Raw genomic sequence first — 144,179 nt, 5'->3', positions numbered from 1 at the left:
TGTACGTCATAGTGGCTCCAAGTAATAATGTCTGTCGCTGAATGAAATTCTCTTGAGTACTAACTATACTATACAAACTATTTTTTAGACATTAAGGTTACGAAGTCTGATCTGAATTAGCATGGCCACATCTGTACTCACCCATGTCTTGGCTGGCCTGTTTGGCATGGGCTCCTGGGTCACCATCTGTGGTCTGTGGGTGGAGCTGCCTCTCATCGTTCCACACGTACCTGAGGGTTGGTATCTTCCCTCTTACATCTCTGTTATTGTCCAACTGGCCAATATCGGACCTCTGTTTGTCACATTAATGCACCGCTTCCGCCCAGGAAAGCTTAACGAGACTGCCGTTATCTATTTTATTGTTGGTTTCGGGATACTGGCGAGCCTTTTCCTGGCTTTCTTCTGGAGTGAGACGGTAGTGGTGCGAGGCGTAGAGCGCAGTGTTCCTCTGCTGCTCCTCATCTTCTTCATCTCATTAGTGGATTGCACCTCTTCGGTGACGTTCCTTCCCTTCATGACGCAGCTCAAGGCGGAGTATCTCATGACATATTATGTAGGAGAAGGCCTGAGTGGTCTTGTCCCAGCTTTAGTGGCGATGGTTCAAGGTGTAGGTGTGATGGAATGTGTCAATGCATCTCAAATCCTCAGATCCAATGAAACACAACTTAATGTGTCGGAAAGAGAAACTAAACTTGTGCCTCACTACCAACCGGCTAACTTTTCCGTTGAAGCCTATTTTTTCATCCTGGCGGCTATGATGGTGGTTTGTTTGGGGGCATTCTTACTTTTGAACTACCATCCAGCTGTGGCCCGAGAACGTCCCAATAACATAAATGTAAATGAAGATCTCATATCAAGTTGGAAAAACAGGAAATCTGAACAGAAACCAATGATGCGTTCTCAAAAGTCTAGTCAGAAACCCAAGAGCATGTTTGGGACGGGGACACACACATGGATGCAAGTCATATACATCTACATTATGCTAGCATGGGTGACCGCTCTGACCAATACCGGTTTGCCATCAGTGCAATCATACTCTTGTTTACCATATGGAGACCAGGCCTATCACTGGTCAGCAACTATGGCGAATGTTGCCAATCCTATAGCTTGTTTCATCAGCATGTTTTACACTCAAAGGTGAGCTACATCACGAACAATTACAATTCATTGCATTGATTTTATAGTGAAATGAACAATAACTGCTTTTTACATTAGTTTTATACTTCAGATCATCTAAGTGTACACAATAAATATGAAGTGGTAGCTAAATACATTTTTAAATACAGAGATAGTATGTTAAATGCACATTTTGATTTATATTCATTGTGTCTCAAAATAGCGTTTATCTTAAGAGGTACTAAAGAGTCAGTAGTATACAGAAACAGAGCCCCTTAAATACATTATGGGATAGATAGATAGATAGATAGATAGATAGATAGATAGATAGATAGATAGATAGATAGATAGATAGATAGATAGATAGATAGATAGAATGGCTATAAACTCACTTGCTACTTCTCCACACTTGCATTCTGAACAGGTCCTTAGTGTTGATGGGAGTTCTCACTTCAATTGGTTCTCTTATTGGATTTTACATTATGGGTATGGCTGTGTTGAGTCCATGTCCACTGCTAGTTAATGACACCTCTGGAGCCGTCCTTATTGTGAGTACTTAGGTCCAGTTTGTTTGTTTTTTCCAATAAAAGAACAAGTTATTAATTAATAATTGCTTGAACAGTATTATTGTTTCTTTTTGTATATTCACACTGAGTAACACGCTGTGCTTTCAGGTGTTGGCATGGTTCTTTTTCATCTTCATCCTGTCTTATGTAAAAGTGATTGTTGCCGTCATCTTGCGGGATGAAGGCCACAGCGCCCTTGTGTGGTGTGGAGCTGTAGTGCAGTTGGGCTCGATGTTGGGGGCGGTGACTATGTTTCCTTTGGTCAATATATATGACTTTTTCACCTCTGGTGAGCCATGTAACACATATTGTCTATGAGAAAATGTTCTGTAAATTCTATAAAAATTGATTATAATAATAATTCTATCAATCACGACTTGTGGAACATATGTTAAAAATCGACTGGACTTTTAGTCAGAAAGGAGATTTGTTTAATATAAAAGTGAAGTGGCCAGGTGATCCAAAGTGCACACACACAGCAGTGCACACACACACCCAGAGCTGTGGGTTAGGGTTTGGTGTCTTGCTCGAGGGTCTCACCTCAGTCATGACATTGAAGGTGAAGAGAGTGCTGATTTTTCACTCCCCCCACCTACAATCCCTGCCAGACCTGGGACTCGAACCCGTCCAGCTCTCTCTACATTAGGCCATTAAAATATTTTTAAATTAATGTGAAAAAAGCTTTTTTAATATTGACTATGGCTACTATGCAAATGTTTTACTATGTGTGTTAACAATGTTTGTTAAGTGTTTTATGCTGATGTAAAAAAACGAAATAAATAAAAATTGCTCACTTATTTGTTTTTAATATCTTAATCATAATTTGATACTTGCAAGCCAGACATGACAGAATTGTCAAATGTCCACTAGGAGGCGGTAACGATCTACAATGAATAAAACTTATATTTCACCCAGGAGCGGTGATGTAAGTAAACTACGAATTTTGTTTTGTTTCTACTTAAAATTATTTAACATTACTTTTTATTATTATTATTATTATTATTATTATTATTATTATTATTAGTAGTAGTAGTAGTAGTAGTAGTAGTAGTAGTAGTATCATCATTATCAGCAGCAAAATCTAATAAAATCTACATGTGACAGTTCCTCGTAAACATTTGCTTAAGTTAGCATTAAAATAACAGCCGAGATGTTAAATAATAGGCTAATAATGCATGCAGAAAAATTATTTTGCAGCAAGGCAAAAGCACTTTCTTCACTTAAAAAAAGTTAATGATTCTACAAAATTGTTTGAACATATATTATAGATATAGCGCTTCAATTTTTTTTTTTTTTTTTTTTTTTTTTTTTTTATAAACAAATGACAAGCTCATAACTCGTAATCATCTCAGCAGAAGAAAAAGAAGAAAGGAAAAAGAAAAAAAGGAAAAAACCTAGCACGGTGGCTTCTAATATTGACTTTGACAATGAGAATCCTTGAAGTTAGAAAGTTTGAGAACCACTTATATTTGTCTCTTTTCATTAGGCTAAAGCAATGAATTGAGTTGATAGGGTCTTAAAAATCTGCAGCGTTATAGATTTATTTCATTGCAGTTTCAATAAGATTCATAGTCTTAAGTCTCCTCTGCTTCTCAACCGCTGTTATTCTAATAAACGACTACAGATGAGAACAGTCTGGACAGAGCAGCCACCCTCTTGCTTTGATCCAGCGATCACGGGATCAGGGGAGAGAGGATAACGGGAGGACGACAGTTATATGTATTAGGATGTGGAGGGAGTTCAGACTCACAGCTCTTCACTCGACACAATGATAACCGAGACCGTAAGCGAAGGCCGCTCGTCTTCTTGGCTCTCTAGCAATCCTCACCCAGGCAGCCTACTAATAGAGCGGCTATTTCTGGGCACTGGCTTTGATGATCCACCCCACCCTGACTGTGCGTTGTCACCATGGCTGTGTGACCGGGGATTCAGACCCATGGAAAATATTCCTGTCTGCCTGGCAGGTGTCACAGGGTGCTTGGCTCAAAGCCTGGATACAACAGCTGCTTCTACTTTGATCCATTAGTTACTGCTCTGGAAGTTCAGCTCTCCTGTGCACATGGAGAAGAGATCTCGCGCATTTTTCACGATTCCGTTTCAGACGATACTGCCGCATTTTTAATGAGCCGTTGTGACTAGGGTTGAAACTAGATCTGTCAAACGGAACATTCGGTCAGGCTTTTATACTCTTTAAAAGTTTGGACAAAAGACTTGTCAAATAAATCATCTCTGGGGTTTTTTCTATGATTTTTTTAGGACCAATAAGAAACATCTTGAAGTATTTTGTCAGTTGATTTTGTTAAAAAAAAAACATCAATAACGGCGCTGTCACAATTAGACCGGGGCACGTTGTCACACGTTTAACTTCCTTTAATTTTTTTTTTTTTTTTTGGTGTGCTTATTTTTGAAAGTCGGTTTTATGTATTTACCCTATTTTGCAGCGAATCTATTTTCTGTTTCTGTAAATGTGCAGCACTTCAGATTAATTATTCACTACTAAGCTAATTCACGACGTATGCATACCACAACAAAGTATAGTAAAATGGTAGGGCTACTATTTGCACTACAAACCTGATTAAAGAATACACACACACACACACACACACACACACACACACACACACACACACACACACACACACACACACACACATATTAGGTCCAAACCTAATTAAACACACCTGAACCAACCAATAAAGCTCTTCAGAATTAGCCTAGCTTCTAGCTTCTCAAGGAGGTATATCTCTGCAAAAAGGGATTGGATACTCATGCCTTTAATACCTAACTACAAAAACAAACAAAAAACTGTGAAAAGTAATTCACTATATAAAAGTTATTTGTTCAACATTTCCCCACTGGTGGCCAATATATGAAGTTGTCACATCAGGACCTATCATTAAACATGCTATTAAAGTTTTTCAGCATCATAATGTAGTTTAGCGTGCGAATTTGGAGCCACCTACTGTTGAGTGAGAGAAATTTACTGTTGTAAATAATTACAGTGGATTGCTGTATATTTGCATTTGCTGTTGCCGTAAAGCAATCCACCCTTTAAGCAGAATTTCGTACCTGCTTACCAAACTTATCCACCGTTACCAGGCCATTTCTATCAATGTGCAAGCCTTCCAGTTCATTAGCCTGTAGGGAAATAATGAGATGAATAGCAAAGTACAGTAAACGCTAAAATGGTTGCACTACAAACCGGTGTGCTGATAATTAGATAATACATTAAATAATATGGCAGACACACCAGTTATATATATATATATATATCAAGATGCATATGGATAGAAATTGATGACTCCGGAAACCAGACACATTTTAAATGGCTACACCCGTTCTTACAGGAAAAATAAATGCATGCAGAACAGTTTGTGGGGAGCATGATGAAACAGAAGCCGCTTGTCTTATAAGTTAATGTGCCATTAGAAAATTCAAAGTAAAAATTTAAAATGTTTTACAATAATCCATATTATGCACACCCAAAGTGCTGACGACATGAGGCGGAGTGTCTGTCATACATGGTGTGCATTATTTTCTATTATACCATAGTCTGTCTGAATACACCATTTAACACCACACCTCTAAAAGAGCCAACAAAGCATGATTTATTGTGCATATTTTGGTACTGAAATGTAAATGCACCGTAGAAATGTGACTAGCATGGGTAAATTGAATACATATACTTGTTGTTGTCATTGATACCTTGCAGAAGAATATATCACGTTAGGTCTGATTGTCTAGAACAAACAACAACAAAAAACAATATGTGGTATTTCAGAGATCCCAGTAAAGAAAAATACAAATTAAAGTGCATACATAACCTAACAACCTACAGACAGGATACAATGTACAGGCAGTAAAAACCCCCTGTATGAAAATCTCATTATATGCTGAGAAACATGCATTACGTTTATAATTAGAGTGGACAAATACATATAAAAGTATTCCTGCTTGATAAACACTTTAAGGCACAGTGCAGTAAACCATCAGGTCATAGAGGCAGTTATAGTGTAACATATATTCAGCTGTTCAGAGGCAGTTTGAGAAAGCGCAGCCTAATCCGAAACCATTATCTTGCCTTGAAAAATTGCTAGAATAATATTGGATGGTTGACAAATGCCAGTCCAGTCAATCTCTGATCACAAAGTTGCTACCAAATGTGACCGTAAAGGGAATGGGATTGCAATACATCCCTTATGGCTTGTGTTTGATTAATTCCAGCTCACTCCAAATAAATAATTCTATTCTATTCTACTCTATTCTATTATATTTGTAAAAATTCCAGTTAACAAGTACATATCATACCTGATATTACAAAAGCTATAAACATTGGAATGGCTATTCAGACATAAGCACAGACATCTGCTGTCAAATGATGAAAAAAAAACAATTTGGCATAAGCTTAAGGCAAATCAATAAGGCCATTTGGGCTTACAAACAGGTCAAGGCTTCAAAATGATATTCAAACAAACGTCTCCACAACAGCAATCAGTCATCAATGTTTTCTTCTTCATGAGGAACAGATACTTCATTTAACCACACGTATTTGTGCCATTGGATGATGAAATGTTACAAAAACACAAATAAGACAAAAGCGTGCGCTCAGACGTGCACACCTGCATTCACATATGCATGCATCCAAAACAAAAAAAAGAAAGAAAAAGGTTTAGGTTATAATTTAGAACTGTGCATGCTTCAACTGCACGTCTGGTTTTGGCCTGCAAAGTTACTGATTTGTGACCAGACTCAAATGTTCTTTTTAGAAATATACATGGTTGTGTACAGAGAAAAGAAGTCAAACTGCACTTACGGTAATAATTTAAAAAGGTACATTGAGTACAAGAGAGTAAATAGGAAAGCAAACGAGAAACAACTTGGTCCACAACAGCACACGCTCCGTCTCGGCAGGATGTGCTGATAAATTCTGAAATGAAGTGCACTTGTTTTTTTTTTCTGTGCTTTTAGGCTGGTTTTCAGTCCCTCCCCATGGAAATAAAACAAGCAAGGTTTGGTGAGTTCTGATGGCCTCATATGAAGTGGAACTCTTGAGTGCATAAGGTTTGTTTGTTGAATTGGTGTTATCAGAGTCAGGTCTTGCTGATTCAGATCTTCTGTCAGAAATTTGGTAGGCTATGCTGAAGAGTTCATGACTGCAGTGGTCTTCTCAGAGGGACCTTAGGCTGCTATGCGTGGCTATGAACGGAGATGCTGGAGAGATCGTTCCTGATGATTTCGTTAACTGTGAAAACAAGTGGAAATCATGTTACTTTTAGGCTATACCCAAAACAAACAAATCATCTGCAATAGACATTGTACTATGACAGGAAAATACTGCTAAATGCTTTTGTGCAATATGTTTAAACTGTTCTCTTTGAGACATTTATTATATGTGGATAATGATATGGATGATGTATCGCTTATCCTGCACTAAAATGTTCTGTTTTCAGATACAGATGTTTTAGAACACACCGAATACAGGTGTGTCATCAACATACACTACCATTCAAATATATACAGTATATACATATATAATTATATAATTTAAGTATCTCTTATGCTCACCGAGGCTGCATTTATTTGATCAAAAATACAGTAAACCATTATATTATAAAACAATTTTACAATTTAAAATACATGTCTATTTTAATATATTTCAAAATAAAATGTATTCTTGTCATGGCAAAGCTGGTCTTCATGGTCACACGATCCTTCAGAAATCATTCTAATATGCTTATTTGGTGCTCAAAAAAAATCTTATATATGTTGAGAACAGCTGTGCAGATTAATATTTTTGTGGAAATCGTAATACGTTTTCTTTTATGAATGAAAGTTGAAAGGAACAGCATTTATTTAAAATAGAAATTCTTTTTAACATTATAAATGTCTTTACTGTCACTTAGGAAGGATGAATTAAATTGATCAAAAAATATAAATTTCTTACTGATCTCAAATTTTTGATCAGTAGTGTATGTATGCTCATCAGGTGGTAAAAAAATATAACAAGTCAGTATGAAACTCTTATTTAATATTTAATTGAAACATACTGACATAAAAAAAGTCAATGCAATCAAATCAAATGTAATACTATAATTCCACATACAACCCCAAACAGTCCAAATAACTTGAGTGGCATCCCTGAGACCGAGAAGATCTCATGCCCTCTTACGGAGATCCCTGCAACTCCAGCTGTCTGCTGTCTTCCTGCCCTCTATCTGTCATTTCTTTTTCCCACACACTAGGACCCTGGCTCCTTCTGTCAGCTGTGTTCTTTGGCCCAAGCATGGGAAGTGACTTAGCATGGCTTCAGGCTATACAAACAGCCTGGCACTCACTTGCTGTGTGATAGCAGGGGAAACCGGATGAGACTGCCTCTTAAAGTTAGCATGTTAGCATATTAGCGGCAGACGTATTATCTTACTCTCAGGCCCATAGGGAGCATTGTATGACCAACACACAGCACATTACCCTTCCCTAAATGTCTGTATTTCAGTTTTCAAGCCTTCAGCGGTTTACTGCAAAACATTTGAGCCTTTTAGCTCTGAGAAGAGTGATTCGCTTTCACGTTTCTTTGCTAACGGCTCTCAAACCTCTGAGGGACGTAGATAGGCAACCGTATCGGTTGCTCTATCTGTTTCAAAACAGCACATTCCTCTTCCCTTACGATCACAGCACAGACCGCTTTAGCTGGCCTTTGAATTCTTTAGCATGGACGTAAGCACCTGCAGGAAGCATTTGATAACTATTAGACAAGCTGTGTGTGTTTTTCTCATTTGTGGTGAGGAATATCATCCTCAAGAAAGAATTCTGCATTTTTCTAATAGCATATTTTAGACTCGTAGTTTCCTTGACTGCAAATTTAATGGCAATCTACATAAACAACTGGTTCTGTGTTTTGCATCACTTATATTTGTGATAAGACAATGAAATGGCTTATTTTTGGTCTTTCTGAGATTGTTAGCACAGTTACATATGAGAGTGTAAGTGTTTTTCATTTAAAAACATTTATTTTTACGAATTTAATTTATACCTTGTTCGCTATACTTAAATTGAATTATTTATAATATACCAGAACCAGTGTTGAAAACTGCTCTTCTGGTAATATTTTGTTGAACTTGTGATACTTTACTTTCGAGATCAAACTGATCAAAAGATATATTAGAAGACCCATTTCGGTTTGTTTCTTATCCTTATCCGACCTTTAAAAAAGTAATCTAAGCTTTAAAATCCCCAAAATCTAAAGGCTTTGACACAAAAAGAGAGAGAGTGAGTCCGAGCAGACACATGTGGGCTGAAGGCGGTGGATTTCCTCCCTTCAAGTGTTGCTCCCGGCCAAGACCAGGAAGCCTGCTGAGGAATTCCCTGCAAATGAACCATGGCCTTCACGCTCCCACTGCAAAACTGCCTAAGGGACGGAGAAGTCGCCCGGAATGCTGACGTTCACTCTAAACAATGAATCCAAATCTGTCTTTCATCTCCTCATGAGGTGCGCCGCACCCAGCCTACCTGACCTCGGCCTGACACGGCCTCTTCCCAGGCTCCTGCTTTCACTTTTTCTCCTGGATCATTCCCCAAAGACTGAAAGAACTATTACTCGGAAACACCTTACACCATCAACAACATGCCTAAGAAAAATTGGGAACCATCAGCTGACTAAACATTGAAAACTGCACTTAAATTTACTCCAAAATGCAAGCACTGATACACTTAAAGCTGGACAACTATTTTTCACAGCCTTATAAATATTAAAATCACTTAAGATTTCATATTCGATTGGGCATAAGCCCATATGATATGCTACTGCCAGTAGCGCTCTGATTGAGTAGCACTAATATGTGAACAGGAAATGAATCAATAAGATTGGCTGAATTATGGGGAGAAACTCACACATGGACGTGCCACACAAACACCACTCCATGCTGAAACAATTAGGGACCTTTGACAGTTGGGAGTAAATTACGCCAATACGTCTTCTTGAAAAATTTGGCGAGCGTTGACAACTGCCATGGGAGTTTGGACATTAAAACGCAGGTCTCTTGAATCACTAGGTTCCCAACTGTCAAAACAGAGGAGGTTGGGAAGAAATACCTGCACGACTGCACACATGCAATAAAATTTTATTTGCATGATTTATGGACGTTAGAGAAAGCATCTTTTTGAGTCTAAAAGACTACTGAATGAGCTGAAGGGACAGACACTTTGTAGTGGAAAAAGATCTAAGAATAAAAATTTCATTTAATCATTTAATCATAATCACTAAATCGCAACAATCACACCAACAAGTTTTTTTTTTGTTTTTTTAAAGAAGTCAAAATACAGTATAAAAAAATATCATGAGCTATTACAAAAATAAATATACAAAAGTTATTATTTTAAAATGTTAATTATTCCTATGATGGCATAGGAATAATTACAAAGTTATAATTAACAAAGCATTAATTCCTTAATATAAGGTCTTGCTGACACAAAAAATTTGAACGGTATATATTCTTGAAATTTGACAGTAACTCATATTCAATAAGCATAAAATCAAGAAATCTACTATTTACTATTTTCTCTGAGCAACATATAGTTTTCATATTTCACTGCTGAATGAATCAGCTGAATTAGTAAATGAACAATCATAAAGTCAGCTGTGCCAGTGTAAATGAATCAGGATTTTTTGGATGATTCAGTTGAATGAATGATTCATTGATTCTTCAGTGACACTTTTTGTTCAATGAATGAATCCCAACCAACAAATGCAGACTGACAGCCTGTCTGGAACAAACACAGACAAGTGGAGTGATACAAACGGTGGGACGATATGCAACCAATCAGAACTTAGGATAGAAGTAAATGGATAATAGGTTGTTCTGTGGAAATATATCTGGTAATACGACTATGCTGGTTAACTATGACCTATTGTGACTTGATCCAAATACCCTTACTGTGATGACGAATCGTCTACTAACACTTTCAGCATTCGCCACGTGTTTGAACTGAACCAGATTCATTGCAAGCAGCATAACTCTGACTATGTTCACAGTTCCCTTGAGGTTTCACCTTACACTGACCTGATCATCCAAATCCATTTGAACTGTGTGCCTCCTTGGCGTGAATAACAGGACACACAGATTTCTTGTGAACTCGTGCTTAAGAGAGCATCCCACAAAGAAAGAGTACAAAAAGAAACGCGAACATATCCAAAGCAATCGAGATATTTGTGTTGAGCAGTGAGACTCTAGGGACTCTGTTATTTTGAGCCAAGATGACAACTTACATTTGAAGAGGTTTCGTCTTGTACAGAGTGCTCATGGTAAATAAAGACGGCCTCGGTAGGTGTTGACACATGCACTAACATTTTGAAAAGACCAAGGAAACTTTGATTGTTTTCAAGTCTCTGTTGGTCAACAATTTTGGTTTGGGGTTTTGGCTAAGGATAGCAGTTAGTGACTCATGTACTGCGATGCTGCTTTTGTAGACTGTTGGCTTGAAAAGAAAACTGTTGGCAGTTGCCATAGGATACATCTCAATTTGCTGCCACATTTCGAATGAGGAGTCTAATGAAAGGGCTTCAACAAGTGATAAGTGACTGGATATACAATAATAGCTGAAATATGAGACACTGCTTAGGGCTTCCTATCAAACTACCAAGCGTTTTTGACTTCAGCCTGGTGCTGTTTGAGTTGGCACCAAAGAATAGTCAAGAATTACTTTTCATAACCCGATAAGCTTAGCATGACTCAAGAGGTATTTCTGCACGTGATAAATGATTCAGAGTGAAGATGATGCATGGACAGAGTTTATAGAGTGTGGCAGAGACGGCGTTCATGTTTCAATTAATTAGCTGGTTAAGTTTTTATTAGCCCTCTGCTTGGAAAAAGATATCTAAATGTTTGATGCCAATTTCAATGCAGTAACGCATTAAAAATGCTACACCATTTAGTATGTTAAAAACAATAGCATCTCCAAAAACTGATCATGATGAAGCGAAGCAAAGACCACGGATTCAGTTCCCAGGGAATGCATGAATCAGGTTTATTACTGCTAACTAAAACTGTCAAAAACATTTTTTTTTAAACGAAATAAAGTTGAAATAGAATAAAATCTAAATATTAGATGTAAACCTTAAAACTAAATGAAAATTAGAAATGTTGGTTTCGCAACCGAAATAAGCTTAAGTACTAAAAAGAAAAAACTAAAACTGAAAAAAAAAAAAATAATGTTAAACAGTAATATAAAAATACAAATAATAATAATAGTACACAACAAAATGGTAATTAATATAACTAAAATGAAAATTCAAAAGTATAAAAAAAGCTTATAAAAGGAATGATTCAAAATGTATGTAAATAATGTTTAAATTACACTAGCATATTTTGATAAAATGCAAACAAAATATTCCACTTGAATGCAAAGTAACAACTTGAAATAAAAAAAGCATGTGCCAAGTCCATAAAGGTAAATGTCTGAACCAAAAATTTCAGTTCAGACTCACTTAGGAAAGCATGGCATGAGTACAGAGTCGATTCCATGTTCCATTCCATTCAATTATTCCGACATTTAAATAAAATGCTCAGAATTCTTTATGATTACAGCCAATGACCATTTTAGTAACCAACTGAACATTTTACATATCTTTCTGACTAAATTAAGGCCTTCGAGTAGTTCTTAAACAAATAAATGTTGTACATATATACCATTTATTTTAACAAATGCACCTATTGAACTTTGATATAAAGGCCTCGTATCTCTGGGATTGCTTTTGTGACTCTGACTGGGAAGTGAATATGTGGATGTGAGGTAATCCAAGAACCTGCTTCCTGCTGGACCAGGATAAGCGGCAGCTGGATCCGTGTGATAGAGCCCAGAGACCTGGCCTGCTCTATACCTTCAGGAAACAACGGGGGAACAAGGAACTACCAAACAATTATCCCACCAGCACTGTTAGCCTCATTAAGGGGTCCGCAAGCGCCAGAACTCCCAGAAGTCCTAATTGTTTTAATCAGTAGAAGACAAGAAAAACAGACCCTGGGTCAGGATCACAATCACACTGGGATTTTTCATCTACGCAATGACCAGCAACATAATTGAGTCACAAGGGTATATCTTCCTCAAAAACTATGTTAGTTTGACCAAGTACCAGACCACAAGATGTTTTTGGCCTTTGCTTCAATATTAGCAAAATTACGATACTGTTAATCACAATTTGACTCGTCTACTTGAATGCTTATGTAAGCATCCAACAAATTATTATTATTATTATTTTATTTTATTTTTTTAAAGGGATAGTTCAACCAAAATACTTCGATCATTTACTTTAGAGGAAGGAGCTTTATTTTGATCCATATATTAAAAGTTATTTGGATCTGATGCTGTTTTGGACCCCATTGACAGTATTAGCTGTATTGGCTCCACAAATAGAAAAAAAAAAGTCATACATGTTTGGAATGACATGAAGATCACCGCAATATTTCGTATACAGAACTGAAGCAAACATGCCCGCTATTTATAGTCATAAATGAACAGTGTATCACCATGTTGCATAAATATATTTCCTGTACTTGCCCAATGATCTGAGTGTTCAAACTGCTCACCACTCCTACATGCATTTCTTAACAGCCCCGCAGGCTAAATTGGAAAGTTTGTTGTGGTTTCTTATGGGGAACCCAGCTCTTTGGTCACGTGGTGTGGAGCGGTTCCCGTAGTGACCCCCTCCTTTACTGCAGGATCTACTGCTTTGGCTCGGACCGAGCTGGATCGCGCTTCCTGGCAGCACTCAAGCCACAAGCTTGCGTCGGCAGCGGCCAAGTAAGTGTGCTTTATTGCAGTGAGGCCCCTCAAAGCTTACGGCTGGTGAAGGCCAGGAGCCAGGCTCACAGCCAGCTTTTGTAAGAGTTTCCATGAGTAAAAGGGTTTGTAACCCCTCCTCAAGAAGCAAAGGAAAACAACAGAAGGAGCATATCAGAGGAAACAGTGAGCAGTAAATGAAGACTGAAGCATTGGTTAAGCGGTTGGTGGTGAAGTTTGAAAGTACCTTCATCACACCCGACAGCTTATTCAAGCATATTACAAGAAGTAAGAACATCTTCAAAAGATAATAAGACAGCTAAAGCATGAGAAAACCTGAATTCTAGATACACTGACAGCCATGCCTGACAGACAACGATTTTGTGCCTGTAGAAAAGTGCCTCTGTTTCAAATCAAATTAATGAGAGTGGTTGACAAGCTCAGTGAATGCCACACCTGACAGAGTCCATTATGGCTGCAATCTAGAAGAAATGCAATCCAAACTTATAATGACATGAGAAGCCATGTTAGCGCTTGGAAAAACGTGTTATATTTTGCCAGGGGAGAAATGACAGGTAATAATTTTGACAAGGGAACCCATAAAAAATCCCGCTCTCACTCCATGCATAACTACTTGTCCATGTTTCCGCTTAGTTCGAGCGGTATGGACTATATTTCAAGCACTCAAATGTATGAAGACTTAAGCCTCGTCTGGAACTTAAGGAAACCACTATGGCATCTGTAATCTGCTATCCGACATCTTCTTTAAAACTCCAAGAAAGGATCTTAAAATCGCTAGCAGAATGATTCAAGACAATTTCCTTCACTAAATTAGCATATAAGAGTTATACAAACTCAAAAGTGTTCTTAGGGCTGAAGAAACACTGATGGCCCATCATATGTTCTACAGTGTTGAAAAGCTGTGGGTTGAATGGTGTCCAGACCATTTGTATATTCCCTTGATACAAACTTAATGACGCTGCTGAAAAGTGACCTCCTGTTGGGCTTGAAGCACCATGTGATGTTTTAGCAGATCTTTTCATTACCAATAATAGGTTTGGGTCTCTGCGAATACACTAGAGAGTCATTAGTCTCAGTGTCAGTACACCCACAAATCAGACAGGGATCGCCTAATGCATATTGCATACAAAACTGGACAGTGCTTTCTCAGTTTGGCAACTTCTAATCTGATTGGCTGACATTACACAACTTCCCAGAGTCAGGGCACACAGGGTTTTTAATCGGTAGGCCTGGAAAAAGAAAGTTGTGTTTACAAGATTAAAATAATATTCGCTAAATTTGCCAAAGTTTGCTATGTTAAATAAGTATGCTGCTTGGGTATTGTGTTCAACTTGATGGTGCACTTTGGATAAGGGATATTCAATTTAATACAAAAATAGTTGTCCAAGATACTTAAAGTAGTAGTTAAATATAAAAAGTCTTCATAAGGTCAAAAAAAAAAAAAAAAAAAGATTTCTAACTCTTTATATATTCAACAAACTACATCTTATATGTTTTTAAAACAGAAATGTAAAAAGGTACTTCTTTCAGAAACATTTAGAAATATTACCACCCCCAAACATTTGAATGGTATTTGTTCTCTATATTTGTTTGACGCTTTGTTTGAATTTTGCCTGATGCGGATAATTCGCTCCAAATGAAAACGGACAAACTGTAATTGGTTGCTTTATGTCATTCAAATAGCTCTGGGCCAGAATAAGCTACGTTGTAGACTTTTTGCCATTAAGTCAAAGATCTGGCTACAACGAGAAAACCATTATCTATTAGCTTTTTATGATTTAATAGACAGATCTGATATTAAAATTCTTCCATCTGTTGAACATTTCTTCCACAGATGCTTAAAATTTAACACAAAAGTTGAAGGCAAACCGATGAAGTCATTCATTAACTTTCCAGTTAATTTAACTTGCGTTCTCGATATATTAAACATCATGGAACAGGGCCGCTGTCGTTGTGGCGGTACGGTTAGTGCTGCGTTGGATGTTAATTTTGTGAGGGAGCACTCAGGCAAAAACATCAAGCAATTAGAAACATCTGTTGGGCATTACATCACCAGACTACGATGCACACGGTCACTAAATTTCGCTGGAATATTGCGCTGTCACTTACCATCATCTAGGTACATTTGATCCAGTTCCTGTGGTTCCTGCTTGATGCTGACAGCCAGCATGGTGGGGGCGTCTCCCTCCTCCTGTAGGAGGGGAGAGGACCCGCTCCTCACCGGTCCTTTGGTTATCTGAGCTGCTAACGCAGAGGCCTCGCTGGTGGCCTGTGATTGGGTCAGACTGTGGCTGGGAGTGAAGGGGAGTTCTGGTGCAGAGTTTGGGGTGGAAGGATGGGACCCTGGAGAGGATGCGGAGCTTCCCGTTGGGTAGAGGATGGACTGCGGGTAGCGTCCGGGTGTGGGCTGGATGGTGGAGACGTGTGGGACCGTTGGAGACTGGGGGCCTAGGTTTGATCCCGCTGATAGGCACTTAGAGGAGAGGTGAGGCGGGGAAAGATCCTGTAGTTTGGGGCTGGTGCTGGGGGAGGACGAGCAGGACAGGGAAGTGGGTTTAGCCACCAGTCTCTGAGGGCTGGGTGTGAAGGAGCCTGTGACACAAGGCCTTAGTTCGGAGGGCATCATGGGGGTCATCGCCGGGGGGCTGTAGTAGGGCTTCGGATGCAGCGCCAACCCGGCGGGATGGAGAGGCGCACATACCTGGGGGAGGTCGTAGTCGTCGTGCGGCTCTGTTTTTATGGTCGGAACTGGGGAGGCGAAGGGGCAAAAGAGAGCAAAGAGAAAAATCAGATGAAGAAAACCGGGGGAAAGGAGAAAAACGAATAAACACACGTTCCGGGTTCATGTGACTTTATGCGAGCTAGCGCGAGTGAGTGGGTTTGTGGCTAGGATACCCACAGCGAAACAAACATTCTCATCAATGAGACTATGTGTCTGAGGCTACGCGCTCCCGCCCAACTGAAAATATTTAAAGAAAGAGGGAAAAAAGGGATGAATCATCACCACAAGAGCCTTCCAGCTGCTTTCGAAAATAAAAGGGCTATTTTTTTTGGATCTGCCCCCAGTGCTAATACCGTATAAACGTGCATTATGAAATATTTTACTGCTACAGTAGCTTCACATCCATAGCTCTACCAAAAAAAAAATATCTGCATTTTTCTCTAAGTAGAAGATTCAGTGTGTCATTTTAAGATGGGATCTCACGTTTAAATGAGCCAAATTGCAACTGAGCTAAGTGCTGGACTGAGGCTGGATTAGAAACAGATCAGCAGATCGTACATGTTGAGTGCATGGAGTTCAAACTAACAGTAAAGCTGCCCATTTTTGACATACACAGTAGCAAAAGAGACTTTGAAAAAAACGGTACTGTGGCTTTTAGTTCATGCCTTTTAGCTTGGAGGTTATATATAGGATATACTCTAGGAAATACAAAAGTTACTTTTAATAGGTGAAACCCTAAAATACTGGCAATAAATTTGTCCAACCAGATGCTCTAGAAATGAAAATACAATCTGTAACCGACTAGCAAATTGCAAATCAAAGATATGATGTAAATATAAGCCTATTAGCTATTTTTGAAAAATGTTTGTGTATATATATTTTTACAGGAAAATGCACCATTGCAGAAAAGAACCAATTTCAAAAGGCCATTAATGTATGTCCTATTTTTGAAGGCACTGAAAAGACATGACTACTTGTCTAAAACCAAAATCTACCTCACTGTTGTTTCTTGGTGTATGTGATTGTGCTGAACAGATGTTGAGCTACTGGGAAGAATTCATCTGTTGTTGACAAACTCTTCATTCTCATGATGTTACATTTTTCACCTTTTAACTTCTGGCTGCATTTCTCCACAGACTGTCAGCAGTAGTTTATTTTTCTTCGGCGATGAGACATCGCTCACACCAACATGCCTCCACAGAAGCTCTAAAGTTTTATTTTGCATTCTGTCAGCAATACAGAGAAAAAGGGGAACTCTCCGTGCCGCCCAGACCAACCACAAGATTAAAATAGAGCCTAGACACCTATTTTAAGCCCAGAAAGGGGAAATGAGGCTCCTAGCACATGACTATAGAGGCAGGCAGATATCTGTCACTCCGCCTCATGTTTAACCTCAAAAGCCAGATGATTCAGATTTTTAACACCTGCCACGGAAGCCATAGATGCATTTTACACATCAGGACCCAGTTGTTATTTTGTGTAAATATGAACAGACCTCATCATGATCCATCATGTGTTATCTCAAAACACATTATTATAATTAATATATAATTATTAATTTTAATGTATTTATATTTTTGAATATATAATTAATATGATTTATCTTAATTAAGAATAAAAATATTCATTAATAATTTTCACAAATAATATTTTTTTTTCAAATATTATAATAAGGGTATTTGGCAATAACCTTATGACTACCTGATAAAGGAACTAATGTTTAGCTAAATGTTCACAATAACAACAATAATATTTAAAAATTTTAATTAACTTTAACGGATGCATTAAAAATACATGGTGATTATTTTAGAGGCCCTTTTCTTTGGCTAAAAAAACATTTGACATAAAATACAATCATTCATAAAATACGCTGGACAAACGCAATGCATCTTTAGAAATGTCCAAAAAAGACAGTAGTGCAGTTTGAGTGGGATGGCCTGCAGTTGCAGTGCCCACACTTCAGGAGACAGGGTTGGGAAAAGCTGGGTCTGACTCAAGCCTTTGAACCACCCACTGGTTACGCACACTGGGCCTGAGGGAATTAGCAGTGGTTAGGACTTTTCAGATGTCAAGTCACTTTTTTTTTAATTTCACCTGGCAACCAGTCTGGATTTGAATAATAGCATTCACATACTGGACCCCACCCTGCCACTGCCCTTCCACTGCTCCCGGAGCAGGTATGGAAAAGAACAAATTTTATGGAAATGATTTTAACAAAGGAAAAAAAAAGCTAGCCACAATTCCATCCACCATAAGAGCTTCAGAATGTCTTCTGAATTATTTCAGTCACAGATTAGAAATAAAGGAGTGTGTATGAATTAAAGCAGGAGGTGATTTATTTTTTTACCGTTTGTGGACAGGTATGTGAAACGCTGGTACTGGCTTCTCTTCCGTTTGCCATTGCACACATAGAAATTCACTTGAACTGGGTTGGATATTCTTTGGTTCCGGTATGGTGGGACATCCACAAGCAAAGCCACCTGAAATTCAAAATATGAGCTGAAATTGAATCAAATGAGCCAATGTCAAGTCAAGCCACCTTTATTTACATAGCTCTAACAAATAATAATAATAAAAGTATCATTATTTAGCTCTAATGAATTCAGTTCAATAACTGTGTAAAAGTTAATCAGTTATGAAATTATGAAAGTTCAATTCAGCTCAGCTGAAGACAGTCATTATTCAGCTTCAATGTTGATTCAATTCAGTCCAATTACAGTGTGGACACTGTAAAGTTTGTCAATTATTAACAAATTTGACAATAAAGTAGATATACTATAGACAACTGTGTCATTTTCAGTTCAGTTCAATAACTGTGTAAAGTCAATAAATCACAAAACACTTGTGTCATTATTCAACTCAAGTCAGTTCAGTGTTGAATCAACTCCAATACCAGTTTCAACATTGCAAAATTTGAACAAATTCAGTGCTATCAAGCACCTACACAGTATACGCTGTGCCAATATTTATCTCAATTCAGTCTCATCCAGTAGTACTACTGCTGTCAAACTGATTAGATTATATTATTAAATGTCTTTTGAAACCCAACTAAGCAAGGAACCAGCTGTGCTGGGCTGGTCAGGATGCTCAAACAAACAGAACAATGTTTTTATAACGCCTCAGAGCCATTGTTTGGGTTACTTCTAGTAATCCAAGATATTAAATGTGGAAAATAGAATGAATTTTAACACAATCAGCTGGAAAAGTTTCATCAGACATTTTAATGAAAACTAGATACCAAAATCCTTAACAGCACCGTTATTCAACCTCACACCATACGCTCCATCCAACAGCCGCACACGCATCCAGCGACTGTGGCTTTGTGAGCTCGGGGCAGATGAGGTTCAGACAAACCAAACTGCATGCAGCAGACGGTGTTATTTTTTGCGTTTCTCACCCTGAATGAGAGAGTGTCCGGGGACTCCGTCCAGACTGTTTATTTCCCCTGTGCTTCTCCCCTCTCTGTCTCCAGACACCACTGAACTTTTGACCGCTGAGCCGTCTGCGATTATAACTACAGTATGAGAAAGGTGCTGGGAGTGTCAAACTGTCTATCTCCCCCCCAAACCTCTTTTCCTCCACCCTGAGATGAACCCTGTGTGGCTGAGAGGAGATTGATGGAGGCGCTGTACAGTAGCCAGAGAGGAAGTCATCAGTCTTCTTGCAGGTTTTAGAACCATGTGCAGGTGAGCTCCCCGACTATTTATATTAGCACATCGCCTTAGCCGCAGAGCAAAGCCAGACCAAGCACAATGTGTTAGTAGAGAGAATTTCATCCATTAGTCTGATCTGCAGCTGTGCTCAGGACACAAAATTCAGATTTACCTCAAAAGATGTGTTAAAATGGCAACGGCACACGCATGTACCTATAAATCCAATATGAACTATCTTCCACAACTCTTTACTTTTGTAATATGATGTGTTTCTGATTGAAACAGCATATTCAATGGAAAAAAATTAAGGCAATTTAGGTCATTTAGCCTCATCTTGGTTACACCCAAAATAAGCTATTTTGGTAACAGGCGTACAATTCTTATCTACTTCACTTGAAGACGACTGAAATCACCAAAACTGTGACAAAAACATTTCATATTACAAAACAGTAATACAATAAAAAAATGGTAACATAAATGTTCTCTTTTATCTTAAATCATCGTTTGGTTCAGTTAATGTATTCTACAATTTAAAAGTCTGAGCTCAGACTTTTTTTTTTTTGAAAGAAATTAACACTTTAGTTCACAAGGATACATAAAAAAGTCAGAGATTTTAACACTGTTAATGACAATAAAATGATATTCTTTTGAGCTTTCTATTCATTAAAGAATCCTGAAAAATATAATTTTCCACTAAAATATTGAGTAGCAACTGTTTTCAACATTGGTAACAAAAAGATTTTTTAGCATATTAGAATGATTATAAAACTGGAATATAATTAAATCTTACAATATTGATATTTTACTTTAAGCACACTATATGTGCTTTTTAGGATGCCAGAAACAAAATAACCTTTTTTTTTTTTTTTTTTTTTTAAATGTCGTGTCAACATGGCCGGTTTCCTTTATGTTTTTTCGGAGCCTGCAGCCTTGCACCTAATCACCACCAAGCTCTGCATCTGCATACAGACACCACATTCAAGCAACAAAATGCTGGTGTTCATATGAAAAACTAGTCTGACTTTAAAGAAGATCAAGCTTTATCTTCTGGATTTGCACATGAATGTGCCGATTGTGAAAGACAAACATATCCCTTCCAAAAGGCCGCTGACACAAGCCAGCTTACCAAACTAAAAGAGCCATGTGGTTTAGACTGTGTGAGAAAACGGTTCACATTAAATAAATATACATATACACACACAGCAGGGCAGGGAGGGGCAGAAATCAAAGGCGTCCTTGTAAAAAATTGTCTAACACATTAATGCTCCATTCAAACAGATGGTCTCCATTCACTCGCTGAGCATTGAAACCAGGCGTGGAGGCTCTCATAAAGTTATGAACCAAGAGACACCAGACAAAGGCTAGCTTTCAGGGAGCTTTTGGCTCACGCACGGAAGAAACAAACATTAATTCATCCTAAAAAAAATATGTGACAGCCATAGAGCTCTCTTCATTTTATCATGAACACTTGAGCTCAGACAGAAGCTAATAAAATTCTGCAGTAAATTTAAAGGAATTTTAGCTAGCTCATTTTCTGATAGCGGCACCCAAACGCGCATTTGAAACTTCTGCCGAGAAGCTATTAAAGAGTCACTACGCAATTATACATTCGCTTTACGAGAATCTACAAATGAAATGGTAAATAGCTGGTGCTTTTGCCTTTGATTAAAACATTCTATCACATTCCTGAACTTTATTTAACTTAAGTCTTTGTTTCTTAGCTGGACTATACCGACGGTTAAGACCTTTAGAATGGGTCTCTTCCAATGGTCTGAGCTCTACAGACAGACATGTGCTACCTAACAAGTGTGTGTGGTGTGGGGAGCAGGTGCAGTGCTTCACACACAAACACTGTCTAATCCCAGAGTCTAAACTGTGGTCCCTGAGCTCTCACAGAAAGAATCTTCCATAGAGAAAACAAGGAGCAGGTTTGCATGTGCGTATGTGTGTGTTTGTGTGTGTGAGTGTGTGTGTGTTTCCTCCCGAGAGCAGAGAGTAGGGCTCAACACATAGATTATATCCGCTTTAAACACAAAAAAAAACAACCTGTTTGCCACAAACACAACAAAAAACTTATTTCTAAGCTTTTTTTAAAGATTTTTGTTACACATCTATGCATTTATTTGTACTATTTAATTAATACAGCTCTCAGGATTTCATCTAGCTTCCTTTTCAATCGTAAAAAAAGGTGAAAAATGGCAGACTTACAGATTTGGATGATTCTCTGTTGACTTTGGCCTCCATTTCCCATATGTGATGGCCATCTGCAAATAATAAATAAAAAAGAACGCAAATTTATAGCATATCATTAAGATTCACCTCACATATGCAAAAGGAATACAACAGAGAGCTTCAATTTTAAATTCAACACAATATTTTATATTTGGAAAAACAAACCAAAAAAAAAAAAAAAAGAGTATACATAAAAAACACATTTTGCTGTTTTCATGCTTATTTGGTCCATGTAATATAACTTTATATGTCAATATGCAATATGGTTAATACTAATAGAATATTTCCCCATAGTTTTCGTATGCTGCCTGTCAGCGAATGGTTTTGTGCCCCAGGGTCACATATAACTTTCGAATTTCTTGGAAATGTGTTGAGTCGCCACTCAATATCCAATGCAAAACTCTGAAAACCAGTAGAGAACGACTTCCGCAGACACCCTCAGTATAGCATTAAAAAGGCAGAGATCCCAAAAGTCTTTCTAGAGCTATCGCTATACAGCAGTCAGCCTCACGATTACATCATGTCCTGTCTGCCTCTGACCCGCTTGGGCAGATGGGGGGCTGATGCAATCCTAATGATCTTACCAGAGCCAAGAAGTGTGTGTGCGTGTGACGTGCTTTTGCTATAGGGGGACCAGTCGCTTACATCAGCCCCTTGTGGAATCTCGCAACTCATGACAAATAGTGTCTGAAGGGTCCAATAAAAGGCCTGGTAAACTCTGCTTCAGATAATGAGCAGCGGCTGTTTGGCTAAAGAGCGTGCGGCTCGCTTACGCGTCACAGACTCTCATCTGTCCTTTCTCTCGATCGCCAATCTCTGGCTTATTTTCTCCTTATTATAAAAAGTTTTATTTAACTATTTTCAGCCTCCAATTTCTCAGCGCAAACAGGCTTTCCCACACAAACGTTCGGGAACAAAAGACATATTAAGGTTTTGTTTGCTATTTTTAGTTAAGACATCACTGAAAAGACGTTTTTACTCAGGCCGTAAAAGCACGGAGAAAACCGCAGGGTAGTTTGGTCACAGCAGAGACCCGCTAGGGCAAACCACAGACACACACATGAAAATATAAAGCATCATTGTGTCTAAGACAGAATAGAAGAAAAGCAAGCAAGCAGAAGAAAGGAAATTCTTCTAATTGTATTTAAAACAATAGACAACGCATCTTTTTAAACTTTCCATTGGCTCGTCTGCTGTCATAATTTTACATAATTGCATATTGCTATCATACATTTCACATTGATGATGCTCCTGGGTTTAAAACAGAATGCGGTGGAAAAGACTGTATTGGTTTTCCGTGATCATTTTCTATGACAAATATGCTCCAGTGGACCCTGAAGACCGTATTCCTAGACATTGAGTGCTTTATTTATACCGCGGAGAAAGATCAAATGTATTGTTCTCACCTCTTTGAAATATTTATATGAGGTCCCAAGCTTCAAGTCAGACAAACTGCTGGTCAAATTTCAAGACAAATGACTTGTCAAGTTTTTATGAAGTTACTCAACAGCATATGCGGTGAATAGATCAGAACAGCATCAGATTTAGAGGCGTGCTAACAATAGTGGAGTAACGTCTGATTGCGATGAATCTGGCATCGGGGGTCATTTTCCATTAGAGCTTCTCAAACTGTTCCAGACATATTATTCAGTTTTTAAAGATGGAATGCTGAGACTATTTTGATTGCATTTTAAAGGAAAGCTTAGACAGTGGGGTCTAGATTTCGTGGGCAGACAGTGAGGGCATCCCTGGCTAGTCGCGCTGCGGTCTGTGATGTGGTGGAACGGTCTGTCATTACTGCTGGAAGGTAATGTGATGCTAGAGGGAACCTCCATTCCCACTGTCTCCTTCTCTCTCTTTTGTTCCTGCTCTTTTTCAGATCAGTTCCACGAAGTACGCAGAGTCAGCAGCCAAATACATTATACCTAAATATGATTTTACTCTTTATTTAACTACATATGTATATAACTACATATACATTACACTTCAAAAGCTTCAAAAGCTTGGAGTGAGTGGAGTCAGTCTTTATTTAGCACCAAATTGAAAAAAAAAAAAAAAGTGTATACATAATGATATAAGATTTTATCGAATAAATGCTGTTTGGTTGAAAGTTCTATTCATTAAATAATCTTAAAAAAATCTTGCCATAATAGAAAAATAATAAAAATCTTTCTTGAGCACCAAATATTAAAATAAGTATCATGTGGCACTGAAGATTGAAATAATGGCTCTTAAAAAAAACTGAATTACTTTAAAATATAAAATATTAATTTGTAATAATATTTCAAAATATTACAGATTTAACTGTATTTGGATCAAACAAATTTAGTCTTAATGAGCAAAACAGATTTCTTTTTCTAAAAAACAAAAAACTTACCAAGCCCAGACTTTCAGCAGCATAAATACCATTGTTGACATGCAAAATTTAGACTAAACTACATGAACATCAATTTGCACATTGTTGGGAATGTTGGGAAGGACCGATTAACAGATGAAATACTGTATTGAACTGATGAATCATCTTAAATTCCAATCTAAGTGATAAGGCAGCATGACATGGCCTTCACAAAGAAGACAATCCCAGAATGCACTACAAACAAGCTCAGTAAAAAAATGCAATTTTTACTTAATAACGAACCCATTATTATTGATTAGTCATTGCTGCTCTAATTGTAAATAACTCTTTCGCAATCTTCAGTCATTTTGTTCCCCAGCCTTTCTCTCTCCTCATGTCTGCAAAGGTTAAATCTTTTCTCTGAGCCTTCCCTCCAGTGGGACGTCCTTAAGTGCTAGTGCAGGACTGTGGAGCCTGTGGTCATAAGAGCCTTCTTCTCTGCTCAGATTGAGCCATGTGAGTGGAATACCTGCCCGCTCTCCGCACTGGAGAACTCATGAGGACACAATGTACTTCTTCTTGACAAGGTGCTCAAAAAACCCTCTTGTCTAAGACTTAGCCTCTAACCACGTCATATCATGATCAGAGAGAAGCATTGAAGTCCATTACCAGTAAATATTCTGAGCTATTTTTCTAAGGTCAACCTGACATATGACACATACCAAATTTTAACTAGATTTTACATGTGGTTACATGGGTGCTTGCCAGAGTCTTACAATGCAATTGCTGGACAGAGAGGTGGTTTATATGAGATTTGCTATAGGGTGGTTGATTACTAGTTCAAATTAAAAAAATGCCCAAAAAATGGTCCCTTCATATGGCTTTTGTTCACAAACTTTGGTGAAAAAATTTGGATTGTTTAGAAAGCCACCACTTCCGCAACAAATTGCACATCAAAGTCTAAAGGGACAATACATCCAAAAATGAAATTCTGTTATAGTTTACATCATGAATAAGTCAAAGTTATGATAAAGATCACGTAAAACAACACTGGACCCCAATGACTTTGGATAAAAAAAAATTTCAAAATAGCATATTTTATGTTAAGAAAAGTCATGTAGGGTTGGAACGAAATATTAACAAGCAAAGAATGGGTTTTGGGTGAACTATTCCTTTAAGAAGTAGGTACTCACTATTAGTGATAGCTAGTGATGCTTGTCTCAGCAAATACTGCTCAAAAACAAACTTCAAAAGCAGAAAACCGTTTCTGGATCAGCTTGTACTTGCCAAACTCCTCCTAAGCCCAGTTCAGAATCAAAAGCCCTGTTGTGTTGTTGATTAGGGTGGGCCACAAAGAAAGAAATCTTAGTGCCCCGGGCGGTCGGGGTAGTAGGCACTCAGGGAGCTGGGTGGTGGTGGTGGTGGTGCGCGTCCAAAAGCCTCCCTCAGACTGTTGTACTGTAAACACACACAGATGCGGCAATGCAGACCTGCTCGCCACAGCGTAGTGAATAGACTCCCTTGTCCTCCCTGAGCTACAGCAGAGAGCGTCTCCCCCTCCTCCTCTGGGCAAAAGGGATCAGCGTATGGCACGAGAGAGAAAGGGGAGCTCAGGCTGGGATGACCCTAATTGCAGATGCTCAAGCGAGCCAGTTTTCCAGAACGTGCTAATGAACAGCAGCTGTGGAGTCTTCGGGCGAGGAGCGCTGCTCTTCTATGCCACGTTAAAATGCTACAATGTGCTCGAAAAAATATCCTTTTCATTGCGTTTAAATGAAAAACAATAAAAGACGCCAAATTCTGCCAGGCCATTGTTGTGGATGGTCTGTTTATGAATGTCTAATATTATTTTTTGTTGCTCCTTAATGAGGAGACAATGCAGGGATTCCCTGAGGCTTGTGGCCATGATTGGTTTGTTTGTGAGAGTGCGCCATTGTTGCCGAGGGTTGTTGAGGACAAGCCAAACCTCAGGGCTCCTTCACACGGAGGTTATTGTTCTGAAGTGTGAAAAGGCGGACTCCCGAATGAGATTTTCATTCAAGAAGCTTCTCTAGAACAAACTCATCTCACGCAGAAGACCCATAGAAACGACTCGCAACTTACAACATTATTAGTGGTGCTCGTTAAGGCGAGGATCACTATTACTATTGCTAATAGGGAAGGTTAGGGATTTGAACAACCCTTTAGATTATTGCCAGGTGGGTGATAAAATGAAAAATCTAAACACACACAAAAAAGACAAAATCAAAAAAGAAAAAAAAAACCCTTAGACTCAAACTGAAGAAGAGCCAATCAAACTATTTCACAAAAATGACAGAATTCTTTTAAAACTGCTGTGTTTGTTATGCTTTTTGGCTGTGATGATTTAAATTACATAAATTCGAAATGAAGCGGCTAAAAAGATTGTGTCACTGAATCATTGCTTCAACTGTTTTATTCAAAATCACTGTTTTTTTTAACAAAAAAAGATCATTGGTTCAGTGAGGGAGTTTTACTCGGTGGCAGCTCCAAACAATTTAATGAATTAACAAATTGCTAACTCACAAATTTTTGTGATTGTCTCAGAATCAATTAATAAGAGTAATTTGTTCGCAAACTGGACAAGACTCTAACTGCTGTTGCTGTGGTTTTGAAGCACTGGAGCTCCCACCTCAAAATATATTTGACAAAGCTGCATATAAACAAACACACAAATATTTACAAGTGGATTTTCAATGACTGTCGCAATTTTAATTTTTTGTTGCAATTTTGATCATCAGCGATACCAGGTACAAACTCTGATAATTAACCAATACTGGGGGTTGAGGCATTTAAAGTGTGTAATCAAACTACTGTCTGCCTGTTCACCATACGTTTAGGCGCAAATTTGGTTGAAAAGGTATTTATGGACAAAAGTGGAGACCAATGTTCACCTGTGCTGTCGGGAACCACCCATGACCGCAGACAGATCTAAGTCAACTAACAGTTCTAATGAAGACTGACTCATACACACACAGGTCTGTACCTGGATACCTTAAATCTAAAGGGTAAGAATAAGATGCTCCAGGTCAAAGCATGGTGCTACAGCATTATCATATGCACTCACAGACCAATGCACAAAGTGGGGAAAAAGAATTTTAAGTGGTTTTGCAGCTGGGCAGGCAGTGAAGTCCAGTGAGTCCAGATGTAAAAACGTTCCTCTCTCATGAGGGAGTTTCTTTGTGTCTGCCTCTTTCTTTCGCTCTTTTTTTTTTGCCCTCTATTTTTCCTTCTGTTAGGAATCCCCACTGTTCCGTAGCACACCCACACACACATATTAACTGTAACACATCTGGCCCAAGCACTCACACACAAACACATATACCTTTTCCAGTCAATGGAAAAAATTTCAATTCGAACAGGAACCACTATAGATCACAGGCCTGGCCAGCGTCAAGTAAAGATAACAAAAACAAGTTCTGTTGTTACGGATTTGCATACAAAGTCAACAAGCTGCTCTACCACTGACACTGTGAGTTTTCCAACAATATTAACCTGATATGCATCTCAGGATGCCAACTTAAAGAAACTTAAAGTTGAGAAGTTCTTCTTTCTCCCTCTTCCTCTTTGTCCACGTCTACAAAGAAAGAAAAGGAGATGTCTTATCTTTAGTCATCAGCATGTGCCAAAATCTTTCTTTGAGGTGTCTGACTATGCTGTGATATCTAGACCAGACAGTGAACTCAGATTAGTAACATACACACATTAATCACAGATGACTCTGATGTGGATTGCTCAGATAATTTTAGCAGATACATTTATACAAAGCATCTATCTATCCATCTATCCATGTATCCATTCATCTGCTTATCTATCCATATGCCTGTTTGACCATACATCCATAGTATAGCCATCCATTCGTCCATCCACCCTTCAAAGTCCATCCATTCATCTGTATTATCTATCCATCTAACCGTCTATAGTATTCATACAGCCATCCAACCATTTAGCATCCATCCATCTATAGTTTTCTTCCACATATCCAGCCATCTATAGTATCGATCCATCCATTTATAGGATCCACCCATCCATCTATTATCCAGGCATCTACAGTAATCATCCACCCATCCATCCCTCTATAGCATACATCCATCCACCCACAATCATCTATTATCCAGTCATCTATAATATCCATCAACCCATCAATCTATTTAAAGCATCCAGCTATCCATCCATGCACAAATTTACAGTATGCTTCCATTCATCTATATATATAGTATCATTCATCAATCCATCTACAGTATCCATCCATTAAATAATCTAGTATCTATCCATCCAACCATCTATATAATAATATTATATCCATTAATTTGCCCTAGAATAGAATAGAATAGAATATAATTGACAATAATTCAATTTAAACATTTAGCTTTCAATCACCAATCAGTTTAAATGATTTCCCTACACTTTTTTCTTTCCCTCAGTCTCAGTATTTTTCCTCACCATTTGAATATTAGTTACTGTCTATGATTTTCCATTTAAGACACGCTCCAAGTACAGATGGGAAAAGAGTGCATGAAGTCACGTTGCAGCTGAGAGGAAGCAATGGTCAGAAAGAAGGAGAGAGAGAAACAGAGGGATTCCCTGTGTGTGAGTCACGTTGTGGGAGCCCCCTCTTTACTCATAACAAAAACAACCCATTCCTTCGAGATTAAACCCGCAGAGAAGGACTACACAGAACTGCAGACCTCAGATTTATTTCAACACCTTTTCATTAACAGCTATGGTGTTGATTAATCTAGCAAAAACATTCATCTAACATTTATCTAAAGTAACAGTTCACCCAAAAACTACATTTCTGTCATGTTTACTCACCCTCATGTTGTTCCAAATCTTTCTTTCTTCCATAGAACACGAAGCCACATCTAAATGTTGGTCTGGTGCAGTTGTACAGATTCTGTGTAAGTGTTTGGATCATTTCATTTTAAATACTCACACACTTGCCTTTTATGCAGTGCGCATTTTCTCAAAAGACCTTTTGTGTCTCATGCAAGAAAAAGCTTAGAACATGCTTGAACAACATGAGATGAACAAATACTGATATCCCTAAAACTATTTTATTTAATAAAACTACTTTCAGTAATTGATGACACCAAAAATCCGCATAGAGGTTGAACTGCTTTGTTCCCTTCCTAAAAACAGAGTGTTTCCCAGTTTTAAAGGAGCCAAAGTTTTATAGATGATGGTAAATGCAAATGCAGGGGAATAAGTTATAAGGCAATGAAGCAGGAGCATGTGACCGAGCTCATGAAAAATGATAGTGGAAAAGATTTGTCTTTAGAAAACTGGACAGAGAGAGAACGAGAGCGAGAGGGCTGTTGATGCCAATGGTGGGCTGGCTCTGGGGTGTTTCCACGTGAGGAGTGCCCAAGAATCCACAGCGGATGCCAGACACGGGGAAACCCTTCTCAAAAACAAGAGCACACACCCTTCTGTCGGCAAGCACACACATGCCCTCTCTCTATCTCTCTTTCTCTATCTCTCCTTTTCACAAGCACCCACGCACATATGTGCACAAACCAAAAATGTAATGTGGGTTAGACAGCATGTTAGTGATGCTGCAATTAAAACAAATGCTCATTCATCAGTCAGTCCACAACAACATCTTTTAAAATCCTTTTAAAACTAAATGTAAATAAGATCACATAAAATGTAAAAAAAAAAGTCATAAATAAAAACTATAATTTAGATAGACGGAGAGAGAGATAAAGAAAGCTGCCTACTATATTAAAGAGAGGATCGATATCATTCTACATCTTCAGTGCATTTCAGCAGCTTCATTTCCCAGAGTTCCCTTCTTCACAGGTAAAACAATGAGGCCATTTCCTTCAGGATTTGTGCTACGGATCGCTAAATATCCAGCGTGTTTACATTACTCGGCCTTGGCCTTGTCTGCACCTCCTGCCTTTTTTTCATTTTTTTATTTTTGACAAACTCATCAAGGAAATGACTGTTTGTAAATCTCGGGTATCAACAGTCAAGGGCTACTGCTTCTATTTTCCATATGGAAAAAGAGAGAGAGAGACCTGAATAAAGACAGACAAAAAAATCAAAACAAACGCCCAGACACAAGGGACAGCCCAGACTGCACTCTCTCTCTATTTGGGCTCCATTCCTGGGCAGCACAGGCAATGGAAAGTTCTGGAAATGTAAATCTGTTGGGTTAAAAATACAGCGCATTAATGTGCTCCACATGTGGCACTCTGGCATTGGGAGGGATATTTTGACGGCAGAGAGGGGAAGGAGGGATGGAGGGAGTGGTAGGAGGGTTTTCTAGAGGATAGTGTACACACATATTCGCACTACTGAAGAGCGGAGTTTAAGAACAAAGCAGGACTTTTCCACACATACTGTGAAGCTTCTAGGGGACCGTCACAGTATAAATGCTCTAATGAGTAAACGCTGATGCTCATGACAATAACAGACAGATAAGCCACGGCACCGAGCCCAGGGAGGATAATATTCATACTGGATCCCTTTACTTCCATCGGCCTATGGACAGAAAGCTGCAGCGTGATTTCTGCAGCACCAGTGGCATCAAAAATATATGTTTACCTGCATGTCAATATGACCATAAACCACCCAAAATGATTAACTTGAAATCTCAAGAGGATTTATAACTATAATCTGATTATAAATAATTCAAAATGTAATATAATCTGATTACATAATAGTTCATAATTGTTCGTCCAAAAAAAGGAAATGATTTGGGAAATTGGGAAGTTCTGAAGCAGTGTTTGCCTCAATCCCAGTATTCTCACTATCTGTCCTATACGGTATGCTAGGTTAGGAGCCATCCCAAATCATAGTGCATTAAAAACAGCGTGCCAAATGTGTCCAGATGGCACCCACACATGCTTTTTGGCCTAATATTGTCCAGATCCTTTGCAAGAGGATTGGTTTGCGATTGTTCTCTGATGCACTATTGAAACATAATATTCTAAATCTGGTTTTGTTCGTGGGATGACAATCAGGGAAATTAATCACGGTCAAAAGTGATTTGTTAAACGGAACTAAATGTACTATTGGCAAATGAAAGCATAATCAATAAGCCAAATTATTTAATTAACATGCTAGGGTTGGGAGACGTTCTTTGCGATTGACGCAGAGATTCCTTGTGGGCTTAATTATAAGCCAATACTCCTGTACAGGTTTACATCACGCTTAAAACTATGTTATTAACCATCGTCAGCATTACGTATATCCTTGTACTTAGGGGAAGTATGCAAATTGGGATTCAGTCTTTTTCCCTAAAGGATTATCTTCAGAAACCTCCCAAAAGAGAGGCAATTTCAAAACAATTCCTCTTGCACACACACACACACATGCGCGCGCGGCTCCGTGTTCCCACCTTGTGCTCGCTCCACAAACACCACCTTGGAGTCGTGCTGGAAGTTGTGCCCGCTGAGAAGCATCTGTTCCCCCCCTGAGGCGGCACAGCTTTCCATGCTCTGTTTATCCACGAGGGGCAGCTCCTGTGCTGAACGCTGGGCTGCAAGGAGGACAAAGAGACAGAGAGAAAGTGAGGAAAGAGATAAAAAATGTGCAGAACCATCTGTATACATCCATATCTATACATTCTGCTGTACAACTGTAGGGCAAGGCGTTGAATCTCAGTTCAACTACATTGTCCTTTAAAAAAAAAAAAAGATAAAATGTAACATTTGAAAGAAAATATACACTCAAATATATACATATATACTGTACATATTGCATATATACATAATGTATATTGTATATTTAGTATGTATATATAAATACAAACACACGCATGCATATTTTTAATAAACATATGTTATGTTTACATATTAAATATGTTCTAATATTTTATATTATATAAAAATATAAGTATATAAATACATATACATGTAAATATTTTCGAAATAGATACTGCATATGTGTGTATTTACATATACTATATATATAATAATAATATACACATACAACGTATATTATGTAAACAATTAAATTTTGGGTGCGATTAATCATTTGATATTTTCAGTGTCATAGAAATCATTTTAATATCACAATTAAAATTGGCAGTGCTGATTAATGTCTTTGTAAAACATTTTTGACTTTTTACAGGCTTGTTCGATAAATGTAAATACAAGAAAAACGCTAACAATGTAAAGTGTTTACTGTCACTGTTTTTTATTATTAATTTATGGTGTATTAATCTTACCGACCCAAACATTAGAATTTTTTGTATACGTATGGTGGGTAGAGTTACATTTACTTGAGGAAATTTTTCCGGGTAACTAGTACTTTCAGAGTATATTTAAAAACAGGTACTTTTACTATAACCCAAGTACATTTTTTGGTGAAAAAATGGTACTTTTACTTTGTTACTGTGGGTGATGCTACTCTTGTTACTTCATCTTAATGCAATACAAAAATGTTTGCATTTGTTCCAAACGTGCCGTCTACTTTTCTCTGGGCAAGGAATGATGCCCATTTGAATGATTCATTCTGTTCAAAGGCTTGATCCAGTGAACTGGTTCGCAAATCAGTTTGCATGATTCGTTCAGTTCCGTGCTGCACACTCCGAATCTGATGCAGTTCTCACTAGTTGTAACAAAAGTTTAAGAACAACGAGGCTTGATCTATAGTCAAATCTGCAATTATCAGAGCAAAAAACTGTGTGTATATAAAGTGAAGTCTGTCTTTGATTTATTGTTTCAGTCCATCTAATTACTTTCCTGTCAGTAGAGCATAATGCTACCAAGGTCAGGAAATGATGTGAACTGCTAAAAAGTATACACTGAATGCAATGTTAGTCACGCTGAATTTAAAAAAGGCCAATAAAAAAAGGACTTAGTGAGATTTAGTGACATGACTCACAGCACTCAATGGGGTTAGATGCCACCTGTAAGGACACCATCCTGCCATTGGGTTGGTTGATGTGGACACGGAAGACCATCCTCACACGGGTGTTCTTCCGTCCGATGTCCGTCTCGCCTTTCCGGAGCTCGATGTCTGAGTTACGCAGCTTCAGTATTCCAGCGCAGTCGATTCTGTAGCACAGAAAGAACGTTAATGTTTTAGGAACAGACTCAACAAATCCTTTCAAAAAAATACAAAAATGCGCTGTAAATATCGTTAGACAGCTGTTTAATAAACATCTTCTCGGAACAGAGTAAACGTTTAATTTATTGCCTGAATATTTTGGTACCATTTCTGCCAAAATTACGCCTGGCCCTCATTCTGCGCTGCACAAATAAATGCCCTTTCTCTCTCTCCTTTTTCCAATTTCTGCTTCTGACATGGCAGAGGTGTTGCGACAAAAATTTAAATGAAAAGTTTACTTTCTTCATTAAATGTTAAAATCCTTCAAGCCAATGCGAATAAACAGTTGTTTAAAGTCAAAGTTTTGCATTAAAGAAACATTTAGGGCCCTTTATTTAAGTTCCGCATGATTGAACTGATCCTTAAAGCTTACTTTTAGGCAAAAACAGGAAATCTGAACAAAAAAATGGAGAAACAACCTGAATATGACGTTTCCATGTGTTTGAAGTGACTACAGGCACTTTGTGTTCTGGTCGTCATCCAGATTTCAAATGAAAATGAAATTTATTTAAAAGATGTAAATTAGATGTAATATAAAAATAAAAAGCTCTCATAAAAAATAAATAAATAAATAAATGTAATAAATTGAATTATATAAGCCTACCAAATTATTAATTATACAGCTACTATAATAGAGCAAGGTTATAGTCATCATTCCTTTTCCAAAACAACTGCCAGCGTTTCAGCCTTCCAAACCAAACTCCACATACAAAGTAAAAAAAAAAAAAAAAACAGCATTTTCTCTCCAATCAAAATGTGAAATGAAATACTAAAGAGTTTAAATTGGATAAAACACACACTGACATAGGGACAAAACGTTTTTTTGGCTTTACTACAGAAACGTGACAACGCGGGAACGTTCCCCAGAAAGCTCTGAAACAAGATCCAGAGGGGTGTGTGGTTTTTTTTGTATAAGTTAAGTGTTACATCCATTACAGAGCGGGAAGAAAATGCTGAGCTAGTAAGACCGCTACCGCCAGGCTTGCAGAACAGACCCCAGCGCGCCATTATAGGCTCCACGCGACCAGAGGCCTCCTGTAACACGAGCCCTGGAGCTCATACGAGGGAAACCCACGGCGTTGGGACTCCTCGCACACACAAAAAAAAACAAGCTCCTGCTTAGCAACTGGCTTCACAACAGGAGGATCGGCGGTAAAACGGAGGGGTGTCTAAAGAATCAATGTTGTTTATTGCAGGAAACATGCACAGGATGCATGTGGATATACATAATTATGAGGTACAAACATTTCCCCCCACTGGGCTTGGATGTTTTTCTGCGGTTTTTCCTGTTACTTAGTGTCTTTCTGAGATGTGCACGCATACTCACATGGCCCTCATGTTGCTCTCGGGCAGCAGAGGAATCTCGAGAACTTTGGTGTTGGACTGCAAGACCTCGTGGCTTGGTGTGGACACGGTCTTCCCGGTAATACGGTGGACCTGGTAGAAGGCATGAGGCCGGAGAAGACGGTCGTCTGCTGTCCCGATGAACAGCTGTAGGGTCAGAGGCTCACTCTCCATGTAGCCATGAAGCTGAAAGATACAGATATGAGTTAATTGGAATAGCCTTTTTCGACAAGAACAAGACAATCAGGAGACAATAGTATTTTCGGAACACTGAGAATTCAAAGTAGGTGCTGAATGAATAGAAGCCAAACGATCAACAAAATATACTGTTGCTAATCAAAAACTAAATTTTTTTTTAAATGAAGCTACATTTTGCCAGTTGATTGGTTAATAAATCTGAAATCTGATTGGACCAAAAGCCTGTTTGTCATATATGTACACTAACTAATACACTTATTCATCCTCAATCCTCAAAAAAAAAAAAAATTTGACATTGGTAACAATAATAAATGTTTCTTGAGAAGCAAATCAGCATATTAAAATGATTTCTGAATGATATTTCAACACAAAATTTTAAAGTGATGGTGAAATTACTCTAAAATTCAGCTTTGCCATCATTGAAACATTTCTAATTATATTTAATAGTGCTGCCAAATGATTAATCACATCCTAAATAAAAGTTTGTATACATTTTATATGTACATGTACAGTGTATATTTCTTATGTATATATAAATATATATGTGTGTGTGTGTATATATATAATATTTTTCTTATATACATGCACAAGTTTATATTTGTATATACATAAGAAATATACATAGTATACACATATTATTGTGTGCATATATAAAATATATACATATTTTTCTTAAACATCTACATGTGTTTGTTTTTATATAAACAATAAATATACAGAGTACACACACATATATTATTTATGATTTTAGATATGATTAATCGTGGTTAATTGTTTGACAACTCTAATATTCAAATTAAAAAGTCACAATATTTACTGTATTTTGAATAAATAAATTCACGAAGTATAAGACGTTAAAAATCGCACCAGCCCCAAACGTCTGATTGGTAGTGTATATTAATTATCAAATATATACTGTAAACACGAAGATACTGTTTGTGGAAGCTTTAAAACTAGTTACCCGAGGAATGGTGATGAAGTCCTAAAAAATACAAAGAAAGGAGATTTTAAATCTGAAATTGTTGACGTAAGTAAGAAGTAAGTTTGAATTTAAAGACTTATTTTCGAAATTCAAGCACAGTTTGTCAAAGCGACGTAACACACAGCTGATGTATGGAGATCCTCAAGGAGGGTGGTCAGCATCTGTGGTGAAAGTCCTGGACCAGTCTGTATATTTATTTTAGTAGATATGTTTGAGCCTGGCATTTGTGTTTATTCAGGCAGTAGGGAGTGCACAGGCCAGAAAGACAGAGGCCAGAGAGATCGCACTCGCAGATCCCTCCCCTCACTTTATTACATTATCACCCACTAGAGGAATGCCAAGACTCTTTCCGTCCATGGCACGGAGTTCAGAGCGGTGTGTCCGCACCTCCGAGTGCTGTGGGTCAGTTCTCACCCTCTCAAGCTCTCAACCTCCGTGGCACATCTGTGGCAGATGAGGAAAACAGCTTGAGAGAAAAAAAAGTAGATCTACAACACGGCCTCCTTTGAAGAGTTACTGGACAGATTCAGTGAGCAAATTCTTACTGGAAGAGGTTACGTCTCAAGTGATATTGAGCAAGACCAACTGTTCTTCTCATTGGGCTCATTCACTAACATATGCATATGCATGTATTAAAACAAACAAGAAATATAATTTGACACATTTTATTTCTGAAATGGAGATCAAATTAGAATTAAATTCTTAGTGCAATACTGGAAAAAAAATTCTATTTAATTAAAAAATGTTTGAATATGCAGTTGTTAGTAAATGAGACCCATTACGATGATAAAGTCCTAAGAGTACTCAACCAAGCGAAAACTCTACTAGCAGTACTCAATTTAAAAGTAATAAAGATCATCCCAGTCACGGCCGATGAGATAAAACCAGTCTGAATATTATAAATGTGGAAGCACTGCTCGTACAAACCAAACCTATATTTAGGGATTTCGTCACTTCTTCCAGTTACGGCGGTGATTTTTGTTGACAGAGCTGTTCTTTGAGAAGTTAGCTTCCCGAGAGACTTAAGCGCAGACGTGGAAGCACATAGCTGTGGTGCGGCAGGCTTACTTCAGAGGCTACACACTCACGTCTACCATCAGTCCGATGGCGCATGCGGTCAAACTGCATCCAGGATACAAAAAAACGAAAAGAAACCACCAGGAACCCGAGCAGGGGGAGAGAGAAAAAGAGAGACGGGGCTCTAGCAGCCTGGGTACAGAAATCCTGACCACCAAAAACCACCAAACCCCAAGTGGAGAGACATATGGGGGGAGGGGGGGGGTGGTCCCAGACCAACTCAGAGGCTGTAGTGACTCATGTAGTTATGGGAATACATAAAGTAGGTGGTTAAAATACTGAAAATACAGCTAATTTATTAAGATCAGAGTGCAAATTACAGTAGACATTTGGTTTGTGAAACTAGAAGTATAATTGAAATGCTTCGATACCACCCAAAAATGACTGCCAATGTGCTTTTAACAACTCCGCTGAAGGTCACAAAATAACTTGCATATTGACTGCGATCCTCAGAGGAGGACATCAGTGGTGACAGAGCATGAAGGGAGGTGCCGTGCACTAAAAGAAGAACATGTGCAGCTGAGAGCGCTCTCTAATCTGATGGTTTACAGAATGGGACAAGCTTGTTTGAGGCTCCTTCGAGCACTCCCCTTTTACTTGCCTGCCAAAACTGTGTGCAGCGGAGACTGGACGCCTCCACACGATGCTGTTGCACATGATGTCAGTGCAGCACAAGAACCTTCAGCTAAACAAAAGGCAGTCTGTGCAGTAGGCCGGAAACGGCAATGAATTCGAAAAAAATAAAACAGGAGGGTGAGAGGAGCTTGTTTTTTCAGACGGGAGTCGCACTGAGCCACGTGTTCACAATCATTAGCACCTCATTATTCTGAATCCAAGTACCAAGCAGCCACAGATGTACTCCAAAACGTTGAGTTCACCTTTAACGGCGATTTTAGTAAATAAAGCGGCCGTGGAGACTGCGGTTAGCATACCCTAAGAGTCACGGCCAACCACAGCCATTTTTTTAGATAAAACCACGACTTCTGTCTTTTGGAATTCTGTTATCCATTAAGGAGCATCTGCAACCAACTGGTGCAGTGAATACCCATGATTCAGTTAAGACAGCAGATGAGGTGTGTGATTCACCGGTGTCTGTTGAGAGGAACTGACTGACACCACGACACTGTGGTCTTGAGAAATATCAGAAGTACTTCTCTCATGTATTCTTAACTCGGACATGGCAATAAACCAAACAATGTGAGCATTTAAATCAGTGTGTGACTATGACTTGAGAGAAAACAAATGTAAGGAAGTTCCTGTACGTCAACAACAACAAAAAACAATGAGAGTGAATATATAACACTATGGTATATCATGGAGAGGAAGTTGACTAAAAACGGTTAAAAACAAGACATTTTTTGAACATTTATATATACACTACTAATAATAAGTTTAGGGTGAGTAAGATTTGAGCTTTGATGATAATAAATCAGCATATTAGAATTATTTCTGAAGGATCATGTGACACTGAATGGTGGTTGAAAATTCAGCTTTACCATCACAGGAATAAATTACATTTTATAATATATATATATATAATATATACATGTATTATAAATATTATAAATATATTATAATAGAGTTATTTTAAATTGTAATAATATTTCTAAATATTTATGTTATTACTGTGTTTTTGACCAAATAAATTCAGCCTTGGTAAGCATCAGAGATTTTCGAAAAACAATCTAACCAAGAAAACCCTAATGACGCAAACATTTTCAGCAAACTTTTGAGCTGTATATTAAGCAATGAAATGATGATCCTAGACAACTTTTATGGCAGTCTAACTAACTATTTTCTGCATTATCCTAGTAAAAACTGACCCTACAGCTTTGTACGGTTACATTGTTGGTAGTACATTTTTACAAATCTTAACTGGAAAAAACACCATTATTAAAAGCCCACACTGACAGTGGTGAATTACTATTTTAAGACTTAATGGGACAGTGCAACAAAAAATTTACAATTATTTAATGCCCTCATATCTTACAAAATGTGTTTATTCTGTGGAACGCAAAAACGATATTTAAAAAAATGTCTGAATATTTATTTGCCCATGCAATAAAAGTCATTGCCGTCTATTGTTGTTTTGGATTTTATTGACTTTCATATTATGAACAGTCATTCAGGTTTGGAAGAACTTCATGGTTTAAAAAAAATATGAATTAATTTTTAAGTTAACAATTTTTCTGAAAGAATGTTAACTTATACCTGGACCACTGGATGCCCTCCCGCTAGTGCTTTTACAGCCCCTCTGCTGCCTTCAGTCTCGTAGTGAGCACGGTGATGAGACTTGGGTTGGACATCAATCTGCAGGCTGTACGGCCCTGAACTGGAAGGCAGCTGCCAATCGAGAGCAGGCAGCGATGGACTTCGAGAATAAGAGAGAACTTTGGTTAGCACAGATAAATGACTGCTTGGAATACGAAATAAATTCTTGTATGCTACCAACCTGATGTAAGGCTTAGGCTTGGACCAATATGGGTGTTGGGGCACATCCAAGAAGCCACTGCAGTAGGTCTCTTTTTTGAAGGGCAGACGTGCTGAGGAGAAGTCCTCCTGGCAAAGCTCCAGGGATCCTGTCTCCTCTCCACCTGGTTCTACTTTCAGGTTCATCGAGGCGCTGTGCTCCAGACTGGTCTTGCGGGACTTCAAAGGGATCCCCTTCCCAAGATCTGTTAATCCATCTGTGGTGAGGGCATTAATGGCGGCGACAATGGCGGAGTTGGTGTATTGGTTGGTGTTGGGCAACCAGGTGTCCTCCGTCACGCTGAGACGGGGTGAAGTTTGTGGTGATGGCCCCGGGGACTGATTCGGAGAGTACGGATGGTACTTGTGCGACTGGCCACCGTTGAAGCTGTACTTCCGTTTACCGCCACAAGGAGAATTCGGCCGCGAGCCTCGGGTGCCCACCCAGCTGTCATCAGTGATACTGGTTCGGGGAGAACCAGACGGAGAATGGCGTGGAGAAGCACCGAGGGTGCAGGACTGCAGAGATGAGGAACCTTTCGGGGAGACGCAGGGAGACTGCCAGGGCGAGTTCTGCGGCGAGTTGTCGTAGTTGTACGAAAAGCCTGATTCGTACGATGACGCGTCCGAATGGCAGCTACGGGAAGACACGCTGCTTGCCGGGCTGAGGCATGTGGGGTCACGATAACCGTCGACGCTTGGTAAAGTTAATGTCACTATGGAATTGACTCGCTTGGCCACGGGAACGCTGTTCTCCTCCACCTCATCCTCTGGGAACTGCCCGTAAGCTGTTATCTCAATGCGTGGACTCTCCAGCGTGGGAGCGCCGTTGGACCGGGTCCCGGATGTTTGGAAGTAACCCACTGAGCTCATGTCATTTTGAGGGGAGAACGAGGACGGCTGACTGATGGATATCGACAAAGCGGCGCTGGTCTGGAGATTGTGGTACTGGGAGGGTGGGCAGGGGTTGCTCAGAGGTAATGAGATGCTGGAGTTTTGGCCGTAACCGTATGCATCTGTAAGGTGCAATGACATTTTCATGAGGTTCTGCAACTAAAAATAAGCTATTGAGATCAAAGAAAATAGATGCAAAAGATATTTCTTGTGCACACAGAGAAGCTTTTACAATCATCCACGTTTAATAAACTTTCTTTTTTAAGATCTGCCATTTGGTATATAAGGGTATTAACAAATGACACTCTATTCTTTATAAGTAATAACTGTGAGCCAAAAACGTTAGTGGTAAAAAGCCACAACCTCTGCAGAGGAAGCAAGGTGAGTGATACACAAATACCAGGCCAAAAATAACAAAGCGTTAAAAATATCTTACTGAAGACAAAACCAGACGGAAAACCAATACTCATAAGCCATCTCTGTTGAAAAACAGGGGCGATCATTTGCGTCTATGCAATGTATAGGCCTACACAAAATGCCTTGGACATTTTTTTTTTTTTTTTTTTATATATATATATTTCCAAAACATAATGGTTAGAGCTTCCTGGAGATGATTCATTTAGCACTAAAGCATTTTAAAACTTGTAGCTAATCTAAAGTCGTTTGGAACATAAAAGAAACTGTAGTAAAACATGATCAAAGAGTTTGTTTATGCAGCTACATATTTAACAGAAATATATTCTTTTAATGAGTATTTGGGGGAGAAAAAGGGGGTTGAGCTGAGTGAGTCACTGTAGTCAGTCAGTCCAACCTGGTGGAAATATATGTAACGTAAGTTAGCCCAAACTGGCGCAGTCACTACTGGCTCTGCTTGCAATAAAATTTGCAACGATTTTTCGCTACTTTAGAGGACGATTAAAAACACGGATACTTGAAAATGTGACCACAGTGCAACAAAGCACCCTGGATACTGATAGCATGCTAATGTATCCCTAATGTATGTATCGTTTTGAATCAAGTTAACAACTACATATTAGATTTTTGTAAGCAAGCCGTAAGTATACACTGTGTGATTCTGATAGCTTAAAAAAATAAATAAAAGTACTAAATTACTGATTACTAAAAGTATATTAACAACCCCCGCTGAAATAAAACACCTTAAATTAGCTTAAACAGGTTTGCTGGTCTCTCAGCATGATTACACTGGTCTGCTGGTTGGATTTAAAAGGCTTTTGGGCGCTTTTCAGCAGGTCAAGTTAGGAGACCAGCTAAGGAGACCATCTTAAACCAGGAAAGACCAGGAAAACATCTTAAGGCCGGTTTAAGTTACTTTTCTCAGTAGAAAACACAAGAACTTGTTTTGTTTTAGCAGAGCTCTTATTATGAACTATAATCTAAGTTATCTTGTGAAACGCACAGTTGCTGCAAAGAAAGGGATGCAAAAAGCCACAATCTAAATAACGTCCCTGCTTATTCATCTTCGTCACGCCCACCGCTCCCTACTGCAGTCTCTTAAACTGAGAAAAACCCATTCAGCCCGCTGATTAAATAAGAAATAACTTTAATTCCACTAGGCAAGAAATAAAAAAAAAGGTATGAATAAACATTAACATTAAGCAGCAGAGCAGGGCAAGCTGTAACACCACCGGTAACCAATCAAAATTTAGCTACTCAATATCACATGGGGAGGGTTCTAACACAGCTTACCAAAATCCTATTTCTAATGCATGAACAAAGATAACATTAACTTATTTATTTGGCTATAAACATACTTATTTGGATTAGCGTGCTGATCAGATATCCTTATATCCTTTACTTTAAAAAAAGGTGGCTTAGTAAATTCTAGAAGATAAATTAAAATGTCCATTTCTATAAAAGGCACCCACCCATCCAGTTGTTAGCGGGGTAACTTACAAAAGCAGTCTTTGTACCTGACTTCAGTTTGCACGGTTTATGAACAAGCTGCTGATTTATAAAAAAATATGTGCGGCAGACAAATATGGCAACTTTATGTCAAAGTTTGAGACACATGGTACGCACTGAGTTAAAGAAGTTTAAACCAAACGTGTCGCAACACTCCCCGGTCTCCCTTGGTAACAGATATAAGTGCGTGCAGGATAGCAGTTATTTATTTATCATCACAACAGGTAAATTCATAAGCAAACATGCGCGAATCTGCATTTATAGGCTCGATCATGCTTAAATGAAAATAATAATACAGAAGCGCATCAGCGGGAAACGTGACGGCGCGATTGGATGCATTTAATCGTTTTAATACGTTACCTTCCTCTGCGGATTTCATGCTTGCGAAGTGTAGAGTGAACTCACAGCAAGTTCAACGCACTTTCCCAAAACGCACGACAGCGTCCGACGAGCGTTTTATTTCCCAATGTAAAGACGAGTCCTGATATCTTTGATAAAGTGTTCACTTCTACCGCATTAGTGGTGTATTCCAGTCACGAGAGAACTGTACAAACGGTTTGAAAGCTCAGAAGATTCAATAAACACAACACTTAAAAGCGCATGCAATAGCAACGCAAAAAAAAATGGATGGATATTATTTTAATACAGTTTGTCTAACTCGTTATATTTTCTATTCTGGACTTGCATGTTAGTTTCCAGGGGTTCTGGTGACGCACTGCTTTGCGATGGAAAGGTCTCTGTATCTATATAAAGCCGGGAAACACCTCCGTGAAGCCCCGCCTCTCAAAGGAGTGACGCAGGCACCACGTCTCAAGCTCGAAAGCAGATGAAGAGAGGGATTCTCTCCTCTCAACATTTCCAGATGTGGAGCCGTTGAAACCCGAGGCAAATGAGCCGGCGTGTGCGCATGCGCGTCTGCTAGAAAAGGGAAGTCAACTCGTTTGTGCGAATCGGTTCTTTTGAACAGTTTGTATTAAGGAACCGATTCAAATAGCTATTCGGCAGTAGTCTTACTCCCCTGACATCCCGGCATAGTATGGGCCTATTCATTCTCTAAAAAGTTCCAACAGGGTCATATATAAGCAAATATATTGCCGTTTACAATGTGTATTTTATACAGTTATTTAAGATGACGTATTGCAATTTCATATATCCCAGTTGCAGCCATGATTCAGTGAATAAAACAAAGCCTAATTTGATATAAAAATGCATTTAATAAATAAGGCTAAAATCGTTTTAATTTTTTTACTTTTTTTCAAAATGTTTTGAAATTAAACTTACTTTTCGTTTTTGGCAAGTTTGGTTCTTGGCTCTCATTTCAATGAGTACTTTGGAATCGAATACTGACCTGAATCACTGCGAGTCAGACAAGCTCCTTTCCAAGTGATTCAGTTAAATTAACCGCTTTCACCCATTCAGTTTGATATACAATAATTTATTCAGTCCGATTCTTGATCAGAACTTTAGGACCAAGCCTATTAAAAATAACGATTCACTTGCAATCAATAAACAGCCAAGTGTTCGTATTTGCTGCTACTGGAAACAAAATGTGGCTGTTTTGAAAAACAAAGGGAGTTTAAAAAGCCATTATCATGTTAATAATTTCTATTGTCCCAACAATAGACACAAATAAAGTGTCTGTGAGACTCGTCACGTAGCAACTGCAGTGCGTTGATAGTGATTTAATAAACAGACTAATAGCTTTGGTTGTTTTTTTAGGACATCACAGTGCATGGAAATGGGATCTGAAAATCACAAGATGATGTTGGCAGCCTGGGCAACTATGATTTCGGTTTTGACAACTTTCCAGTGGGGCGCGATTCGCTGCGTCATCGGGAATCATCTAGGACTTTCTTGAAGCCAAGAAATGTTGGCAAATGTTTGCATTAGTGCTGGATTCTCATACTGCACCGCACAACATTATTTGTACTTACTATTGCATCTTAATTATCACCCCATTGTTAATAGTGACATGTTCTATAATAACAGTGATGCATATTTGCTTTTTTTATATATATATATATATATATATATATATATATATATATATATATATATATATATATTACTATGTGAAAGGCTCAAAATGCAATTCACCCGTCTCGTGCCGATAACCCTAAACGTAATACAAGTCCGCATTTTCGATCTCTGCACAAAACATTGTATATGCATACGGTTCTCCTCCTATTAGACAAATAAATGTCTTTTTTAATGTGCCTTTTGCAAGCTCTAAAGACACGGTCATGTTTTACAGTAGCTGCGCAGTGTTTGCCCTCACTAAGAATTCATCCAGGTCGAGTAACAAAAGTGAGCCAAATAGCCTTCACCCCACACGCACAGGATGATATATAATTGCATCAGGAATTAGTGCATTTATGAAACACTAGCTGTTTCTTTCATCATGGGAACATGGTAATTGTGCCATTACCCTCTCTTACAGTCCTCTCTCTCCTGCTGTTCTGTGGGTCAAATGTATTTGTTTGACCTCATGGAAAGCTCTCACCTACTGGTTAGGGGCCCTAAGTGGGCTTGAGGGGATGTGGGCAGGGCCTCCCTATCCTCCCCAGCAATGTGAAAGCGAGCTGCGTGCCGCAGTAAACACAGCTTCCAGGGCTGAAGGTAATAAATAGCGCTAACCGTGCTGATTGACGTGTGCCTCGTTCTACGTCAGCTGGCCTGTAGTTTTTCCACTCTGTCTGCCCGTTGTTGAGGGGCAGGGGTTTTTAAGCACCAGCCGGACAGTTCCGGATATTTTGTTCGTCTCAGCTTGGCAGTACAGCATATGCCAAAAACCTGGTGTATTTTGTAGTCCCTACAAAGACCTTTTGTTGCCTGTTACTAGATTTAGATCTAAAGGGACATCAGGGATGACTGTACTGCACATAATTCCTCTTATTACATGGTTACTTACCAAATAAACAAATACATCAACGTGAAATAACAATTTATATTTTGAACTCATTTTAAAATGTTACACTGGAAAAAAAAATGGTTTGGGATTTACGTTAAAACAACTTTCCTTTTAACTGCAAGGAGCTTTCACAAATAATTATAAAGAAACGGCAAGCAGCGCTTTGAATTAAATATAATTTTTTGAAGCAGTATTGTTTTTGGAAAAATGTCCAATAATCTTTATGTTACTGTAAATTATCTTAAAGCATCTACTAAGGAAGAAATGTATGTTATGGAAAAAAACAGCAAACTCAATAAGACAAACATTGCAACAATATCACTGTAATAAATTGCATAATAAAGTCCTCTGAGGTCATATGGATGGTCAGTCTCTGCCAAGACACAAGACTGTAGTGACTTTGACAAGACTTGTTATTATAGGATTGAATGAGTGTGCGCAATAACGTCCAACTATGGTTTTGGACACAGCTACAAATGGCTATTCCATCAAATAGTGCATTATATAGGGACTGATTTTGGACTCAAGACGCCTTCAGCCACATATGAAATGAAAACCCATAGGAGCATAGTTTAGACTTCATGGGTTAAGTCAAGATGGATCAGATCACACCAAACTGACTGAGGTTAAGAAAAAAAAAAGTTTTAATGAAAAATTGCAATATGTAAAGAAGAAATTAAAAAATAAAAAGCACAATTTACAATGACAAAAGCTTGCAATACCTATATTTTTATTTAGTGAGAGAAACTAACCCGTTTCCTTTCTACATCTCACAATTCTGACTTTTCTAATGAAATTCTTCTCAGGACTGTGAATTTATATCGCACAGTTTTAACTTTTTACCTCAGAACTACAAGAAAATGACTTTCATATGTAAAGAACAAATAATTGTCAGATCATTACTTCTTTTTTATGTTTTAAGAGTTTCTCTTACCTGGATGAGAGCCATGGCAAATACAAAGTTGCCGTGGCAACGGTAGACAGTGGATCACTGGATGGCATGATTGGCCAATCAGTATGGAGCATTCAAGAGCCTGGTCTAATAATTCATTAGACGCCCCCAAGGCAGGTCAGCCAGTTTACTACCACTGCAAAACTGGGACATGAATTTACTCATAATTTTCTCATTTGTATTCCAAGGACACCTTATTAGCTGCTATGAACAGGAGTGGCAGTGGCTTTACGACTTCAAGAACTACTAGCACTAATGATAATGATAATACAATGAGTGCTAATGCAGTTAGCATGGCTCGTGTGTCAGCATGATGCACTGCTGTGTTTACTCTATAAGGTTTTCAAGAATACACAAATGACAAATTATGTTTCCAAACAGGATGCATTGACGGCAATGTGCTATTATATGTATCAACGCATGGCACGCCACAGACAGCAAAGACATGTGGGACTATGTAACGTGAGTCCATAACTAATGCCACAGATGTTGAATCGTCTGTCTCGGAGATGTTTAAAAAAAGGCTGCACACTCATAACAACAGCATGAATCATAATATGCATGTGCATCACTAATGATGTGTCAGCGTTTAAAAGTTGTTAAAATAAACCAAAACCACATTCAACCCCCATGTGCACCCGACGGTTCCTCTGTCTGTGCCGTGATTGGTCCAGAAAAGGGGAGTCACTGATGTCATAGGTCCACTCACCTCTTCTTACAAGTCACTGTTCCGTCTGGCTGGCAGGTCTCATCATCATATTTTTGCGGGTGAGTATACTGGGAATGACGCTGATTTGATGGTGGTCTTCTGGAAAAGACCTCAAGGCTCCAGAGGTTTTTTTTTCTTTCCTTAATAGATAAAACAGATAAAACCAAGTTTGAACGCAGAAGCTGAACTTCAGATAGGGCCCCGTGAGCAACTGAAAATATGTATCGGTGTAGCACAAGAGAAGCATGTTGTTGTTGTTTTTTTGCCTCACAACGGCATTGCAATCAAATGTGTTATTTTAGGCCTTTTATGACGTGCCTTATGAGTCCATGTCATAAAACCTAGACCACATTTAAAAGTAAGCTGATGAACATATAAAGTGCTTAAAGTAGAAACAGCAACAGCAGTTTGAGGTGGTATTTACATGACATGGCCTTGGTTATGGACCTGCCCCCTGCTGTACCTTGGGGCTTCCTGTCTCCACTGAATGCTCTCTTTGACTCGGCACAGTGACGGAATCCCCAAGTCTGTTTCCTGTTGTGTAAGGTTGTTGCCGGGCAACCGTGGCTGTGCTCCAGAGGGGAGGGATTTCATGGGCTCCCACAGGCCAAGTGAGCAAACACAGACCCTCTGCCCAGAGCTCCACTCTGGGGCCCAGACACAACAGCAACTAACCTATCCACGGCACTGCGAGTTGAGCAACCAACGGCAGGAAAGTCGTTCCAATTGATTTTTAAGAAAGTGGAATTGGGCAAATGCTGACCCTGAGAACAAATTACCCAAGTTTTATGTGACTCGGTGAAACTGGGCAAGAGTAATTAACCAATCAAAACCGATACTTTTAAAGGGATAGCACCTTTCGGTCTTACCTGAGAAGAATTCTGAATCATCTGAACAGCGCAAACACAAGGTTTAATAAAAACATTAAAGAAAAATATATATATTTTCCTATTATTTTGTTCATGTATAACAAATGATTGCATTATAATTCATTCTCAGATGGAATGATAGAGGGATTAACAGACGGAATAACTGACAGAGATAGATAGATAGATAGATAGATAGATAGATAGATAGATAGATAGATAGATAGATAGATAGATAGATAGATAGATAGATAGATAGATAGAATTACTGACCAACTGACAGGGATAGATAGATAGATAGATAGATAGATAGATAGATAGATAGATAGATAGATAGATAGATAGATAGATAGATAGATAGATAGATAGATAGATAGACAGACAGATAGATAGATAGATAGACAGATAGATAGATAGACAGATAGATAGACAGATAGATAGATAACTGATAGAATGGTTAACAGACAGACAGATAGATATATATCACACAAGCTACTCATAAGAATTTTTAAGAATGAGAAAATAAACGAATAAAATCTAAAAAGTAAAGGATATATTACTAGACAGTCTGCAGATTATACACTAGAAATAATCGCTGACAAACACAGGTTTTCATCGATGTAAGAAAGTGCTTAGCTAAAGGCGTATCCCGAATCTGTGTCCACCTACAGGAAACACAATGCTTTGGAAAAACAGATACACTTGAGACAGTAGCAAAACAGTGTGACGCGTGTTGTGCCCCACATGTGGCTGATAAAACAACACAACTGCCCCAGCACCGCCGCGGAAATGTCCAGCGCACAAACACATCAAAGGGTGGAGACTCCATATGGCACGTGCAGCGGATTTGAGTCGTTTTAAGCTAAAGCTGGCACAGCAAAATTGAGTTTTGATGTACAAGTGAGGAAAGGTAGATAGAGAGATAGAGAGAAGGGGAAGGGAGGGAGAGAGAGAGAGAGAGAGAGAGAGAGAGATAAGATGAAAGGGAAAGCTTCCTGGCATGTTAGTGCCAGCGGACCATCACATCTAGAGCGGGGTCGCTGTAAACCATGCGTTTCCTGCCCTGCAGAGCGTGTGTGGGTGAGTTTGGGTGGAGGGATGATAACACATTGTCTGTGCCTCGAGGCTGATTATCTCAGTTAGCACAATAGCAGTCAAAGGTTTGGACATAACTGCTCAATCTGTATTATTACCATTTTACACAATTGATATTAAAATGAATGAAATAATTACAAATAATAAAAAAAAACAGTTAAAAAGTTTGGGGTAGATACTGTCTTTGTGAAAAAAAAAAAAGAATAAAATTGATCAAAAGTTATTTATACCGTCACTTATCGTGTTGTCGCAGCATAAATAACTGTTTTTAACATTTATAACAAGAAGAAATGTTTCTTGAGCAGCAGATCAGCGTATTGAATGATTATTAAAGGATCATGTGACATTAAAAGACTGGAATAATAACTGCTGAGAAGTCATTTTTTTCCGTTACAAGAACAAATGATATTAAAAATATGTGCGTGTCTTACACATTACAATTTCTACCATTATAGAACTTATTTTCTTTGTTCATCACTTACTATGAACAAAGCAAGAGCAAGAACGCACATGAATTAATAGAGATCTATTTGCTAAACTTGGTCTTTCCTTATGGTAGTATATCAAGGCCTGAGGTAAAAAACAAAACACGTGACATTTAATGGGCTGATGGCATAATACAGCAGTGTACATGGTCTTATTTGCCAAAGTGAAGGGAATAAGACAATAAAAATAATAATATTGTTAAAAAAAGAAAGAGAAAGGGTTGAAATTAAGTCTTTCATTAGGTCATTTTGTCATATTTTAACCCCTTAGACATACTCTGCGGTGGCCAAGAAGCCACACCACCAAATAGGTGGCTCAGTGTGCATTGTCATACTAAGTTGAACGGTTTCTTGAACACACATGAAAGTCTGTATGTTTTTGAAAATCCTTGATGCTGTTGTACACGGTGCAGATAAGATCGAGAAACCCAAAGCGTACCGCATACAGACACAAACGCGTCGTGTTTATCGATAAAAAATATGCATTGCTTTATCTAGCGGCACAACTCCGAAAGCCTCATGTTGAACCGCAATCTCACCAGCACATGTAGTATCCATGTGGGCCTAACGAGTCTCCCGTGACACTGAACACTGTGTAAATACCGCCCTCTAGTGGCGAGAAGGCATACATATTTCAGAGGCACGAGCTCGCTCACTCAAACTGCGCCCTCTAATGGTTGTTTATCCTTTCCACATAAAACGGCACTTTTGGATTAGGGTAAAGGCTTGAAACTTTGAAATAAGCAGCTATTTCAAAAAAAGGTTCCGTGTTTAAGGACTTACTTTACTACCCTGTTAGTCATTCTTATGTATATTCTTTTTTTTTTTTTTTTTTTTTTAAAAAAACGACATCTATCGAGCACTCGTGTTTTAATTAATACTAAAATTATAACAAACGCATAAATAAACGCATGAAAGAATAAATACACAATACATAATTTACACATTAATTAACCATTAATACGTAACTTTACACGGGCATGCAAGCTTGTAACGAAACGTCGGTTTAATTAATTATAAGAGTTCCTATGTATAAAGAGAAAAAAATATTCTTATAGTATTTTTTAGAAAAAGAGCTGAATTGTTGAGATTAATAAAATGAAATGAATTTTTGACAAGCAACTAGATATTAGCAAAACTAGCTACGTTTTTCAATTTCTTACATTTATTGGTTTACAACCAATATGATATTCAATTATTAAATATTAGCAAACCGCTAAAACATTCAGACCTCAGGAAACACCCACCAGACCATTTGGAAACATATTGCTCTTTAATCAGACATCGATATCATTAAAATTGTTAAATTATACCGCTGAAACCACTGTGCTAATGACATTGAGAAAATACGCTAACGGAAGCAGCGGCTGCAGTAGCAGTAACAACAACAACAAAAAAAACATCACATTTCTCAGTCGACAGAAAAATGCCAGAAAAACAAAAGCAAAACACTCAAACAAATTAAAATAAGCTATCGTTGTTAGGCCTGTCACAGGGTTAACTGACGGTTTATATACAGTAGAACAAAGAAGATAGTGGTTTTCCTGAGTACAGTACAACTCAACGTCTTCAAAGCAGAAAGGAAATCCACCAGAAAGGGAAGGCGTGCGGCACACGTGTGCTTGGCATCGTCTCATTCAGTATTGTAAACACACACTTTCGATATAGAAAATAAAGTGAATGATAAAACTCATTCCAGCTGACTTGGTCTATAAAGATAAGGCAAGATGATCTTACACGTTATTGAGCAAACTTCACACCGTCAGCACAGTCATGAAGGGACAAAACTAGTGCAGCATTTCCTCTGAATGTCCTTTAAAAAAACCCCTCCAAAATAAACTGCTGATTGTGAAGCGCCATTGTCTATAAAAACATAACTGCTGATGAGCGAGTGCCATAGCATTTGATTTCAGAAAAGCATATATGCCAGTGTATTTCTAAGCAGCTAGAACACCCAAGTATTTTGTTTTCGGTTTTTACGACCTTAAATTCATTCATTGATAACACCAATCCAACAGAAAATACTACATTCATGTCTTGTTTCGATGGCGTCGCGTAATAAGTGATTTAATAAAAAAATCATGCATCAATCAAGTTTGATTTGTCAAATGTCAAAAGTCGTATACAATGTCATTTAGAATGTCAGGTTGAGAGGACCGTTGTTCCCAGAACAAATAGTGCCCGCTGTAATAACACAAGCTGTGCTCTGGTTTACATTTACACAGTTTTGCAGCAGGATCGTATGGCAGCGGCAGCCACAGCACAACAAGAAACCAGAGCTGTCCGAATTCAGCTTCAGTATACACTCATGCAATCAGAACACTCCAATCACAACCGCAGGTATTTATCAAGCCCCGCCCACTCATTAATAAAACAGAATGTGCCAGAAGGGAAAGTGCTGATGGGTGTGATAATACTAATGATGAAAGGTTCACATAGTTCAAACGTTGTCATCAGATTATTTACATCATTGCATATCACAAATAAAAAAACAATAAAAAGCTATCATATTTGATAAAAAAAACACGTAATGCTGATTTTTTTCTTCTTCTTCATATACATTTACGGTAAGTAAAAAGTGACAGGATTGGGTCCATCATTCAAGTGTGAGTGACCCTTTGGTTTCCAGTTATTTCTCTTTCTATCTTTTTTGTGCACTTCAAGTAGGCCTACTCAATACTACTCACCATTTTGTGCTTCTGTCCCACTATTATCTTTAAGTGCAGAAACATGATGAGCACAGAAACATTCATATTGTGTGCGTGTGTGTATATATATATATATATATATATATATATATATATATATATACACACATGCAGACACACACACACAAATCCCATTTTGTCACTGAAAAAGCATTCAGGAAGCACACATAAACAGCATCATAAAGCACTTTGTAGATTGGGATGGTTTTACCCAAAAATGATTGTTTGGTCATTAATTACTCACCCTTGAGTCATTCCAAACATACAGGATTTTCCTTCAAGATCAACATAAAAGCAGATGTTAAGATGAGCAGCATGAACATCCTGCCTAACTTCTCCTTTCGTGTATCCCAAAAAAGACTAAGCCATAAAGGTTGAGAACAACATGATGGTGAGTAAATGATAGCTTTTTCATTTTTGGGCGAACCAACCTCCAGAATTAAAATAAAAGGATTAGAAGAGTTTCAAAGTGTTTGATGCAGCAGTCACGTGTGCTTATAAACGCATCGGCATGCCTTTTGATAACATGTGACCATATGGAAAGTTTAGGAGGAGAGTTTGGAGTAACTCGTCGGGGAGAATTTCCTCTTCAGATATTTGATGATGTAGAGCGGCAAACAGCTGACCAGCGTGATGACGCACACCTTCCACAAGAACACTCGTGTGGTGATAAACGAAAGATCTGAAGAAAAAAAAAAATAAAACGTTGGGGTTAAAGTGTTTATATCTTCGAGGCGCCTTTTCACACGTTATGAAAAAGAATTCTGTCAGGCTGCGGATGAAGTGGATGGGATGCACTTCACCGATGGAATGTTCTGAAAAATGAGTGATCACAGGGTTAGGGCACATTTGAATGGCTCCTTCTCATCCAGGGGCCCACACCACACCAGACTGAAACCCGAGGGAGGAGAACGGACATGTTTGTGGAGACAGGAAATGATAGTTGGTGAAACAACAGAGAGAACACAGGGAAAGACAAACCTACCCAGGAAAGCTCCTAAGGTCACGCGACCTATGCCTGAGGCACAGTCACAAAACAGAGATGGAGAGAAAGAAGAAGAAGAAGAAGAAGAAGAAGAAAGAGCTTAACAGTTATAGTTATTGTACATCAGTCTAAGCTAACTATGTGTGTTTGGTTTGAAACCAGAGCCTATAGAACATCTGTTACAGAGGACATTTTCATTCTGGACTATTATTTACGCTTAAGGAGACAACAGTCGAGAGAGAGAAATAAAACAATAAAATAGGTATATAGATAGGCAATTCAAAATCAAATAATGATATAATTAATTTATTATATAGTAAACAGATAAAACAACAGTGATAGATATCTAGAGATAGATACCACCAATAAAAACACAATAAAAAGCTATCATATTTTCAATTTTCCTTTGTATACAGTGACAGGATTGGGTCCATCATTCAAGTGTGGGTGACCCTTTGGTTTCCAGTTATTTCTCTTTCTATCAATTTATTATATAGTAAACAGATAAAAACAACAGTGATAGATATCACCATAGAATGACAGACAGACAGATAAAATACAAATTATAAAAAAAAAAAGTAGAGCCAGGCAATTAATAAACTAATTTTAAAAAGTTCATACTACAACTACAAAATGTTTTAGTGCTGTCAAACAAAAAAATGTATTTAAATTATTTATGTTTGTGTACTGTGTATATCTATAATTTTTATATAAATATAAAAATGTATGAAAAATATGCTCATATATTACATATTTATATATAACTTTTATGAATAAAAATATAGACACGTTAATACATGAAAATATTTTCAAAGTATATGCTGTATGTGAATTTATATATACGTAAGTTTTCACAGTACACACACACACACACACACACACACACACACACACACACACACACACACACACACACACACACACACACACACACACACACACACACACGTATTATGTAAACAAAACTTTTATTTTGGATGTTTGTCAGCACTGGTATAAATATATATAAATAAGTAAATGTAAAAAAAATATATTAAATTACAAATAAAATAAAAAAACTGGCCTGTGTCTGTTCTTACCGAAGTATTCGTTTAGGAAGGCGAGGGAAGCGAGGTAGCAGCCAAGACTAATAAGTTCAGCTACGACCATGAGCCAGTGCCAGGTGCGGACCGTCAGTGCAACCATCAGCAGCTCCGTCAGGATCAGAGCTGTGAAGGAGATTGCCACCACATGCACAAACTCCTGATCAAACAGCACCAGGGCCCCGTACATCAGGATGCCCCCTAGTGGACAAACAGGGGAAACATTTGAAACGAACCGTCGAGAACCGAGATAAAGCTGTCAGTTTAGTGTTATAATCAGTATACATGAGACACATTAGAAGCTAACAAATTAAACAGGGGAACAACTGGCAACAAAAAAACAGATACGCTAGAGAGGTCATTTAGACCGCAAGACCTGACAAATCCATAAGGTTTACTGATGTCCATCTAGAAGGAGTTTCTTGGGTGATTTCTTGACCCTCGCTCACAGCCTGATCCCCATTCACACATGAGCGAGTTGAGCTCTGACCTCTGTTCGCTCGGCTCCACGCTCGCTCGGCTCCTCAGCCTACTGTAACCATCTCTGCTTTCATTTTAATCATAAACGCCAGCGCAATCCAGCCTAATGGCCTCTAACTGATCACATAATTGCCTCTCTTCATACAGCGAACATTCCTCGGGGTTACTCTCTGGACTAAATGAAATCTTTGCTCATATTTCCCTGTTGTTCTTGTCTCTCTGTATTAAGGTTTAATTAAAAAGCAGGAGCTGTCAGACGGGGACACTGATCTCTCTTGCTCACTGCCCGGATCGATTTACAGTGCGGATAAGGCAGCCGTGTGCGCGTGAGAGCTGGCGATGGTCCGAAAATCACATTCATGAAAAGAGCTCCACCGAATTCACGGGAGACAAGTTACATTTCGCTTCAATGTTTACTTCTTTGATGAAACGTTCACAGTTTATTTGTAGAGAACGTCTGTTTATGGTTAGTTTATAGATGTCATGTTATCTCAGATTGGATTGGATTTTCTTTCTTTTTTTTTTTACGTTTACATTTCCCTTATGTTTGTTCAGTAAATTTTTACTTTAGACAATCCCTCTGGATCAACCAAGGCACAATGGTAACTCGTGCATCACTCCTCCTGAGATTCCAACCTAATTCTAAAAGATGTGTGTAAGCCTTTTTAAAAGATATTTGCTGCAGTTTAATATACAGAGAAAACTACTAAAATGTAATGTACAGTAATGTAAATATTATTACAATTAATGAAGCAGCCATTACTAATTTGGTGGTCTCGTTATTATAAATGCTGATGTGCTGCGTAATATTTTTGTGGGAAAATATTTATTAAAAAGACGCTTTTTTATTAAAAGAATTGTATAAAAGTGTGTTTAAATATGTATAAATAATTAAAAATCTTCACACGGGAAACCTGTATTGATGCAAAACTGAGAAAGATAATTGATTTATAATTGTATCAGCACAGCTCTATAATATTGTAATTAGTATTCAATTCCCTAATAAATATGTTTTGTTTTTAAACCTCCCTTTAAAGTTAAAAATTGTGGAATGTGGTTCAATGTCATAAAGTTACCAAGAGTTACCATGCCCAAAGACACACCAAGAGATATTACGGGTAAGTTACAGTTTACAGTCATACAAAAATATAAATATCATCGTTCGTCCATTTACCTTGATATACACTTATCAAAACCCAAATCAGGAAGGTCTTAAAGGACAGGGAACGACCCTAGTGGAGGGAAAACCAAAGTCAGCATCACTGGCATGCAGCAAACATAAACTCATGCCTTCATTCCAGTAACTTATATCAAGTGTATCATGCAGATACTCAAGCTGTTGGTTAGTTCTGATCCTTACTATTAAAAGGTCTGCTATATTGCTACCTTTGTGAGGTCTTTATAGAGTTCAGGATAAAGCAGAGCCATCTCAGGCTTTACATCCTGGTCCAACACCAGAGAAAAGACAGGGAACATGGTGTAGATTGTGGCATAACTAGAAACAAATAGACATGTTAGGAAATCATGACATCATGTTCAAAGGCACCTATGATGTCCAAAATTACGAGGTAGGTAGACAGCTCACATGTTTTTGGGTGAACCAGGCTTTACTTACCCCACCATAAGGAAACCTTGGTACAGAGGAACAGACGCAAAGTAGAAAATAGAAGAAAAAACAGCCTGAGAAGAAAGACACAAATTTAAATCAAGATGTTAACACTTTAAGTCAAGAGGCTCCACAGCAAGTGTGTTGAGAGAAAACAGATTTACTGTAATGACTCTGGTCACTATATCACTACAGAAGTGGAAATGTACACGAGGCTCCTCACACTCTGTGTATGCTACCTGCATGGTGGAGATGATCATGCCACGATGCATGACAAACTGGCCCAGAGCTGCTGAGCGTTTGTAGCTGTTGCGGCCGTGAACCATCAGCAGTCTGCCAATGTGTTTGAACTGGGTTATAGAGAAATCTGCTGCCAGAGACGCCTGCTTTCCCTCCTGAAACAATAGGTAAGACAGAATAATGCACTTCTATCAACAGAGTCTAAATATTATACTGTTATTTTTCATTATTTCTTTAAGCTAGATTAAAAGAGTTAATGAATGTGCTAATCAATGTTTTATTTGTGAAAAACTATGAATGTACAAAAATGTCACAAAACTACCAATAACACCAACAGATCACATTTTAGCTCAAAATAATAATAAAACAAAGCAATTCTATGACCACAAAGTGTCGACATCATTGTGACATTTAAGTATATTTGCAACAAATTCATATGAGCAGAATGTCTAACATTAGCTTAAAAAACTGAGAAAGGTTATTTTATATATATGTATATATATGTCTGTGTGTGTGTGTGTGTGTGTGTGTGTGTATTATATATATATTTATTTACATATACACACAAATATATACTTATTTATATACAGATATTTCAGACAAACACATGAATATAAAAACATTCTATTACAGTAGTGAGAATCTACCAAGAGTTTCAACAATTAGAGTAAAGGGAATTACACACAAAAAAATAAAACAGAGTTTTTATAATTCATTTTATAATTAATTAAAATGAATTAAAGGTGACAGGAAAAGACAATTTACGTTAATGAGAAACACCTCACCTTCCCTTCAATACCGATACCGCAGTCTGCCGCTTGGATCATGCTGACATCATTTCCTCCATCGCCTGAGCACAGAGATAAGAAAGATGATAGCGGGAAAACATGAGAAGACACTGTGAAGACAGTCATCTTTACCGCTCTCAAAGATTTATGTGCTGGGAGAGAGTTCAGTTTAAGTGGGTTTTGTCTCAGCTACTGGATGATGGGACTTAAAGCTCAACAGACTGAGGAGAGAAGTGGAGAGGACTGACCGATGGCACATGTTCTGTTGTCTGTATGCTGCTGTAACAATCGAACGATCTGAGCTTTCTGCGTGGGAGAGCAGCGACAGCAAACCACAGCGGGGCACTGACAGGCCAGCTCCACAAATTCATGCTCGTAGTAGCGCAGACAGACCTAATGGGCCACACATAATCAGTGTGAGAAAATAAAACCTGTTCATACATGACTTTGTTAAATATATATGGAACGTCAGAGGGTTTTTTTTTTACCTCTAGAGAGTCTCCTGAGATGACCAGTGCACAGTCGTGTTTTCTCCTGAAGGCGTTCAGCTCCAGATGAGCCTCACCTCTGTTGGACACCTGCCACAAAGCATTCAAACTAAATTCACTTCCCTTAAAAATCCAAATAAGCTGTGGTTCTGATCCTACCGGCTTGAAAACATGGATGTCTTGATTTCTAGAAACCAAGTGGGAACTTTTGGCGATGCACGTCGCAGTTTCCAGCTTGTCTCCCGGTCAACATCCAGATCTGAAACATAAAGAAGAACCCACGAGTTCATATTGCAATGGTGTTTGGGGGTTCACATATTTTTGGCCACATGTGAGATCCTGGACCACAAAACTAGTCAAAGGTGTCTCAAAAAGTTTATGCAAACAAACTAAATAAATAAATAAGCTTTCTGCTTATGGTTTGTTAAGATAGGACAATAATTGGCCGAGAAACAACTATTGAAATGCAACTATGAAAATACTGAGAAAATTGCCTTTAAATTTGTCCAAAAATGAAGTTCTTAGCAATGCATATTACTAATCAAAAATAAAGTTTATATATCAACGGTAGAAAATGTACAAAATATCTTCATGGAGCATGATCTTTACCTAATTTCCTAATGATTTTAGCATTAAAAATAAATATCAATAATTTAGACCCATATAATGTGATTTTGGCTATTGCTTTAAATATACACCAGCAACTTAAAACAGGTTTTGTGGTCCAGGGTTTCATATTGCGCGTGTACCTTGATCCCTGCATTGCGGAGGAGCTCTAGAGTGGGCCGGACATCGGCCTGTAGCTGATCTTCTACTCCAGTGAGACACAGAAGCTCCATCTCTCTCTCCAGACTCTCCACCACCGCCGCCACCTTCAGAGCGCGATCATGGATACTCAACTTCGCCTGATTATACCGACTCTGAACAGACAGAAAAGGATAAAATGGGTGCTAAACTATGAAGATTTTAAACCGGCCTTGCTGCAGTAGCAAAAATGAGGGTAATTTGTTTGGTTTCTAGAAATCAATTCAAACTGACCGTTTAAATGAACCAATTCCAAACTCTATAATTTGTAACATCAACGTAATCGTTAAAGTTTACCAAAAGACATTTTTCTTACTGTGTATTAAATGAAAATGTAAAAAAAATGTTGTTTATTACAAATTACACTATTGTACAAAGAATTAGGGAAGGCATGGTTTAGATTTCAGAGACATCATCCGAACTTCCACGATTGTATTTTTCCTTCAAAATAACAAGTTTAGAGAGTAAGGGTCCAATGATTTACACAATTCATGAGTTGGATAGTATTACAGATTTTGAGTCACAGATTGAGTCATTTTCTGTACTAGCAAAAAAAAAAAAAAAAAGAAGAAGAAGTAAAGTACACTTATTAATAAAACACTAAGGGCTCACTCAACACACAGCAAAAACTAGTAGTAATAAAGCTAATAAAGGTCAACATTTTTAAAGACAAGGGAATCACGACAAAAAAGTAGTATGCTTTAACAGATGGACTCCAAATACGTTTGAAAATGTAATTCAGTCCCAGGTGGGAAGACCTCATACCAAATACTATCAACAAATACTGTACAACAGCTTAAATACAATAAGTGCATTGCAATGCTGACATTACCTTACATCATTTTCCTCTATTATAACGGGTTCTTCTTATGTACAATACAGCAACCCCCTCCTCTCTGTTACTGGCAAACCAAATTTGGGATTTGATTACTTCAGCTTGTTACTCAAGTCATGGGTTTGTTATGGTTATTATTATATGCAGACAGACGTCTAGCCGCCTTGTCCAAATGCATCCGTTATTGCAACATGTAAACTTTGGCCCAGGTTTTGGGGACAATAAATTGAACATGTTCACATTTAATTGGATTATTCAGTAAATTACAAGTCTTCGAATGAGTGAAATAGTCACTGCTACGATAAACCTAATAAATTAATTCAAAACCACAAAAGAAATTTGTGATCTAATAATCTAATCTAACGTTGATAAATTGTGCTTTAATACTCGCTGTTATCTCTCACAATTTTCATGCAAACAAATAACCATATTTCTTCCATCGACTGTGCCTTCTAAAAATAGATGATATGTGTGTTTACGGAGTAAAATTTTAGCATTAAGTTTTGGGTTCAAGGGTCATAATGGTCTTATTGTTAACAATGGCTTTTTGCTTAAAAATAATGGTTCCTAGTTTTGAGTACAAACGTCACACCAAGTTGAGAATCGTCAAGGTACGCTTTTATGATTTTAAACTATATCACTATATATTACCCCACATATGAACTGGTATATCATACCTCAAAGTCCTGGTATTGCTCTTCAGTCAGTGATTTCTTAGCCACCACCAGTGTCCGCAGTCCCTCTCTGGCCATGTTCCCACACTGAGACAACATAATGCAACACACAACTACAGTTACATCAGCTGCATCCACGACGTGTGGGTGGTTGTGTATTAGTATTCTGTGAACTCAATTGGTATACAGAGAGCATGAGAACAAAGATATAAACAATGCTTTTAACACAATTGTATTTACAGGAAACATCAAAACAGTGTCACGCAAATACAGATATCCGAACACGCACACGCACAGGAAGAATCAATCGTGAAAAATACAACAGTGCCTGTGGGAATTGTTGAGCAGACAGTAAAAGATGTGGGACAGCGGTTTAATTTTGATATGAAAATCCAACGGGCGAAAGTGATGCAGTGATTGCTTATTGACCTGTCCTTATAGCTGCGTCTCACATACACACACAAAGCGCACCGATAAGGATTATGACATGATGTTCCCAGTCATACGCCTTTATTGAGGTCATTCATTAATTAATAAGCCTCATCTCCGCCCCTCATCGACTGCATATTGCCAATACAATTGTAATCATCAAAGCGAGAAATGCATGTGTGATGATGTGCTGAGCAGATTGTCCTTGATCACAGGGGCTAGGACAGGCCGACCTGCTTGTTATGCTTTGCGCTACCTTATCAAATGCGTTGATTCTTAATTCAACAGGGATCTGTTCATAAAGACACTCCTACAAGGGATTCAATAACAAAATCACTGGCGGTACCTACTGAGGAAGTCTGTTGCCATAAATCGTCACATACTACGCAAATACTCGTTTATACTTAACATTTAGTATTGTAGTATGTATATATTATGCACTGCTGTTCAGATGTTTGATCATACTCATCAATACATATTTAAAAAAAAAAAATAAAAAAATATGATAATATTTATAATGATAATGATATAATAAATATATTACAATTTTAATTTTAAAATGTGATTCATTGCCGTGATGGCAAATCTGATCTTCCAGGAGCCATTACTCTAGTCTTCAGTGTCACATGATCTATGTTGGTTTGGTGCTCAAAAAACATTATCAATATTAAACTGTGATGCTTAATATTTTTTTTCCTTTTAAATGGTTCTTTGATCAATACTATCAAAAGTATTTATTTCAAATACAAATGTTTTGTAGCATTATAAAATGTTTTGGCTTTCTCATAAAACACAAACGTTATAGACTGCAAAATTTCATCTACTAAACTTTGTGCCTTTGTATGACTTTTATTCTTATCATCAAGATTCTTTAGTTAATAAAAAGTTTAAAAGAACAGTAATTGATTGAAATAGAAATATTATATATCAACTTTTTATTGTCATCTTTGATCCACTGAATGCATACTTGCTAAATGATGCAACCTGTGTTGTTAAAAGCGCTATATAAATAAAAATGATTGATTGATTGATTGATAAATAAAAAGCATTAATTCCTTAAAAACCTATTGGACCCCAAACATTACTGTAAGTATATAACATTTGACATGTATCACAATATGTATGTCATAACTGTTATATTGTTTAAATCTTATTAAAAATGTAAAAACTATCACGAGTCAACACTACATCAAAATTTGTGATACTCTTAATCTGGTGACATTTGTCCTATTCTTTTAGTTTTTGTATTTGAATGGATAAAATACATTTGAGAACAAATATAAAATGTAGTGAGTTTATTTGTATTGTCTTCATTGTGTTCACACACACACACACACACACACGCACACAGATTATTAAAAGGACAGATTATAATTCAGATACGAAAACAATTAAAAATGCAAATAAACAAATCAAAACAAAAGAAGGGTCACAGAAACAGACAATTAGATTTATTCATAAGCTCACCAACCCACACAAAAAAGCAGAATGCCGATTTTCCCATCAACAATGGTTCATGCATTCTTACCTCCTCCTCCAGCCAATCATTGTACTGTACAATGCTCGCCATAGCAACATCAGCCCCTTTCATGTAAAATGTGATGTCGCCCGTAGCCTCCTCCTGAAACGCAATCAATTCAACAGAGAACACTTAAAAACATATCCAAATCATGTCTAACTCATTAGTATGTCCAACCGTAGAGCACAAAACCACACAGATGGCAAATAGAGCCCTAAAGTTATCAGTAAATAAGACGACAAACAGAGATGATCTTCCCTAAGCTCTCACGCAAACGCATGTCAAAAGCTTTGGCCAACAATACTTTTATGCATGTACTGTAACAGACAAACAAACAACACAACACCAAACTCTCAAGTACACAGAGTCCTGAAGTAACTAATAGCTTACTTAACAATAGCTGAAGGACACAAAGACACTCTACAAAGGAGACAAGCTCAAACACGTACACATTGCCAAACTCATATCCTCACCAGATGTATTTACAGTGTTTGAAACGAGAGAAATACCGTATGTAATTCTGAACGCAGACAAACACACTCGCACATTTGTAACGCGACACGCACCCTGACAATAATGCCCATGCGCTTGCTCTCCGAGGTGAAGGGGAAGATCTGGAGGATGTAATAGGTCAAGATGTGTCCGGCAGGGGTCTTCAGCTGGAGGGACGTCAGGTCTCTGTTGACCAGAGTCAAACCCACGCTCTCAGTCCAGCGCACCAGAGCCACCTACACAACATGTGAAAGAATATCTTGTTGTAAGAGATGTCTGTTTTTATGACCATTTACATGCCACTTATCGCTTTCAATGATCAAACATTCTTTATAGAGTGGAGTATATTTATAGTTTGGTTGATGGTTAGATAAAAAAACTAAAAAATAAACACACCCAGAAATGTATTACAAAGTATGTACAGATATTACATAAACGCATAGACATGACAGAAGTACACTGATATAAAATAAAACAAAATAAAAGATTAAAAAAAAGGTGACTTTTACATTTCTACTTAAAAATTGTCTATCTAAAAAAAACAAAAAAACACTAGGTCTTAGTCACTAATGAAGTTTATGAAAATCCGATTTGAGTCACTGATCATGTGAATCCCTGTAAAGAGAAGTCGTGTGTCTACTGGAAAACAAGATTCTGTTTGGATCATTCTGAAAAAACCAAAACAGATACTGAAATATTCAACTCTAGTTGAAATATGCTGACAATATAGAGTTATGCTGATAAATAAATGTATAAAAATACTGCATGGAAGTAGACAAGATTGTAATAAATTCTATAAAATCTTGTTCAGTTCTGTCTCAGACTTCTTGACCCCATTGCATGCACTGTTTATCTCAAGACTGAAAGATCATAAACGTCTCTGCAAATTATGTCTTTAAATTACTCCACAGCTCTTTGATTACAACTGCTTTCTTTGCTCTTACACACATCAGAACACAGCTAGAACTCTTGTTTATGGCATTTCAATGTGATATGACTAATTAGCCAGTCTTCTATCAACCTGACAGTGCTAAATGATGCCCTTAAGAGCGTGCGCGCACACACACGCGCACACAAGTAACTCAGGTGGTGGGGAAATGCCTTCAGGAGAGGAGCAGGGAACTGTTTTACGACACAGGGGAGAGCCTTTAATACACTCTATCAATCATTTCAGCAGTACAGGAAGAAAAGCTGTAATCATAAACCAAGATCACTGCGCCTTCAAGAAGTGGAGAGGATTGAAACCGCACCATGTGACCTACGACCACATGAAGACGTGGCTGTTATTTAATAAAGAGACCAGATGTGACAGGAAATATGATACGACGTCATAAAGTAGGCAAAGTGGAGATGGGTTTATCTGACAGAGCAGTTTCTTCCAGGAATATGCTGAGAGAAGTTTATCTGAATTCTATCTTTTAGTTGCTGTTATTATAACAGTATATTATTTTAGTTTTTTTGAGCAATGACTTTTCATGACTTTCCCAGTAGTTCTGATTACAGGCTTTAAAAAAAAGAAGCTTTCTAGACATTGCACTTGCAAAGATTTTTTTTTATTTTATGTATTTTTTTATTATTATTATTTTTTTTACAAATTCAATATTTTAGAACAAAAAATTTATAAATTGACTGATTAAAGAAATTATTAAACACTTTTATTAATTAATAAATTTAATTATAGTTTTTTTGTTTTATTACAAATTTTATTTCCCAATCACAGATTTTAAATGAAAAAAATAATTACTTTGACATATTTGACTGGATCACTCTAATCAAAACCAGACTAAGATTGCATCCGTTTTAACGTCGTTCTAACAAAAAAACTCATTCTAAAAGAATTGAACATGCCATAACTCTCTTGTACGAGTAGCCCATCTTTTGTGACAACTTCTATTTAATAGGCTAAAGGTTAGAGGTCAATACTATATTTTTCCTAGAAGAAGCAAAGGTCAACAGTCACTGAACACTGTCGTCTCATCTGAATAAGCCAAAACCACTAATAAAACCATCAGTGAACTTCTATTACCCTCCATAAGTAAAACTTCATTATCGGACATAACAAACGGTCTAGCTCATGAGAATGTCTGATCATTAAAGGTCATGATAAACCTCTGACCCCTGACACTGTGGGGTCAAAGGTCACAAATGACTTAAAGTAAGTGTCCGGAAAGGCATCTGGGATATTCAATCCCTGAACTTGGCTCTCTTTAGGAATATTATCGCTATGCGCCTGTCATATTAAAGGCTGAAAAGGCTGGAGGTCTTTGAGCGAGCACACATAGACACAGGCGCTGATGAGAGTGACACGTAGAGAAAGACTAGTGTTAACCGCTAGTCTCTCAGAGAAAATTAAATATTGATCAATCCCGGAGTGAAGACGTTGGAGAGATAAGACCTGGGCATTAAAGAAAATAAATAAGTAGACACATCAAGGGAGAAGAGAGGACAGGCAATTCCACTAAAGAGGGAGATGGACAGATTTCTTTTTCCTTTTATCACTCTCAAAAGATATCTACGTCTACAGAAGGTCTTGAAGAAAAAGATGCGGGGTCTGTATAAGGGAAAAATGAAAGGGCACCAGAATATTTTCAATTTATATAATGACTTGCGCGTTTTCTTGAAAACAATCAATGCTTTGAAAACGACTGCCCTTCATTAGTTCATCTTCATTAGATCCTGCAAGGGAACAGCAAACATTGTACAGAATTATCGAACGCTTAAAGGGTTAGTTCACCTAAGCATACAGATTTTGTCATCTTTTACTTATTTAACCGTGTTTTTTCAAACGGAAATAGTTTTCTTTCTTCCATAGACAACGCCGTAGACAAAAAAAATGCTCCACAAACCGTGAGGCTCCAAACATGACAAAAAAAAAGCAATGTAAAAATGTCATATGCTAATGAAAATTAGGCTGTGAGGGATAGACATACATTCACTCGATAGGTTGTACTTTTTTCAACCTTGGTTTACAAATAGATTACTGTTAGGACTTCTGTTATCAAGGAAGTATTTCATTGTGTGAAAACGAAATGCAAACACTGTGCTAAACTTCTGCATCACAGAAGAAAGAAAGTTTCTACAGGCTTGGAAGATCGTGAGTAATCTATGATAGAAATGTAATTTCTGGGTGAATTACACCTCCAAGTCGAGCCTCAAACAACTCTTCATTTTCCCTGTTAAAAAATATATTTAAACTATAATGAGCTTGACGTTTCCCTCCATCTATTTGAAGACTGCTGCCTTTGTGACATATGTTTGGCCTCAATGCCTTTTCTGCCATTTATTTAGTGCTTTTCTTACCAACAACTCATTCAAAATATTGTTGCTCTACAACGGATCTATAAATATCTACGATCTCTCAACACAAATGATGACCGAGTCCTTCCTGGTGTGTGACCTACCCCTGCCCCCTCTGCTTCTGATATTTATTGAGCCCTCTCAGATTTCTCTACTAACACAGAGTCTATATTACCATCCAATAAGGCAGTAAATTCAAGGCTAAAGTGGGGGAGTCATAAATACTAAAGCAGCGATATATAGGATTACACTGTTAGAGGAATGAGGAGACCAGTGTCAATGCAATCTATCTGATTTCTAAATAAAATAAATAGGAAAAAAAAAACTATCCTGTTTTTTTTTTTCTAGCTGGAACCGCTCAAGCAGAAAATGACGAAAATGAAACAGGATTATTATAAGGATTACAAAATATTAATATGAATAATCTCTTAATTTTGATTTAGCAAATAAATAAATGACTTAAATAAGGTGACATGTTATTTCGATATTCTACTAACTGTAACTTTGCAAATACAAGTCAACTAGCAGTCATTAGAGTATCAGTAGACTGTTTGCTTAATATTTACTAACACTTTTTATTTTGATGGGTCCACAGCACACAATATGCAGACTATGAGGAACAATACATGTCAATTTATTCTACTTACCCTAAACCTACCCTAATAGTCTACTCTGAGAGTTGGTAGACTATTAGGTTATTAGTTGGTAGACTATTGCAAATGAATGAGATTAAGTTGACATGTAATTACAAAGTTTTTATAGTTAGTAGAATGTCTAAAGTGTGAGCATAAATAAGATTTCTTACAGAACGCCCCATCATTACCTCATCAGGACTGGAGGCCTGGTACGTGCGGTTGTCGTCGCTGAAGTCCTGGTCGGCCTCTGTGCTCTCTGGCTCGGCGCTGGCACCATTAATGCGGGATTCGTACACCGGTGTAACGTTGTGGCAGAGGGCGATGGCTTTTACGGCTTCGTGGATCCGGCTACTCACGCTCTTCCGGACCTTCGGTGCGGGCGGTTGTGGTTTACGAGAGGGTGTTGAACTCGCACTATTGCCATTCGTCTGCGCCGAGCTCACCTGGAGAGACACAACGTTGAAATAATAAGAGTGCTCTTTAGCTTCATAAATAACATTATTCGCTTGCCAAGACTGAATTACTTTCATCAAAATACACTAATATTAAACATTATTATAACTGAAATTAACAGCTTTTGCTTTTCATTGCATTTTAGATGGTATTTATTTCCGTGATGGCAACATAGAAATTTTAGCAGTCAGTCCTACAGTCTCCAGGGCCACATGATTCTTTAAAAATCATTTGGTGCTCAAGAAACATTTCTTATTGGTAGCAGTGTTGAAAAGAGTTGTGCTGCTTAACATTTGCATAAGACTTCTTTAATTCAGAACAAGAACATAATTTTTTGTGACAATTTAAGTCACCCTAACAGCAAGAAATATTTGTTTCAAGAAAGTGTTCAGTGCAACACATTTCAAGAATCTGATAACCTCACGTGTAGTATAAGAACGGGGGCCTGGCCAGGAAGTCTATGTTGATAACTCATCTTCCTGTGCTCTCTCAGTGTCAGGACACACTGGGCAAAATAAAGCGTGAAGATTTTATTAGTGTCTCCCCACACAACGACATCGGAATCCCACCCTGACTCTGAAACTTATCAATTTACATAAGCACCACTGTGAGCCTTCTTGTGTGTGTGTGTGTGTGTGTGTGTGTGTGTGTGTGTGTGTGCGCGCGCATTTGACAGGGGTTGCTGTGCTCCACTGGAGCAGGAGATTTCTCTTGATGAACTCCTCTTTCCTCAGAGCTTTGCTGAGGGGAAGAGATGACAACCTGCACACAGCCTTCAGATGAAGGTACATAAAAACACCCCACTGCTGGCTCACTCTATTAAATTAAAGTATATTAGCTTCCTGATTTGGCAATTTGAATATGAATATATAAAAATACAGTAGAAGCGTGATGAGATAAATGCACTGTCAGATGCACCTTATTAATTAATGCCTCTTAATTATTACAATTATATTATATTTGCTGTCATCTAACACTGACTTAATCTTTAAAAAACATTTAACATTTAATTAACTATAATCTTTAGAAAATCTCAAAATGAATATATTTTTATAATGTACATTACAAATGCTGTGATGTCTAAATTCACTTATAGAATTTAATTATAAGGTCTTTGGCATTATCAAGAATTTTAATACTAATACTATACTAAATATAAACATATATATATATATAAAAAACGCAAGAAAGAGAAGAACTCAAAAATAAATTAAATAGCACTGTGTAGGAAATAAGTCAATTTTCAGTTTAAATCAAAAGTGACTAAATAATCAGAATTTGCCAAAAAAATAAATAAAAATATACAAATATACGACTACGTTAACGATACAGTTCAATACTGTTCAAAGGTTCTGCTCCTCTCTGAATTTTTTCACCTAACTAAAGCTCATTACTACAAAAACTGCATACAGGGTATTTTAGGTTCAATTAATAGAAAAGCTATGATTTTAAACCACAACACTTTTAAGGAGTCACAAAATGCAAACTAAATTAAATTTTCTCACCTTTTTCATTTTCATTTAGTGCCACAAAAATGTCTGACTTCACCTTTGCTGTACAATTTTATGGAAAGCTAAGAATGCTATTTAGAAGCAGAAAACAACTTGTGAACTGAAGGCTTTAAACTGAATCACACCGTCTACATATGAATATCAAATTTTGACCTTTTTAAAACACAATTAGAGTTCAAAATCCCAGTTGGACAGGCAAGAAATGTCTGTAGACTCACCCCGACTCAAAAAAAACGATGGGGTTTGCCCTCGACAAAACAACAGCTGTTTTTAATAATAATTTCTTTTTACTCATAACACTCCAGAGAGAATCGGAGCTATAACTGCCTCGTGCACACCAAAGCATGTTAAGCTGTAAATTACATTATGTTTATTGATTCCTGTCAAACTCAATTTCACACAAGTTGTTGGACACGGACTCTGACACGTCCTGAGGGGGGATATAATAAGGCTATGATCGCTCATATCATGGGTACATTTCAAACCTGCCTAGCGCTCCATCATCACAGTAATGAAGGACCATGAAGCATGAAAATCAATTGCCGCTGTGGCTTTAACACTGTCACCCAACTGTTGGCACAAAATGTGCACACTCACACACACAGCCCAAAGGAAGGATGTGAAACTCTTTAAGTTGTCTCTATAGGGAAAGCGATTGTCTTAATGGTGATGTATAAGGTGACAGATGTCAATCACACCTGAGCGTAGGACTGGATGATGTGACTCTGGATCTCATCCATAGTGTCAGTCCCATATGACACAGTGCCGAGATGGAGGCGCTTGAAGACCATTTCGTTCTGGGTCAGAGTGCCTGGAAAAACAGCAAACAAAGATTAAGATCAGGAGAGAAATCAATAGTTATTATAAAGCTTTTGGATGAGCAGAATGGTTTCGACACAAAGAAAAAAAACATATAAAGCGTATAGCAGAGTATAGCAAAAATTCTAATAAAATAAAAATTTGAAATAAATAAAATAAAATAATTAAAAGTACCTGTCTTGTCTGTGAGCAGGTAGACCAGCCGGCCAAGTTCTTCTGGGATGGTGCTTGTCCGAACCACAGTACCTGGAATATTCTCATCCTTCATAATCATCCAGCCATACGCCGACTTCCCCATGTCCAGGTTCACTCTTAGACTACACACACACATATATAAATGTCCTGATAAAACACGTTTGTTCTTCTCATTTCCCACAGCTGAAGATTTTGCTGTAATATTTTTACATTATTGTGATGATAATATAAATATACCTGATGGGGATGATGTATGAAAATAAAACCACGAAGCGGAACAGGTTTCGGAACCAGGGACCAAGAAATCCCTGCAAAGCCACCATAACAACAGACAGAATCACCTGAGCCAGGAACAGAGCTTTTGTTAGGCGGTTTAACTCCAGGTCCAACAGTCCCACCTGCAGAGAAAGAGATGAGAATTTTGAAATTAAAAAATTTGGTATCCTTTAATAAGCGTTTAAACTTGCATTTTAGTAAACAATTAACAGAATGTACACTCAGCTGGTCATTATCACTGTAAATCAACCTGTATTTTTTAATAAATATTGGCTGATTTTACATTATTATGAGTATAAAATGGTTTTTTTTTCCTCATTTAATGTATAATTGCACATGAAAATGTAATCTAAGTTTTTATTTATAGATCTAAGCATTTTATTATAAACAACACACAGCGTTATAAGTGAGTGGAACTAGCATTGTCAGTTATATATTAAGTATTTTAAGGATAGTAAATACATACAGAAATATATAATAATGAATAGACCCAGGGAAACTTGTTTTTTTTTTTTCCTCTCTCTCTAAATGAATGAGTATTTGGTTAAAGCGCTCTTATCCAAAGCATGTGATATCCCCTCTGAGAACAAGAACCTTGAGGGTTCCTCTCATCTGAAGTGATCCGAAATGTTACTCTTATGAAAAATAAAACAACCTGCCCATAAGCCAGCACTGATCAATGCCCCCCAGGCCTGTTCCAGACCGCAGACCTTTCTCATGCTAATAGTGTATGTGGAGGAGAGGAGAGATGAGAGGCATTTAACCAAGAAGCCCACTGCTGTTGTGGTCTCTCTGTGAAAAGCACAGGAGGCAAAACCGGAAAAATAAAAGCAGAACGCCTCTTCATAGAAACGGCTCCTGACAAAAGAGCTGGAGTTTTCCCCTTTTTCTCTCAAGTATGTCCCCTCAGCCAATGGAATATGTGGGAAAATTATGTCAAAAAAGAGGTTTTTCTTGTTTCCCTCTGGCGAGGGCCGACAGCACGGCCTGCGCGAAAACACTGAGGTCTTTCATCTAGGCAGCGCGCTAATAAAAACAGCAACACATAACACCGTCCCCTGAGAAAAGGAATCTGCGTGAAAGGGACGGGGGGAGGGGGAGAGAGGGGATGGACAAATTGAACAGAAAAGACAAAAAAACAACAAAAAAAAAAAAAATGCAAGCAAAATTAATCCCCCAACTGGCTACGGCCCCCAGTCCCCGGAGGACTGAGTAAACTGGGAGACACTGGGAGAGAAGAGCTGCTGTCTGATTTATCAGCTGTAGTTTAAAACCCCTACGATGGCCTGCTGCCCCACTACGAGCTTCATGCTTCAGCTAGTGAGGAAAAAGGGGGGAATGGAAGGATTAAAATGAAGAAAAATTAAGACAGAAGACACAGTTCCCCAGCTGAAAGGGAGGAATCCCCCTTTATGGGGGCAAAACAATGCGGAGGCTGAATTTTGCAAAGCTGGCCAGGGATCGGGTGAAGCCGTTATTCATTCAGCCCGAGAGGAAAAAGCGACTCAATTACCTCAAGCTGAAGATGCTATCAATGAATCGAGAGTGCATATTTTACTCTATTCATCCGGGCCTCGTTTAAAGTGAAAGGAATGATTCAACCTGCCCTCACTGCCTGTATGTTTTGTGTGTGAAATTTGATGACGACTTTGTGCCTGCATAATGAATATTCATTGGTTGAAATCCATCAAGTATACAGAGGCTGTTACAACAATATGGCATTATACTAGTGCTCCAGAAACTGGATATGCAATACAGCTAAATGGAACATGCCATCCACGGTGCAGGACCACAGAAGAGGTCTTGAGAAGTTTCTTCACTTTATCAAACAAACTTATCAGCTAAAATTAGCTCATTTAAACAGCGTTTATATTCAAAAACTGTATCATTTTCACAGCTTATTACATGTTTCAAATATTTGATTCAGCTTGGCTAATCACTGCGCTCTTGGGTAAATACGTTTATAAACACGAAAAACACTGTATACTGTATAATTGGTCATTGTCCCTGGCTAGCAATAACTTTTTTCATTTATTACTGTAATTGATTTGGTAAGCAGTTTGTAATGTCACACTGATACAGCTTTTCATAACTTGTTAAAAAGTTAATACATTTTGTCAGAGTCTTTGCTATTGCTCATACGTAAGAGTTTGAATGTGACTTGGGTAACAGTTTATTTTGATGGTGCCCTCTTGATTGACAGTAAAGGACACTGCAGCTACACGTCAATTAACTTTCACTAGAGTTTAAAACTGTCTGATTATTAAATGCTAGCTCTTTATTGCGATGATCTACTAACAGACATTCTAACTTAACGTAACTTTTCAAGAACATGTCAACTTATTCTAAACCTTACCCTACCAGTCTACTATTACTCTATTAACACTTTAATGAAAGTTAGTTGACATGTTGGTGTAAATTTACTTATTGTCAACAGAATGTTCATAAGGGACCATCAAAATAAAGTGAAACCCTGACTTGCAATATTTTCCTCTTGCCACTCTCCTCCATGAACATTAAAAATATGCAAGCATCTTATTTTGTCAGCTATAATAGCTATAATTGCAGCTAAAATAAATTAAAAATAAAATTTAAAATAAAATTATATTCAGTTAAATAAAAAAAAATGATTACAAATTTAATTTAATTTAAATTTCAGTGATATATATAACACCTGAAGTACAGAGCAGCGTCTGGTCAGTGAAGATGGTCGTTCAACCCTTTGTCACATCCTTCAGACCACCAAGGTTTCGATCCTCAAAGAGAATATCGCTCCATATTACGACAATGACAGGCACACACACACACACTGTGTAAAGTGATAGCTTATGTGCTGTCAGCAGCTTCTAGCGAGAGCTTAGAGCTTTGTGCAAGGAATGTCACAACAGATTATAAGAGGCGAAAACGTTCTCAGTGACTTTCGCCGAGTCGTATCGACTTTCCCACCCCGTCTCGTTCCCTGTATTGGCACCTCTGACATCATCTCCTTGAGATATTGAATTCCACTCTCACACACAGAACATGGTAGAGCTATGAGCTCCGCCAGAGCTGCTGCTATCACACACATCTTGCAGCATCCATGACAGGGTCTGAAACACTTCATGACATGAAGAATAGTGGTTAACCAATATGGGTTTCTCAGATGGTTTTTGTGATTCTGATATCAAGCACACGGGCCGATAGCTAGCTAATTAAATGATGTACACACTTTAGATAAAATTAAATGCACTTAATTAAATGATTAAATCAAATTAATAACATTTACTCCGATACTTCAAAATCAACAGCTGCTTAAAATATTTCAAACAGAAAATCCTAAAGGGAGCCTAATGATATTGCCAAAATAATGATTGTTTTCATACAGGTTTCCTCTACCATCTACCTTTGGTGTTTAAAAAAAAAAACAGATTCCAGACGTCAGGGTAATTGGAATTATTAATTAATGTTAACCTTTCATAAAAAAGAAAAAAATAATAAATAATTAAAAAAAAACAACCTACTATTAGATTACAACTGACCTTGCATTTTATCATCTACAAAAATACATCTAATTTAAGACATTAAGGTTTAACAGTATGCACCTCGTAAGCAAGAATCACCACAACATACAGTTTTACGACCAGTTATGTCATGAAACAGCTGAGTAAATGAATTTGCTTAAGTTTGAAAGACTTGGTTCAGCAACATTTGTTTTTAGGAAGAGTAAATTAAATACATTTTTAAAATTCTATAATTTTATTCATCAATGAATCCAATAGGAAAAAATAAAATTACAATCTATCTTGCGCAAACAATATCCATCATCAGAAATGTTGTGGACATTCATAATATTCTGTTTCTTGATCACCAAATCAGCATGTTTAAATGATTACTGGAGAATAATGTGATATTTGACACTGGAGTAATGGCTTCTGAAAAATGTGCTTTGTCCTCACAGGAATAAATCACATTTCAAAATATATTAGGACAGCAAACTATTTAAATTGAAATAATGTTTCACAAAAATCACAGTTTTACTGTATTTTTTATCCGATAAATGCAGCCTTGTTGAACATAAAAAAACATTACAAAATCTTACAGACCCCACATTTTTGAACAGTAGTGCACATAAGTGAAGAACAGTGTCAGAGCTCTGAACCATGTGGATAAGTTAAAAAGAAAAAAAAAGAAAAAAAAATCCAAAGACAGCAGGGGTCAGTTAAGGGAGGGGTAATGAGTGTAATGGGATTTGACGTTTTTAAGTTTACTTTTACAGCATTGACGTCCACTGTATCTAATCATTAAGGGGAATTCTGCAGGATTAAGGCTCTGCCACAAATGTCACGCAAGCCCTTGGTTGGTTAATTTCCCTCTAGATTAATCTCTCTGGGGTTGTCCTTTCACATCGACAGGTCCAAATTCGTCACTAAGATCAGGGCTGAAATCCACCTCAACGGTTCGCTATTTTTATTCGGTTCGTTTCAAGTCTATATTGAAAGGTTAAAGGGAAAAACAGTCTCTGGGCAATGTCTAGTGTATTTACAATACAGCTGTAGATATCACAGCTCATAAATTGAGTGTTTTTTGTTGTTTTTTTTCAAACAATTGTCCTTTGGGAGGAAAACTAATTAAACAAACCAAGTATTTAATTTATAAGCACACACATCAATAAAGAAACCCACCTTGTTTTTGGACTGCGATGTGTTCATCACGCTTCTCATTTCTTTCCCGTATATATGACCACACCTATGACAGTACCTGGAGGAAAAAAAAAAAAAAAAAAGACAAATGAGATGACTGATTGCAAATGGACGACGATAAATAAACCGGCCGTGTGTCTCTGGCCGGCCTAATGAACAATTAGCTCAAAAAGTGTGTTTCCAGTTAACGGATGCAGCTGAGACTCAGACAAATGATTCAATATGTGGGACACCCAGAAATAAACCATTACAATGAGGCCTATTATAGTCAGATCAATGGTGCTGCTTTGGTAATGGACTGATTCATTAAAGTAAACTAATTACTGATGGAGTATGCAGCCTCACCGCTAAACGAGGAAGGGGCGAAGTCCAACTTTTGTTTAAACACAGTAACACAACATAAAACGTGCTTCAATATTTCTTGATTTCTTTAAGCTCGACATATCGTTTCGTGTTTGGAAATCAACGAAACCTAGGCTGCTCTCAAGGGGGTCTTTAATGGGCCAGGACTACAGGGCATATCGGTTACTCGCCCCATGGTGTTTTGTGTTGGGTCTGCTCGGTTGGATGGGATGACGTCACCAGACTGTGTTTTGTGGGGAGATATGGAAGGACTTTCTCCGGCTGAAGGTCACACCATGGTGGGGAATAAGAAGAACCTCTAAAAACCCCTGGAGAACCAAGACAGGGGCAACCACAGATCAATGAAGGGCCGATCGCTGGCACAAACGCAGGCCGCTTGAAGGAATAGTCCGGCTATTATTGTTGGACTGGGATCAGATTCTAAACAACAGACCCCTAGGAGATGTCGGAGAAAGCGTAGCGGCAAAAACCGATCTCGGACCTGTTCTTTGGGGACACGTTTCATTGACACCGCTGGGACAGGACTGCAAAAAGCCAGACACTTTGGCTTCCCATTAACGGCTCCTCATATTTCTCTGCTCATGAGATTGTTTGAATAGTAGCAGATGAGTCTGGCGATCTCAAGTGACAAACAAACGGGAGAGCGAAGGGGGTCTTGAGTGATGCTGGCGGACCGCCTCGGTATCAACGGCACACTCCTCTACAACACAATAAACTCAAAAGATATTTGACCTGTGATGAATATTTCAGACCTCTGAGGCTTGTGTTTTTCCTTAAATTTCTATGAAAGAGATTTGGTGCTGGAAAAGACTTTTGCTTACCAGATGCCACCACAGTGCTGGCCCACAGGGTGTTCTCGATGCACAAGCTCTCGTGGATGGGAGGGTCACAGTCCTCCTGGGGACAGAGGTTGTACATTAGTACGGGTTTATACGGTCTGTTTTGATTTCATGGTTATCTGGCACAGGAAAAAGCGGTTATCAATTATGGCCTTTAAAAAGCAGGTCAATAAAAATGACAAAGACTCAAAGCACAAGTAATGAATCGATGAACTTTCATCACGACGAACGGTAAGTAGGGAATTAGACGGCGGATTGAATTACACTAATGCCCAGTTAAGAGACACAGTCCATTTAGAGGCAACGGTGAAATCGGTTTGACTTGATTTGCCTTGTTTACAAAAACAGCGCCATGCTGAACATCATAATAAGGCCTCGTTTAGTGTTAGCACGCTCTGTGCTGAGCAGAACAGAACAGAATTTCTGACGCCAGGCCATAAATCAGGGGAGAAGCACAGAAATTAAATCTTTAAATGCTTTTTTCCACATAACATGTTGCGGCTGGGTGAATACGGATGATATCTAATTATCCTCTGTCAGTAGGGCATAATATACAGTGAGAAAGAGGGCCACACACATCGTGGCTGCCGAGACATGCGCACTGATGCAGATAGCGAGAGAGATGTGTCCTCTATTCAAGACGGCCCACTTGTTCTTGTCATTTGTCTCTTTCTGGCCAACAGATGTAGCAATGCCAACCTGTCAGATTGGCCAAAACTGGAAAGAGGTTCACGAAGAGAAAACTTTATCAGTGATAAGGCTTAAAGAAATGGGAGTGTTTTAACCCATAAATCATAATTTCACACTTGCGACAAAACTTCTATGAAACTTCTAGATTTTAGTTAACATGGTAAGAAACAGATCCAAGATGTGCATTCATAATTCTTTTCTGCAGCAGTGAATCAGACACTTTAATGAGAAACACTTGGCTGCATCATACTTAGGTCACAATTTGAAAAGATAGCTCATCCAAAAATAAAATGCTGTCATTATTTGAAGAGTCTATTTGCAAAAACATAAAATAACATTTTTAAAAATAAAATCAAATATCTTCTTATGTGTTCAACAGATGAAACAACATAGAATATAATATATCCATATAACATTTTGAGCTTTGGATGAACTACAGCAAACACATATAAATATGTAAATATTTATTTTTTGCATTTTAGTTGGTGTATATTTTAGGTCTCCTTCCTTTTATGCAGGAAAACTGTTGTAACTAAAACTTGTATTAATACTGTATATTTAATATAATAAATGCAGACATGGTGAGCATTAAAAAAATTACAGACTTTATATATGTATAACTGTAAGTTAATAATAAATAGTAACTCTAAACCATAACCTACTAATAAAAGTAGTTCTTATTTATTAAACATTATGCAATAGCTTTTTCTCTAAACGAGAATGTTGCCAAATTTCCCCAATGTATAGCTAAATAAACCCACACTCACACCTGTTTAAATACAGAGGCATACAGACAAGAGTAAATAAATCAGCAGTGAACGCACAGGCCTGCGGACTGAGATGGACTGACCTCTCAGCTACTAACAAAGATGTGACTGCCATTAAGAATAATCATATTCGCATTTACATTTATAGATTGCTGTATCCAGAGTGACATACAAATGAGAATAATACAAGCAGAAGCGATCGATCAAGTGATTAATCAATGGATTAAAATGCCGTTGTAAGGGGCTATTGACATCGGAACCATAAAACTTTATTAAAGGGACAGTTCACTCAGACATGAATATTCTGTTACACACCCTAATGTCATCCTTAGCTTGAATGGCTTTTACAGTGCTTTTTATTATTTTTACACTTGATAGTCCCAGAGCTCATTAACATATCTTTTAAAAATAAGAAAGTTATATTAATATAAATGTAACAGTAAGTAATAGCATAATTTTTGGACGAACTACTCCTTTAAATAAATAAAGCATTGAAGTGGCAATAAGGTGCAGCAAGTGTGCGGGTAGTAAAGAACTGTGGGAAACAGCGTTTGGAAGCGTGTCCCTGTAGCTGCAGATTTGTGAAAGCAGGCTCAGGAGGGTGACTCAGCGCAGGAAGTGATCTTCTGCCCCTGCATGCTGTGTGGCCAAGAGCGAAGACTTCAAACAAAGACAGGCTTCATGTGGGGGGTCCCTCTTTTCCTTTTTTTCCTCCCTCTCTCTTTCTCCGTTACCACGCTAATCTGCTGTTAATAAGGAACCGCGCTCGGCCAATGGGCTGGGAGCGAGCCTAACAACCCGTGATGTCATCAGCGTAGCGAGGAATGCGTCTCGTTGGCCGGTTTTACATTCCAGAGACACTTCAGCTCATAGTCATGTGAACAGGCACACTCTGAGAATCCATGTTATTTTAATGTGCAATTAAAAACAGCGGTTAGGTTTAGTTTACTGGGCAACAACACAACATTAAATACCTCTACAAAAAGCTAACAGCGGGTTTAAATCGGGGCCGTGACGTCACAGCTCATGCTAAACGAAGCCTCGTAAAAATTCCTTCATTAACAGCAGTTTTTCTTACCCTTGTGAAGTTCCCTTCAAAACTGTGAATGTCCAGCTGGGGCTTCTGGGCGTAAACGTACGCGCTGACGGAGAAGAGATCCTGTGGACAGCAAGGGATAAAAGTTAAGAAAAAGAAAAAAAAAAAAAAAAAACACGAATGCAAGAAATCAGCACCAGAAATGTAATCTAACGAACAAAGTTCTGGGCCCGGCCCAAACTCGACCTCTCGTTCGTGCGAGTATTATGGCAGGACTCAAAGCGACTAGCAATCAGAGCGCTTCTCATGAAAATAAGCCCCTTCCTGACATCCTGCCACAAGTCTGAATTTCAAACAGAACAGATAATGCAGACAAAACAACGTAATTAAAATGAAACAAAACTTTGACGGCTTGCTTATAAATGTATTCGATGACGTGTACGCAAGTATGAAAACCAGGGATGTTTAGCGATCTGACCGTCAAGCCCACCAGAAACCCGATCCGACCGCTCCTGCTGCTTTACTGCAGCAATCATTCGGCAACTTGCTGAAATTTTAATTCTGTGATCACATTAAGTGGTTTCGGAAAGACAAATACAAACGTGAACCCTTGCTCGAGGTGAGTGTCATCTCCACGCCGATGGCACCGGGAGACAGGCCGTTTGGCGGATTCCAGTTGTCTCTCGGGGTAAAGTTACCAGCCCATGTGAAACAAACCCTCCGGCCAGTAAATCAGATACACAGTGATATCAAACATGAGCCTTCGTATCATCAGCCTGAGAGAGTCTGAGTGTGGGACACATCACTCACTGCCTACGAGGGTAAAGTTACAGACCCATCCGAGAACAGAACAGAAGGAGCTGAAATGTGATTTGGGATGCAGCAGCTTCTGCTCCAAGAGTAGATGGGCGATGATGTGTTTGACAGTTCCAATCGTCTTACTATTATTTACTTATTTTTTTTTAGCAATTGAAAAAAGCATAAGTCAAATTTATTCCACAACTCACAGAGTACTTTGGTATAAAAACATATGCATGCTAAGCATTAATGTGCCATTAATAGACCTCTAAAAGTAAAATACTCATAACACTGTACTTCATGCGAGAAGTCAAGCTTGCTGCCATTGCTAAATATCTTTTATAATTTATTATTAACAGGTATTAAGATCACGCAAATATTGAATATGTGCTGTTTTTGTGCAAGACGAGGCTCATACCCCTAAGGCAGGAAGTCTTTGAGTGCAGGCAACAGCGATTCGCAGCTTCCAGTCCGTCTCTCCATCCAGCTGATCTGTTCTAATAAAACACGAACCTGGAAAACAAGAGCATTATCTTAAATCTGACAAAAAAAGATAATACTTTATACAAAAATCTAATTTTACCTGACAATTTCCAATAATCTATTGCGGTGTATTATCTTTATTTACAGACAGAAAAGTGAGATGGCTGAAGACGTATGTGTGAAGGACACATTTGTTATGGGCCAAAGCCTTGGCCCCTATACTCTAAAGAACTCTGAATGCTTAACATATTGTTCATATTGATCTTGGACAAGACTGATATAACAGTAGGCAGTAGACAGGAAAGGTCATTGTCTTTAAGCTCTCAGAGCAAAAGCTTCAGTGTTCATCATGCTCCGTGTACTGAGATCACCAACGGTATCAAACCCTGCTGAGGCACAACCTGTCAAAACACGCTTGGGTCATGCTTGTTTTTTTTTTTCTAATTATACATATACATATAGAAAATGAAAAAAAATGGGGAAATTGCAATAGATAAGATTTTAATCAAATAATAATCTAAAATAGATTTCACTGACTTTCTGTAAAGAAATGTATAATAAATGATGAATAAGACATATTCTTCATGTTTCAGTAAAACTCATTAGAAAATGAGCTCACTAAGACATGGTTAACACTTAAATAAAACAATAGTGATTACTATTATTTTAATTGTCTACTAAAAAAATAATTAAATATTATTATATACTGTAGATATATATATAAAATATATGGCAAATAAACATGAGAAATGGAATTAAGCTAATCAATTTTCAACATAACTGAAAAGTTTAAAAAAAAAAAAGATTCTTTCTGAATGTTTTTACAATTTTAAACTTTCAAGAGCTATAGAAAGTTAAACAGCAAAAAAAAAAAAAGAGATTTTTAAAGAATTTTAGGCTCATCTGATTTTAGCATCTGCAGAAAGCTGCGCTCTCCAGAATACTGTAATACTGTAATAATGTAACATAATGTGACTGTAAGTCATTTATATGGCTCAGTGCCGCGTAAACACGGGTAATCATACACACACTCTCTCACTCTCACACAGAGAACAGTGTTCAGTATGCAAGAATTAAAAGTGCCACTTTAAACTAGCGAGTAAAGCACCGGCAGCATTCACTTCAACAAAATATCAAAAACAAGAGGCTCTTAAAGCGTACTTTTCAAGAAAAACATCTAGCTTATCAACAGATATAACAACAGATAAACCATTCAAAATTAAGACAAAGCATTTGGACACATCGTGGTTATAAAACGTTAGTGGAACGTGCATAGTTAGTCTGATGAACTAACTCTTGTAATGTCTTTACTAAAAAAAAATGTATAAAAAATTAAGAAATCAAATCTCTATTTATAGAAGTGGCTCACAGGTTCCATATGGGCTACAAGGTGCCCGAGGGCACACTGTAGGAAACCACTGACTAATGACAAGTAGTTATCGTCCGAAACGTCTGAAAGCTTTGCTTGTATGTGAAGAGTGAAACTCACCAGTCTTTTCTGATGTTCTCAGAAAAATCATATCAGCAGGAATTCTCTGATTCTGTAAAACAAAATATTACACATAAGTCAGAGACACATTGGGTTTCCACGCTACCCACCTAGACTTGCCCACCGAGGTTAAAATTAAGAGATATTAATATATTAGTTATGCTGAACTTAGCAATAATGTGGGCATATACGCATGTTATTGACTCCAGTTCTGTAACTTTAGTCCTATTTTAGAGTTGTGTTGAATAATTGAACAAGGTCATTTCCCTAGCAAGCAATTAAAGTGAACCACAGACAGCGAGGGAAGAGACAGACACAATGTCCCACTGAAAGAATGACAGGATTTCATGTGACGGATCACGTAGCAGCAAGTTTATGCTGATACCTTGAACAACAAAAGAGAGGAAGGGATATAAAAAAAAAAAAAAAATACAACAAACCTTCTCCACAATGATTAAATCTCCAACCTGTATGTCTGAGCTCTTTACTTGGACCTTCCCTGAAAAATAAGATGGACAAATAATTGTAATTAGAAATTAATTATTTAGCCGTAGGTAACAAATTAGACCGGTGTCTAAATTTATGTAATAAATGCACTTTTTAAAATTACACATATTAGGGTTGACAAAGTTAACATGAAAAACAATTAAAAGTTTGTGCGATTTTTCTAGAAATTTATCAAAATATTTAGAGCTGACCGGGACTGATCAGAGACACTAAGATTTCACACACATGCAGACAAAAGCCCAAAGCAGAGTACCCATTTTCCACTAGATGGAGAAAGACATTATTTATAGAAAATTTATTCATAAATTAAACCCAGGCTAGGCTTTTAACAAAAGTCATTTGCATTCTTTGTATGGTGAAATTGAATTATCGTTAAAAGATCAACAAGTGACATGTTGCTCAGAAGTAAAACGCTGTCATTTACAGAAAAGCAGAGGCTTGGTCCTTTACACAATGTATTATTCCTAAAGTTAACAAACTGCATATTCGTATAAAGTTGCTGAATTGTGTGTTTTCTGTGCTATTTGATGTTGCTTGCCCAGTGAGAGGAGTGACATCGATGCAAATAAACCAAATCTATTCATTTCGAATGTGTGTCTCCCTTACATTAGAAAGGAAATAAATGTAAATAACAAGATAAAAAGAGATTATACTAAACCAGTGATATTCGATCGATTGCAAAACCTGAAATACACTATTTGTAACAGCACAAATTCAAAAAAAGCAGACAAACCAATCGTCGTGTATTTTCACAACTATATTATCTCTACTAGAGTAACTTTCGGAGTCAATAGAGCTCAAACATGTTGCTCTGCATACATATCATGAGGATGTGTCGTACTGTGGTCACCTCTCATTGTGAGTTTACTGTACAGCTGGGAATTCATCTCTTTATCTCTCCTGCAGCGCCGAACTCCGTCAACTGCTTCTCTCACCATGGTGACAGCTAGCACAAAGCCCTGGGCAACAAGGGAAAAAAAAAAAAAAAAAAAAAAAAAAAAAGAAACAACAGAGATGATTGAAATTACATTTTGACGTTCAATTCCCATCTTTGTGCGGTTAGATGTGCTCACCAGCGGGGCCCAGTAGGTGTACAAATATCCTATCTTCAGCGATGGAACAAACTGAGAACAAGCCACTACCAGAAAATACAAGTTGAGGAAGAACTTAAACTGCTGGTAAAGAACCTAAAACAAAAGAAAAGGAAAGCACCAAAAATAAATAATCATCACGCCTATTATATTTGATGATTTGACAAGCTGAATCAAAAAATGGAAGGTAATTGACAGTAATACACACATAACATTCTAGCACAGCTTTTGGAGGCACACCTGACTGGTTTATACATAATTCATTATACAAGCTGCAAATTCTTTGCCAAGGGCACATACAGAAGGTGCGTTCCACTGAATAAGACATCGCCAGCAGTCATAATACAGTAGATCGCTTACACACTCAGTGGAAAAAGATACGTTAGATTGCTGTTACACCCCCTTACTTCACAGCTAGTTACACATTAACCTGATTACTGAGCAAATCTGCTGTGCGTACAATGGGTAGAGATTTCACTTTAAACAGCCTAGCGAGAGCTGCAAAAAAAAAAAAAAAAAAAGCCTGCACCTTTGGGGAAAAAAAACTAAAAAAATTAAAAAAATTCTATTAACTATAAATAATACTGATAACAACAGATATAGAAAAACAGTTATACGACATTTCAGAAATAATAAACTAAATCATCTTTTTAGCTCAGTATCAGAAACCAAAAAATCCTCCCCTCCAAAAAAAAAAAAAAAAAAAACATGCAGAAATTGTTTATGCTGTCTTACCCCTGGCACAAAAGTGACAATGTTGTATTTCTGATTCTTGATGGCATTTTTGGGGTACTTCTCTTCACATTTCTCGGGATGTCCCAGCCACACTGTCCGAGCTTTCAGCTCCTTCTTCCTGCGACATGTGTGAACCAGACATTCGCAACAGCTGCTTGACAGAGACCACGGGAGGAAAAAGATCATCCAGTGATTAGACAAATTCACTTAAAGGAGGACGCAGTGCTACAGGCACAGTTCAGGCCTCGATTCCAGTAAATGGTCTTTATTTAAAAATATCCCTGACCGAATAATTAACAAATATCAAGGCTGGTCATTACTCCTAATTTAAGGGTTGCACTGAAAACCGGTGATTTTCCTGAATTATCACCCTGTTAATCACTTAAAATGCTCTTGAAAACGAACACTGGGACCTTTTGCGGAATTCATCACCAGTCGTGCGTATCCTGTTGATTCCACTTGAAATACAACTGACGTTAATGCAACATTAATGTAAGTGATGTTACAGACAGCCTAACTCAGTCTAGTTTCACTTGAACTTTAAGCAGATACACGGAACACTTCCACTGAGAAGTTCGGCTCAAACGGCAGAGCAAGAAAAAAGTAAAAGTAGAGTACGGATGTTAAGGGATATTTTAGAGATCGCGGATTTCTAATCACAAGCATATTTTGCTTCCGAGATAATTGACGATTGTGCATAGTAAAGCCAAGAAGCCTTATGAAAAGTGGGTTGGTCAATTAAAAAAAAACACTACATTATTATACACTTATTGACTAGAATAAACTCTAGACAGTAAATGAGCAAGGGAGTTGAGGATGCGCAGAATTTTGTCAACGACAAACATTACAAAAATCATTAAGACTGCAGATTTCAAGAGAACAACAAACCTGTAGATGACGTCCTCTGTCACCCCCTGCCAAACAAACCCCTCCCTATACTAAAACGAAAGCTCTGATTCGCTGTGAAGGTCAGAGAGAGCGCCAAACACTTTGTTGACCTTCATATTCATTTTATATTCTAGCGGTTGCCATCCCTGGTGAACGGCGTGACGGTACTCTGCCGGTACTCTGCGCAGTGTACACAGTCATGCCGATTGGTTTGGCTGGCACTGAACTAAATTACATAAACCTTGAAAAAATATATAATAATATTTGTGTTGGCCCCTTCTGTCTCCTGTCTGTAAGTGCCAGCGCCCTGATTCATAAGAGAGATTATTTGCTCAAATGAATGTAGTTCAAATAATAGGGCCGTTTGAATAAGCAGAGTTATTCTGCTTGAATTATTTGTTCATTTCATAATCCTTTGCCTAAGCACACAGAAAATTACTGGAAAGCAGCAAACTGGTCAGCTGTGCGAAATCCCATTTGTTCATTAGGAGAAGAAAAAAAAAATCAATACCCAGCTTACAATTGAGATGCGCGGCTGATAATGTAGCGCATAAGTGGAGAAGAATCAGGCGCACACACTTTCATAACAATAAATGGCTAATATATCTTTTAATCACACTTGTGTCACATGTCATTGATGCCACACAAAAGGCATTGACGAGATATTGTGGGAACGCAAGTCCAAAATAGGCATTCAGCTTGTTGACATCGTTGGCTGGATAAGCAAATTTTCGGTTGGCGTGTTTGACCTTCTGACTGATGATGCGCAGAGAGCACCTCAACCAAAAAACAGGACCTGTGCTTGTGTGTGTATTTCATGCACAGTTACCGGTGCGTTAGAAAGGAGCTGAGCCAACCTGGCACAAGCACTACATACACACACAATAGGCTCCATGACAATGGTGACACTTTATTAACAAAAGGTGAAGGCCAAGATGTTTTGAATGTTTTCAGCAAAACATCTGTCTATCTAGACTGTCAATCAATGAAAAAATTTTATCCAATTAATAACATGATATATTCATCAAATTAAATCACAAGCAATTTATATATATATATATATATATATATATATATATATATATATATATATATATATATATATATATATATATATATATATATATATATATATATATACACACACACACACAAAAAAAAAAAAAAAAGACAATTTTATTTTCCTAATATTGGATAAAATGTAAATCCACAGTAACCTTATGTTTATTAAAAGCAAGACCGGTTCTGTTCTTTGAAGTCTGATTCTGGCTGTTTATGTTTTTAAGCACTCTTCAACTAGAACAAAAAAAAAAAATTTATTTCAATGCTAACTTTCCCCTGTGTTATTAGGCCACTTTAAAAAAAAAAAAAAAAAAAAAAAAAAAAAAAAAAAACACTAGGAATATTGCTTAGCAATTGTTTTTTTTACAAATATTTGAAGAATGAAAGAAAATGTAAAATTTTAATCAGACGTCCAATCAAAGTGGAGGATGGGCAGGAAAAAATTCCACACTGACCAACTGCCACATCCTCATTATACAACAGCAACCGACGACAAGAAGCACAGCAACGAAACATTGCGCATTTAAAACAAGGGCCAGGGCAAGTACTTTATATTGCGCCAACATTTTTATATCCACGAATAAACTAACTGCAAAATCAGATACTAGTTAACATTTCTGAGGATATTCCGTAACGCTGCACCCAAAGTGCCTGAAATAAAAAATAAAAAAATGCCACGCTGCAGAAGCGCTCTCAAGCAATCAAACCTAGGCATTTTCAGCTGGTTAAATATGCTTTGGTGGACACATCGCCTTATGGTTATAAATGAGGTATGGATTTCCCTGTTCTCATAGAATTAGAATGCTTAATAAAACTTTATAGTTTTAATTATTGCCCTGGACATGAACAGGCCTTTACAGTCAAGACCAAACTATATGAAGTTGAGTTTTAAATGAGAGGCCATTCACAAAGAACAGGTTCTCATGATATTTTTTAATTGCTGGTCTTTGTAAGTATCCATCAGATAACCAATGCATTATGTCTTTTAACAGAACCAAGTTAAAATGTGGTTCACATGCTAGATAGACAAATACTAAGTCTTAATGACTAATTTAAAGGGTTAGTTCACCCAAAAATGATCATTAGCCCATATTTTACTCACCCTCAAGGCATTCTAGGTGTATGTGACTTTCCTCTTTCAGACAAATTCAGTTGGAGTTATATTAAAAATTATCCTTTTACTTCCAAGCATTAGAATGGCAAGTGTTTTTTTTTTCAACAGCTGAAAAGCCGTCAAATAAAGAACATTTATCTATAATAAAGCATGCCTCACAATGCTTCTGGGGTCAACAAAGGAGCAAAGAAAGCAGGGCCACTATTGACTCCACAAAAACTAATTAAGTAATTTTTTTTTAATGAACTTGCAACTTTGCCATTCAGTAGTGTACCATAAAAAAGTATAAATGTAAACTAAAATGCATAATGTATTATAAACAACACGGTTAGTGTGCATTACGCATTACAACAAAGGCATGCAGGGGTGCCAAAGGCCTGACGATTGTTTTACACTTTACCGCGCATACTAATACTTTTTTAATATTGACCAAGCGTTATTTAATTCATATTCCACATAATCTATAATATTTGGTTATTTCTATACGACAGAAACGCTATAGCCACTGTAATTTCATGAATATGTAAACTTCACATTTAAACTCATGATGCACTTTATTTCACTACTTTTGAGCTATTGAAAAAAAAACACCCGCCTACTACTATTCTAACGCTTGGAAGAGCAAGGATCATTTTTACTTAGGGCTGGACGCTATTGCTACAATTTATATCACAATATATTTAATAATTTTGGTTGATACAATATAATTACGATACTGATATAAACACTATCTATCTGAAAAAGAAATCTTTTTTGACATTACACAAAATTATACTGACATTTGAATGGAAGAGTGAATGTTACAACAGCTTTTTATTTCAGATAAATTATATTCATCAAAGAATCCTGAAGAAAAAATGTACTCAACTGTTTTAAATATTGATAATCAGCAAATCAGCATATTAGAGTGATTTCTGAAAGATCACATGACACTGAAGAGTTTTGATCACAGAAATAAATTACGGTTTAAAATCTATTCAAATAGAAAGCAATTTCTAACCAAATCAGCTCCACTCATGAACTCATGAAAAATGAAAATGTCTTCAAAACTTTTCTGAAGACAGTTGCTTCCTATCAGATACATGCATATGAACACGGGCCGCATTTTGATTTTGAAACACATAGCGCTCATGATTATTCAACGTAGTCAAATGCCACAACACTGGTAATGTATATTGAAATATCTGAAACGTGTTCACCATTACTGAAAATTACTATATTGCGATACATATAGGTGTTGAGTTATTGCCCCTAGGTGAACCAATTCTTTAAGCGCACTTAGATATCGAAGGTAATATTTCATTGCTTAAATATTAATCTGAGCTCTCATGTGGCATGTTACCTGGTGCACAGGACCTTCCATCCACCACAGAGGAACCAGCCCAGTCCTCTGCGTCTCTGGCTCACTCTGGCTCTGGGCAGAGTCTGATAGTCACTTTCGTCATTTTCAAAAGCTTCCTCTGACATCATTAAAGGCATCTCATCAAGACTCGAGGATTCGTCTTCAATCTGATACCTGAAACATTACGACAAAAAAAAAAAAAAAAAAATGATGCTCCTCTAATGTATATAAGAATAATTATTATGAATTATAAAAGCTGTTTAGCCCTTTTTATTTATATAAATGAACAAAAATGTAAATAATCTGCTAAACTACAAAAAGAGCATATTGTTTCAAATTAAGAATAACAAACAGACGCGGTTTGTTTCCCAAAACAGAATTCCTACTTTCATTATTACCTCTCATATGTAAAGAAGACGTTATGCAATAAAATAAGGGCATTTTTAAAAGGCCCTTACATGAATGAGTGGAACAAAAAATGCAGAAGTCGAGGGATTTGTTCCTCTCTCACACTGTGTTCCTCATTTATCGAGACGAGTCTCAAACCCAGATCAGCAGAATGCTATTGTGACACTCTGAAACAGCCGACGTCCCGAGAGGATATCAACTTCCACCCACACAAAAGCCTGGCCGTTTCTGCACCAGATCCACTTTAGCCTTAGCGTCAAAACCTGCACACTCTCTTTTCACTCTAGAGCTGTCTGTGGATAGATTTAATTCATGCAATTAGGCCTCTGTGACCACTGTAAACACTGAGAGCCTTTTGCAGCTTAACACTGAAAAAAGCATAAAAATACCTACCAGCCTCAAACTGTGCTGACTGAACAGGCCTCCTCAGGTAGTGATATCGTGTCTGCTCAATTATTAAAGAAGCATAATACACTTACAATGGAGGACATTAACAACCTACAAACTCTAGTCCTAGGGATTTTAAAAGCAACACTCCCTTTTCCTCTTTTCGGGAAGAAATACGTCTGAGAGTTCAGTGAGTGTGAATCATATCCGATCCTCCTAAACACACCGAACTGTGTAGAGATAATTACTGAACTGTGCAATAAAAGAAATCGGACTGCCACTAAATCAGCTTAAAAAAACAAGCATGTTTGGCCATATTTCATGTGCTCTTTGCATGCGTGTCGATCAATGTTTATATTAAACTGCTAAAAAGAATTAAACTGCTTAATTTACATGGAGAGTTCACCATTCATTTTTGAATTCTGAATGCTTTGGCATATTGGAGAAACATAAATGTTTCAGGATATTAAAAATTCAAGATGTAGTAAACGTACAGATGACAAATTAGTTTCTTCATAGGAACAGATTTTTTGAGAAATTCAGCATTCCCCAATGGATCCTCTGCAGTGAATGGGTTGATAAAGATAAAGAGTTGATAAAAACTTCATAATAATTCGGTCGATCATTATATATATATATATATATATATATATATATATATATATATATATATATATATATATATATATATATATATATATATAAAATAATAATAATAATAAAATAATAATAAAAAGTCGAATGGATTGCTTGTGCATTATCATCATGTCTTTATCAGCCGATTGAACTCTTATTCTGATGGCAACTTGGATGACCTGAGGCGAGTACAATTTCAGCCCGTTTTCATAAAATGAGTATGTCGTGCTATTACGCATGCTCATAAACCAACCAATGCATGGCTTACATAAAACTGGCTCTACATAATAATTTCTCGCTGATTTCTTTGGAGTTCGGCGTCAAATACGGTCCAGATATGTTCTTGACAAGTTTCGTGAGATTCACCATTATACGAGACTTTGAACTAATGGCAAATGACAAATATCAGCTCTACAAAGGCTAATCGGTTCCTGCCACAATAGGCGAGTTATTATTGAGGTATGTCAACAAAAACACATCACTCTGACATGTGTCTATGTGGATTTTAGCCTTTGATGTCCATTTAAAACGCTTTCAGGTTAACCCGTCTTGACAGCGGTCAAGCAGAATGGGCGTAGTGATAATAATACAAATAAGTAATCATAAAATGATACAGTCTAGCAAGGCCAATCGAAGCCCACAGGCCCACCACTGATATTTGTATTCAATTGTACGATAAAAGAAATCAGATCACCATCAAATCTGCTTAACCACCCATATAAATCAAGAAGGACAACAGAATAAGCAAAGTATGAGCCAAACATAGCTGGTGGTCCAATTAATCTCTCCTAACCGTGGTCAGTTCTTCTGCTCTCCTCTTTCCTCCTCAATAAAGCACAAAACGATTCACAAAGTGATTATGTGCAATAGCATTACCCCAAACAATGAAATCAAATTAAGCAATCACTTTGGTTTTGGTCCATACTCTCGAGCAGCAATGCCACAAGTGGTCCTTAGACTGTCAGCGTTTGACAAACAGCTGGATGCCATAAATACAGATCCTGTCTGCTGTTAGGCTGTTTATGCGGTTCAGGAAAACCAGATGGACATTCGTTTCTAAATGAATATCTTTGACATCTTCGCCTCGCATAAACCGTGGGAAAACAGTTTGCAGAGATATCTTGTCAAGCTCAGCATCAGAAGACCATGGTATGTCTTCGCCATGTACCTAAGGCTAATAAAATGCTGTATGACATATGCTATAGATAGAACAAAGCCCCGTAAGATGGTCTAATTATAAACCAAAAGCTTGGGAGATTTTCTACTAAGGTACCTGAAGCAAGTGAATTGAGTTTTGGGTGCTTTGTGACGTTTAATGAATATTCTATAGAGACAGTCTATGCTATTTTACACGAGACGCTCCATAAATGTACTTAAAAGTTACACCTACAGAATATCTCATGAGCTTGTTATAATACGCCCCAATGGATGTAGCTAATAAGACGTCTACTGAGTAGGAACCGAAGTGACAAACATCTCACATGATTATATCTCATCTCTCGGGGAGTCTTGTATCCTCTCATGTCCTATCAACTGTAATCTGACACTGACAGCTCGCGCTGCTGAATTTACACTGCCGCTAGCGTTAGCCCGTTAGCACCCAACCCCGGAACCGTGGTATAAACAAACCCAATATCAACGCATACGTTATTGTAATAACTCAAATCAGCATCTTCCGTTTAAAACGGGTGTTTGAGATGAATATGCAGCCGTCTACATACCTGGCAGGTCTGCCAGCATTATAATACGCAGTTTTTCTCGAATTCTTCCGTACAGGATTCAAAGGGATGCTGTCTGCCATCTTTGCTCGGTTACGTATGAACGTCGTCACGTCCGGACCGGAGTCGGGGGAGCTATGCGCTGTAATCTGGAAATGTGATTCTGAAGGAATTTTAATTTATGGTGCTTAAATATGTTACCCGGTTGAATTTATGGGCTTCCGTTGATGGTTTATTTCACATTGGGCATCTTACCGGTGTTGTCTTGACGTTCTTTGAAGGCTCGTGTTTCCAAACGAGGCTAACACGTTGCATTTAAAACAGTAATATAATTAATTAATTAGGCCATTATTGGTTTTGAAATAACGGTAACAGTGTCTGACTCAGGCTTATGTCACAACACATGACAGAAAAAAGATAAAGGGTGAAGCACATATAGTTACAAAATACAAGTAAGGAGACACACAAATACAAATATTATGTTTGAGATTTATTTATTGAGGGTGGCAGCAATATTGCATCTTAGAAATAAATCCAGTTCAGTCAGCGTGTTTGAGACACCACCTCAGTTGTTCCATGTAAAAATACTGATGTGCAGACAGAAAAGCAAACCTGGTGTACTTTTTATTCGTTATAATGTATCTGAGTACAAAAATAGTGTCTCCTTTTCATGCAGAGGACACATCGAATCCCTTGTTTCACCATTACCTATTTTATGAAAAAACTGCTTGTTCATATTTTTATGTTTTTTCCCAACACTAAACAATATATTATATAAGGAAAATAGCACTACAAAATAAAATAAAATAAAAACACTAAAATGACCTGACATGACACGCTTAGTAAATAAGTCATAAGCTACTATTACAGACAAGTATATTGTTTTCACTTTTTTCTTCTCCCTTGTACGTGAACGTTTCTGGGAACATTTATTTATTTTGTTCTTGACAGGAAAACACGCCTCTAAATTGTGAAATAGAATTGTCCTGCAACACGTTCAGATGCATCACGAGGGCTTTGATAACTATACCTTGAAGTGTAAAGGTGTTTTTAATCCAAGGTCTTTATTAGCAGTCATATTATACTTCATGGTCTCATGTTGGCCCACTAATTAATTTTGCATGTAAAAGTAAATAAGGCAGAGAACAGCATAAAACATATATAATTAGCATTAATAATAACATAGCATAGGCTGGTATAAGATGGAACGTTTCATTGCTGATAGCAGCTAAAATGACACTAGCTTTCATGGTGGTGTACTTGATTTGCATGAAAATAAAGGGTTTGCATCCAATGCATAGCAGCAAAGCAGTGGGATGTCAAAGAATAATACATCTCTTTTGAAAGCCTCTGAATTGTCTCTTTATATTTTGCTCGGGGATTTAAGTTACATACTTTTAGCTGTAGCGATATTAAGACCACAGTTTGGGAATGAAAAGTTTCTATCATATATGCAAACATGTTCCCTTTCCCATGAATGGAGCGATGCTGAACAGTAAAACCAGAGGGTAAAAACAAATAAAATAAAATAAAATACATATTTACAACATAAAATAATAATTTCATCTCAAAGCAATGCCCTTGGATCAAGTGTAAGGTTTCAGTCAGTATACATAATTGAAAAACTAACCGTGGCCCCAGTTTAAACAATAAAATAAAAAAACAAGTGCCATTATAGCATAAGATAAACTGAATCTTTTCCCACATGAATCAAGCACATTCTAAAGAGTTTATTCTGATTTAAAAAAATCAAGACACGTTTAAATTTTCAATGTTCCTTACGCAAGGAGAAAGAATATGTCACCTTTACTTTAATTGATTCCAATGTCTTTTTTGTCATCAATCATCATGGAGAAATGTTGTCCAGCTCCCCTTTCTAAGCCTGTTTTTTCCATGGCTGTGATTGGTGGGCTGTTTCCAGTGCTAGCCTTGTCCGTGGCCACAGTAATGGCAGGAAGCTGGGGGACTCCTCCGCTCTGAATGACGGATATTTCATTGTTCCTCATTGCTAAGCCATTAGTTATAGCTGCTGCATATCGGCTCCAGAAGTTTTGGTCCACATTCATGGCTCGTGCTGCTAAATCCTTCTGAAATGCTTCGCTGAATTTAAGGGCGTCACCGCCCAGTAGGGCAATTGGGTTTTCCACAGACAGACGTCTACCTCTACGGGCAGGAGTGTTATTCCACATATGGGTACCCATGTGCACCTGTAGACAATCAGAAATGAAAAATAAATCAATAACAATTATATTTACAATATTTATGGTATTTGTCTGTCTGTAGCATTGAGCTGTAAATTACAAACATTAAATGTGTTACCACAGCCTTCAAATATCTTTTATATATTTAGTTGTTTATTTTATTTATTTTTTTAATTGACAGGATGGTTAATAATTGACTGTAAAGGGAGTGAGAGAGGGAATGTGACTGGCCCGGGTGCACACATGCACAATAGCTTTTTACATCTTGTGACCATGACACAATTCAATAATGGTAAGCATTTTACAAACATGATAAGAATAAAAATAAATTAAATAATATGTAAATACATAATTTAAAAGCTCATATGTACTTTCAGTTACCCGCTTGTTAAATAAAATGCAACAATGATCGCACACGTACCTTGAGATTACCCTTGGTTGTGAATGCTCGACCGCAGACAGAGCAGCCGAAGGGTTTTTCGCCAGTGTGTGTGCGCTCGTGGATCTGCAAGGCACTAGCAGAAGAGAAGTTCTTCCCACATGCACTGCAGTTGTGTTGTTTAGGGGTCCGTCTGGGAGGGGGTGGTCCAGTGAGTGAGGTGACGGCCGGAATCATCACCTCGGAGCGCGAGGTGGGAGACTGCAGGCCAAATGCAGGGAAAGGCCCCTCTTTTAGCATGTATGGTCTATTGCAAGCATTTATCTCCAGTTTCACTGCAGTCGGCGAATTTTTAGTATCCTGTTCAGTAGACCTTTGAGCATTTTCTGAAAATAAATAACATTTAAAAAAAGCATAAAATCAGCAGTGTACTTAAACACACAAATACCACAAAGCTATGTATTATATGTTAAAGATTAATTGTGTCAATCTCAAACAGAACTGCAGTGCTCAAATTGTAATAGTTAATCATTTATATAGATTAATGTTTGTAACATTTGTTCTAGAAACCTCTATTACTTTAAAAAAAAAAACGGACTTGTCCAGCTCTAAACTCGCACCATTAGTTGAGATATGTTGCGATGTCAGGCACTGTGTAGCACCACAATGTTTACACATTTCAGGTGAACTGAATACGGCTTGCTTACAGTTGTCTCTGCATATTTAGCTAGGATAGGAGGTTCAATCAAACACCTTCACCTTCAAAGTAATTCAAATTATAAAACAAAATTTTGCTGCTTATTTAGTTTACTAAGAAAAAAACTTTTGAACATTTTACCACAACATTTTTTTGACTTATTTTCAAATCACTGTAAATTGGATTTTGCGTGGAGATTAAATGAATCATTTTTGTTGACATAACTGGACAGTGGAATTTTAATTTCCTGCATGCTTAGCATATTACTGCATTAGCAGAGTACTTTTTGAAAATAAATGTTATTTTATGTGTTTCTGAGTAAAAGGAAATACTGCTGATGTTTAATGTTCAGTTGTGTTATAGATTTAGAAGAGTTTCTTTTTTTTGTAGTCTTTGTGTGGGGCTACATGATGACTACGATGTGTGTTGCTTTGAACAAGAATAACTCCTAACACCACTACTGAGACTAGGTTTTTCTTACTCCTGAATCCTATACATTTCATGTAGTAATAGTAAAAAATGTTGTAAGCTACTCTCTAACACAAGGACATGAATGTAGGTTTGCTCTGCAAAACATTACTTGTTTTAATGGACATGTTCTTGCCTTGTAAAAACCTAAAATAACTGCATGAAAAAGCTTTTCTTCATTTAATTAGGTTCGCTAAGCAATTTTTAGTGTACAGTGTTTTAATAGTATCATATAGCTGTTTTAACTTACCATGTTCCTTACTGAAACACTGCATGTTGAAAGGGTTCTCTTTCTTGACTGTAGAGTTGATAGGTTGGATTCCGGTTTGATTAACAGTCAGCTCGTTGACAGTATTTGCTGCAGGACAATCTGTTGTTTCAGATTTTACTATAGATGTTGCCTCTGGGACTTTAAAGGAGAGGTTCAGAGAGACTAAGTGCTCATGTTGGCCCTCAGGTTGACTGTTAGGATAGGGTGAAATGTGAATAGAACTAGAAGAATGTGGCATTAAACTAGTTTTCATGCTGTGGTTCTCCATCTCACCAGTGGTGGTAGAACCCAGAGCATGAAGATCGTTATCCATAGGTCCACACCTGACCATCATTTTTCCATTTGATTGGCTGAGACTTACGGATGAGTCGTCCCTTACGCTTTGGGTTTCTGATACACTGGTTGGAAGAGATGAAATAGGTGGTGGACTGTCTGAAAATGAGCTCAGGGTGTTTTCATTGTTCTCCACAACATCCCCTTCTTCTTCAAATGAAATATCATCAAGACAGTCATCATCATAAGTGCTCATGCTGTCAAAACTCTCCATATCTGTATCTTTCTCATAGATGGCTTCTGCCAGAGGAGTGTTTGGAATCTGCCCACCCATGTGCATGCGTATGTGCTGCTGTAACACAACTGCATTTGTGAACTTTTTCTGACAGATCGGGCATGAATGCTGAATCCGAAGAGGAGGCTTTGCACGGTGAACACCAAAGTGTGTCTTTAAGTTACCCTTTGTGGTGAATGCCCGTCCGCAAACCTTGCATTTAAATGGCCTCTCCCCTGTATGGATGCGGTAGTGCATCTTCAGCGCGCTCTGACAGCTTAGTACGCGGTGACAGATAACACACTGATTGGGCTCCATCATCTTTTTGTCAATGTTTTCCACAAGCTGTTGGAGCTTTGATGTCTCAGATGTTTGCATAGACTCTTGGAGACCACCAAATGGGAACTTGGCCTTGAACTGATCCAAAATGAGTGGAGGAGAAGATGATTTATTATCAGCTGAAAGATCCTCAGTGTACTCAGTTACATTTACCTTAACAGATTTTTCTGTAGACGTGGGATGCGGAAGCAGGATGTTGGGGTTGCTAGTGTTTCTAGTCATACTGTTTGATGGCAGATGCACTTCTTCTGTGTTGAAGCTATGTGTGATTTCTCCTTCTCTGTTTGATTTAGGGGAGGCCTCGATGGTGGACATATCTGTCTCAGTTCCAGTGGGATTGGGCGATGATGGTGCAAGTTCACCTCTGGCTGGCGACGGCCTGTGTGGAGATCTTTCAGAGGGTGTGCTTGTAAATGAATCACTTAAGCTTTCAATAACTGGTACTGTGGGCGGCAACTGCAGACCCACTGAGGACGGCACTGTAGGAAGAACAGGCTTGCTGTCTAACCAAGTAGGTCCCGCCTTCTCCGGAGGAAAAGACATCCCATAGGGGATCCCGGAACTGGTAGGGATATTGTCAAGATATTCTGGGACCGGGTACGGGTTCATCTGAACATGAGGGTACTTCTCCTTGTGCCTTTGGAAGTGGACTTTGAGGTTTCCCTTTGTAGAGAAACGGTTGCCACAAATGTTGCATTTGAAAGGTCTTTCGCCTGTGTGCGAGCGCAAGTGGATCTGCAAGGCGCTGTCACTGCCGAACACTTTAGCGCAGAACCTACACTTGTGCTTAAAGAACGGGTCCTCGGAACTGGGCTTGCTGTCAAACATTGAGACGCTAGGCAGTTTGCCCTTGCGGTACTTCATCATAGCAGCAAGTGGGTCTAATGCACTGGCAGTGGCTGCGATACTGGCCAGTGGATTGGGAAATATGACTCCATTGGGAGGGCTTTGAGGTAGTAATGGTAGGTTGGCAGAAGGGCTAAGGAGGCTACTCTGGCCAGCTGATAGTGGGCTGGGAGTGCTTATGGACTGGGTGTTACTAACACTAGAATGCGATCCGCTACAGGTGGGCAAGAGAGGGGAAGCCCCGCTGTAGCTGAAGAGATGAGGGCTGGAACTTACGGAAGCAGGGGCACTCTCCAGTGCCCTAGAGCTGATTTGTCCACTGCTTGGCTGGGAAGACAGCAATGGTGGCCTCGCAAGCATAGATGCCTGGGATACAGAAGCCTGCCCATTCACTGCAGAGGGCATGACCCCAGATAATGGAAGTACAGGGGGTGGAGCGATGCCCTGGAAATTGTAAGTGTTAGAGTCAGAGGGCAGGCTTTTTGAGGCAGGATTAAGGGCGGCTTGCGTAGGCTGCCTATTCATTACAGCGACCTGGCTGCGGATCTGCTCAATGAGCTGTAATTGCTGAACCTGCTGTTGCTGCAGCGCCATCAACTGCTCCAGAATCATGGGTATCGCAGCTGAGTTCAGCTTGCCTGCAGACCCTGCACAGTGAATGCTCTGAGAAAACTGAGCAACGGCCACTCGGGTGCTGTGAAGAATCTCCAGGGTCACATTGGTGCTGGGCATGTCATAGTGATTGGTTATAGGTGGTGCAGGCGAAGAGGTGGTGTCTTCATTGTCAAGTGGTAGAGGGCTGAGGTTTGATGTTTTATGCTCGGGCAAACTTATATCCATTTGTTCATTCAGGTCGATGATGTGCGTTTCCTCAGGCATCTCGTCAACTTTCTCAGCCAGCTCAGAGTTGAGCTCACTGACCTCCATTTCTGCTGAGTCACTGTGGGCACTCAAGAGGGACTCTGTCGGCGATCCTCGAGAAATGGCCTTCTCTTCATTGTCCTTTACTATCAACACAGGGGGGTCTTCCGTGCACTTCTGCTGGTGCTCCAGCATTTCGGACCACTTGAAGAATTCAGCACAGCACCTCTCACACACGTGCGTCTCTTCGCCTCCACTGCGGCTCTCCGTGCCGCTGTCCTCCTCATCGCCTTCCCTCAACAGAAGCGCTGGAAGATAAAGACACAGAGAGAAAGCGTGTGAATAGAAATTTCTGAGATGATAGATTTTTCACAGCTATTCTTGGAGGAGTGAACAATATAGATAAACTAAATCAATTGTACCACTTTACCAATTACTGAAAGTCAGCCTCTTTGTGCTCATGCTCCAAAGACTCAGACGATAATTTTCTTTGCACAATCCATCAAATTATGCGACCTATCTATTGAATATACGGGAGCTTAATGAAATTCTATAGGGGATATTGATTTCCAATGTTTTTATACAATTCACAGCTGCACTGTCAGTTGAGGGCAAATTGAGTCTTTGATTGACTAATCTGAACTCTCCATTGCTATCAAACACTCTTATTTCCTGATGAATTTGAAGAACTAATTCCTCTCCACTTGACATTGTTGAGTGAAACAGTTATCTCTCATTGCTAAAGGTGTACAACCTTGACAAAATTGTTTCATCTTTTAAATGTGTAAAAAGCACAATTTAATTCAAATTGTTTTCAATCATGTCATATTTGATCATGAGAAAAGAAGAAACAATCTGTGTGTTTCACTAGAAGTCAAAGTCTTTACAGTGTATTCATCTTTAAATAAATCTGCTTTTTTCTCATCGAATAAGTAAGTTTTATAATAACAAGGACATTATAAAAATGTAAAGGTTATTGTTATTAAACAAGAATACGCAGCTTAAAAAATTTTTTATTTCAAACTAAATTGTAATTATCACAGAAGCCAAAAATGATTATTTGTCATAAAATAAATGAGCAGCATTTAATAAGATGTTTTATTCTGATATTTGCATTTAGATTACATATAAAAGACCCAGGTTACATCAACAAACTGTTATAGGTCATTGGCTCACCGATGAGCGCTTAAGGGGTTGGGTTTGGGTAATTTATGCACTTGTCAGAATTTTTCTGAGGAAAGTAAACGCAAATAGATTTACACATAATAAGCTTAGTCAGATGGCAAAGTTTATGATTCCAAACTGAAAAAAAGTAAGCCATTACTTCCTTATATTTTCTGTCTGTTTGTATTTATGTGTGTGTGTGTGTGTGTGTGTGTGTGTGTGTGTGTGTGTGTGTGTGTGTGCGCGAGCGTGTGCGTTTTCTCTTTTCTTTTTTTAATTTCTACTCTTTCCTTTTTGTATTTATGTTTTTAGCATATTCAATAGTAATATAAAATGCAGTGGAAAATGTATTCACTGTATGTTTCTTTATCACGCCTTTTATCCCCCTGATGTAGCCACACTGAATATGTTTATGAAAAGGAATATTGCTGGATAAAAAATTCTGAAAAAGTGACAGTGAGAAAGCGAAATGAGTGGAGAGAGGGTAACAGAATATCTGGAAAAATTTTGTGGTCAGGTGTTGTTGTGTTTCTTCTCAGTTTTTGTGAGCCTTCCTCAGAGTAGTTACAATGTGGGTCATTTGCTCGTCTAATTCCAGTAACTGTGTGGGTGGTCTGAAAACCCTTAACACCGAAAGGTGAGAGCTAACTGAAACCGATCTAGTGAGGCGACCAATTAACTTAAGGCTGTGCTGCAAATCTCAAAATGCTCACAGATTAGTTCACATAAATATAGGCATTTACTAAACAGCCTAAATAGAATTACAAAAAAAAAAATGCTTCGGCGTCCCTAGTGAAAAGACGGACAAAACTGCGTTCATGAGACAGATATAACAAATTCTTAAATTAGAAAAAAAAGACATTATGTGAGGCCCTGCAGCATGAGCCACTGCAAAGATTAAAAAACTTGTGAGATTCCTAGGGTGCTCAGCTGGTAACCGTGGTTTTGGTAGCTAGCTGGATCATTTCGACATGAGACAGACAAAGGTTACCACGTAAGAATAAATTTCTCAGGCCCGAAACTAGAAAGCTAAAATGCTATTAGACAGTCGTTACTGTAGAGGCCTGATGAATGGCATATGAAGGCGAACTGAAAGATGTACAAGGGCAAACACGAAAGTCAAAATGATTGTGCTGACGTCGACAAAAAGAGAGAAAACAATCAGCTAAGTACATATTGCATACATGGATAAAAATTTGATGTCGAATGATTATTATTTATTTTTAATTTTTTTTATTAATTTAAAATAGAAGCATAATTTATCATCAATTCAATTAGAAAACAATAAGCCAATTAGTCTTTAACAGATACAAATTAAAGATGGTGTTAGCTCCCAAGTTACTTTGTTTGTTAGTAGTATTGAAATACACGTTGTGTTCAAACTTTCTCTTAAATTTCTGCACTCATTGGACATATTTTACGTAGAATGCTTGAGCAGATGTTTTATTTTCTAAAAAAAAAACTAATTTGTTGAGAGGTTTCAAAAAAGCTGTTGACTAAAGCAGTCATTTTATTTGATTGAATGTAAAAAAAAAAAAAAAAAAAAAGGAAACCCTTACTTTATGTAAGGGTTCAAGATTGAACAAAGATTAATTATTTTTACTTAAATATTGTTGCAGCAGGTTTTCATTTGAATCCTTTAATTATTCTTCTAAGAGTTCAGGCCTGATTATAATGAATTCATCTGATTAAAAATGATCTGAAGGACAATAAACGTCTTTCAGTGTCTGTTTTCAAACCATACTCTGATTCTCTTCTTTTAAGTCGATCTTTGTGTCGCAGTAAATACTTTAACGCGATTTAAATGAAGACACAACTTCGACACCAAACCAAGTGTGAGGATTTTTCATGTGGGCACGTAAGTAACTTCATTACCATGACAAAAGGAATTATTCTCACGCAAACAGACGAATGTTGGAGGTTTTGTTTGGGTCTTGCAATGGGACACTTTTGTAGTTCTTTATTTTAGTGCTTTATCAAAAGCACGAATAGATGCACAGCCTCTAATCTGCCGTTACCGATTATAGCCTAATTAATTCATTTTAAATCATGTTAGCTAAATCAATTTTCTTAAAAAAAAACAAAAAACAAAAAAAAACAGGCTAGCCTATATGAAACAAAAATAAATAAATATGGCCTATAGGCCTACGTGTACAGTCTCTAATTAAGCTAATGAAATCGCTGAGAACATTGTAATGCCCTTAAATGCTGAATTACTTTTAATGCATTTAACAGAAATTCTTAGCAAGAAGCTAGAATAGCCTACTGAAAAGACACTAGAAATTACGGCTTCGTTATTTAGAAAAAAAAGGTGGTTGGCTTTTTTGTCAAATGACACACAATGAACGTTTAACGCGAAAATCCCGAAAGCACATATTTGTATGTGTAACGTGCTAGGAGTATAAACGCACTTTACGCGTGTTTTACGATGCACTCTTAAAAATAAAGGTTCGAATAGAATTTTACAAGGAAATCTTCACATGTAACTTTGTATTTGATTCTTTAGAGAACATCTATACGCCGGTGCTTTTAAAACACACGCAAACCTGACATTAAGAACTTTTTCATCTCCAAATGCTCTCCATATACAGTTCTGTTGAACGCAAGAGCCATCGGAGAACCTTTATTATTTTTTTTAAGGGTGTAAAACTTTGTCTCGAGTTGCATCCAGTCCGCTTGAATTGAACGCAGCGAGGTATAAACTTACATCTGCTTACTAAATCGAGTTCTTTTTACTCTAACATTTAATGTGTTCAAAGTGTCCGTTCTATGCCATGCATCCCACAGCGCGTTTTCATCACCGCTAGAAAAGACCCATAAAACATCGCGAAATCCTGACAAAAGAAACTTGTACCTAAAGAGCCGAATGAAAGAGTCGTATTTGAATTCACATACCGTTATCCGGACTTTTGTCCGACTGTGCTCCTTCTTCGTCCGATCTGAGATGCTGAGGTTTTGCTTGCTTTCTTCGGGACATGTCTCTGCGCTTCGCGTCGGCGCTCCGTTCTGCAGAAACATCGGACGCAGGCAGTCCCGTACAGTCCCGGGGTCAGTGAATAAGAGATATTAGATGTTGTTACCGTTGTGCAGATTGCGCATGTCGGCGTTATAATGATAGAGGGTCATGTATTACGTTGCGCTGCATGAGGGATTGGCCGCGAGCCAGTAGACACTCTCCCTGGATATGGAAATGAGGGATGGACTGAGTAATTAGCCCGTTTCACTTCCTCACTTTTCCCCCTTTTGCTCTCTGTTCACGTAGCACCACAAACTGGACGCAAACAAGTGCGTCTACAGCTCTGGTGGCACTTCACATGGCTTAAAGTCCATCCGTAGTTTGTTAAACATCACCGTAAGTACGGAAAACCAGTCTTGTCACGCTCACACGCCTTCTTTTCAAATAAACGACAGCATGAGTTACATTCAAGCACCTTTAAAACAGTGCTCTTTCGACGTGTATTGATTCCGGTTTAAGCATAGCTTTCCATCAAATAAGTTTTGTTTGATTTTTGTATCTACGCAAGAAAAGTTTGTTCTGACAGGCGTGAATCTAGCTAACCTATTATAAGAGCAGTTGCCTCGGTAAATAGTTGGCTGTTATTCGAAGGGTTTGGTTAGTCCGATTAAAGCTTAAAGGAAGGAAGGAAGTTAAAATAAAATTGACGGGTTTTTTTAACGGCAGATATTCTTTCAAACTATGATTCAATAACCACAAAAGTTAGATTACAAGTTAGTGTACTAAATAGACGCCAGCAAACGGTCGCGTTCGCCTGAGGAGGTCACCATAGCAACAGTAGGCTGCTTGAACTCTTTCCGTTAGGATTTGTATGGGACGGTACGTCGACCAAACATAAGCACCGCCACAATTTGTGGCTTTCAATACATGTACGCACAGCAAGTATATCACAAAAAAAGTGTTTTAAAAGTTTTCACGTTTTAAATGTTGTATTACGGAAAAAAAACTATTCGGTTTCGTGAGAGGAGCCGGCGTAGAACGCGTTTGAAATCGCCAGAGTTGCACGAGGAACGTCAAGAACGCAGTAGAATTATTCGCACACTGTTTAGAGTATGTTGGCAGCAAACACCGTTCGTTCTGTTCTGTTCTCGGACGGTCCGTCCGCTCTTCGCTCACGCCGAGGACGCATCCTCCATAGTTCATCCGTTTCAAAACTATGCGCGTTCCTGCGGAATCCAGAGTCCCGTAAGGTGCGTGTCTTCGTGTGGGAGCTGAACTGAAACGGGCGTTCGCTGATTTTCTGCTGCAAATGCGCGTGTAAACCCCAGCAGAAGTCCTGGAGAGATGCAGGAGGGCTGCTCTGTGTAAGCTTATTGCATTAGGCGACCACTAGGATATCACAGAACGACGGAGCCCCGTTCAACCTGCTCTTTTTTCTGGTTACTTTTAGCCTAACTTCACATCTGATACGAAACCGACTTCATAAGGATCAAAAAATGAGATATGGTACTTATTTCGTGATCTGCGGTGTGGTGCCATATAAACCTAACACAGTAAACTTCAGTTATGTGTCTATCATGATATTGAGCTGCTCTCAAGGGATCAGACAACATTCACATCTGACCAGTATCGCTGGTGTATAGCGGCCAAAGGGCTCTAAATCAGCGATACATCATTTCCATTACAACACAAGTAGAACAATATATAAGCCTATTGATCGGCGTCTCTGTTACTCTTCTGGTGTAGAGAGATAAGCGCAATATAATTTCGTTTGACCTATCTGTATGGCCAAGTGATGGATTGCCAGGGTAACCGAGGGCTTTTATCACAAAACTCTCCCAATGATGTACTATTGATTGTCCTTAACTAGCTTTTCTGGCAAAAATCAAAAGTCCCTTCCTCGCCATCCTCTTCATTATCAATAAAATTACAAAGTGGTGGGAATTGTCAAAATCCACCCCCAAGGGAAGTCTTTAAAACGGCTGCTGTTATCCCAGCTTTTCTGTTATCCATGCCATGTAGGATTAGGAACAGGCTTTTCAAAATGAAACAAAATGATCAGACGAAGAAGAGCGCCCAGAAGGACAAAATATTTAAAATTCTGCATATGAAACCCTTAATGTTTGTACCTACAGGGAATTTTTGCCTGTGCGGTTGTTAATTGTGTTTTTGTTTTATTTTTCATGCTGTTTTTCTTCACATTCCCCATCTGTTTTCATAAATATGCGACAAGGCAGATTTAAATGAACTAATCATCAAAGACGATCGCTTTTTCTACTCTATATCACCATCTCACCTGGCAATCACAGATTATAGCTCCACAAAAATGCGTATGATGAACATTTTCTCTTTTCATTTAAAATAAATAATCGCCGAAGCCGGTGCAGAAAAACAGTGTTTCAGTTCAAGCGTGCAATTCAAGAGTTGTTTTCCGCTGGAAAAATTCTCCCCAAGCCTGTGTTTGTTGAGATTTATCATTTTCTGTCCATTGAAACAAAATCATGTTTAGAATCTTTTCATGGTCCGTGCAATTTCTCCGTTTCTTTTAGCCCCGAATGCAGCTTTTTAACCAAGAACATATCCCACGGCTAAAAAACATCTTTCCCTACTCTAAACACGATGAAGAGGGTTTGACTCAGAGTATAAAGCACATCATCACAGATAGATCAACAAATGAAGTGTCAGGCCGAAACTACATGAAGAACAAACAAAGCAGAGACGGGCCAGTGAGATGGACAGATGTGAGATAGCACTGTTCTATGTGCCGAGGGCCTCTGGAAATTTCTGATTGGTTTAATTTACCACATCTAACGCGGCTGCTTCTCAAGTCCGCGACTTTTATCTAATGCTGTGAACCTCTATTGATTTCTCTTCTCTATCTTTAATGCAGGACTGGAGCAAAGAGAGCAAAAAAAGCACTTGCTAAATGGAGGACTACTTTGAGATGGCTGCTATTCTCCGGCTTATTGCCTCCTGTCGGCCATGGTTTCACATGAGGTCCGGGGTGTCAGGTCCGCTTCCACCAATAAAGGCTGTGATTGACACTAGCGGGAGAGACTTGAGCTGGGAAAAGAAACTGAATCTCAATGTATGAGGGGTGAGTGAGGGTCTATTGTGAGGCCAGTTGGACCTGATACATCTAAGGCGAAATAAACGTTTTTAGCCGTGAGATACGGGTCCCTCGGTGGAGCCGTGATACGGTCTTGTGTAATAACACTTGTATTTTTTTTACTGTATATACACGAGCAAAGCAGTATGGAGAGCAGCATTTGCACTGCTTTTTTGCCGCGTGCCTCGATACGCAACCGCATGTAGCGATTTCACCCCCGTACTTACGGTCATTTACAAACACTTCTGCAAAAGCGCTTCGCCGAGTACGTACACAAAGTTTTTGCTTTGTAAACAACCTTGCAACGAAGATGTTTCAGTTCTGTTAACCCAAGTCGTCATGACAACAGACTATTTTTATGAAAGACAGCAAATTTTAGGCACAAACAGGATATTATGTATTCTATGTTCTCGAGGGAATAACGAGCAAAAACAAGAGTAAAGCCAGTAAAAACAGTAGTTAATTACTGACTGTGAGTGTGTGCAGTCTGAGATGGCAGAGGGAAGACTTCAGGCGCAAAGTAATTCACTTACATTTATGACCTGAAAAAGAACAGACCCTGCTATTAGCATTTATTGGCATGCTATAGAGGAAAAGCATGTAACAAATGAGTTTAATCTCCATCAGCTCGGATTCTCTGAACGCTTCACAGGAAGTATCTTGTGACATAGGATGCGTAATCTAATCCGAAGGTAAAACTAATGTTAGACGTGGAGAGTCTGTGGATTTAGAAATATGCTATTGAAATTACAAGACGTATTTTATACAAATAATATCTGCGTTTTGGTCGGTAGATCGGCGTTTAATAATGCAGTATTGGTCCTTAGGGGAACATATTAGTAAAGTGAAATACTGCATATGAAGTTATAAGTGTCTTTGCAATTTATATTAAATGTATATGGGTCAGTGACAGATGAGAATGTCTGAGATGATGAAGCTGAGAAATCTAAAAAATACATGTGGCAAGTTAATAGAATTTTTTTAAATTAATTTTTTTAGTTGATTTATTATGATTGTTATGATGATTATTATGACTATTATGTTATTCTGATGTAACCACTATCTAAAAAGCTATCTAAAATAACTTGAATACACACAAACAGTTTGTAAAAAAAAAAAAAAAAACAAGTAAATTTTTTTAAATGTATGATGTTTAAATATTATTAAGGTCAAAAGAAGTCCTTTCTGGGATATCATTTACTAGTTTGTTGTTTTCTTGTCACTACTTTGATATATTACTTTAAAAACAAAATTATTTTCTTCTTTCATGTATATAATAATACAAATAATATTAATAGAGTTAACACAAGTACTTATATCACAGTTATTTTTTTAATTTTAGCCTTTTTTTTTATTTATATGGCACTACAAGTGTCACTTTTTAAATATTTTCTACAGATGAAAAATTGTATGAGTGACTCATGTATGATTGGCTATAATACCAATAAATTTAACAATGTGGAAATTATAAAGTGTAACAGAAATATAGTTATGTAAATTGCGTAATTATGTAAATTGTTTGTTTTTTTGGAAGTTTGGATGTATGCTATAATGAAATAGACACTGTGTATCTGTAAGTCAGACCTCACTGACAGCTCAATAAAGGAGCATATGGGGGGACATCTAACCTTCCATGTCCAAAATTACTCTCTCAGTTGGAGGCTGGGGACAAGATAACGATTAGGAAGCTGTTTCCCTGAACATGCTGAGAGAGATGCAAAACCAGGTTAGCATGATCATCCGTCATCTAGTGGCTTTGACTTAAGCCTGTTGCCATTGAATAGTCCTCCGAATACATAAACTAAAGGTTAGCGCAAAGGTGCCCAGGGCCATGATTGTCGCTGTCTTGACAAAGTAAAAGAAATTAATGGCACAATCTCTTGCGTGCCACTGGCCTTAGATCACAGATGCTTGTGACATTTACAGTTAACGATTGTAAAGAGCTGTCAGAAGTAAACAGACAGTGACTAGCGGACGTGTGTGCCTGGTTTATGAGTCACCTCTTATGCGAGTCTCCCAGAATTCTGCTGTAAAAACCACAGACGAAAGTTCAGTAAACAAAGAGCAACAGAAGCAGAAAGCCAAAGTCTAACTTTAATTTAATAGCAGAATGCATAACAAAAGTCACACTGACCCGGACAGTTCACAATGTCTAAAAAAAGATCTGCCTGATTGTTTTAATGAAATCTAAACTGGTTAGTAAACAATTATCCCGTTCCAAATCAAGATGAAGATCTGTTGTTATGATTTTTATTTTGTTTGTATACGTATAAAAATAATAATCAACCGTGATGTTTCGCTATGAGCTGAACTTCTTGTGAATTTGCTTGTTCGTAACTAACTTTGGCACCTCTGTGTCGCCATAAGCATCTGTGTGTACACTGAAATGAAAAGAAAAAACAAGTCTTTGCTCGATTTTTATGTGAGTGTTGACTGAAGAGTGGGCTCCATCTGTGTAAACTCTCTGAAACAGTGACTTCCTCTCCATGTCTTAAACAGACGCTTGAGGCAAACCGCAGAGAAGTCACCATACATGTCCCTGATGGAAGAGGACCTGAGATTACCTCATTATGGCCTATAAGATGTTCTCCCTTTGGAAGTATTGGAATACTTTCAATGTAAGGAATGCGTCTCACATATATGTTTCACTTTGAGATCTGAGGGTTTATGATCTCACGGCTTTGTTTAAAAGTAGATAAAAATAGCTTTAAATCAGCTGTTGTTATAGGTCACTCAGGGCACTTCCTGTTTTGCTCTGTTAAAACTATCTCTGCTCACCAATATGTGTGTAAGTGCAGGCACAGCTTTCTCTGAATGTGCTGAATGAGACTGTAGGTTATATAGTGGCTATATATATATATATATATATATATATATATATATATATATATATATATATATATATATATATATATACATATACACACATATATATAAATGTTCATTTTTTTCCAAATAACCTTAATTATTCTGACAACTAATTTGCTCAAAAAATGTCTATTATGTCCAGCTGAGGTGATCTAGAAACAAAAGAACAAAATAATTTTAGGTCCTCTTTAGGTTTTTGATTTACGATGGGATAATAAAATGTTATTATTTAAATGCCATTATATTAGATTATAGGTAATGTATTACTATTTTTAGATTTTTCCTATGTGTGATACAATGAATGTAACGACTATTATTATCATTAGTGTAATATATATCACTAATCTGTTTTACATATGCAATGGCCCAATAAGTGTTAAAAAAGAACTTACTACAATGACAAATGGGTTAATGCCTTTAAAATATAACACAATATATGAAGTGCCATTTTCAACTGTAAAAACAAAACTATCAATTTCTAGTCTAAACTGGCTATACTGTTATATTTTTTATGCTGAGCTACACCTAAGGTAACTCTTTGTGAACTTGAGGGGAACTGACTTCATACAGTACATCCACTAAAAATGATCTTGAGACCAGTTATTTAAAAGTCATTGCAGAACTTGCATAGAAAAGTGAAGTTAGTTCTGAGAAAATGTCTGGCATCGTTTCTTGCTACTTGCTTTGATATTTTGTATCTAATTCCATCAAGTGTCTGAATGCATTTTTTGTAGCTTGCCCCAAATTAAGATTTTTTTTTTGTCAACAGTAGCTTTGACAATTAAAATAAAACTGTTACTTAAGCAGAATAACCAGACAGTGTAAAATACGTAGACACAGTCAGTCAACAGTGTAGTGTTTGCCGTCTGTCTGGTCCGACATTGAATTGGTGAAGCTCAGTCATATCAACTTATTCTCATGGCACAGAGAAGACACATATCTCACTGCACCGTTAACGCAGAACAAGGTCAGCGTCATTCACTGTTATTTTCCCGAAGGGTGAAAAACATAAAGTCCCATATGTGAGACATGGTCAGGGAACTTAAACAAACAAATGAAAGCAGGCGGTGGTGTATAGATGACAGGCCGTAATCCGCACATCATGGAAGAACATTCTTAAAATAGAAAAAATTGAAGTGAAGGCTACTACTGTGGTAACCTGAAATTTCTGGTTAGGGATCGACTTCCTCCCCTCACATCCTTATGTGACTCATTAAGAAAGCTGAGAGAATGACTGATTCGAGATTAGATCTGAAAACAGCAGCACTTACAAGCTTCAGGAGCAAATGTCAGGACGGTGAATAAGAACAATGAAGCTCAGTGCGATAAGATTTACAGATGTTTTTATGAGGCAGTCCCTCTTCGTATATTCCCGTGTTTTTTCTTGCTCGCGCTCTCTCCCTCAAAAGAAAATCTGTGCTACGTGTTCGAGCCTTTTTTCCTGGGAGCAGCTCTTTAATCGTTGCCTTGGCTTTGACTTCCTAACGGTTGTAAACAAATGCAATTTTGCATTTCCTGTAGTCTAGACACAACAAAAGAAGCGTTGGCAAGCCAAGTCCCAACACATGCTGTTTGCATAGCAGCTAACGGACTCCGACAAAACTTTTGAGGAAGAAACGATTTGAATGCAGGGTGTCGATAGAATTAAACAATATTTGCCAGGTCTTTCGAAAATAAAATTGGTGCACTTGGATGCGGTTTTCAAAGTTTTCAACTAGGTTTCAGTGTAAGGGACAACTTAAAATAAAATTCCCTGATACCGTACGTCATTTTGTAGTAAACGCTTCTGTTCGCATAATTTAGAAATAACATTCAAAATAATATAAAAATAACATTAATTAATCTAATTCTTTTATCCAAACCACTTCACAAATGGGGAACGATTGTTATTTTAATTGTTTCCCTGCAAACAAACAAAAAGCGTTTGCCCGTTCTTTTGCTCAAAAATTACAAACGAGCCTCTTGGGTGAAAAATATAACCCTGGGAAAGCTTAGTCTAATATCTGTGTTCACTAGTACTTTTTGTCTGCGTTCTACAGAAATCCACCAAAAAAAAAAAAAAAAACACATCTCAGCATTGGAGGACAAAGGCATGCTCCGGCCATACATCTGTGAGTTTTGAAACAAAGCTTTGTTTGTAGGCTTCAGTCACTTGTGCTCATGAAAGCAGACACTTACTTGAAAAACTTTCCTTTTTTTCCAGGGGAACACTCTAAACCAACATCCTGGTATAAATTTGCAAAACGCAATACAGGCCGGATTGTGCGCGGGACGGACGCGGGGCGCATACAAATGGCCCCCCGTCTAAAGTACCCCCTGTTTCTCTACAGCCTCAGAAGGTAATGTACAATAAATCAACAAAAGAGCATTAATGCCTCCGCTGAGTATAGGAGAGGCTTCTGTTATTGTACCTTTTTTTTAAGTATTTAATTGGAAGGGTCCCTTGAAACGTTACACGGCTCCTTCAGATGACTTTTCCCCAAATCTAAGAAAAGATTGATAAGAATTTCTTTCCTCCCTCTCTTAAATCTCTTCAGCTTTTTTTTTTCCATCCCTCTCTCCCTTTCAGGAGAGCCTGCGTTTTTTACCGAAGGGAGAATAAAGTTTCAAGTGCATGGCATTTGAAGGTAAGGGAGTGAAATCGGAGGCTGGTCGTTGGGGATAAGGCAAGGCTGGGAAAGAGGGAAGTTGGCAGTAGTGCCCAGCCAGACTCGGTGCCTTGAGCTCCCCCCTCCCTGCACCAGGTGTCTGCTACATTTAAATGATACTATTATTCATAGACAAGAGAGCAGGGTATTAAAAGTCCCCCCAAAAAATCATTTGCAATTGAATACAGATATAATCCTGGAAATATAAGTCTCCATTTAGGCCTTGCCATTAAGCTAACAAGGAGCCCTTTGTACAACATGTGTGTATTAATCACGGTCAGGGGAAAGGGGCAGGAAGAGAGAGAGTGGGAGAGAAAATAGAGAGCGAGTGAGCGAGGGAGGGAAAAAGAGGGAGAGAGAGAACACCATTCGTGTGTGTTCACATGCAAATTGAAATGTTGCTCATCAAAAACGAGCTTATCACTTTCCCTCTTGTTCTCGGCAGACTCGGCGGGCCGGTGCGAACCCAAAGCGCTTCAAATGGGGATGAACGGAAAATGTATTTGCATTTGTGAAATTTCAACACACACTTGATTTCTTTCAGCTGCGCAATCTGAAGTGCGCGAGACGTAAAGGAAGCACACACTGCGTGCAGATGTCACAACGACACGCAGGAATTCGTACAATGAGCCCGGGTTTCTCAAACCTACTGTGTGGGTTTCATTTTCCCGCAGATCGCTTTGATTTGTGCACTTTTTCAATGTGGCAAATAGAGATTTTGGAGGGCCCTCAAGGCAGCCCCCCAATGCCCCTTACAAAACTCCTCTCCAGCAATCATTACATCACCATTTCTCTAAGCCGATTTTCAGCAAGTCTGGCTCTGTTATTAAAATAGTAATTAATTTTTGTCTGAGGGAACAAAAGCAAGTTTTTTGTCCCCCACCAAGTGTCCCTGAAGAGGCCAGGGGTGTCAGTGAGGTCTTTTCTATCTAGTCTATGGTCTCTAGACGTAATCCCCTCTAGTCTGGTACAGTAAGAGCGCTTTGATAATGGGACAGAAGCAGACACCCGCACCGGATCGATCTGGATCTTGGGATGCGTTTGATAGACCGTTGTCACAAACAAGTGAGGTTTAACAATAGCGTTTGGAGCTGAGTTAGGACGTGATTTATCCGCACAATAGATACTTCATAAAACAAGATACACACATTTCACAAATGTTTTTGTAGTATGGACAAACTCACCCTCAAGTTGTTCTAAACCTGTATGAGTTTCTTTTGAAGATAAACAAAAGGAGATATTTTGAAGAATGTTGGCGGTACCCGTTGACTTTAATTAGATTTTTTTCAGTCAGTGGCTCAACCTTCTCCAAAATATCTTCCTTGATGTTTACCAGAGGAAAGGGTTGGAACAAGTGGAGGGCGAGTAAATGATGACATGCAGAATTATCCTCCACATGGTACCTGGGAAAGTATTGTAGGAACTATACGGACAATATGGACACGGCTTAGTATGTTTAATATGACTGGTGTCCTGCCTGACGTTTCCATAGCAGATTAAGCGTTCATAGAGAGGAGGTGCAGGGGCTTACGGGTAGAATCACTTGCAAGTGAGGCTGCAAGATCGAATTTTCCTTGGAAACACCAATCATGTTTAAAATCCATGTTGGGGAAGATTGGGGGGGGGACCCTAAGGAATAAAAGTTGACTTTGAGAGCCTTTGAGTTTCCCGGACAGCCCATCTGCCATAAAACACCATTGTAAAGCTGGACGCGGGTCTCTGAGATTGATGACTCCAAGTCTTTCAAAAAGCTGTTTGTATAAGTGGAGTTATGCTAAAAATGCGGCAGAGATAATATCGTGGCCGTTCATCTGAAACAGAGCTTTACTGCAATGATAAACATTGTGTTTGACTTCATGGATTTAGTCAGCTGGTGTGCTTGAAAGACAGAGGAAAAAAGTGGGTGGGAAAACATTTGCCTTTCTCCAAAATTAAGTCGTTATTTCAGACAGCCATAAATGCGTGTCCTGAGTTACTCCGGCAGTCTCGGCTTCCCGTCAGATGGAGATGCAGATGTCAGGAGATCATCTCTGAACACAAGCACATCCGCCCCTTTCCCACCAAAAAACACATTTACATCTTTACATATGAACTCTGCAGGGATATCACGAGAATCAATGTTAGTTTGTTTTTTACGCAAACACCCTCATTAAGAATTGATGCATTGCGTTGTATAAAAAAAATACAATTTTATCTCACCTGTTAAAAAGCAACAGGTCATAAAACACTTTGTTTTTACGTGCTCTCTGTCTTCCCCATGAAAATGACTTTGATTTTTTTCACCCTGCATCGTGGACAGCTGGGGCAGGGGGAGCTTTTCAGGATTTCACTGCATCTCGGTGTGTCCAAGCAATAAGTGTGGGGCCAGTGCAGTAGTCACTGCAGGATTTAAAAAGACTTCCTCATGCAGAAATATTTAATCTCCTTTCAGAAAATAAAAGAGGGAGAGGGGAAAGAAAACCCACCATGAGATTTTCCGTTCTTTATTACTTGTGCAGTATCAAAGAGTCGTACATCATAGTTAGTCGCTGCTCGCCTTGAACAAAATTTCTTAAAGTGTAAAAGTCACACTTGATTGAAAAAAACCATAACTACAGGAAATAAAAAAAAGGAAAACTATTGTGAATGTTGCAATAAAATTTCACTTTTTATTTTAGTATAATTTCAAAGATCTTAATTCAAGTTATGGACATTTCTGTTTATGTGCAAAAATAATATACAAAGATATTTATTATATTATGTTATATTACACCTAAAATATATTATATATCATAATAAGCCCATTATATATTATTAGTGCTGTCAAATTATTAAATTGTAAAATGATTAATTGCATCCAAAATAAAGGTTTTTGATTACATGAGTGTGTGCTGTGTATATTTTTTCCATGTATAAATGCAAACACATGCATGTACATATTTAAGAAAATATGTTATGGTTTCATTAAAAATATATACTATAAAAATAATAATATAAATGTAAATATATATTTTCAATATATACTGTATGTGTGTATTTATGTATACATATCTTATGCAAACAAAAAACCTTTTATTTTCAATGAATAATCACAATTAATTGTTAAATGTTTGACAGCACTAACTATTCAATCATTAATTAATTTATTCTTCTCTATAAATAAATATTTATACACTTAGTAGAATGGGTCTGTTTAATGTGAACACTTGAAAATGAAACACAGTTTTTTTCTGTTTAACTATGAAGCAGTGGAATAACACATTAAAGTAGTAAATAGTTTTCTAACATTTGTAAAGTAAGACTCCTTTACGCTAAACAACCTTCTTTTCAGTCCCTTTTCAGAGCTGTACAGTCTAGTACAACCCATTACCGGTAAACCTCAGTGTCAGAAATATGTGACATATGCCATTAACTGTAGGGATTTTAAACACCACGACAGATTAGCTCACCCCCCGGACACCTGGTTTACCCTAAACCTAGAGCCTAAACATTTAGCAGGTCATAGGAGGAAATCCTCTGGCAAGATCCTCACAACACTAATGACCATATCTGACATGACCACCACTGTCTGGCAGCGCCCCAACAACCCTGGCACTAAAATTACCTCAGGGTCACACTCCTGGCGTAAAGAGTGGCGGGAGACAGAAAGAGTGAGCACCTGCATGCCTGATCTCAACCTGTGCCAAGCTGAGGATTGGCAGAGCAGCTGGCACCAACCCAAAGAAGAAGGTTGGAGAATACACCGGCGAACATCATAAGCGGGCCTGACTCAGGATCCCGACCCAACCCCTGTCAGTCCCCCCCTCTCCGGAGTAAACATATGCTGACAAATAACCTTGAACTAGTTCTGGCCTAAAAGTTAGTGCGGATAACACCTGCGTAGAAGACGGTGGAGTGATATCAGAGAGGGTTTTATCACACGGCTGCGAATTCTCTGTTTAGAACGCGTGCTCTCCATCAACGTCGGCTTTCGTTTTGATCCCGATTTGTGAGAGTTATTTAATCAATGTCTGTCTAGCTCGGAGGTCGGCTATCTAAAATCATTTCAGGGAAGTAATGAATACAACTCAGCCATACAACATCTGCGCAGACATGCCTAAACCCTGTGGACTTTCTATGCTCAATTTAACACTGACAGAATCATATCTCTCTCTGCCTCTCCCTCTCTCTCTTGCCATTCGTAATTGGCTTTGTCACTAAGCACTCAAAATAACTAATCAGCGGTCATATATATACAAATTGGCCGCCGTTGAAGGTTTTGGAGTGTTTCTGCGATTTCAGTTAAATAGCTTTAGTGACGTAAAGGGTTGCTAATGGGTTGGTGGATTAGGTGCAGAATGAGAGAGAGGTTAACAGATTAGCCCCATCGTTTTGATTGATTATCAGCACACGACTCTAATTAGAGTGATTATTAGGAGCAGAGGCTGGCGACAGAGAGGGACGCGGCTCTGTGGGGACCGCAAAAAGGTACAGTGTCCTTAAACAAGAAGTATGGTGTGTTTTTAAGGAGACTCCTATTCATTTTGGATGCGCATAGTCTCTTTGTTATGGCCTATAGTGCAGAAATACATCATAGCGTACCTTACAAAAATGCATCTTGGCAATCATGATTTTTCTACCAAAATATATTGCTTTGATTCATTTGTTGTTAACATTTTAGAATTGTAATAATATGGCATACAAATATTGTAAATGCTTTCAAATGTATTATTTATTCATTCATGAAGACTAAAACTAGATAAAAATCCAAACGGAAATAAAACAATTAATAAATAGATGCAAAATTGATTGCTTAGTGTTTCTCGTAATGACAGGGAAAGGCACGTGCACACAGTTTCGTACTGAGTTAAAAAAATCTATAAATAAAAAATGAAATAAATATAAAAACACTGATTTATTTTTTAAAAATGTTTGCTTATCTATTTTATTATTGCAAATGTATTTCACAATAAAAATATTACACAACCATATTACCTATGTAACAATCAATAGCAGAATAAAATATGTGTTTCATCTGCAAAAAAAAAGAAAAGAAAAATTGCTTCTATGCAAAGTTCATATGAGTAAAGAGAGACAAGCAGTGTAAATGATTTTTTCCTGTAATTTATTTATGAGAAAATTGAAGGGCATGCAGGACTTTTATTTTATTCTTTATTTTTTTAATTCTGGGTTTGATTGTAACTGATTTGCATATGCTGAGTTTGATATATGAATAACTTTTTGAATGCTGCAACCTATGTGGCCTATTGTTTCTTTCTTATTTCTTCATTTTTTTCAGTAGGACCATTGATGTTCATTAGGAAAGTAAAGGGAATCTGTTTTGATTTTATGTTGACTTTAAAAGTAACGAAATGCTATCATTAGAAAAGAAATTAACGAATAATTGAATATAATTGTCTACATGAATTTACCTAAACTTTCCTAATTTTTTTAAGAGTGTGACCGACTTTACCTAAACCTAAAACAAAGTAGTAGTTGGCATTAAAGTTGGTTTTCTCTTTGGGGAGATGGAGTACACTGGTTCATCTGTGTCACATGTCCTGGCATAGTTGTCTCCTGGGTGGACAGAGGGGATGCTGGGAGCCTGGTGCGGCCATGGAAATGAGCCCCATTCATCGCCGGCTCTGAGCATATGGCGTTGCTTTGTCCCCAGCTACTGAGGCAGAAGTGATGCAATTTGTTGGCATGTCCTGTCATTTCAGCAACTCCCCGGCCCTTCCTCGGCCCTCATAAACAACAACAGAGCAGAGAGCAGGGCGGCCAGAGAGAGCAGGTCTCACACGCTCGCTCACACTGCTGCACTAATGACTGAGGCACAGAGAACATGCAGCCTATGCACAGACTCTCTCTCTCTCTCTCTCTCCCTCTCTCTCTCTCTCTCGCTCTCTCAGTGTTTCAGCATGCTTTATCAGCACAAGAGATAACGGTTAGCTTTTTCTTATCAGTGTTATGGTCGAAACGACACAATAAGAAAATAAGAATATAAAATGTAATAGATGTAATAAAAATGTAAAAAATTATTATTGTAGAAAATACGCAATAAGAAATAATTCTTATTGTTTTTTTTCAATCTTTCAAAATTTAGTTTGTTATGGGTGAAACAAGTTAGAAAACATTACAAGAAAAATAAAATAAAATAGCATTATGTGTGTGTACAGATACATATATATATATTTATTTTAGAATACTCACTGTTTATATAATATTGAATAAACACGTATAATAATTATGCATTATTTGCAGTGTGCTATAGTGCTTTATTTTGCTTTATTTATTACTCACTGTGCTTCATGTAACAGTGAGTAGCAGAATAAAATATGTGCTGTAGCATGACACAAAAAGGAAGTATTACCAAATTTCCTATGGGTGAAAGTCAACAAGTCTTATTTTACAGGAAAAGTATTAGACAAAGTCAGACTGTTCCTCATATAAAGATAGCCATACATGACTTTAATTTGTAACATAAGGCATCTTAAAGAGTCATTATAATTGAGTAATTATAATTTTTTTTCATTAGTATTATGATTTACTTTAGTTTATTAAAACATCACTCTAGCCCCATACTCTCACTTTGTGTTCACTGGTCTATTATGCAAGAGAATGAGACATGAGAGCGTCTTGAGGAAGTGAACATATCGCACTTGTTATCAAATGTAAACTGTTGAGGGAAAAGTAAATACTTGGCCTAACTGTGGGGGGTCCCGTGTCCAGATTTAAAAACAGCTGCTAAATGAAAACCCGACTGGACACAGTTTTTGCCCAAATGTTAGTTTCACCATATCCCTCAAAACATACATCATCGCGACGTAGAGATATAAGTGCATGTTCCAATAATGTTGCGCCGTGTGGAAACACGAAATTAAATTTGCTTTCATCGCTGTCAGCCGTGGACTTCAAGCTGTCAGTGATCTGATTAGCATCATAAAAACTCCCTGAAAGACTGTGAGAGTCATCTTTGTGGATTACGGCTGATGCTTTGTGAGACATTAAATCCACTTTGTGCCATTATTGTGGGATGTTTGCTAGTTGACTTCACCTTCTGGTGAGATCTTTAACGCTGGAGAATGTCTCCTGAGACTGAGGGAATAAAAGAGTGTCCCCCCCTGCTATGCTCTGGCGTCTGAATGGGGCATGCTGGGAAACGTCACATATAAATGAAATTACATCTGCTTCCATGCGCTGTGGTCTCTCTAAAATAGTGGCAACTTAAGCGCAGAGGGAAACATCAAAAATAAGTTTGGGAATATGTTTGACACGCTCTTCGCTTGTAGTTTTTATTGATGCGATTAATGATGCAGCGGGAAAGTGGTCTTGGCAAGCATCTGTCATTTTTAAAGGTTGATGGAAAAGACCTGCGGTGTTTGAAATTATCCCAGGGCAGCGAGGAACAAGACGTGTTCCGGCAGAGATTGATGGCTCTGCTTTTATGCTCGGAACATTCCGCAGCTGCCACGACAACCATCCTTATGACACGGCGGTGACAAAGAGTCAATCAGTGTGTCATTTTTCAGGGTCACCGGCTGACAGGGTCAGAGTCTGACCACCAGCCTGCGCACAGACCTACAGAGAGGGAAATAAAACCTTCGGTCTGTATCAAACAGAGAGTCACATGCAGGCAGACACACACGATCAGAATCACACTCAATCGCAGTTTTTTCAGAATAAGAGTTGCAGTTAGAAATTCAACAAATTCGCACCAGAACAGGAAACATCGTTGATGTGTCAGTAGAAAAAAAAACAAAAAGCAAATGCGATCAGACACGTCTAATCTGAATCACATTCAAAATCTGACTTTTAATCTGAGCAAGAGTGTAATTTAGATTCAGAACCAAAACTAAATCAGGAGTCAGATTGAGAGTCAGAATGAGGGCCAAAAATCATTAGGATCTTAAGATCACGTTCCATGTACATTTCTTACTGTAAATATATATAAACATCATTTTTGATTAACGATATGCATTGCTGAGAACTTAATTTGAAAAACGTAAAAGGTTAGATTTTATTGCATTCCAGATTTTCAAGTATTTGTATCTCTGCCAAATATTTCCTAAAATTAGTGGTACGCTTATTTATTCAGCTTTCAGATTATGTATAAATCTCAATTTTGACATTTATGACTGGTTTGGTGGTCCAGGGTCACAAATATAAATTTGAATTAGAATAAGAACCAGAAACATTATTAATCGGAAAGTAAAATACATTCATCTGTGTGACCAAAAAAAGTAAATAAATGTTTCAAACGTAAAGCATGGTCAAAATGACATTTAAAATTGGACCAGAATCAGCAACAGAACGATTTTTAATACATTAGCGTGATCACAGTGCACGACAAACAAACAAACATTATTACAATCGGAATCAAAATCAGAATAAGATTTAGAATCGGATTTGATTAATAAAACATTAGGTATGATGAAAGCAAATAAGTATATAAAAATGATGGGAATTGAAATCGAATTTGAAAACCGAAAATCTGAAATTGAATGAGAATATTCGTTTGATCGCAGAAAGTATAAGCATACAAACAAACAATAAACTAATAAAATGAAGATACGTTTTTATTATAAAATATTAAAATCATTTTTAGCATGTATTTGTTTTCATAGCACGTAAACAGACTTCCTTTATATATTCCATTTCATTTATGCGTGCATTCCTTTGGAAAACCTGTGCCCAGTCTCAACTGAAACTAATAAACAAACAAGTGTGTTTACGCCTGCAGGCAGCGTTTGACTGTATATTTCGAATAGATAGATTTATGACAGAAATGAAACTTCGCTGCTGTACGAATAGTCCCGCTGCAAGAAGTGACATCACATACAGTAAACTCATTCTCTAAAATACCCTTCATCATCCTGTCTTCTCATCCCTCATCCTTCCGTTCCCACCCCGTGCCATGTCCAAAACAGAATTGCTGGAGGAGAGGCGACATGTAAATCATACGGAACGTGACATTCTCATTTGATTAATGGAGTCCTAGTGTGACTCTTTGTATATTAATCAACAAATAGCCTGACCTCATCAGATGCTGTCTGAGTTCATTCTCAATCAAAGGGGTGCCCTGCGAGGTCCAGACCTGTCAACCAACAAGAAGATGGGTGTAAACAGCCATAGCTTTGGTAATTCATACCAATTAGTCGTTTCAAAAGAATAATCTCTGCTCGTTTCGCCATCTCCGTTACGGAGGTTTCCGCGCCTGCGTTGTGTCGATGAACATCTTAAATAGACCAAACCGTGAAAAATGCTTCCATTTTTTTTCCACAAAGCAAAAGATTCAGAGCAAAGCCTAAGAGAATTTCTCAATTTTAAAGGCACTTAATAATTTAGAGGCACTTAATAAATATTGTATATAAAGGAGTGTCTCTTTCTCCACATTATTAAAAGGTATAACTGAAAATCAATGTGTGGTTATTCAGAGATTAGTGTGACCTTTCAGTGTGCCTGTAAATAACTTGTTCTGTGAAACTCTGAGTCCCTCTTCAGAAAGACGAACTTTCGATCTTATTTACCTCCATCACAGCAGTGTTATTAAAATGAACCATCAGTCTAGGCCAAGTCTAAATATTTGTTCTTTATTGGATAGATTTTCTGTCATATGTGGTCACGCATTTGTCATATATTACCACACTGTTTATATACACTCTAAAAAATGGGATGTTTGCAGAACTTTAAAAAATAAAGACAACTGTTTACATGGTTTTTTTTTTCCCGGGTGATTATTTTGCGTAATTATTTCAAGTAAATATCTCGACTGAATCGAAACCGAAGTCATTTTAACAATTACTAGCTTTTCTAAGACTTGTGTGTTTTCTAAGCAAATCATTTCTTTTCATGGTTTACATTCCAGTACTTGCGAGATTCAAACTTTTACACAGACCTCAAAACAAGGGTAGTGTGACAAGGGTAACCTAACTGATCGTTCTGAGTAGAGAAACAAACGCGTGCTGCCACCACAAGACAACAAGTTCATTAATAAGACCAAAACCAGCAACGGCTATGTACATAAAACAGTCAAATAATACAATCATATTAATTAATCATGCCGCAGCGCATGCTGAGAAAAAAATGGATGGCACTGAAGCGCAAAAGCATTTTTTAAGTTTAGTTCTATTTTTAAAAAATACATTAATCCAACTCACCTGCTGTGCTTGTTGGTTCTGCTATTAAAAATCAGAGTACATCTCCATCTGACAGAACGAGGAACTGGACTGCAGCACCACCACATGGTATGAAATATGATTGCCATCATATTTTCCATCGAAGTCACTTAGATATGATATCCCTCAGCCAGAAAGTGCATTGCAACTCTAAATATAGCGATAAAGCTAATGCAGCAGAAATGCCAGGACTCTGAAACATCTCTGAGTCATCAGTTACAACAAAGGCCCCCGAGTAGACTTACTTATTAGAAACACCTGGTTTGCACCAATTTTACTCACCACGGACAGGAAGGTGGTACGACTCATTCCGCTCATGCATGAGTCCTCAGATTCCATTGTATGACATTTTATCCAAAACTTTAATGAGAATAAACTGTCACGTATAGCCACAGGGGAGATTTGAAGGACCCACAGCCTTTATCTTTTAAATTATTTTATTGATTTTCCATGTCCACATGGGTGCCGTCTGATTCATCCTTCTCTAATTTGCCGAATTGATTTCTTGCGGTCAGTCATTTCACTCTGAATAACATCACCTCATAGAGGATAATCCTGTTTTAAAGATCTGATTTACATTTATGGAATTGCCGAAATGTATTGATTCAATTTTCAAGCTTAAGTAAATAATATCTAGTAAATGTCAAGGATCAAACTCTCATTTTGATATTAGTACACCAGCATATTGGCTGATTTTATTTGACTTTTGGCCCGTCGAGAGCGTTTGGCACTGCGTGCGAGCTGTTATGTATTGTATATTGAATGGTTTGAATTGTATATTCAACGCTCCAAAACGGGAAGTCAAAAACACTTCCTGTAATTAGCCGCAAAGCCTTGTCTGCAGGTTCTTGAGGGTTCTTTAGCCAGGTGATGCTTTCCATATGCAAAAAACCTTAATTTCCCCATTCTAGTTTGGCTGTTTCTGTGATTTACCCCTTCATACCGGGTCTTAAAGCAAAGTAATCCACTTTATTGGGAAATGAGTACGTGAAGGGCCACTTAAAAATGCATTAGAAGTGCAAAGCATTATCAAACAGAAGAGCACATAAACCCAGTCAGCCATTTAAAGCTCGGCCCACACTGTTTATGAGCTCAGCTCTTCACGCTAATGCAGCTCTTAGATGAAGCCAATAGCTTACAGCGCTAACTGTTCCGCCGAGGTAATGGTGCCTCGGTCTCTGCCTGCTTGAAATGGCTGTAGGGGCTCCTTGTTCGCCTCGATCGGATCGGTGACCCTAATTAATAACGATCAGTCTGTCTGAAATGTGCAAATGGAACAATAAACGTAGATCTGAGTAATTAACCTCTAGCATTTCTGCTAATCATGGGCAAACATCCTCACTCTGTCATTGTTACTCACTGCAGTAGATTTCAATCGGGCCAGCAGCCTCGTTTAGCAGGTCATAAATCTGACACTCATATCGTCCTTTCAGGGAAAGGGCAAAGTCGGCACTACACAGCTGGGGAAAGAAAACAAGATGCCAAAATCTAGGGAATCAACAATAAATAATTTGGAAGTCAGCTCTTTTTGTCTTCCAGAATACTGGCTTTCGTTTCACTGTCAGGAACTTTTTTCATATCAGATCTATGTAAATGAAATATGAATATGTATGAAATCAGTTAGTCAATAAAAGACTTTGATAACATTTCATTACTTTTAAAGGATATGTTTATTTTATTAATAGTAGTAGTAGTAGTAGTAGTATAAAATGTACAATACAGAAGGCTTTCGAATAGTAATTCTTATTGATCAATAATCAGTGTCGTTCAAATATATATATATATATATATATATATATATATATATATAGATAGATAGATAGATAGATAGATAGATAGATAGATAGATATATATATATATAGATATAGATAATTAATACATTTAGAAAAATCAAATTTTTTTTTTACAATGTTATGAATGAAGGCCTATCAGAATTAAGAGAACGCATCCAAATGGAAAACAATGTTCCGCTCTCTAAATGCACACTTTGTGATTGATCCCGGGACGATAACCATTTAAGCAAAACAAAGCCTCCATAATCCCAAATGTGGGCATCTGTGTGAGAGCGTCATTGACATGGACACAGAGGGTAAGTAATTGGGGAGTCGGAAAATGATTAACCCACTATGCAAATGGCAATTAAAGGACACCTAATGCTGCAGGCACTGTCCTTGTGTCCTAATCGCTTGGACAAAAGTTCAAGTACGGCTGTTTGCCATGGACGCATGCATACTACAAAACAAAAATGCCATTAACACAACTGAATCATTTGTGCTTAATGGGAGAAAAATGATCGACGCCCACATCCGCTTTGACCATAAGTAATGGCCAGAGTGGGGAAAGTGGTGTGTAAAACCAGTTAAATAAAAAAAGAAACGCTGATGGAATCGATGGCATCAGTCTTCATTTAGTGATATATGCTATATTATATTTAAAAGCTGTCATTACAAAGCTGCTTATTATATATAATACAAATATATGGGTTTATAACTGTTTGTTGATGTTTTTAATATTATATGAATTACGAAAGTTTATTATTTTATTATATGTTTATTATATTTCAGTTTTGTATAAGTTTTGCCATGATTTCCTTTTTACAGTGATGACTGCCAGAGAAAAAAGTGAACTGTGTAAAAGCTTTTACACTATACTAGTAGTTTAAGTTTAAATAGTTAAAGATTTAATTTAAAAGATAATATTTTAACACTTTTTTTCCCATTTGCCGATGGTTTAAATTTCTCTTGATTACTATATTTTTATTTTTGTCACATTTGATTTTTGACAGTAGTAACTCTAAAAAAGTGAATGTTGAATGATGCCTATTCAGCGATTTGTTGGCGTATTTAATGTTTGAATTAATAACTACTGTTTATTATCATATTTCAATTCATTATGTTTGGCATTAGCCCGTACGCATGGACTATCACTAATAACTTTGGTATTGTAAATTGTTTTCTTTTCCCTCGAAAAGGTTTGTTTCTGTTGCTAAAAGAAGCCGGTTAGAGTCAATTCAGTTAGACAGAATCAATTATGAAAAAACAATCACGTATGATTTGTGTGTTTTTGCACGACTTTCTTTAGAAACGGATCGTTTTTCACTGAATCTCATCTGATTTGACCTGAAGTCATGCACGGCCAAAAACAATATTATGGGCAGCCTGTCAGCTTGCATATATCACTTTAAGGCTATTGTTCATTTGTCAACGTAATCTAAGATTGAATCTAACAAGGGCTAGATGCTTTAAAACCTAATGCCGTCTTCTTACCATCATCTTTGAGCGATCAAGCACGTTTCTCAGAGGTATAATGCGGCGGTGAGCAGTCTGTTTATGCATCTGGCCCTGTCCTGCGAAGTCTGAGACACTGCAGGAGTTTAACACAGCTGATCAGCTCTAGCCTTCTCAGCGCTGACCTCAATGATTTCCCCATCAAGGCCGACCTGATGTACCGCTCCATCTGCACCCAATCCCTCTCCCGTATCGATTGCTCGCAAATGAGCCTTCCCAGGCCTGGCCCAGGAGCAGTAATTCAAAAGAGCAGCGCATTGAGTGGTCCTAATGTTATGAGACCTGGATGTGCACATGCTAACAAAACAAAGTGCCAGCATTGGCTTTCTGCACATCATTCACAGCTGCGCAGCGGTCACTGATTGAATTGTGGATATCCGTGAAAGACATTTAGCTAAGATGTTTGTTTGTTTGCTTGTTTTTTGCTCCATTTTCTATTTCCATTCTTTTTCATGTTTTTTGGCGTTATTCGCCCATCACCTATTAAATACGGCAGTGCAGGGGTTTATTTTGCAATAACGCAGTTGGGTAAGTTGAGGTGTGCTCACATTTAAGCTGCCATTGCTTGGTGAATTTTGGCGGTGAAATTCAGTCATTTCAATAGGAATCAAAGTGAATGGGAATTTTGTACGAGGACGATAGATTTCTTCGTGCAGATTTTGCAACTTGTTGGTTATGTACTGTAGACTAACCAAGAGTACTTGAGTATTGAGTGCTTGAAAGCGCCTTCTGTGAGCTTCCTACATTGCTGCACGATTAATAGCCATTTTTGCTGAAATAAATCTAATGTGACTGCACATCTACTTGCAAAAAAAATTCCTAAATTAAAAAAAAATAAATAAAAAAATATATATATATATATATATATATATGTATATATATATATATATATATATATATATATATATATATATATATATATATATATATATATATATATATATATATATATATATATATATATATATAAACAAATTTAACAGCAGAGGTGCTAGCATTATATGTGGAAAGTATACTGATTAGGACAATGGGAGGGTTGAATGCAAGCTGGGAGAGTCGCTCGAAGTAGAAGTTTCTGTGGTCTTCTCAGGACTACAGTGAGATCCCTTTGAGCCGCTTGATTCAGTCGAGCTCAAATAGGGAGTCATGGGCAATGGGCATTGGCACCTCTCTTGCAGACATGCGGAGCTGAGAGCTGGGCTACACCTAACAGTCGTGAGATTTTACAATTTCTGTATGGAGCTCCCGTGTGTTGAGTAACATCTAGTAACTGAGGGTGGCCGGTTGGTGTTGGCTTGCCGTTCTATTCCCTTCGGATCCAGTTGTTGCCCCTTGGTGAACACTGAGTCCTCAGTTGTCCCACAGTTCAGTCTAGTCAGAGTAGTTTTTACTGCATCCGACAGTGGACTACCATCTCCACTTCAGACTTGGCATTAATGTCTCAGTATTTATAGCAGTTTATTCCCACCGTGTTCCTAATTTTTTTCTATTTTTCTATTTTTTTTTCAACATTTCTCCAAATGACCTTACAATTACGTTAATTACGTCTGTCATCGTGCTCCTCCACCAACGGTCCAGCTTCAGTACCCTGGCACCCCTGGTGGAACCGCTATATGGCTTACAGGCCATCGGGAAAGTTACGTATTGAACTTCATTTGTCTGACATGTTCGCCTGTCAACATTTGTACCTCAATTATATAACGCAGGTCAGGTTGTGATTTTCATAGGGACCCCATGATGTCAGTTGACGAACTGTCCAATGTGACGGACTAAATTGGCCTCCTTTCCTTAAGCTCAGAGGTGACTGGGTTCTCAAGTGAGACCTCATGATGTCAGTCAACGTAACGTAATGTTCCCTCCTTCAGAGAATTTGGATTTCACAAGTAACTGAGACGTTTCACAACTTCATCTATGACAACGCTACAGCAAAACGATTTATATATAAAATTGCAGCAATATTAATGCCATAATAAGTCTGAGGTCCTTTTTACTACCATCGATAGAAGATGACTGCAGTCATGTTCGCATCAAGAGGGAGCAAGTCCACAGAGTAATATGAGAGATTTACGCTGATAGTACACACAGGTAAGATTCTGCAATGATTTTAACTCAAAACAATATTTTATGTCCATGTATGTATTTATCTGGTGGTTAAAATAAGCCATAAAATAAGCAGGATAGTGCGCAGCCAGACGTTCATTATTGTAAAATAAACAATAACGAGCACCTACCTGTATTTCCATATATAACGCTGAGTGCCACGACTGACCAATCACATTCAAGCATTTCCGAGGATATACGTGATGAATGAGAATAGTTTCAAATCAGTGTTTTTATGTTCATGGCTTATACTTCAAAATTCTCTGATTATAGATCACCAGGTTATGCATCAGAAAATGGCTTCTTCTTTTCTTTATCAGTGAAAAACCTTATAATAGAGTTCACAAAGTGCCCAGTGTTCCAGAGCCCATGTTCAATATGAAGATTGGCAGACTGTTCAGCATACAAACAGTGCACAGCCTTCTTCTATCAGGCTCCTAGCCTCTGAATTAATGTTTCAAAAGCTGTCACCGTCACTCTGCCCCTGCTCCACACGTGCCACCTACTGTTTATCTGCACCAAGAGTCAGTGTTAAAACCTTCTCATGGTTATGACAGAAACATAACTCATCTGAGGATTATAACCAGCTCTGTGCCTGCAGAGAAACCGTATTGATCCGACCAGAGGGGGGCAACCTGCTCAAACCTGCACAGCCCACTGCTGCTCTGTTTTTCTTTACCACTAAAATATATTGCCACTGAATATTACTGCTTCATTCCTGCCCTGCTTCTACCTGGTGTTAAGGTGCATTTTTTTGTGGTTAGACCTCAAGTACAGAATACAGGTGGAAAACCATATGGAGGTAGCCAGAAACACACGCCCACTTGGCATTTCTAATGAATACGCTTTCTCTCATGAATGTGTATTGGACTAAATTATCATTGATTATTATGGGACACACTATGAGAAAATGTGCCACTTTTAATACAAAGTGGAAAGTGTGTTTTGACTGTCTACTTGTGCATTTAATAGCAGGTGGAAACATATATATATATATATATATATATATATATATATATATATACAACATAAAAGCTTAAAGCCATTGTCAAATATAGAGTTAAACCATTATACACAAATGCACTATATGCAGAGTTGGGGAAATTGTAAACTTTTATTAGGTTACTGATGTTTTCATTGGATTTGGGGAAAAAATGACCAATCATAGATTTATGCGTAAAACATTTTTCATTTTTCATTTTATTTTATTATAAAAAATTTTTTTACATTTAATTTCTACTTTTATTAAGCAGTAACACATTCATTAGATCAAACGTGACAGTAAAAAAATGTACAATGTTACAAAAATCCTCAAATAAATGCTGTTCTTTTGAACTTGTGAAAATATGAAGCAGCCTAACTTTATATATATATATATATATATTATAATTATAAAATATATATATATATATATATATATATATATATATATATATATATATATATATAAGAATTTAGAAAGGGCTACTGAGTGCACCTCTAAGATTTTCTGTTCCTCATTTTGGAACAAATCTGTTAAGTTCTCCTTTGTCTACATCAAAAAATTGACTCACTTAAGGGGGCTGACATCAGTTCAATGGCTTGACCCGGTCTGAAACAGGTTTTCTGGTGTATCAAAATTGACCTGCTATACAGGACCACTGAAGTGCCTCAGATCCTTCTGGGGGGACGAAGCCCTCTGCCTGTGAAGGTCTGTCTGTGGTGTCACGCTTGGTTTCATTTTTCCCCCACCGATGAGATCTCAGCCGCTATCTGATGAAATTGAACAACCATTACCAGCCATCAGAAAATAAAGCCCACTCCACTCGCTGCTAAAACGAATCCCATACAGCTGTCTCTGTCAGCATTTTTCGAATTTGTCGGTCTCCGATGATCGGCATAATCTCGGGCCGAGGAAGATTGACAGTTCATTGCAGAAATCAATATTTACAATTTACTTCTTTCAACGTTCATTCAGGAAGGAGCTGCCATGTTCCCCTCTCACGAAATAAGCTGATCATATCTTTCCCAGCGCGGAATGAGTTTCCTCACCAAAAATGTGAATCTCTCTCTATCTATTTTCCCTCTTTCTCTTTCTATTTTCTCTCGTTCCCTTCTTCTCTCTCTCTCCCAAATCAATGTGTGTGTCTGTGTGTTCTAATCTGCTCTTTGATGACAGTAAATCTTTACCCCTCAATGGCAAGCAACACTGAACCACTGACACCATTTCCTTTGAGAACAAAGGGACAGACCAACAGCAATCCCTCTCTCTCCATGTTCCTATCTCCATCTCTTCCAGCCTCGTTCTCTCGTTCCCTTGCTTTCTCTCTTCCGTCTCGCGCGCTCACTCACGCAAACATTTGGGCTTCGATGTACATTAACAGGCAAAGTCATTAATCATCTTCATGTTCATCTTTTTGCGTAGCGCGTTAGCTTTAGATTTAATCCGGAGAAAGAAAACTGAATAATTAGCTGAATACAGCTTTTAGTGCTATCTTTTATAAACGAAACTTTTTTGCCACCTTTTTAAATAAAGCACGTCCATAGAAAAATTCAATTTAAGCAGCACATTGCTTTAGTTCTCGTTCAACACGACGAGAACCGACCCTGAAAACCTGCATTTATAAATAATATTCCTATAAAAAGAATTATTTCTTTGAACAGCTTGAGGAGAAACACTTGACAGCTTTTTGCGCAATATATACACCTATTTTTTTCACATTCAGCCCGATGCGGAGTCTATTCACTCTTCCGTACTGATGGAACGATTGGGTGGTAATCTATTGTTAAACAGCATTTAATGTGAGAGATGAAAATGTCAGGCTCACACAAGCAATCAATTCATATCTCATTAGTGCATATTATTTATGACAGCGGTAATGACCGGGGAACAGCTCCCAGGAGAATAACACAGACCTCAGCCGTCAGGGGCGAATAATGACAAATGCTGCGGTATTATACGACTATAGAGTCCAATACTGAGGGCTGGCGTGGAGTATTATTGATTGTCATGGGCTCTTTAAGAGATGTATGGCCATCAGCTCACTGCGGGGGAGGAAGAGGAAGAGAGAGAAAGTGGAACAACAGCAGCATGATCTCTCTCGACCTTTATGTGCAGTTATACAATTCTAAAATGGTTAGCCGGATGCAGATTGGTCACTACAGCCATATTAATATCCGCTGTGTATATCTAGGATTGGGTTCAGAATATCTCAGATTATTAATGCTTTTGCCGCACAGAAGCATTCAGACCGAGGGGTCGAGGTTTTACTGGTTTTAGTACGGCCCTCTTAGCCCCTGCTTTTAGGTTATTTTTTTGGACGGCTCCTAAAAGCGCGTAATGGATCGAATGGACGTCACAGCTTTGGAAAGTTGCTATAAGGGCTCGGGACCGCGCGCGTTCTTAACGTGCCACCTTAGTCATTAATCACATGGCGTTTACGGCTCAGATTATAGGCTCAAAACAGCCTGGCACCCAAATAATACACTGCATCAAAATCCAAACCCTGAAGCGGTTTCATTGGCCGACGCATTTGTTCCATATTTGGCAGCTTATTACAAAACCTACAGTATTGCTCGTTTATGCTGTCCTAAATAAGTATGAAAAATACATTGGTTTTCTTTACATTTTTGTAAATATTTGATATTTAATTTTTTTTTTCTTTACAAAATCACATATTTTGCGTGAACCTTAAAAAGTGAGTGATTAATGTTTATTTTGTTGTCAGTAATCTCTTTCCTATAACTGCCTTGAAGCACGGAATTAATAATTCGAAAAATCACTGCAAAATTATTCAATACTGTCCTTAAGATATACCCTAATTGTTTGACTACCACAGGCTCTTATATGTTTCATATTGTTTTCCAACACTCCAACACTTGTGAAGTAAATACATTTACATTATATATGTAATGAGTTCATTGCATATTTAGTAGCTGACACCCTTTATCTCACAACACAGAAAAGACTGCTTGTGCGTAATTCCTTAATTATAAACAAAATAGTTCTGGCACGATTCTGATTGGATGAGCCAATCGAAACCATTATAAATTATACCAAACTGCCAACTATCCACAATCCCGTGAATGCAGGAAAGATTTAAATTATATGATAGTCATAATTAATTTAGTTAATGCGCTAAATTTCACGTTGATTAACAACGGATATAACAGGATATATTTGTATAAACTGTTTAATTTTTCTTATTATTATTATTATTATTATTATTAATAATAATGGCCATTTACTAATCTTTTTTTTATTACCATAGTGCTGTTACTATAACAACATCCTCTCGAGGCTTTATACTGATAACACATTGATATGTTGCTGGGGGCGTATTGTGTGCCGTCTTTGTTTAAAAATGGAGGAGAGAATTCTGTTACAATTTGAAGAGTACTTTTTATACGAGTGCTGCGATTTATTATTATCATTTTAGATTAATTTGTAGTTTGTTTGGTGGGTAACGACTCTAATGACACAGAAGTGACACTTGAGTGAATTTCTCGAGGGGTTTTTACATATTGTGAAGCCGCAAGCTTTGAAATGCTGTGCAAGCCTGACCTCTGCCGGTCAAACTTAATATAGCAACTTTTTGTTGCGGGATTATTTTTTTGCGCTTTGGGAATTTATTATGGAAATTAGTTCGGTAAATGAATAAATATAGAGGATAAATATAAATAAGAATACATATGAATATAAAAAAAAATAATGTTTAAACGAGTTTAAATTTTTACTGTATAATCTATTTATGAATAAATGAGAAAAAGGCAGACGTCTAATGCTGTTTAGGCTATAACTGCTTTTCCAGTCAGATTATTTTTTTTTTTTTAATACAGCAGGATAATTTGCTGGTTGAATGACTTGCTGGTGCAATTCAATATTAGAGAAAAAAGTAAAGAAAACATTTTATTCCATATAAATAATTTTTTTTAACTGATATTTTACAACAGAAAGAAATTCTCATAGGTGCACTCTCACGTAAAGACACACATTCGCTCACACGCATGCACTCAGCACACACACACACACACACACACACACACACACACACACTCACGTTGCAATCAAAATGGATCCCTCACAAAAACTCCTGCGGTGAATATCTTGAAATCTTAAAAATGGAATCAGAGGAAGGCACTTGAAGTTACAATCTGCACATCAGAGAAAAAGAAAAATAGCCCTTTTTTGGCGAATCATTTTGTAATATTACTGCATTATTTACAGCGTGCTCTGACCCAGTGAGTTCTTTTTTTACATAATGGTTTTATATGAAAGCATGTAATAACACAACCTTAAATTTTCAAATCTGCTTTTTTCTGTTTATGTATGTATATGCAAATTCTGTATCTCAGAAAAAAAACAACAACGTAGAAACAATTTACTTAGCTTCGAACACAATAAAAAAGGGTTGTCCAGTAACACTTTAAATTAATTTTTTAATACAGTTTTTTATAATATTAAAACTAAAATATTAGTATTGTACAGAAGTTATTACTGTATTTGGGTAACAGAAGTTGTAGATGAACATAAATGAAAGGACATATAATGTAACTGTTAATATCACAAATTTATATCCTTATGATCCCATTTTTCCATTGAGTCGTGTTTTCTCTTCTTGCAACGGAGCAAAAATCAAGACCTATTGGATGGAAGCTTCCAGAAGCAAGTTTTGGTAGATCATGGTGACCTATCACGCACGCACGCACGCACACACGCGCGCGCACACACACACACACACACACACACACACCAATGATGTAGAATTACAACTCCTGTTGCTCACTGAGACTGCAGGACTCACTCAGGTACCGCACTGTCTCCATGACGACAGAAAGCAGGATACTTTAAGACAGAAACTCTTTTTTTTTGCAGCACATGAAAGAACTTTACTCATACATCACACAAAACAAAACAACATAACAAAATACAGTTGTGGATATATCAATTTCACCGCAAATCTGTCAAAACGGCACATTTAGAACCCTGTCTCGAGAGCCGGGAGATCGTGACGCCGCCGCCTCACGTGACCTTCTTATACTCCATTATCAGTAATTCGGGTACATTTGCCACAAAGGTAATCTCGTCAGGTCTCCCGCTGCAGCGATAAGATAAACATAGCCTCTTTTCGTGACCCTGCGAGAGTGCGGTGATTTATGATTGGATATTTTTTTTTACTTCAGCGTGCGCTAAATTTAAATTGAGCCTCTGCATTTCCATCAAAGTTAAGGACACTTATGAATTTTACCCCAATAATAAAGTCAATTTAATACACTTCAAGTGGCTGCTTTGCTAAAAGCGACATTTTATGCAGGTGGCTGGGGATTTGACGTAAAGACTGTGACATCACTGGTTTCCTGTCTCACGCTGTCTGATTCAAAGAGAGTTATTTCGAAAGGGTCTTTCTTGAATATGTATATACATTGTTTTGATATATGTATATACGTTGTTTTGATCGTGATACACATGATTAATTACTGAATGATACATGATGTTTTAACACATGATACTGTGTATGAAATATGTGAGTTTATGTTAACTTTTTTTTATTTGTTATTTTGTGTGTGTGTGTGTGTGTGTGTGTGTGTGCGTCAAAAAAACCCAAATACAGTTTGAGATTGGAATGCACATTGAAAATGAAATAACATGATTTATGAGAATTGTTAAAACAGAGTTGTTTGTTTTTGTAAAAAAAAATAATTATATATACATTGTTTTTTGTGTGCATATATATATATATATATATATATATATATATATATATATATATATATGCACACACAAAAACAATGGAAATAGATATAATATTATACAAGCATTTGCATACTTTGAAAGATGATTACATTTTATGATGATGTTACATAATAAGCCACATTGTTAACATGGGTCGTATATATGAAAATAATTTGTCATAATGCAAGAACATTTAATCATTTGGACTCTGAAATCTTAGTATGACTCAAGATAACAGCGATTATATTGAAATCAGTGTCCCTGAAGGAAAAAAGACGTATCCCATCTTTACCTCTTACCATCTCTCTCTCTCTCTCTCTTTTTTTTTTTTTTTTTTTTGATTGCACATATTTACAGGCCATGCATCACTACGGCTTCACAGCAAGGTCTCGATCGCGTTCCAAGGAAATACACAGCAAATGCTTTTTTTTAACATGTCAAAAGGCAGCCATCCAAGCATGTAACCAGTTGAAATATTTAACCGTGTTAAAATTTTTAAATCAATGCCTAAACTAGCTTCTTGTCTTCTCCAAGGCTTAAACACTCAACCTTGGCTCGTTTGCGAGCGTTTAAAAGACACGGTAAATCATGACGAACACAACAGCTGCAGGAACTACACAGTGGTGCAGTTGGTGGACGGTGCTGCTTCTGTCTTGCTCTTCATCTCTCTGGCCTCATTTGTAGGGCACTCAGAAGCCACCTGACAGCGGAACACCTGCTTATACGCCTGCCTGAAGTTCTCTGAGAGGAACGCGTAGATAACGGGATTAACAGACGAGTTGCTGTAGGCCAGGCAATGAGCAGCAACGCGGAGCACGAAGGACGCCTGGTTCAGGGGGAAAGAGCCAAACTCGACCCACAGGTGCACCACGTGATGAGGCAGCCAGGACAGGCAGAAGACCACCACGACCACCAGGACTGTCTGAGCAGTCTGACAAGAAATATGGAGAGAGACATTTTTGCTGGTCTTTAACAACACGATCAACAACTGACATATATATGTGTAGACAGGGCAAATAATAATATCATATAACACATATATAATACGAATTATTATATATTACCCTATAAACAAGTGTAATAAACCTAAAAAGTAATAACTGTTTACAAAAATGTTTGAATGAAAGCCCACCTGATATTTCTTACCTTCTTTTTTGATGCCTCAGACTTCTTGGAGACATTTCTTAACTTTTTGTGCAAATGATTCAGGACCTAAAGACACATTGGTACATTGGAGATTGGAGTGAAAATATGAGAAATGCTCTGTGATGTAGAATGCGACACACTTTTTGAAGTGAATCTGTTTGTTAATATTGTATAAAGATATTTTGGTAGCCAAATCAATTTCGTTGTGGTGCATCCAACAGCTAGATGCCATTTTGTTTTCTTGTGACAAGACAAAACTGAAAAAAAGTCACGTTCTCTTCGTGTCAGATGGAAAAACGTAGATAACAAATGGGAAAAAGGGGGGAGAGGGGACTTTCTTATCATGAATTCTTTATGTTTCCCTACATTTGCTTTTCTCACATTTTGCATTTTAAGGATAACATAAGCTATTACACCGATATGAATGTGTAAGGGTTATATTTAAAAAAAAAAAAAAAAAACTTGGGACATGTGTTTGAAAGTAAGATCAGATCGTGTTAATTTTGGACGTCCTTATTGGTCGTTGGATTGTAAAACAACCCCATTTTCCGTTTCGCGTTCATAAAGATCGTGTCTCCCAATCAAGCAACAATTAAAGGCGAGACACTGACCTTGGCGTAACAGAAAGATATCAGAATCAGCGGCAGCACGTATCCGAAGATAAAAGTGCACACCACGTAGATTTTCCTCTTGCTGTTGTCTGGCCACACTTCCCAGCAAAACGTGCTGTTGTCTTCACTTTCCACGATGCCCTGGTAGTAGGCGACCGGAGTGGCCATGGCGAAAGAGAGCACCCATATGACCAGCACCCCGATCAATGCGTGCCTCGCGACTCGAATGGAGGAGGACTTTCTGCAGTGAACTATGGCGATGTACCTGTCCACCGACATGGCCGATAAGGTGAAGATGCTCACCAACATGGACACGGTGAAAAAGTAGTGGATGAACTTGCAGATGAAGGCGCCCAGGATCCATGTGGGCAGCATGTAAACCGTGGACTGAAAAGGGATGCAGAAGAGCAGATATGACAGATCCGCCACGCTGAGGTTGAGGATGAAGATGTTGGTGGTGCTTCGTTGCTGTCCAGGTTTGCGTTGAGCCAGAACAGTGATGACCAGAGAGTTTCCCAGGACGCCTAGCGTGAAAATGAGTCCGAAGATGAGAAGCGTGACGAAGTTGTCGGTGCCGATGCCGAATAAGGTTTTTTCGGGCGCCTCTAAGTCCACGTTGCCCTCGGGTCTGTTCAGCTCGCTGCTGATGTTCATCTTCAACGCGAGCTTATTTTGACGCTTCGCCGTAGAAAGTTCTTCTGCACTTAGTTTTCCTGCTTTATTGATTCCCTAGAAGAGAAGGGTGGCTTGGAAGATCCTTTGAAGTTCACTGGCGTCCGGCAACGGCGAAGTTTCGGCAGAAAGCGCTCACTCACGCGCATCACAATACAGCCTGTGCGTTTTTCGCGTTTCATAACAGTTCTCAGAAATAAAGTTTTGTGGTAATCCAGTTGCTTGCTCACGCCGATGGCGCTCACAGATTCATGTTTTCACCTGCAGGAGCTCTTCTCTGCTCGCGCTAGGTGGAGAAGAGCTGCCGCAATAAAATATTGCCTGTGTGGACGTCACCGAGACACCAATTTCTCAGCCCCCCCTTTTACACTTACACGGGAAAAGCGCTCTTGCATTGACGGGTTCTTACGATCCAATACTTTCCCTCTCTTTTCTCTGCTGTTAGACCCCTTTCAACTCCCATATGTATACAGGGACAGGGAAAAGTGAACTTAAAAGTTGCACTGCAAGCTGTCCTTGAGATTAATCATCAAAGGCTGTTTAAAGTAGCATAATGCGTTCAAAAAGCAAACCCCTAAAGCGTTCGCGAAGAGAGGGGGTTGTGTAAGGCAGCATAACGGCAAATTTAGCTATGCTTTTACTGTAAATGAAATTTGCAGGACATTTGTGATTAAACAAATGGTAGAAACCTTTGAAAGTAACATAATGGCAAAACCTCCATTAGCCTAAGTTTGACAGATTTATTTCAGGAACTGCCGATACATACCGAGAAAACAAATACATACATAATTTATTAGTACCAGGATTTTAAATCTGCAGTTAAAGCAATACTGCCCTTCACGAATCCTCTCCCGTGGCCTTGCGGGACAGTAAAGTGTCCATGTGCATTTCAGAACCTCACCTGAGATAGTAGGTTATCCGAGTATTGTTTTTTTGCGAGGTTCTACGAGTTCCCCACATAGGCTTTTTGCATAGGCTGCTGTACAGTAGGGAAGTATTTGATTTCAGGATTTGTCAGGATTAGTGGAAATTAATTTTTTGTCATTTTATGTCCCCAAGTGGCCCGCACGCTCCCGTTGAGAACCACTGGTATTACGAGATTCTACATTTGAAGATCTCTCAAAAATGAAACAGTTTTATCCCATCGTTATGGCTCTTCTATGGGTTATGCCCTTTCATTTCAAGCTCTTTGGAGACTCGTGATCAATTACCTAGGCACTGTACAACATTTATTATTTAAGAAGCTAATTACACATACAAATTGCCTCCCCTCTCATAACGAACGGTTTTATTTGACCTGCACTGCCCAACTACCGACATCCGAAGAGGAAACGCAACTGCGCTGTCCTCAGGGAACCAGAGATGGTTAGTCATGTGAGATTGTTGAAGAGATAACCATATCTCCAGCTTTCTCGTTGAGTAATGACGTGGCCCAGGGAACTATGACAACTGAATCCATAATGAAATTATTTTAAAAAAAAGTAACTTGAGAGCTTTCACGTATCGTCTTTTTAATGAAAAATCATTGTTATGATAAACAAGAATGGTGATGTGGCCCCACATGACCTGAAATAAAAGCTCGCAGTGCACCAGCAGACAATGTGAGAACACCTGAGCACCTGAGCATATTTATTTTATGAGATAATACAACAAATACAAATCAGTGCAGAGTTTCTCCAGAGAAATTTAAATGAGCTTTTAGGAATTTGAACCATGGAAAAAATCTGACTCTGAAGTGCTGTGATTGTTTTTAGGGTTCTTCTCAGGAGGCCTGAACATCTCACCGACATGACATCCACCGAAATGTTCGATGTTTTGTATCATATGGAAAAATAAAATAAATAAATGTGATATATCTTACTCCAGCCGCTCATGAATTTTCCTATACACACTGAATGATTATTAGGCCGCTCTTTACCGGTTTAGATTGTTTTGGAGTCCTTCAGCCTTTTGTGTGCTGCCCCTGTGAGATCCTGAGGTACTGATGTTTCCATGGTGACCGGTTGCCTCTTCTCTAAGACCAAAACATTTTTTCTCTCACTGTGAGAGACCGTGTTGGAGCTGATCATGTTTTTCTGGGTCAGATGAATCAAACACAATGTGGTTAAGCTCCTCACAAAGATCATTACTCATCTAAGAATCCATTTTAATCATATGGTTATTAAAAGTGGGGAAAATTGTTACTTAGAAGGTGTCATCAGGGCTTTCAAAAGAGTAATGGTCAGCGTATGCATATACTGCTTGTTTCAGCACCATGGACAGAGGCCACAGACTCACAGGCCTTCAACTGATGCATCCAGTTGCTCTCAAGATACTTCTGGTGGCTTTTCATTTGGGAGAGACAAAGCAAGTGAAGATAATTATAAATTTACTGTCGTCGTATTTTTGACAAGTCTGGCGCAATGTGCCCTGAAGCGTAAAGTTATTAGTCATTATCTCTCCTTTGGTTTCTGTAATAGCCAAATCTCCTCTTGATTATTGTAACAGATGGGTCCATGAAATACATAATTTTGATAGACAAAGCACCTGATCATAATCCTGAATTGCAGTGTCTCTCATAGAGAAAGTGCAAACATCTGCTGCATGAAATTATATATTCAACTCATCTGAATATGCAATTGTTGAACTGCAAAATCTTATTTATTTTACCGCCTTTCATAGTTTGACACTGTTAACAAACGCTCCAAAAGCCAGAAACAAGTCTGCTGCGTAAAAGTACTCATTTAAAACTGCAAAAAAGTTATTTCTTTTTTACATGCTATGCAGAAAAACCCCTAAATGAGACATAAGTCTGCTGCGTAAATTTATTCATGAAAAACTAATTATTAACTAAACATTATTGATTTTTTTTTGTATAAATACTCCCAAACTAGACAGGTCTAGCACTATAAAATACATTTTTTATGAAGCTCAATTAAACCTCACCTCAATATATCATCGCTGAAAATACTGAATATTTATTTATGTTTTATGCTGTAACGGAACCAACAAGACTAGAGGTGTGCAGATTTTTTTGCAGACAGTGAACAGAATCCAGGGAGCTAGGTGAAAGAGGTAGCCTAACCCAGAGACACAAGCAATAGTACAAATGATGTGCAGGGTCCGAAACGGCAAGCAAAGCGTAAATCCAAGGAACTTGGAAAAGGTCCAGAAACAGTAAGGTAGAGGCAAACTAACTCAGGAAACATGGAAAGGCTCCGTATTGTAACTACCACTAGAACAGCAATAAGCGCTAGGCAATGCTCGGCGACTAGATCAGGAAGTCAGCGTTTCTTAAATACTGTGTTTGATTGCTTTTAGGTGAGTAATTGGTTACAGCTGTGTGCAGTCAGTGCCATGGATGATGGGAAATGCAGTCCGGGGTGATGTGTAACAGTCAGCGATGACATCTTATGGTGGAGCTCATAGACCAAATTCATGTCATATGCTTTAATTGTCTTATTTGGCATTAAGCGGAAATACTCCTAAACCAGACATAAGCCTGCTGAATAAAACATGTTGTTTAAGAGGATTTTATTGTTGAAAATACTGAACTGCAAATAATATTTATTTCCTTTTAGTCTCTAGCAGAGTTTTTTAAAGAAGTCTGCGGAATAAAATTACTATTGTATGCTATGCATTTAATTTTTTGTTAGTTTTTTCCCCTCCTCATACATTAATTCAAAGATTGATTATATGTTTTTTTTTTCTATTTGCTTTAAAATAAAAGTGAAATATCGTGTTTTCTGCAATGCTGCAACATTCCTGACAACTTATTTGCCTGCACCGAACGATGCTCTTAATTCACCACCATTTTTTACCCTTCCTCGTAACCCGAGGCAATATTCTCAGAAATGAAATCGTGAACAGATCTGAAATGAGAGGTAAGCCTCAATTTCAAATGTCTTCCCAAAGTCATTGCCCTCTCATGCGTCCTCTGAGGTAAGTACCCTGGTGTAGACTCTTTTGTGAAGAATGCCATATGATCTGCTGGAGGTTTTTTACACAGGAGAGGTCCGACATCGGCTCAGAAAAGGGCCCGAGGGATGAGTGAGGGATGAGTGATTGTGGTGCTTCATTTGAACTGTGGAGGGGGTAAGAGAGCATCATTATTCTCTCAAGACTCCAGTCAAGAAGAGCAGAAGCTCTCGTTCTGGTCAACACCTACCAAAAGAGGAAGGAAGAAACGAAGAGAAACTAGAAAAAAAAAAAGTCTATTACGTATCTGTCAGTTCTTTTTAGAAACCTAATTCACACATTCACTCAAGTGCTTAACACTTCAGAGATAATGAGTGCTTGCACATTTCATAATTGGCTAAATTCTTCGTTTAATGAATTTAGCGTTGGCTTGTTTGGTTAGGTCTTAATGGACAGCGGTGATGATGACTCAACCCAACATGTATTATTGTGTGAGCCTGAAGAGACCTTTGCACCCTAAAAATAGTAACTGTTCATGTGGAAAACAAACGGTTTGTGTGTACACAGCTCTGGCTGGCTCACTGCAGCCGATGAATTTCAATCGAAGCCCCTGCTCACTCTGTGAAGCGCAGAAAATATTTGAACCAAAACATTTTTAAAAATATTTTGCAACGGCCCTGATTGGTTAACATTTAAACGTACAGAAAGTATGAAATTGATTTCAAATTTGTGTTTCTAGTTTATAAACTGAATCGAGTTTGTATTCACCTACTTATTCGAAATCAAAATGCAAATAAGATTGTGATGGTTGACACACACCCGAATATAATAAAATATGCTCTCCTTACACACATTTGTTGTGCATGCATTTGTTAGATTAGAAGATCGGCTCTGTGCACTTTGATTTTTAAATCTTATTCAGGAAAGGCAGCTCATTTTCTTTTAAAGGGACAGTTCACCCTAAAATTTTACAATTATCGTCATTTACTCGTTGCAAACCTTCCACTTATGAATTTGTCTCGCTCTTTCTCTCTCTTCAATACAGTTCAGCACATATTGTACAGACATATGTAGGACATTGATGCAGACTGCATTTAGCAAAGGCAGTTCAAGGTCAGAAATGACACTAATGAAGATGATAGGACCACTTAATTTCATTCATTCAGGTGTTCTTTAATTTTTGAAGAATTTCATAGAAATGCAATATAGATTCTCAGAACTCTTAGCACTTGTATTATCCTTTTTCTTTATTACATTTAAGTATTACTGGTGCGGTTATGTCTGTCGGCTCTTTCTGATAAATTACTCCGTTGCATGTTGCTAACAACATCAAGGTCAAGTGCTGTACTCAGAGAATACATATACATAAATGTGTGCTTCAGCGCACTTGGATGAAAACATCCACAAAATATATGCTGTAAATGTCATTTGAAAGAGCCTTGGATATAGTCCACACACAATATTTGTTCAGTATTTTTCCATTTTAATTTTTCTTTTATGGCTGCGACAAAGAGCTCCAAACAAGCACTGATATCTGGCAAATGTTTCTTTATGGAAATTTCCTTTAATTAACTATAATTGGTCAAATCAATTAGTTATATTTAATGTTTTGATGCGACAATCTTTGACATGTTGCACCTACATGGAAACTGGCCAGTGTCTTGTTTATATGCTAGCATGAACATTCATAGGAATTGGCTAATGAATGATGACATCAATATAATTAACGAAAAACAAAAAGTGGGATGGAGACGTTTTAAAAAAGGATTTTTCCCTATTGGTGATAAATGTAATAAAATTGAAATTGAAAGTGCAGATCAGGGCCTCACACAGTAAATGCTTCTTTATTACCATGCTAACCCTACGGCTTGCAAATTATGGAAGTCCATTTTCCAAAAAAAATGTAGGCCTACCATTCCTATTTTACCTCAGTTCTCTTTGACAGTCTGTACCGTTCTCATCCAGATTGGTGTCCACTTTTTGGGGGGTTTTCTAAAGACAAGACTCTTAAATGTTTCTTGTTCGCGACACAACAAATCTCATAATTTGACACAGTGACTGTCGTAACCAACACCAAAACAAATTGTGTAGTCTGAGTGGGTCAAAAAATGTAAAAATAAATAAATAAAGCAATCAGGTACTGTTTGATTAAATCTGTAGTATGTAACTTTTTTTGGTTAAAATTGATCCAAAGTATTCAAAACTAGCTTGTTGCCCTACTTTAGCCCGTTTCACAACAACAAGCTTATAATGATTTTAACTATACTATATGCTAAATGAAATTCTGCACTGTAAAAATGTTATGCCTTTTTTTAGCTGTGGTAAATATGCGTGTATTGAACCTTCTGCTTTGTCTAACCAAAACCAATTAAAGGATAAATAAGAGAAGGGCTCTACATATAGATAAAATAAAAAAACAAGGTTTTCTGAGTCACAGAATAACAACTGTGAAGAACAAACTAGCATGAATTACACTACAAAGACTCCATTGTGTGCTCGGTCTGTGGCAGCACTCAGAGACAGGGCTCCTCCAGTAAAGCTTTGATTCTGTAACACAACCCTCTATGTCCTGTACACATCCCATAGACAAACTCTTATGTCGTGCCATATGTCAGACTGCCTGCCAGTCATGTGTCGTTGATTTCTACCAAAGGATTCCCGATCATTCATCAATGTGGTCACCGGAAAGCGTTGATGTCACACATGTCCGCTGGTAACCGCGGCCACCTCCCTCCTGCATCTCAGTGCTCGGGTCACTGGAGTCATGAAGAATAGCCATTGTGAACGAGCTTTTTTTTGGAAATACATTTGATTAATTACTTGCTTTGAATTTCAATCGAGCTTCCGAAACAAAAGTTCTTCTGAAATGTTAATATTTTGGTGATTAATGTTTTGTACTATGCTAATTCAGTACAATAAACGAATTCAATAAACTTTCCTCGGATAGGCTTTGAATAGTCGTAACAGAAATTCAGTAATTCACCGACAACAACAAACCAGCACTTCTCTATGCACTTTGTCCTTGGTATATCTGATCTCAGTGTGCCGGAGGCCTGTCCTAATTGTTCCTTCTGGTGGGTAAACAAGGCAATGCTAATGCCTCAGTGATGGGCCGCCAATGATTCCATCAACTCTTGGCATCCTCTCTCAACGCTGGACATAAGCATAATGCTGCCATTTGTTTTATGTCACAACAATATCATGCCCTCACTTGGCACTGCCATGCATGGGCAAAAACTCACAGAAACGGTCACTTTGCGACAAAGAGTACAGAGAGGTTTCAAAATTTAATGGAGTTCCCATTTTTGTTCATGAACTATATTTACGGTTAAATAGGGTGTCGATGCACATTATGCAGTGGGGATTGGGATTCAAATGTAAAGGTAAAAACTAACACAAACACACACAGTCATACAACAACCGATATATCCTTTCTAAGCAACTGATACACACAGCTCTGTAATCAGAGTTTTATTACTTGGCATTTAGATTTACCTTTGAAGATCAATCATGTCATTTTGTGTACCCTGAGTGACTTTTTCAGGGTAAATATCCATTTAAGCTACATGCAGACTTAGTCTACAGACCATTTCACAGTGATTTCTCCTTCACAAATGGAAGTGGTGATGGGGCCAAAGCTGCTCTGTGGGCGCCTTGGTCGTGATCCGCATACTTCTCGTTGTTTTGGGCTCTCTCCCATGTTTGTGTCCCACAAGATCACATCAAGAATTGTATTGTTTGCCCTTGTGTGTCTTTCACCCCTTTCTGGGCAACAAAGCCTCTGGTCTTCAGCACAAGGCCACTTGCAGTGCAACCTGCCCACTCTCTGCATTCCTGCACTGATCTCTTAAAGAGCAGTGGGAGGTTTGTAGATAGCCAGCCCTTCAGCCAACAGATGAGCTTCTGTGAACTGGCCAGAGTGAACAAACACAAGATTCTAGCTCCATTTATAGAGACTCAGGGTGTGCTATAAATTGAGAATGAGAGGCCAGGCCAGCCTAGTTGAATATGCTCATAGGCAAACACTTGTGAAGGGCATGTTTTGAGAAGATGCTGTGAACTTCTGCAAATACTCAATGTGTTGTCAACAGCTCACAGTAGAATTGCACACTGAATATAAAGTAATTAACAAGTGCAACGTGTGGAAATCTGTTTGTGTTTAATTCCACTCATGCTTATGCTTATGACTGAGAAGCACAGATTGTTGTAAGAACCCACCTGAGGGTCCCTTTGAGATTGATTACAAGGTGTACAAGTACAAGGTGTCCCTGGATAAACATTCTTGTTGATCCTGGAACAACGTTTCAATCAACCAATCAGATTTGAGAGATCATTTTCAGGAAATAGGTAGATTAGATTTAGGGGTTGTAAGTAATAAGTCGATATTTTTGGACAGTAATGTCAATCCAGGGTCATTACACTAAAAATAATTATACTAAAATGATACTAAAAATTGTCCATGTTCACATATTACTTGCTCTGCATTGTCTGCACTTTGTGAGATAAAAACGAATTATGTCACTGGTGCACATAGTGCATTTATACAGATGAATCATAACTCAGAATATACCAATAGTTTAAGTAGAAAATATGCAGGATATTATTCAATACCTGTTACATGCTCCATTCCTACTTAAAGTGTTATTAAAGTGTATTTTAGATAGAAGAATCACAAAGAATATGGACATTTTAACACGTTTCAGCATTCTTTTACATGGAATGCATTTACATCTTTTAGCCTGATTTAGATTCAGCTTTCCAGCTGCAATCATATGGCATCATTTCAAAATTACCGCAGGTCTAGTTTTGATTGTATATGAAATTGAGTTGATGCGTTTACAAATTCCGTGCATCATTTTATGTCTGCGCTGTGTTTTTTTTATATTTCCTGAGCTATTTCATATATGCCTCATTATTATGCCTATTTGCTCAGTAGTATTGCTGGATCTCTAGCCTGAATGAATTTCCTCTACTAATGATCTTGTGGAAAACATCTTGAGGACAAAGGAAATTGCAGCCTCACATCTGGATGATCACAGCGATCCTTTATATGATCAGAATTTTAGATTTTTTGGCGACAGATAGCACTACAACAAAACCAGAATGCATTTTGTAAAACGACTGAGTAAATAATAAAAACAGCATATTTTTTTACTACGAAACACAGTGGCCTTTGTTCTTTGGCCAAACTCACGGCCCAAACAACTGTCGATTGTTTGAAAAAAAAAGCAGGAAAAAACAGCATGCAAAAGCCAACGGCAGAGACGGATTTGTCCGTGTGTTCATAATGTTTCTCTGAAAAGCACGGTGGGCACCACGCTGAGTATCTCACACAGCGGTTGGTTAATGAATTGCAAAGTCATTGAAAATGAATTAATTTGCAGATATTTCAAGATGGGAAGCGAACAGAGCAAGGTTGCTCCGTTTATCCAGGATACAAATTGAAAGACTTGCTCCAAGAAATCAGTCCAAGAACTAGCTAAGAGCATTTTGAAATCAAATTTATCAA

At 37.9% G+C, this 144,179-nt stretch overlaps 5 protein-coding genes and 1 long non-coding RNA gene across 8 annotated transcripts in view; 2 read left to right on the top strand and 4 right to left on the bottom strand.

Moving 5' to 3' along the window:
- The window catches only part of si:ch73-196l6.5 (riboflavin transporter 2), a 4,074-nt gene extending 1,595 nt beyond the window's left edge, over positions 1-2,479 (top strand). The window contains exons 1-4 of one of the 3 annotated variants that reach the window (XM_043217192.1): position 1; positions 89-1,137; positions 1,541-1,664; positions 1,791-2,479. The exon at position 1 is cut by the window's left edge and continues 289 nt beyond it. In XM_043217192.1, coding sequence (XP_043073127.1) covers positions 122-1,137; positions 1,541-1,664; positions 1,791-2,000 — 1,350 coding nt within the window. In that variant the 5' untranslated portion in view covers position 1; positions 89-121 and the 3' untranslated portion in view covers positions 2,001-2,479. Of the gene's footprint in view, positions 1,138-1,540; positions 1,665-1,790 lie in introns of all 3 variants that reach the window. The other 2 variants (XM_043217193.1, XM_043217191.1) reach the window with 2 other exon arrangements.
- Positions 2,480-5,267: 2,788 nt separating this feature from the next.
- nfatc1 (nuclear factor of activated T cells 1) lies at positions 5,268-43,259 on the bottom strand. The gene is made up of 10 exons (XM_043218126.1): positions 42,749-43,259; positions 39,555-40,587; positions 39,314-39,473; positions 34,829-35,031; positions 33,277-33,449; positions 31,787-31,927; positions 22,059-22,114; positions 18,545-18,677; positions 15,585-16,223; positions 5,268-6,924 (listed from the first exon to the last, which is right to left on the bottom strand). The coding sequence occupies exons 1-10, from the start codon at positions 42,765-42,767 to the stop codon at positions 6,869-6,871; spliced, it is 2,613 nt and encodes an 870-aa protein (XP_043074061.1). The 5' UTR covers positions 42,768-43,259; the 3' UTR covers positions 5,268-6,868.
- A 7,402-nt stretch (positions 43,260-50,661) lies between these two features.
- On the bottom strand, positions 50,662-90,882 carry atp9b (ATPase phospholipid transporting 9B). Its single transcript, XM_043217756.1, is given in 32 exon segments — positions 50,662-52,796; positions 53,100-53,132; positions 54,179-54,382; positions 55,836-55,893; positions 56,048-56,156; positions 56,277-56,341; positions 56,507-56,662; positions 57,293-57,357; positions 57,544-57,688; positions 57,784-57,873; positions 57,943-58,026; positions 58,028-58,042; positions 58,533-58,703; positions 60,100-60,183; positions 62,054-62,146; positions 62,611-62,772; positions 66,657-66,911; positions 69,131-69,243; positions 69,426-69,568; positions 69,684-69,844; positions 74,384-74,421; positions 74,424-74,459; positions 75,586-75,661; positions 78,139-78,219; positions 79,313-79,407; positions 80,867-80,918; positions 81,307-81,365; positions 82,224-82,332; positions 82,447-82,560; positions 83,200-83,350; positions 87,606-87,779; positions 90,758-90,882. Coding segments are annotated over 32 exon segments (3,408 nt in total). The 5' UTR covers positions 90,838-90,882; the 3' UTR covers positions 50,662-52,659.
- A 349-nt stretch (positions 90,883-91,231) lies between these two features.
- sall3b (spalt-like transcription factor 3b) lies at positions 91,232-102,803 on the bottom strand. The gene is made up of 4 exons (XM_043217020.1): positions 101,423-102,803; positions 94,750-97,671; positions 93,377-93,720; positions 91,232-92,961 (listed from the first exon to the last, which is right to left on the bottom strand). Exons 1-4 carry the CDS (start codon positions 101,502-101,504, stop codon positions 92,566-92,568), a joined length of 3,744 nt encoding a protein of 1,247 aa, XP_043072955.1. The 5' UTR covers positions 101,505-102,803; the 3' UTR covers positions 91,232-92,565.
- A 1,578-nt stretch (positions 102,804-104,381) lies between these two features.
- Positions 104,382-107,210, top strand: LOC122323515. The gene is made up of 2 exons (XR_006247018.1): positions 104,382-104,580; positions 107,092-107,210. It is a non-coding gene; the product is annotated as an uncharacterized LOC122323515 (long non-coding RNA).
- A 25,191-nt stretch (positions 107,211-132,401) lies between these two features.
- galr1a (galanin receptor 1a) lies at positions 132,402-135,068 on the bottom strand. The gene is made up of 3 exons (XM_043218159.1): positions 134,102-135,068; positions 133,491-133,556; positions 132,402-133,275 (listed from the first exon to the last, which is right to left on the bottom strand). Exons 1-3 carry the CDS (start codon positions 134,753-134,755, stop codon positions 132,958-132,960), a joined length of 1,038 nt encoding a protein of 345 aa, XP_043074094.1. The 5' UTR covers positions 134,756-135,068; the 3' UTR covers positions 132,402-132,957.
- Positions 135,069-144,179: the final 9,111 nt, after the last annotated feature.

This window comes from Puntigrus tetrazona, chromosome 19 (genome assembly GCF_018831695.1).
Source record: "Puntigrus tetrazona isolate hp1 chromosome 19, ASM1883169v1, whole genome shotgun sequence".
NCBI classification, from domain to species: domain Eukaryota; kingdom Metazoa; phylum Chordata; class Actinopteri; order Cypriniformes; family Cyprinidae; genus Puntigrus; species Puntigrus tetrazona.
This window is presented reverse-complemented; position numbering and strand designations above follow the sequence as displayed.

Bases quoted from the DNA above. Each gene is read 5' to 3' on its own strand.
- nfatc1 (XM_043218126.1), bottom strand. The intron at 35,032-39,313 runs GTATAAGTTAAC...TGTATCTTTCAG, and splicing joins GAGGGCATCCAGTGGTCCAG to CTTCATGGCTACATGGAGAG. The intron at 16,224-18,544 runs GTAAAAAAATAA...TCGCCTCCCCAG, and splicing joins CACATACCTGTCCACAAACG to TTCCGACCATAAAAACAGAG.
- sall3b (XM_043217020.1), bottom strand. From the start codon at position 101,504: ATGTCCCGAAGAAAGCAAGCAAAACCTCAGCATCTCAGATCGGACGAA. The intron at 93,721-94,749 runs GTAAGTTAAAAC...ATTTATTTTCAG, and splicing joins GTGTTTCAGTAAGGAACATG to AAAATGCTCAAAGGTCTACT. The intron at 92,962-93,376 runs GTACGTGTGCGA...GATTGTCTACAG, and splicing joins CAACCAAGGGTAATCTCAAG to GTGCACATGGGTACCCATAT.
- galr1a (XM_043218159.1), bottom strand. From the start codon at position 134,755: ATGAACATCAGCAGCGAGCTGAACAGACCCGAGGGCAACGTGGACTTA. The intron at 133,557-134,101 runs GTCAGTGTCTCG...ATGTGTCTTTAG, and splicing joins TATCTTTCTGTTACGCCAAG to GTCCTGAATCATTTGCACAA. The intron at 133,276-133,490 runs GTAAGAAATATC...ATTTCTTGTCAG, and splicing joins CTGAGGCATCAAAAAAGAAG to ACTGCTCAGACAGTCCTGGT.